The 113,231-nt window shown below is 41.3% G+C and overlaps 1 protein-coding gene across 1 annotated transcript; it reads right to left on the bottom strand.

Annotated features, from left to right (window-relative positions):
- Positions 1–11,446: 11,446 nt before the first annotated feature.
- Positions 11,447–97,785, bottom strand: MEGF10 (multiple EGF like domains 10). The gene is made up of 25 exons (XM_066181924.1): positions 97,724–97,785; positions 78,825–78,956; positions 76,056–76,157; positions 75,257–75,357; positions 69,269–69,361; positions 57,264–57,510; positions 56,620–56,740; positions 54,643–54,779; positions 52,113–52,325; positions 46,827–47,001; positions 45,910–46,030; positions 43,226–43,389; positions 40,255–40,357; positions 30,916–31,062; positions 28,742–28,876; positions 28,257–28,385; positions 25,622–25,750; positions 24,393–24,521; positions 22,393–22,521; positions 21,684–21,920; positions 20,593–20,720; positions 20,305–20,428; positions 18,387–18,431; positions 16,171–16,377; positions 11,447–15,282 (listed from the first exon to the last, which is right to left on the bottom strand). The coding sequence occupies exons 2-25, from the start codon at positions 78,938–78,940 to the stop codon at positions 15,119–15,121; spliced, it is 3,396 nt and encodes a 1,131-aa protein (XP_066038021.1). The 5' UTR covers positions 78,941–78,956; positions 97,724–97,785; the 3' UTR covers positions 11,447–15,118.
- Between the last annotated feature and the right edge of the window lie 15,446 nt (positions 97,786–113,231).

The raw sequence follows: 113,231 nt of genomic DNA, 5'->3' as shown, positions 1-113,231 counted from the left end.
ATCCCACAGGAAAAGCCCACTGGGGTGGATGTTAGAACATTGGGAAGATTGTTCTAAGAGAAAAGGTAAGTCTAAGGAAAGAATAATTTATTATTACATGGAGGTTTGGGGAAGGAAAGAAGTAAGGAGTCATGTAATTTTACCCACGTTTGGCACATGGACCTGCAAGGCTTTATGTAACTATGTAGCTAATAAAGAACAGCAGGACCATGAGAAAAAGGAATATGCAAAATTATGGGCAGGATCTAGGACAGGATTGTTTGCTATAAGGTCTAAAAAGGGAGTCTCGGCTCCAAGTGACACATGAGACCCCCCCTCGACTATCTCCTACCTCCATACCTGATACCCACGCTGCCGCCTGTACCGGCTCAGGCGACCCCCTCAGCACCTCAGGGACCTTTGACTTAGCCCGTACCGGCGCAAGGTCCCTTACCAAGGGTCCCGGTCGCAGGATCGGACCAAAAACCTTGCAGACCTTACACCACAGGACTCTAAAACAATACCTCCATTGCCTCCCCCACTTTTGCCCCTACCTCCTGACACACCTTCTAATCGGACACCTCTTCTCACGACCCTGGAGGTCACACCAAAACCCCCGGCGCTGCCTCCTCAAGCCCTAGAGGCACAACACACGCAGGCTCTGGGACTACAATTCCCACAAGCCTCCTCGCACCCCCCCCCCCCCCTTTTGTTTCCCTTGCAACCATCGGAGGTATCACCTCCCTTGGCACAATCTCTGATTACTCCTCAGCCGCTTTTACCTCCCCCACCAGCCACACAACCCACAGGAGCCCAGAAACCGGCCCCGGTGGATTCTCCCCCAGCAAGCAGAACCCCACGAAAGGTGAAGCAGGCAAGCGAGGAGGGGAGCGAGAATGAGGAAGAAAAAGCACCATCTCTTCCCTTGAAGGGAAGTGCCCACAGTCCCTGGAATTATTTGGTTCGTAAATGTTCCAGTTAATACCGGAGATATAAGGTCTTTCAAGAAGGAAATGGGCAGGCTCTTGGATGATCTGTTTGGAGTGGCTGAAAGATTAGATGATTTTCTGGGACGTAGCATTTATACTTTTGAGAATCTTATGTCCATTTTAAGATCACTGTTTAACCCCGAGGAAAGGGACATGATCCGACAAACAGGGATCCGCGACTGGGATGAGACTGGGATCGTAGCAACCCCCAGGGTACTCCCGGAAACCTGAAATGGCCATACCAAAGTCCGGAATGGAGTTCTCAGACCGAGGAAGGTTTATTCCGGAACGGATCCCAATTCCCCTATCGGGGACGTATTGTTAAAACACAATTCGTTGCAAAATCTTGGGAAGACATAAAGTGGAAATTGGAGAAAATGGATAATTGGCAGGAGAAAACTGCAGGAATTATTAAGGGAAGCCCAAAAGATATACATGAGGAGGGATGAAGAAAGCCAAAAGGTACAGGCTAAGGTATTGGTATCAGCTGTAAAGGAGGTGCAAAAACAACGTTATCGAGATTAGGTAAGAACAACGCAGAGAAAAAAACCACAAGTCCTTCAGATAAGGATTCAAGATTAAAAAGGGAGCCCCCTGAATGTTTTTACTGCAAAAAGAAGGGGCACCTAAAGAAGGATTGCAGAAAAAGAATAAAGGATGAAAAGGTTTTTCAAGAAGATTAGGGGTGTCGGAGGCTTTTCATTTTTGGGGGCAAAGACATCGAATGAGCCCTTGGTAAAGTTAAAGGTAGGTCCCCAGAAAAAATAATAACATTTTTAGTAGACACAGGGGCAGAATAAAGTACTGTGCAGGAATTGCACCCAGGTTGTAATAAAAATAATTTCAAAAAATGTTAGTCATAGGTGCTAAAGAAGATCCATTCAAGGCACCCCTGATTAAAAATGTAAAAATGGAATCTGAGAATAAAACCTGTGTTGGAGACTTGCTTCTGGTAAAGAGGAAGCTGATTACAATTTGTTGGGAAGAGATATGATCTCTGCTCTGAGAATTAGACTGTGAGGGACTCACAGTTGGTGGTGAGCTTATATAAGCTTACTGCACAGGACGAGGAGCAAATTGAAAAAAGGGTTTGGTATTCTTAAGGGGAGGTGGGATACTGAACCAATTTGCATTGAAATAAAGAGTCCTGAAGAACCCATAAGGGTTAAACACTACCCTATACCTTTGGAGGGGAGGAGGGGATTGAAACAAGTAGTAAATGGCCTAATTAACAAGGGAACCTTGAAGCCTTGTATGTCAAGGCACAATACACCCATCCTGGCAGTTAAAGAAAACAGGTGGGAATTACCGGGGACCTCGGGGCAGTGAATGAGAGAACAAAAACAAGGTTTCCCGTGGTGGCCAACCCCTATATCCTTTTAAATAGGGTCTCTCCTGAGGATGTGTGGTAAAGTGTCATAGATTTAAAATATGCTTTTTGGTCCTGTCTTCTGGCTGAGGAAAGTCCAGACTATTTTGCCTTTCAATGGGAGGACCCTGAGACAAATAGAAAACAGCAACTTAGATTTACCTTAGGGATTTGTAAACTCCTCTTTGGTCAGGCTGTGGAACAGTTACAAAGTTAATTTCAGCCTGTAGGAGGAACAAAATTGTTACAGTGTGTTGATGACTTACTGGTGGTTGGCCCCAGGGAAAATGAAGTAAGAGAATGCACTATCTCATTACTAAACTTCCTAGGGGAAAAGGGGTTAAAGGTGTCAAAGGCAAAACTTCAATTCACGGAATCTGAGGTAAAGTACTTGGGACACTGGATATCAAAGGGGAAAAAGAAATTAGATCCTGAAAGAATAGCTGGGATCATTGCTTTGCCCTCTCCACGCACCAGAAGGGAAATTAGGCAGTTACTGGGACTTCTAGGCTACTGTAGATAATGGATTGAAGGATACAGTGAAAAGGTGAAGTTTCTATATGAAAGATTAAACACTGATAGGGTAAAATGGACTGAACAAGATGAAGTACAATTAAAAAAAAAATAAATTAAAGGAGGCTTTAACCACTGCCCCGGTGTTAAGTTTGCCCGATGTTAAAAGACAGTTTCAATTGTTTGTAGATGTCAGTAATCACACTGCCCATGGTGTCCTAACCCAGGACTGGGCTGGGACCAAGAAGCCAGTAGGATATGTTTCTAAGCTTCTGGACCCAGTAAGCAGGGGGTGGCCCACATGTTTGCAAGCTATTGTGGCAGTAGCCTTGCTTGTGGAAGAAGCCAAGAAGGTAACTTTTGGGGGCCCCCTGACTGTTTATACACCACATAATGTGAGGAGCATTCTGCAACAAAAAGCAGACAAGTGGCTTACAGATGCCAGGCTCCTGAAATATGAGGCTATCCTGGTGCACTCCCATGGCTTCGAGCTGAAAACAACTGCTCAGAATCCAGCCCAGTTTTTGTTTGGGGAAGCATTGGAAGGTAACTCACACAACTGTATCGAAATGGTAGAGCTACAAACAAAGGTAAGACCAGATCTGGGAGAAGAAGAATTAGAGGGGAAAAATTGTTTATAGATGGATCATCTAGGATGGTTGAGGGAAAACGAAAATCAGGATATGCCATAATAGATGGCAGATCTGGAGGGGTGGTGGAATCGGGACCTCTAAATTCTAATTGGTCTGCTCAAGCATGCAAATTATATGCTCTGCTCAAAGCACTCAAAAGATTAAAAGGAATAGTAGGCACGGTTTACACTGATTCCCCAAAGCGCTCCCTTGGGATTTGCTATTCACAGGATAAAACCGGGAGATGAAGTCCTGGTTAGGACTTGGAGGGAACTCCCTCTGACACCTCATTGGGAAGGTCCTTTTACTGTCCTTCTCACTACAGATACAGCAATTAGAACCGCGGAAAAGGGCTGGACCCACGCATCACGAGTAAAGAAGGTGGAACATAAACAACACACCCCAGAGTGGAAAGTTTCCTCGGCGCCTGGAGACCTCAGGATCAGATTACAACGTAACCATAAATGAATAGAAGGGGGCAGATAAGTTACACTGAACCGGAGTGTGAATGTTTTCCCTTTTTCAAGTGTGTTTACTGTAATCGGATCTGGGTAACTCATTGTAAAGGAGGGTACCGACCAAGGGGATTGTGTACCAAATGCTTGGTAAAAGAGCAAGCAAAGACTAGCCGCTATTTAGTAACTGCAACACACATGGGTTTGCTAGAGTTAGATTCTCTAGAGTGGTGGACAATATACCAAAAAGGAGTAAGTGGGAAATTGGATGCGGAAACAGAGGTGCTTGTCATTGAGTGCCGTAGGGCAATCCAGGTACCGTGCTATCACGATACTATCAGGCTGTCCCAGTGGAGTCACGTCAAAAGGAGATTCGGGGCTCGGACTCACAGGATCCCAGAGGCATTTGCTTGCTGCCGAGAAGATGGAATGCCTCGCCGCGGACTGCTACCCCGTGGGCGAAGGGAGAGGCAGAGGTATGTTCTGGTGGGCAATCCTAATAGTCCTGAGCATGACCCTAAGTCAAGCAGGGGGATCCAATCCCAAGAACCTGCAAGGGCTGAAACCCAAGAGCAGTTGTGAGTCTTGTTTGAAGACTACACATGACGGACAAACAACCCTGGAGTATCAAGAACAATATGATTGCCAATCAGAGAAGGGAAGATACTGTTACATTAACGGTACTCAATTCCAAATTTGCAAATTGGAAAAGGGGGTGCAATGTCACAACCCAAAGGCAGTTACTAACAGCGGGCAGTCAATGGTACATCAGGTCTACAAGAGGGAGACAAAAATACCAGCCCTTCCTGTCTGTGACAAATGTAACCAGACTGTTTGAATAGGTGGAAGGAAGAAATCCACCTTTCTGGGATGCCATCAAATCAACAAGCTGTGTTATGATAAAAAGAAAAAAAATTGAACATGTGTACTATGAGTAGGGAAATGTATTGGGTGGGGAGAAGTTTGAAATACGAGGGAAAACCACTCTTCGGACGACTATGGAGAGACAATAAGGGGATTGGCAGCAAAAATAAAAAAGGTGGCTCATGTACCAGTCCAAAAATGGAATTCCATGCTCCAAGCCTCCTGGTGGGATCAGTTGTTTGGGCAAGGGGCTTGGTGGAGAAAAATAATCTTTTTCATTTTTGTGTTCAGTAGCAGGAGTCGTTTTCCTACCGTGCCTAATCCCCTGTTTCATCAGACTAATTCACTCAGTTGTACAAGGAATGCAGGTTGCAGCCTTGCCCATTGATCCTGAATTAACTGGAGGAAAGGCCGGACAATTCTCAGCCGCATCAAAACTGATGATGCTGGAGGAAAAGAGTAGAGCTGCTGAGGCTTTGAAAAAAATTTGAAAACAGGATACAAGAGGAAACCACATCCCACCAAAAATACTGTGAAGTACCATTGGAAGACTGGGATGAGCTTGAGAAAGCAGAAGAAGATTGAAGAAAAAGGAAGTTTTTTGGTGAAGGGTAGTTTTAACAGGTTCCTTAAAAAAACCCAAAAATACCAAACTGTGATAATAAATGAAACACGAATTTAATGGGTAAACAAAAAGGTGGGGGAATTGTAATAGATACATAGTATTAAATTCGTGAATTCAAATTGTGTGTATTAAAACTTTGCAGTGGAATGTAAAAACCCCTGAATTCCTGGAAACAGTTCCAGGGCATCTCTTTGCATACCACAATCTTTTCACAGTCCAAAGGTGTTACCTCGACATCTGCTAGAGAGATAACCGGGAAACGACCCATTAATCATGGGCCGACCACATCTTCACAGTTCATCAGATCTGATACCAATCTGGGCAGAGGGGGCAGAAACCTTCTGACAGAAGATTCGGAGACTTTTCATTCAGACGTCTTTTCAATTTCTCAGGAAACTCTTTCAGATATCCCTTGCGGACACCAGGCATTTCAATGATTATGTTATGTACATGATGTCATGTTCTTCGGGTTCTTTGTTACCATCTTGTTTTTGCCTCAGGGTAGAAAAATGGTACAAAACACCTCCCCTGAGACCCCGAATTTGTGGGCAGTACTCCGGAGAAGCACCTTTTCTGCTCCGACATTGACCACCCAACATTCGATCGATGTCCTGATTTATTGTGGCGTTTCCTGAAATTGCTTTTCAAATTTGTTAAATAAATCTTTGATTTTGGAAATTGGCTCTGATCATTTATAACAAGTTCATTATAGAGGATTGGCTCCCAGTGGACCCTTCAACCCCACCACCTACTGGTTTTGACAGTGATTGGGAAGGCCATGATTTTATTGGCCCAATCAGCCTCCTTAGCTGCCTCCCCCCAGACTGTGGCCCAGTGATCCTCCTATTTTTCACTGGATAGCGAGGACTCACTACTATCATCCTCTGAAGAGGGTGGACAAACACCCTAGATGGGTGCGGGGCTTCACAGGGCGGATCGGAGATGCCTGATGCTGGGTGGCAGTGGAGACTAATATGGTTTCCTTCTGGCTGCTACTGTCTTCACTTCTGGTCCTGATGTTACGGGTACTGGAAGTGGGAGGACCCTCAGGGGCGGGGCTGTTTTTGGAGGGACAGATATGAGGGGTGGGCCCCATACTGGGGGGGGTAGCTGGGGGCGGGACCTGCACTGGGGGCGTAACCAGGGGTGAGGTGCACAATGCCATTGGTGGGGGTGTTCCTGATGTCAGGGGAGGGGCCCGTTGTGGTTACACCACTCAGAACGTAATGGGAGGAGCAAGGGAACAGACAAGGCATTTGCGCGATGGGGTGCACGGGAAAGGGTGGTGACGTAGTAGAAATGTGGCCATTTTGTGGACATAGGGTGTGAGAACTTGGACAGGGAGGAGGTAAAATGGCAGGGCTGCCAATGTTGCTGCCACTGTTTTGAGTATTTTCAGAAACCAGTGGAGAGGGAAACTCAGGTATGCGGGCATGGGAAGGAAGTTAACAGGAAGGTCCAAGGCAGTGTGGCCAGCACTGTCCTGGAAGGGCAGAAGGAGGATCAGGGGACCTCCAGGAGACAGCGGCAATCTGGCGCAGGATCGCAGGAAACATCTGCCAACCCACCCTCAGGTAGGGAAGAGGGTTTAGGAGCACAGGGTGAGGGAAGAGACAAAGGGAGTTTTAACTGGGGTTTCCCAACACTCCCCAAACAATCCCCAGAACTGATTCTCTCTAAGGTCTTTATTATTAACTTTAATAAAGAAAAATCTTAGGAACTTAAAGATCCCTCTCAAACTGTGTAACATTCAACTTTCTCCTAACTTTATCCCAAAACACATCTAAATGAACACAATTTAACTTAGTGTCTGGAAAATACTTAAAACCGCAGTGTACAAATCTTTTTAGAAATCCCCTACTAAACTTAAACTTTGCCTCAACAAGGATTTCTTTAACTTGGAGGTAGAACTCTGTTTGGATGGGGTGAGGGACAGATGGCTCATTTGGTTCCCAATCTTTTCCCAATCCCACCCCAGCAATAAAATGCAAATGAAAATGAAAAGACCAAGTGGAATTAACTCAATGCTGCTCTTTGGCCCAATGGCATTGGTCAAATGAGGATTGCTGAGGGGTGGCTACCTGAGCCACCTGGCTGTCATCTGCTGTCTTTGACAGGTCCCAAGTGGTGCCTCTCTGTTACCTTCTGCTAGAATGCAGAAGAGTCCCTTTGAGGAAGCAGCTGACCCAAGGTCATTCTTCCTCCCACTGGCTGAAATCAAGTTGGAGCGACTCACTAGGGGAAACTGAGGTTTGCCCCACTGGGGCGCCACTTGTCGCCAGCCGCTAAGACCTCTGGAGGTGGTCTTCTTGGTGCTGCCACCTTCCTAGTGAGCCATCTCTAAAAAGACACTTTTTGTCCCAGGGGCACAGGCACTCAGGTGCGATTTCAGCTCTTTGAGAGAGATTGCTGAGGCAACTGAGTTTAGTACCTCCAGTGATCAGCTCTCTGGCTTTGACTGCAAGGGCAGCTTGGCCAGGCAGTTTCCTTCAGGCAGTGCAGGGACAGAAGACAGGAGTCCTTCTGGTCTTCCAGAGAGAGCTTCCTTTATTCCCCAGAGCTGTCAACTGAACAACCTCAAGGCTCTCGGGTGCTGGGATTATTAGGGGAATGAAGGAGGCAGGGTTTGCCACTCAGGCCAATGGGAGAAGGAGTTGGGGAAACAATCAGTCTGGGGAAGGATCCAAATTTAATCAAAGGGAAGACAGAAAAACCAGGAAGTAAGGGCTTAAGAAATAGGGGCTGAGGGATTAACATATGGGCAAGTGCTTATGGGGTTTTTACACACTCTGCTTACCCTGAGCAGAAGGTATGTTTCCCAGAGAGGCTCCTGAGGAGGAGTTCCACTTGCTTGCAACCTGCTCCCCCTTCATGGGAGAGTGCACTCTCCTCTGGTGGCCGCAGGGGCCTCCACACCTGGGGCCTGGGTAGAGGATTTCACCAGGAGATTCTAGGCTGATTCAGCCCTCTGATTATTACCCACTGCTGGAACTTCAGGCTGGCAGTGATGAGATTGAAAAGAGGAGCAACAGGGTAGTTAAACAGAACTTCAAGGCTTTGGGTCACTTAGGTTGATGGGGCAGGAGCTCTGGTGGTGTTCTGCTTGCTTTCTTCGGTATGAGGGATGAGTAATGAACAGGAGTATCCACAATATCAATAAATGACTTCAGGGCTGGTGCCATCAGTGGAATTTTGGATTCTTTGATGACAGGACAACTTCTACAGCACCAGGCCTGCTAGAGCCAGATGGGCTGCACCTATGTAACAAGGAGCTTTTGAAGGAAAAAAGGAGGGTGGATCACCTTTGGAAAAAGAGGCACTTGACTCAGGAAATGTTTAAGGTGTATGGAAAAAAAAAATTAGGCAAAATCCCGGCAAGAACTTATTGACTGCTGCTGTGAAGGATAATTAAAAATATTTTTATAAATACATTAATGGGAAAAGGATGGGCATGGACAGCCCCCATTCTGTATTGGATGTGGTAGGGAATTTGGTAATCAAAGATGGGGAAAAGGCAGAGGTACTTTAACACCTTCTTTGTGTCAGTTTTCAACAGTAAGACAGGTTATGCTCAGGCCAAGTGTCCTCCTGGGCTGATAGGTGGGGACAGGGAGCAGAACAACCCACCTGTAATCCAGGAGGAAGCAGTCAGAGACTTGCTGAGTGGCTTAGATTCTCACAGGTGTCTCTGGGATCAGGTGGGTTCCATCCTAGGGGAATGATGGAGCTGGTGGATGAGCTCTCCAAGCTGCTCTTCATCATTTACCATCAGTCCTGGCTCATTGGGGAGGTCCCAGAGGACTGGAGGTGCCAATGTGACCCCATCCCCAGTACGGGCCGGAAGGAGGATCTGAGGAACTCCGGGCCTGTCAGCCTGACCTTGGTGCCTGGCAGGGTTATGGAACACATCACCTTCCACATGGCACCCATAGGACGCCCAGAGGATCAGACCCAGCCAGTGGCACGTCTTGTCTGACAAACATGGTCCCCTTTTATGACCAGGTAACCTGCCAGGTGGATGTGGGAAAATCTGTGGATGTTGTGTGCCTGAACTTCAGCAAGGCCTTTGACACTGTGAGCCACAGCATTCCCTGGAAAAGCTGCAGCCCACGGCTTGGAAAGGTGCCTTCTTCCCTGGGTCAAGAACTGGCTGGACGGCAAGCCAAGAGAGTGGTGGGGAGTGGTGCCACATCCAGCTGGGAGCTAGTCACCAGTGGTGTGTTGCAGCTTCAGCTCAGCGACACCGGGTCCACTTCAGGATCTGAGACCTCAGGACTAAGGTGGTGATAAATAAAAGGATGGGTACAACAGAATTGTCCAGAAAGTAAAAGGGTTTAATGATGAAAACAACAAACAGGAGAAGCCAAGTAACAGTACGGGACTAATTCCAAAGATCCAATGTAGGGTAGGTAGGATACACATACAGGGTCGGTTGAAGGGCGGAGCTGAGGTTAAGGGTCCAGCTAGAAGCAGTAATTCAGAATATGTAAAACTCTGCAACAGCTGGCAACTAATCAGGGAGGAAGAGCTAGAGAATCTTCTAGAACCACTGTTGCCCTGATTCTTTAGCCTTCTGATGACTGTTTACATACTTCTAGTGGAGTCTCTCACAAATGTAACATAAACAAGTAGATTGTTTTCATTCCAGTCTGTGATGGACTGGTGAACTGACCACTAGGGTCAGAAAGGTGTTCCTCTCATCTACCAATCCTTGACCAAACTCCAAATCCTATTTAAATCACAAATGATAATAAACTTCCTCTTTCTCTGCTCGCCTCTGAACCTGAGTGAGTGTGGTTCTTTCGTGTCCCTAACAGTGACAAACCACAACCTTATTTGAACCTAACTATTACCATATTATTTCCCAAGAGTCAAAGATGCTTCAATCATGATTGCCTTAAGTTGAGAATCACTTAGGCTAACTACGGACTGGGTTCCCATGGTTCTCAAGGTGATGCCCTCAGGCAGCTTGACTCCCACAGTGGTGTCCCCAGGGATCAGTGCTAGGCCCAGTCCCATTAGTATCTTTATTGATGATCTGGATGAGGGGATTGAATCCTCCGTGAGTAAATCTGCAGGTGACACCAAGCCGGGTGTGAGTGTGCATCTGTTGGACGGTAGGAGGGCTCTGCAGAGGGACCTGAATAGGCTGGACAGATGGGCTGAGTCCAGCAAGATGTTTAATGAGTCCAAGTGCCTGGTCCTGCACTTTGGGCCACAACAACCCCTGAAGAGCTCCAGTCTGGGGCAGAGTGGCTGGACAGCAGCCAGGGAGAAAGGGATGTGAGGGACTGTTAAACAGCAGGCTGGACAAGAGCCAGCAGTGTGCACTGGTGGCCAAGAAGGCCAATAGCACTGGCCTGGATCAGGAATGGTGCGGCCAGCAGGACCAGGGCCACTGGTGAGGCCATACCTTTAGTGTTGTGTCTAGTTCTGGGCCCCTCAATTTAGGATGTGGATAATTTAGTTGATAAGATGGTATTAGGGCACTGATGGACTTGATGATCTCCAAGGTCTTTTCCAACTTGATTGATTCTGTGATTCTATGAAATATCCAAGCCCTTCCTTTTTCTTAAGTGGAAACATGACTTTTTATGGAGAATTTTAATTTATAATAATGATTATTTACCCTATGTAGTTAATCAGGATCACTCTTTGTTACTTTTTTAATAAGATGGCTGTTTGAATGTAAAACAAGCAAATTACTCAGGACTAAACTCTCTGTTTCAACAGCATTGAAGGAATACTTAGTTTCTCCAATTTGCACAGAAAACCTTGGAAAGTAGAACTATACTCCTAAAATACTGGATTGTAGCTTTTAAAATATGAAACATTAGACCTCTATGATGGATTTTTCTGTTTTAGTATTACAATTAATAGTAGTAATATATTTTATTTTCCTCCAGTTATTAAACTGTTTTTATTTCAACCCACGGAGTTTCTTTTTCTCTTCTCCTCCCTGGAGGAGTGAGTAACTACCAGCATGGTACTCAGTTGCTAGCTAGGATTAAACCATGAAAACAAAAATGACATCTCATACATTTCCTGTGCTGTTTCAAGATCCCCCGTAGGCAAATTAAAAACAAGTTAAAAAAAAAAAATCAAAGCACTTCCCATCGTTCATTAGAAACTTTATTGTATTAACCTACAGGTATGTGAAGTGAAATATATGGTAGAGAGAGGGAGAATGATGAACATCAGTCATCTTTGGAAAATATATATATATGTTTTCACAACAGAACACTTTGCTACAAGTGAGAAAAAAATACTTGATAAGTTTTCTTCAAAAATATAATACAGTTCAGCCATATCAAAATGAAGTCTTGTGGACTAAAAAACTGAAAAGTTATGTTCAGTGCTCTAGCACTAGTATGAGTGTATCAAATGACAAGGTTTTCTCTACAGTAATTGATAAGCATACACTCATTTTTTTCAGTAATTTCAAATACCGTAAATACAACTTCTAATATAAAGCATTTTTTTGTCAAAACTAGCTCTGTGTTCTTCAGTCTGGACTTTAGAGCTTCAGTGTAAGAATTACTATTTGGACACATATTGGATAAAAAAAAATTTAGTGTAATAGAAAATCCAATATATTTAGAATACACATTCCTTGCTTTTGATTTTATCCTAACTCCACTTCAATATGAACTTGCAGATTGTCTCAGCAGAAAGTGTGAGTACAGTGAAATCTTCTTCCCGTTATTGGCATGTGCATCTCCAGTTAATGGAAGTTCTCTGGGTAGATCAAGATAAAGAGAGATTTTACGTGTAACAGTGTGTTGTGATTAAAATCTTGGATATAAGAGAAAGCTGTGAGTTTCATTATACTTCTAAGTGGCCTGAAATAATAATGCCTACAGTATTTAAAACCTGAAGTTTATACTCACTACTTTAAACTCAGCTATTAACTTGGTGCAGCCTTTTATTAACAGGTGACACATTGCTAGGGGAGAGTTACCTCCATTTTCAATTCTATATTTTGTCACTATTGTAATGTGACTATGCAGAGGCAAGGCATCCTTTTCCATTCCTGTCTGTGGTGAAGCCAGGTCTCTGAGTGCTTGCCAAAACTGCTCCATCAACTGAGCCATTCAGTCTCTTCCACCCTATGGAACGCACCTTCTTTAAATTGTGTGAAGACCACTGTGAGATCTACAAGAAGAGCTGTCTGATCTACAAGAAGGCAGTCACGAACATTGAGCTGAGGATCTCTGAAGCTGAGAGCACAGTGCACTCCAGGAAATCAGTGTTCTGAGCACTAAGAACCATTCTCTGAAGTAAATTCACAAGCCATTTTCTTGCCCTGTATGTACTGCAGATCCAGCTCAGATTTATGCAGACATTGCTGCTGACTACACAGCAAGAGTTTTACTCACATGCAGGAAGGCAGACCCCAGGAATGTGTGTATTTAGAATACACACGCAATAAGCAAAATGATGGTAAACTCATCTACTTCCATGAATATTTTACTGAATATATCACTCGAGGATATGTGACATACTGGAAATTTAAAAGACCTCCCAACATTTTTTCAGCTCTTCATTTTTCCATGTTAAAAGAATTGTTTAGGTGATGAAGATAATTTACCTAGTGATCTTCAAAAAGAGCAAGAAGTTTTTGTGAGCACCCAACTGTTAAATGCAGCATTTTCTATTAATGGCTTTAGAGAAGAAAGGTTTTATTTTAAAGTCTGTTTCACACAATACAAAAAATATATATATACCAGTAGCTCTACATTTTATCTATAAGCATACAAACTCAATCAGTACTTGATCTTAGACAGGGATTAAATGGCAACCAGCCTTAGAAATCTTCTAGCTAATACCTGTACTTTCCAAATCCAAAGATAATGGAATTCTTTATTCCAGGGATGTAACAGAAATGTCCAGGGAACTGCAAAACAGCCAGTATCCTTTTTCCCTTCCATTGGGGACACACCAACTCTCAGGACAAGGTGCTACAGAGGCACTGCCAGGTCATATTAAATGCTGGTGCCTCACTCTTAGATTCCTAAAAATATATTTTAGGAAATATATAGGACGTCTAGTCTGTAACAACCATGTTATTTTAAGGTTGACATGTTTGGGGAAAGTTCTGTCCAATGGATGGATACCTTGGTGAACTTAATTTCCACCGAATCATGCAGTTCCTAATAGACTATTTTGGAAGGACTGAAAGCCTGTTTTGGGAAAAAAGGGCTGTTTTGGGAAGATGGTGTCCAATTACATGGTCAAACGAATAAATTAAATTCTAAGGAAGAAGTGGTTTTTCCCTTTCTTCGGTGTTCTTGTTGTCATTCTCAACAAAAAACACCTTGATTTTCTTCCCCTGAATTAATGAATTAATCCTGAACTGTTACGTAATTTTAATCACCTCTGGTAGACATCACTGTGAATTCTTACTTTGATTCTCTTGTTTTACCCAGAGGTCCCCTGAACTGGACAAAATAAAGGCCAGTTGGCAAAAATGCAAAAGAAATAGACACACACACACTAGAATATTTTTTCAGTTACAAGCTAGGGCACTAAAAACACAGATACACAGAGTAAAAATGGAGACAGAAGTTAATGAAGGTGGGGGCATACGTGTCACATTATTAGCAATGCAAAAGACCAGCTTAAGCATGTGTTTCCCTACTTCAACTATAAAAAAGAAAAGGTGCCTTTTTAGCAAGTATGCACAGAGTTTGCTTAGTTATTTCAAAGAAAAGTCAGAAGACTTTACTATTTTTATCCTATATTACAGTCATTATTCCTACCTTTTTATAAAATGTAAACCCTTCCTTGCAGTTAAGATTTACAGAAGTCATCACCTTTGTCCACTCCTTACATAATCAGTCCATGGTGACAAAAATAAACTGATTCAATTTACATATTTTCTGAAGTAATAACTGATATGTTGTGGATTATTAGTTTGTGTGTGGCAGAAATAGTGGTCAGAACTGCAACGTATGAAGCTGAACTGTAGCAAAATACTTGTTGGAGACTGGTGCTGGGCCTGCAGTACTAAGGAGATCTTGAAGCATCATGTAAATATTGATGTATGCAATTATTTTATCTCCAGAACTATTCAAGCCAAGTACATCCACCACCTTTGCAATGGACAGCAAAGTCTGATGATGGATTTCCCAAACAACTGCAACATTGTGCTTCCTAATCCCCATCAGATCTTATTTCTTGTAATATGTCTTGACTAAAGATAAGAATGGAAGCTAAAATTTGGCAAGGCAGTTTTCCTTCTACTAGTGAGTAACTGGTGAATCAGATCACCTGTACAAAGTCGTATTTGGTAAATTGCACTGTCCTGGGAGTATTGCTACTCTGGAACATGACAGACATGAAGCCTATATTTGAAGTCGCTAAAATGTGATGTTACCAAGACTAATCTACAAACTACTATTTTTTAAGCCAGTATATTACAGTATAAATGTGCTGCATACCAGTTTCTATAAAATTTACTGCCATGGAAAAAAATAAAAAGAATCAGGATCCCCAGAGTGTGGCATTTGTCCATCTGTCACTTGTATATGCAATACAGACCTCGTGCTGAGATTCTGCTTTTAGGGTACAGCAGTTATCTGCTGGACAGAACAGGAGCCAAGAGATGGTAAACTAGAGACGAAGGAGCACAACCATGCCATTCTGCCCCTTTAGAGTCCCAGGGTTGTAGGCATCAGCTTCTAGCGGGGTCATTTGCTGCTGACCCCCTTTGTGGAGGATGTGGGGCTCCCTCGGACGGGAAGCAGGTCATAGTGGCATGGAATGTGGCTGTTTTTTGGGAGGTCGTAGGGATCCTGGCCGAAGCGCCCACCGCTGCTGCTGAACGCACCCTGGACAATGCTCACCGTGGGCTCTGCGAAGAGAGAGAGCATACACTCAACTTTAGGGAAAACATTGATACTTCATTTCAGTTTCTGCTTCAGTAGGAAGATTCCTCATCACAGAGAGTCCTGAAATGGAGCTGTAGAAACACAGGTTTGTGTTTTTGCTTCACACTTGCAGCAGGGCCCTGCCATGAGTGTCTTTACTGACAGAAAAAAAAAATAGCATCTCTTCTTTATATGTCTTTAATTTCTGCAAATTAAAAAAAAACAACAAAACAACAACCTGAATTTGAGGGTTTTAATCAAGACTTTATAACAGTCCTTAAAAGCAGAATGGGTATGTTGATGGATTTCAGTGATCCCTAATTGCAGGGAGAAAAGGAAAATATATCCTGTGACACTGGACAAAATTTATTACAGACCAGAGATGATCCACTCCACAGGACCCCCAAGTTTTCTGTAACTAAAGAAGTATGGTAACTAGGTAGGGACCGTATTAGTGGAGTACTACATCTGTGGTGAAGATGCCATTTTATTCTGATCAAGAGAAGGAAATGGAACTTCAGCTCTCCCATATATAACTCCAGCTGCGTTCAGTTTAACCTACAGGTGAACTACATTGCAATAAAATGCTAAGCTTATCTTATGCTGTTGTTTTAGAAAGGCTTTCACACCAGGGAAATTCAGAGGTTACCTGTAGGTTACAGAAGAGAGCCGAAGGTACTTCAAACCCTGTTTGTGTGAATTACACCAAAGGAGTAACAGCACTGTTGTTGCAGCTTTTGAGCAGAATTTGAACATGTAATTTTGTTTTTCCAGTGATTTTCACGTGTTTTGATAAAACTGAATCAAAGAATAAAAAGCCCTGTGCTCTTTCTTCCTAACCCCCAGCATCCAGAGGTAGATTTTGTACCTACCAACTTCATACACATTCTTGTTGGCTGTGGCAGAGCCGGTGATCTCGGCATAGGGGGAGTCACGACGTGCTGGGGACTTCATTTCCACATAGCCACATTCTGAACTCTTTGGCACCAGAGCCGGTGGGTCTTTGATAGTAGCATAGGGGTTCTCAGAGCTGCTCAGTGAGCAGTTGCTTAAATTGTATTCAGAGTTCTTCGCTAGATCTACAAAAATGAAAACATGTTATTATCTCAAGTGTGCTGCATGCTATGGACATTGCTACCAAAAAAAGGTTTTCTTTAATGCTAAATTCTAAAAAGTCACTCAGAAGCGAGTATTTAAATGGACACCAGTCATAACACTTCAAAATGATTTACAACTATAAATGAAAGCGTTTCAACTGCCATGCTCTTTTTTGATCTTGCCACCAGCAAATCACTATTGCAAAATCCAAGCATCTTCAAATCTGGTTAAAATAATACCTAGCATTATATAGAGATAAGCTGTAAAATCGGTTTTTGACAAGCACTTCAGAACACTTTCTGGCCCTCCAGGTGCTGAACTCAGGATACTTAAAATAATTGATCTGAAACTGTTCCCAAGAGCAATGTCTGGGCAAATGGCAGCATGATTTATTTCTAGGTATGGCTTGGGTGGTGCAAAGTTTGAGTGTTTGAATACACTAAAAGAATAACCAGCTTCTTCAAAGTTTCTGTAAGGCACACGCAGGAGAACTGGAAAGGAAACATCAGGTGGCTTGTGATGTCAGGATTTAATTGAAGGATGAATAACTGGTTTCAGAGATGCATTTGCTCATGCTTGGAAGCAGTTTTGTCACACTTGTGTTACTTTGTTCTCTGTGTTGCTTTGTGATATGTTGTGTTATTTAACATGAAACTTCCTTAGCTCATTCCTGACTCCATATCCAACATGAGACTGACCTTGGACCTGTCAGCTGATGGGTGCTCAAGATTTTATGACTCACTTGAACTGGACTTTCTGCAATCATAGAATTGTAGAATTTTTTAGGTTATAAAAGACCTTTCAGATCATTAAGTCCAGCCATTTATGTAACACTGCCAAATCCGTCACTTAGCCATGCTCCTAAGTGCCAAATCTTCACATTTTTAAAATCCCCCTGGGGAGGGTGACTCCACCACTTCCCTAGGAGCCTGTTCCAATGCTTGACAACCCTTTCAGGAAGGAATTTTTCCTGATATGCAATGTCTCAATGCCTGTCTTGTTGAGAAGCCCAGAGCACCCCCAAGATTCGAGGTGTGACCACAGCAGTGCCAGCACATGGACGGACAGTCACTGTCCTCCTCCTGCTGCCACACCATGGCTGGGACAGCCCAGGGGCCATTGGCCTTCTTGGCCACCTGGGCACCCCTGGGCTCGTGTCCCATCTGCTGTCACCAGCACCCCCAGAGCCTTTTCCAGCTTTCCAGCCACTTCTTCCCCAGCTGGGAGCTGCAGGGGGTTGTTGTGACCAAAGGGCAGGAAAAAAAAGGTGTAATAAATCATTCTGTTTAATTGTGCCCTGTTACACACAAGGGGACAAACCAGCTGCTTTCTGTCTGTGTGTTTAGCTCATCATACATATGGACTTCCCTGCACCTTTTCTATTGTTTGGGTATCCAGGCACTCTGGGCATGCCCTAATCAGATACCACCAACAGCGACACATATCAGGGTTGTACAATGTAAAGTCTTGTGAGAAAACTGGGTAATTCAGAAGATCAAAACATCAGATCACTACGGTGAATTTCAGAAGCTTTTCATTTTTGTCTGTGGCTCTGTATTTTGATATCCTTTCCAAGGGCCTGCAGTGGATGTGGTGAAGGTTTGTGGTCATGCAATCAACTGCAGTTGGAATCGTCTCTCTTCTAAAGCCTTTCAGGAGAGGCAGAATGTATTCTGCAGTCTAGACTTGAGTTGTGTTGTGACTCAAACATGAGAAAAAGCATTTGATCTATGTGACACATAAGGGACTTAAAATGGCTTGGTCTGTTGTTTTGTTTTTTGATTAAAAAAAAAAATCCAACAACCTCCCTTCAAAAAAGATAAAAAATCCACATCAGCAAACAAACCAATCACACACTGATTCAGTGTCTAGGAAAAATCTAGTCCAGAATTATTTTTATATTTTCTTCACATAGGAACCAAAGGTAATTCAGAAGAGTAAAAGGCATGTCTATATAGTTTCATCTAAATACATCAGAAAACAACCTCACCTTTCAGGGACTTCCCCACATATCCCCTATCAAGTCCAAAAGCACCTGAGGAAAAAATGATACAAAAACCCAGAGTAGTTTTAAAACCAAAGAAAATAAAAGTGATTAGATAAAAGCTTCTAAATACTTAAGAATTGCCTTGGGTCTCATTTTGACTCTAGCTGAATCATTCTCTTGTAAGGACTGTGGAACTGCCCGGGATGGGGGTGCAGAAGCACTTGTACTATTTGCTTGCACATTTTCCAACAGAAACGGGGAAGGTGGGTCATAAGGGACCATTAAATTATCATGTTTGACCTAACAAAACGCCAGTTGCTCACTCTTGAATAATCCTAATAAGTGCTATTGGACTAAAGCATTTTTTTTTGTTTGTTTGAATAAACCCTACCTACCAAAAAGGCATCCCACCCTGACCTGAAAATCTCAGAGTGTGCAGAGTTCACTCCAATTCTCAATGCTCTGCTTCCAAATTTAATCACTCCCCAATCAGGGTTACCCTGTTCCAGCCCCAGTGGCCTGAACACCTTGCATGTGAATCGACAACTCTGTAATTACCTGTTACTCACGGATTTCTCTCAATAAATGTAAACAGCAGGGCACAACAGCTGTCTTCAGAGACCTAGCACTTTCCTAGTTACTGATTTATTCAAATAGCTTTGATTGATACTGTGGAGAGCTAATTTTTAAATTAGGCTGTATTGTGGTACTATGCTAGAAGCATTATAAAAACCTAAAATGATTTTATCTATGCACTAGCTAAACAAAATTAGTAGTTTTCAAGAGGGAAGTGATACTATTTAAGGAGACCTAAACATAATGAATTTTATTCCTGCCCTATCTTTACTTATTAGATCTCGTGTCAGCTGTCCTGTTGTTTTCACAAGTTTGATGCTCATGTCACCAGCCTCGAGTTACCCACGTAATCCTATTTGATTTTCTAGCAAACAGACACAGTATCAGCATTCATCCAGTCCTCTGGAACCTCCCTATTGCTGAAGATCTCCTGCCTTGGGCTAAGCACAGTGTGTGTCTCTGAGCAGCATTTAGTGCAAGTTCTAATGCTCTAAGGAAATATAAAGATGAATATTGAGCATTATGACTGAAATCCTTTCCTAAAAAAAAACCCCCAACAACCAAACAAACCCCGAACCAAACAACAGATCTGAGCCTGAAATGTGGTTTGACTGAGGCTGGGGAAGAGCAGGGAGAAAACCAGTGCTGCACACTGTTGTTCTGAATCCCAGAGTCTGATACGTGTAAGTACCAGAAATTAAGGTAATTGAATTTTCTGAATTATACTGCCACTGTACGTCCTTTTAAGGCTCTCACTGGTCACTGCAATCCAGCCTTTTTGGAATGCATGAGAGTGGAAAAGGATGAAAAAGACAGCAAATAGCAAGATACAGCAAGTCTCACCATTTCTTGGAAATTCCTCCTCTTAAAGACAATGCTCTGTCTTTTACCAAACAGGAGGCTTAGCTGGGAAGATCGACTGTTTACACCTGAAGTGGCTCAGGCAATGAAAAATTACTTTTTTAACCAGTGATTGCATTTTGTGGTGATTTAAAAAAGAAAAAGAATATGCAACCTTTCATTTATTTAATAGGAATTTGTAATTTTGTCCAAGCAGAACCTTATTGTAAAAACCCCACTGTTTTATGAAACTAATCAGTAAGGAAATCTTTTAATACAAATAAGGTATTTTGTACATTGTGCACTGGGCAGTAAAAACTGTTCCATCATTCCTCACAAGCGGTCACTTTGTCTCTTTCTACCTTAAGGGATGCATGCCACATACGACAAATAACATTCACATTCTCCTCTGTTGGTTTGGTGGTTTTTTTGAGTTTGTTTGTTTTGGTTTGGTTTTTGGTGTTGTTTGGTTTTGTTTTGTTTTGGGGTTTTTGTTTTGTTTTACCAAGCTCATTGAGGTAGCCACCGTGTTTCCAGTCTGCTGGCAGTGTTCCTGTATAGTCCATGACAGCACTTCGTTTTCCAGGCTCTGTATTTTTCAGGTTCACAAACAGCTGACTGGTTTTTGCCTATTTCAAGAAAAGAGAGGCAATAAAACTGAAATTGCAAGCAAGATGCTGAATTTCCAGGTGATAATCAGGAAGAGCAAAAATCAGTCAAATAGGAGAGATTAGGGAAGAATGTAAAATAAACTAAAGACTGTCAGAGAAGTTTCTATGTTTTTCTGCTTTACCTTTGCCAAGGTCAGTCTTTCCATGTTAGTGACATGAGGTGGGCTGGAGCACTGAGTCAGAGTATGGTAACTGGGGTTAGAGAAATACTGGCTGTTCACATTTCCACCACTGGGATGAGGGATGGTTTCTGAAAAGGAAAAAAAAAGGAAAATGAACAACTGAATTCTTTAAGAAACTTTTTGAGAGTGCTATACTTATTTCCAGATCTAATCTAGAGTATCTTAAAAAAAAAACCAACAAACACAAGGGTTTTTTACTCATTCAGACACAAACCCCAAGAAACACAAAACCTTTTTTTTCATTCAAAGAAATTAGAGATACAGGGCAGGAAGTGACAAGTCATGTCCTCCTCACTTTCAGCAAGGAACTTTCACAAGTGTAACCAGCTGACTTAATTCCTCTCTCTGCAGTGGTCCCTGCTCTGTTATTCCTTTCTGGTCATCATTACAGTCACTTCTACCATCAAGTCTGCACCAGCATTTTCTGGTGCTTCAAGAACACCCGGACCTTTGCTGATTTGCTTTTTCTTAACTCTGACAAGTCCTCCTGCTTCTTCAGCTGCGGCTTTCCTTAACAGTGGTGCTCAGAAGGCATAATTGCCTAAAGTTTGGTGTACCGATTGAATCCCAACTCACAGGCACTTTAATAGGTCAAAAACTCCTGTTTGTTTCATTGCTTCTTCCCTTAATTAGTTTCAAACCTTTTGCTGTCTGTTTCTCTGCACAATCTTGCCACAGACAGCACAAAATCCTGATTTTCTACATTCTTTGTCTATTCAAGCTGTTGGCATTTAATTTAAGGACCCTTGTAGAAACTAGATTTTGCCGCACTCCAACTGTATATAAAAGCAGGCATAGAAGATAGAAATGTCCATGTTTAATGCAGAAAAAAAAGTTTGAGGGTGCAAAACGTTATACAGTAAAGAGAGGTATGTGGTCACTTTTCTTTAAAATTAACACATTTTGCGAGTGTGTGCCACCTCCCTGGTATCAGAAAGCAGAAATACATGAATTCAAGCCCTTTTAAGGGCAGATCTGAGCACAAAGCCAAGAGGTGGAGGAAAAAAAAAAGTGTTCTAAACATCGCATACCTGAAATGGTGTAATCTGCATTGATGACCCTCATAGCAGGGGTGTAGGTCACGGTGGGCATATGTGTCTCCTTCCCTTTCTGCTTCTGCCTGTAAATGATGAACAGCACCAGCAGGAAAAGTACAACCAGGACAAGAATGATGATGCCAGCTATGGCTCCTATCTGGTAGGAGTCAGCAGGGAGGGCAGTGCTGGTACGGCTCAGGCTGTTCAGGTTTCCCACTATAATTACACCAGCTGGAATAGAGGAAGAAATGAAAATCAGTGGCATAAATCCAGAGGGGTCACGTGTCAGGAGCAGGAGACAAAATTTCACTTCTAAATCAAACTGTATTTAATAATGCCAGAATAGAACTCTGTCAGAAACCAATCCTAAATTTATGGAAAACAACCACTTAGAATCTTCACAGAAAGGAAAAACACTTGGAATCTTCACAGAAAAAAGATGGTTTCATGAATTCAAAAAAGAACATTCTTTGAGCAAAAGCATGAGGCAGGTAAAGCCCATGGTCCATCAGCACCTTTGCGCAGCACAGCCCTATAATTTCATGCTCCAGTTAATTATCACTAAGGCATCTAATTTAAAGCCTCCAAAACTTACATGAATTAGCAGAATGGGCTACTTAAGTACACGTATCAGATTTACTTAATGAATGGCACAGTTTCTGTGTGAAATATTACATTAAATTTCATTGCATCTGGGCTTTACCTTGATCACACCTGGCCCCCTTCCAGCCTGGGCTGCAGTAGCAGGTCCCAGTGATGTGGTCACAGGTGGAGTTGTTCAGGCAGTCACAGATCTGGCGGCATCCATACCCGTATGTGCCCTGGGGACACTCTGCACAGAACGTAAGCAAGCAAAAACTCATTAAAGGCTATGGAGTTACAGGTCTGCAGCACCACAGAGTCCAACCCCCACACGTTCCTGTCCGTGGGCAGCAGGTGGCAATGTGTCACCAGCATCGGATCTCTCCTGGAAATGCTCCTAAGAGGACCCCTCGGTGTGCAGGAGAGAGAGAAATCTGTGTTTAGATGTGTTTTCATCCTTCACCTGCAATGCCACTAAGGCAGTGCAGCGAGGAGTCCAGGGGGAAAAAAAGAGGCAAAAAATTATAAAAAGGGTAGAAAGCAGTGAAGAAATGGGCAAGGTGTGAATAAAGAGGCAGAAGACTCAGATCCTGGTGCCTGAAAAATCTCGTTATCATACAGGTGGAGCCAGACACCAGAATGGTATTACAGACGTGCTGATGTAAAACAGCAAAAGGAAGGAGCCCTAACAGCGAGTCTAAAATGCACCACACATTTACAGAGAAACAAACCTGCTGCCCATAGCATGCTCCAATACTGTAATGTATACAATGAGATAACTACCACCAGGAGAAAAAGCTGAATTATGGAGCAATAAGGTAACCGGGTAAGTTGTACTTAATAACCTGAATTACCTTAATACAATACTTAATTACTGATCAAAGTGTCTCCTACCTCATGTAAGTATCCTGGTAGAGAATTACCCTGCACTGATAAAAAGTTACTTATTTTATACTGCCACCTCTTGGTACTGTGTGGCCTGTCACATTATAGTAGTTCTGATGGTTTTAGCAAGTGTAGTATTTCTTCACTTTTTCTGAAATTTCTCAAGAGTTCTGCCACTATATTTACTGCTTTTTGTCTTTTTAAAATAATCTAACTCATTTTCATGCATTCCTAATTTGGAATATTTTAAAAAATAAACTAACTCAACGGGTGCCTGAGAACTGTCTTGCAGTCTTGACAAATCCCAACTCAAGTGAAAAACTTCATGTTTATGTACCTCCTCCTTTTCTTGATTATACTCAATAAAACAGGATTATAAATACCGAGGTAAATGGGTGGGAAAAACCCATCATGTCATAATATATTTTGGCATTTCAAGATCTGAATTAGAATGAATACCAAAAAATATAGCTTAATGTTGTTAAGTCATTATTATCAACTTGTACAATAAAATAAAAAATCCAAAACTAGAGTTAGATTTTCCAAATTATTCAAAGTGATGTTTCAACATCAAGAGACTCTCCTAAAACATTATCTTTTCCTGAACATTAGTGACGTTTTGGGGAGAAATACAGATGTCATCAAAATGCACAAATTTGGGAGCACAGTTCCAGGAAGTCAGCAAAGGTTGGACAAACAGTCCTGTGCTCACCAACCTGACTATTCTTTTAATGTTGTACAACATTATGGCACCAGTGATGTCAGTGGTGTTACCCCTGATCTTCCTGAGGGGAGAACCATACACATGAAAACAAAACAGTAGGTGTAAAAGCCACCTACAATGCTCTTACAATGCAGTTGTGCTGTAAAACCACACAGTGAAGATTAATTTCATCTACCAGCACTGATGTCTTAGTTCTCATCTCCAGGTTTCCAGCTATTAGCTGTCACTGTGGTTTATGCTAATGGATACATTTTGTTGCTTTCAGAGGATGCTAATGACAATTCCTTGGATTAATTTAGTTGCTTTTACATGATGGAGTATTGGGTGTTCCTTTAGTGTTACGCCCGAAGTGACTAAAACGTAGTGCAAAGAAACAGGCACCACCATCGTAACAACTTAATTCAGTCAGGTTTACCACTGCTTGGAAAAGCCTGCGGCCAGCTCTGTGCCCATCAGAACTGCCCCTGGAGGCCAGAGGCTGTGTCCCAAGGCAGAGAGAGGGGTGTGCTCACTGTGCTCGCAGTGCCGCCCCATGAAGCCCGTCCGGCACGTGCACTGCCCGCTGATGTGGTCGCAGTCAGCTCCGTTCCGGCACTGGCAGATCAAGGCACAGTCCTTCCCAAAAAACCCCAGGGGACACCCTGCAACACGAGCAAAGGGAGGGGGGAGAGGGGTGAAACAGCTGCTCTGGGAGTGGAAGACAAACATTGTGGTTCAGTGTGTTACTGAGGGCTTGCTCCTGCAGCTTCAGAAACTCAGAGTTCTCTGTCAGTATGAGGGACTGAGACCTGCCTTGCCTGGAGTGGTTTAAAACACACATCAGACAAAAATGAGGTTGGGAAATGATGCTGGCTGCAGAGGCCCTGAAAAGACAGCAGGGACAGCTCCTTGAAGAAACAGGCTTCAAAAGAGATTTGAGGGAGGAGGAAGAGGGCACTCTGGGAGTCTGCCCATCAGTCAGTTAACCTCTGGACATATTTCCTTCATTGTTTTTGTTGAAGCATTAAGTCAAAACAACAATGCATTGTACCTGAGCTACTCACAAAGAAACCATTTCAGTATGAAGAAGACACACCACAGCAAAGAGATCATTATTCACCAGCAGGAAGCAAAAAAACCCTGATAGCTGACAGCTGAACCAGCATAGTGAATGTCTCCCAGAACTGCATCCATATGGTCCTGTAGTGTATCTGTTATTTCTTGCCACTGTGACATTACTCATTTGAAACAGCAAAGTTCTGAATTTATGAAAAACATGTATTTGCACACTGAATGCAAAACACAGTCAGCAGTCCTGTTTTTCTTGAGGTCAAATCCAGGGGTTGTGGCCAGGATCACAGTCAGTGAGGCAACATGAATGGAAGGTAAACCAAACTGAAAGTGTAATATGAAAGACAGTAAGTCAACTTTACCCATATTTATTTCTAACAAATGTTTATTTCTCAAGCTTCCTATGAACTCTTAGCCAGCATGTAATGAATGCCACATACCTACACTCAGTCACTGCACAGCTATTTTACTTTAACAAAAAGCTCTTGGGGAAAAGAAATCAGTATTAATGTACTATTAAATGAACAAAATCCCAAAAGAAATTTATGTTGTTACAGTCTAGTGAAATCATCTTTCAAGGTTCTAAATAAAACAGCTTCTGTGTCAGTACTTGAATTCCAGGTTCAAGCTGTCCTGGAGGATAATTCTGTCACTGATGTTCAGACTAAGAATAAGCACAAAATCCACTTACTCTGTGTGCAGTAAAGGCCAGTCCAACCCGGGGTGCACTTGCACTCCCCATCATAGGCACTGCAGAAAGCTCCATTGTGGCAGTTGCACGTGTGGATGCAGTTCGGTCCCCAGTGGGAAGGTGGGCAAGCTGCAACAACCCAGAGCAATTAATTAACCCCGAATGACAAAGGTTCCTTGATGTACATAAATAGAGCTGCTTCCATTCACACATGAGCACTGCTTTGTTTGGTGTTTGCTGTTTTTCTCTCAAGTGTATGTTTTAGGCTGCTCTGTTCTGAGCAAACTGCCACAGATTTATTCATTTCAGTAAGGCATCATTTTACTCCATGTAAAAAGTGCTGAAATATATTAAAATGTGTGAAAATGCACACTTGATACTCAGTAAATAGGACATTATATTAGCAGCTTTCTCAGAGAGAAAAGCTTTTCTTTCTTCACTTATGTTTAACTCTGCAAATAGTCAAGGTGATATAGCTTTTAAATCTCCAAAAGTGAAGGAAAACAGAGAAACTCCTATATGGCCTAGAGCTTTAGATCCAATACTGAGCCTGCTTTTTGTGCTTCCACTGTTAAATTTTGTGGTTTTGCCTAAACGTGAAAATAATCAGGTCTATACCTTAATCTGGTTAATTCAGTTGCTTCCATGGGTCCAATAATCAGTATAGTATTTCCAAACACCAAGTAATTATCCACAGAATGGAGATTATTTTGCTCACAATCATGTCGACTCATTATGAGACAGAATTTACTGGCTGCTTTGGAAATGTCATGATGGATGAATCTGATGCTATGTGCTGCTACTAGAACTACGAAGTTCCAAAATACTAATTACTATTCAGAGACAGCAAAAGATAATTTTCTTCATGGTAGAATATCACTAAGTGAAGAGGGTACTCTAAGAATAGACTCTTTTTGTTGAGTAGGATTCTCATCTTGAGGGTTTTTTTCCTTTAGTAAAGAAAGCAGTACTTTAAGTAGTACTTAGTATTTTAAAAATAAATAGTAAAATAAATAATTTTTTAGTACTTTAAAAGTAGTTTTATGGAAGTACAGTGTCACCATTTCATAGGAGAGAAGAAACAGGTCAGACACTGAAGCCTTGGGTTTTTTTTTTTTAATGTAAATTTAAAAGGGTGGTAACTCCTTATTGTTTTGTACTGATCTACTTGCCTGAGACCAATAAAAGTCTTGAATCCTTTAAACATTTGCATAATGATTTATGTATAAGTGGGCTGTACTTGTTCCAAAGTATCACCTTTTTTTCCAAATTTCAGCTCATTTAAAATTATATTATGATGAACTGAGAAAAAGCACTAAGCTTGGGGGGGGGGTGTTGTTATTTTCACTTCAGTTGTGCCTTGTGATTTTTTGTTTGTTTGTTTGTTTTGTGTTTGACATTAGTGGTCAGCTAAGAAGGAATGTAAATCACATACAGGCAAAAGATTAGAAGTTTAAAAAAGGTCACTGGTTCTGAAAGAAATTACTGAAATCATTATTTTCCATGTGAACGAAAGGCCTTTATACAAAGCAAATAAACTTCCTCTGTTATGGTCCGTGAGCACAGCCTCAATAAACACTTCCATTCATACTGCTGGCACCATTTTCATGATATTGATTCAGTGAGTAAGTCCCTCCTCCTCCTAAATACCCCTATTCTGCTAGTCTCCCAACTACCTACTTATTTTATCATAGAAACAGGGACCTTTACAGCCACTGGCTTCCACAGGAATTGGGCCCAAGATTTATTTTGGTATCATACTGGGCTGTGTATGCCAATCACTTCACAGAATTAAGCCAGGAAAGTTGTTTTTTTGGGTTCTTTTCCCAAGTGGCCCAGATGTTACCCTTCACTTGTGCAGAGCCTGTTAACCTGGGCCAGTCAAACTGTAAATGATATAAACCAATGAGATATGTTATTAAAAAGTGCACTTCCCTGGAAACCCCAGCAAAATGTCTGATATTTCAGGGTATGGTGCAGCTTCTTTTATTCACACGAGTGGGTTGACTGAAATTTTGGCACGTGTGTTTGAGACTGTGTGGATTTTACCACCTTAAAGGATTGGATATGCTTCTTTTGAGAGTTTTCCTTAAAACAATTCTTTCCTCTAAGTAATAAATTGCATAGAGCCATGCAGGCATATGGGAAGTGACTATTTAATAAAGTAACTACGAAAAATAGTAAAATTAGGACCTTCCCTTTCCCTTTTTAAGTCAGTAATGAGAGTCTACTTAGAGTTCAGCACGCCAAGAGAATACTCATTCAGTGAGGCAGAATAACACTAAAAATATCTATCTGTGAAAAAACTTATAAAATTACAAAAGAGGAAAATCCATCAGAGAGTTATAAGCATTTAAAAAAAAGGCATAGTGAAAAATTTTTTAACAAAGCATTCAAATACTTAGTGAGAACATTGATGGTTGTGCAGCCAGAGCACTAACCTGTGTCTGAGAAAATTTCAGCTTTGTTCTTGGCCTGGCCAGAGAAGTTTAGGATCTCTCCATTATTTACCATGAAGTCCTAATTTCTGATTTAAGACAATGTTTCTTTACAAAACCAAAAAAAAGGTATTTTAACTAGCTGGACCCTGATTATTTGTTCTAAAATTAAAGGGGAAAAAAAAGCTGGTACTTACGCTGAGAACAGTCACTACCAATCCATCCAGGGTAGCACTGACAGGATCTATCAATAGGATTACAAGTCCCATTATTGGTGCAGGTGCATATTCCAGCGCAGTTCTTCCCAAATCTGCCACTGGGACATACTGAGAAGGCATTGTCAGAATTAGAACCCCTTAGTGATCAGAACAAGATTTTATTTTTTTCATTTAAGAAGAAAACAACCAATATTTGAATTGAGAGAGGTACTGGTTAGTATAAGGGTAAAGTGAGGTATTATAAATTACAACGAGCACAATATCCATATTCATTACACAAATAAAGCAATTGAGAGTACAGAGGGTTTCATACTGAAGGATGGAACAGCCTAAGGTTCCCGATTTATAAACAGAACATTCCACAACAGAAAATATCTTCTGTTTCACAGTTTCCAAGTGATGGAATGGCAATCATTCCAGCGCTTGGCGAGTGCATCCCATGGAGCCTTTATGGCCAGCTGTACCTTCATTGCAGAGGGCTCCTGTGAATCCAGGCAGGCAGTCACACAGGCCAGTGATGTGGTGGCAGGGGCCACTGCTGTGCACGCACTGGGGGCAGGTCTGGCTGCAGCGGTGTCCATAGAACCCCGGCGAGCAGACTGGAACCAGAGAGGACAGACTGTCACTGCTGCTGTCCTGCCATCAGCCACCCTGCAGGACATCTGCTCCTGGCTTGGAACTGGCTCTGCTTTCCAGCCCTGGTGGTGGTCGCTGTTATTTGTGCAGCTCAGTGATTTACACTCCCAAAACAAGATCTGCTCCCTCTCCTCAAGAATTTGGTGTATTCTAGTTCATCACGACTTTGTTGACATTCCATTACATGTCAAGTCACCCTGAACTTGGATAATGTTTGAAATGCACACATACTTTATTTGGCTAAACAAGGACATCTTTTGAAGCACATCTGAAGTAACAGAGGGAATAGTTTTATCTCTAGATGAGTAAGGTCATCTTAGACCTTGATTCCTGATGTGTTTCTTAACTTGGAATTCAAAAAACCTAACTTTACTGGATAAAAAGCAAAGATGTTTTCCAATCAACCTTTCTTTTACATGGTACAGAATCACTCTAACTTTCAGAAAACCTGAGACCAGAAATACAAAGTTGTCTACTTAATTGTGATGCTAAAAAGTAGGAGTTTCTCAAAAGAAAAAGGAAAAAAGGGGAGGAAAAAAAGGCTGCTTCTCCTTCTTTGTTGATCTAATTCCTCTTGGCATTTATTTCCTGATAAATTAGAATATTAGGTAAGAGATCAAGAGAAATACCTGAACAGCTGCAATTAGCAGTAACAAAACTACCTTGGAATCTTTTCAGTATTTCCATTTCATTCAAGATTCGGTCTTTTAATTACACGCTTGATACAAGTTATAGGGCCAGGATCTCTCCAGAGAGATTAACTTCTTCAAGTGAAACAGTGCCAAAAGGTCTTCCTGTTTACTGAAAAGGCAGCCTCTGACCAGGATCCAAATTGTTCAAATGACCTTTGTCTTCCCAGCCTGCAGACCATGCCTCAGAGGGGCACTGGACTGGGAGCCTCTTGTCCAGGTTACAGGCACAGTTCCAAAACACAAGGGAACATTTTTACATGGCAGTGTTACACTTTGGATGCACTGATTGACTGCAGGGCCCTTAGAGATTAGATAGTGAGAATAATTACTGCTCACAGTCAGATATGCTCAAGGAATATTAATGCCGCACTGATGTGGGATTTAGCAGTGCCATGTCACAGCCTTCAGCTTGAAATTTTGCCATTTCTGGACTCATAGAACTTCACCTTCCTCTGGTTCTCCTCCCTGGCAGTGACCATTTTAGGTCATCTCCTGCCTTTTAAGCTTGTTTGGAAGAGCCAGCAGCATCTTTGGTTGTCCTTAACCCATCTGCTTCTTAATTCTAGGAGACGTACTCTGGAAACTGGGCTCCCTCCAGTTCCAGACAACTCACATTTCTCTTTCCTGAACACCTTTTTCCTCACAGCTTCAGTGATTCAAACTGAAGACAGCTGGACTGCTGGCAAACTGTGACAAATCTTGGGAGAGCAGACTTATTATTTATCTCCCCGATTCTGGCATGATTTTCCTTAGTTCATCTGTATCTCTCCATGCAATTTTTATTTTACCCAGACAAGTTTTTCAAAAGGAACCATGGGTATATTTGACATCATCTGCTTATGCCTGATCCCACCGACTATGCTTACAAAACAAGTGTTAAACCCCCAAGTATTAAGTAAGCTAATGATTCCTAGCAGACTCAACAGGAAGGATTTTAGTTTCTGAAACTCAAGTATGTTTTATTTACCTGTATTACAAACTTAACACTCATCAATCACATTTGGAAATACTTTAGAATGGATTCCCCTACGACTTTCTTGGAAAGTCACGTTCATAAGAGTGCCACAGGACAAACAGAGAATAAAAGGAAAACTGTACCATAATAAGAAGAGCACTACTAGATGGAAACATTTTTTCATTTCAGGTAACCCTTTTTTTTTCCTGAATATTCATGTATTTTGACAAAATGTCCAATCAAGGCCTGTTTCCTAGTCTTTCACACTACAGTTAGCAAAACATTATGATGTTGTATATGTTTTCCAAGCAACTGAGGGAGAAACAGATTTTTAAAGCATTTATGTTGTCCTTACTTCTCTGGCAAGTAGTGCCTCTGTATCCTGGTGCACACTCACAGATCCCATCATCTGGAGAGCAGGATGCTCCATTTTTGCAGTAACAAGGCAAGGAGCAATTTGGACCCCACTGTCCCTCAGCACACACACTGTCACAGTGAATACCTGCAAACACAATGAAACAAAACATCTGTGAAGAGCTCTTGTGCACAGTTAGGTTAAACCTTTGCTTCTCAGAGGGCTGAACTTTCAAACACAGCTCACACAACCTGTTTATCAAGACATCATTAACATCAGGAAAGTACAAGATAACCTTGCATCTCTGTTCCTGCCTTCCCTAGAACAGTGAATTTCCCTCATATTCCAATTTTGATGAGAGGTACATAAATGGCTTTTGCTTACACCAGAATGGCTGTTTCAAAACAGAAGATTTTTGGTTTCAGATTTTATGTTTGGAAAATGCATGACAGAAGGTACTTCAGGAACTTTTCCTGCTGAGAATTCTTCATGTCTGATATAATTTGTGTATAATAATGGGGTGCAGGACACAGAATGATTTTTAATTAGTGGTGAGCTGATTACTGCTCAGCCTCGTACCAAATGGAAAAATGTAGTGCACACAAAGGGTTTCCAGACACACCATGTGAGCATTCCAAAATCCTTAGCTGCCACAGTGTTAAGGATGTTGGTCAGCCAGTGCTTAGTTTAACCTGCTTTGGTATAAAATTGATTGTAAAATGGCCACAACCTGAATCTCTACACATAGATCGTAATACAAGCCACCCATTACAATCATCCAATCACAGTTTGTTTGCTGGGTTCTTTTGTTTGTTTGCTTGTCAATTTTTTTTCACAATGCAGCAACATTAAATATAATTTTCCTGCTTTTTAAGAAGCACTGTGCATGTTAAATGCCAGCAGGCACCACTGTGGAACTCAGACTAAATTGTGTCTGCAGCACTTTGCATTAACAATCAAGTTTTATTGTAATGCCTCTACTGAATGAACCCTCCACTATGGGGAAAGTGGACTGGATCCAACCACAAGCACGTCTTGCTTTGTATTTCCAGCAAAATATGCTGCAAGTTCAATGGCTGCCAGAGGTCTAAAAAAAGCAAAACAGTTTTACATGTGACAAGGAAAAAAAAAAAATCTTTGAACGCCAAAACCTACTGCTTGTAAAAATCCTGAAAAATAATTACATGGTTTGCTGGTAGATCTGACTAAGAGGTGACTCCTCAACACCCCCAGCATGTGCCTTGCAAAGCTGCCCATATCTAAAGATCAACTCTCTAATTAGAGGAAAGGTGGAACTCCAGACTCACGAACTGTTTTTCTCTGTAGGACAATCAACAGACTGAAGAATCAAATACATGTTTCAACAGATTGCACCAACCTGTGCCAGCAAGACAGAACACTTGATTTTAAAAATCCAAATACTGACAGACAGTACACAGGCCACCTCAAAGCCCTGACTGCACAATGATCATTAGTACTGACCTAAAACAAACCTATTGTCAGAAAATGAAAGGCTGTTTACATCACTCCTTTTTAACTTTCTGCCTGCCTAGACAATGTCATTCTCCTGCCTCCATCTACATTTGAGAGGCAGTGTTGACTTGTTGCTCAGCCATCTTATTCAACCTTGTCATTAACTCATTTATGGATAAGAAAATTAAAGAGAAACGTTTGATTTTGAGAGATGCTGGTGCACAAGAGCAGTATGACATCACTGCATTTTAATTCACTTTCTTTTTTTTCCCCCCAGAAACAAGACCACGTCTTTCCAGCTGCTGCTTTGCGTGGTGTTCCCAGACTAGAGGATTTGGGTCTCTAAGTCTGTGAAAACACAGGCAGAGCACCTCAGAGAGTTATCTGCCATATCACACATAGCTGCACTCGGTGCACCCTGCTGCAGAAAAGACATTTTTCACAGCCTCAATGGCTGTCAGCAGTGCTCAGTGTATAATGGTCACTATTAACAAGCCACTGGTTGCCAAGAGTTACCAAAGTGCATTATCTGAGATTATGTAGACCAGTGACATACAATAATACCAGGCTCAATTATACTGCCTTGATCTGTGCACAGAGGATGCTTTATGACAGCAGAGTGTCCAAGGGTGATGTGGGCACACTGGGATGGAGAAGACAATGGGTCCCATGCTGCACAGAGCCACAGGGCTTAAAACAGCCAGCAACTACCACTAAAAATGAAAAAAGGGAAAGAAAAGGCTCCTTCAGTACACATCAGGAAAAATTATCCCTTAGGGAAACTGAAAAACCTGCCTTTTATTTCCCACTTTCACTCCTTACGAGGAGGTGAAGAACGGCATCACTCTACTTAGCAAATAAACAGTGTACACTGAATGTCATTGACTAACAATGATGACAACATAACAAACTGCAAGACTGCTAAACATGATTCTGTTTCACTGTAATTTTATTACATTCACTCTCGATCATAAGGAAAATCAATTTCACTCCTCTGAGTGTAAAGGAGGAATGTAGCAAGGGAGAAATCATTTAGTTATTTACTGCCTCTCTACTTACTAAAACAGTTTTCAGTCTCACTCACTATTTATTTATTTTGGTAGGTTCACAAGGCACTCAAAAATAACAGGTTGAGTTTTGTATCTTACAGTTGTAAAAAACCAAATGTGTATTTTTGAGAAAGAACAGGTTAGAAATATTAAAGGGATCAAAAGATTTTAAAAAGTAATTTCCAGAGTGATGCTTTTTATGAAATTTCAGCAAAGAAAGCCATGCTGTGATAGAAAAGCCAGAAATTATCCAGGAAAAAACAAGCATTTTTACTAGAACTTGCAAAGCAAGATTAGACTCAGCTTTTACAACAGTGTTACCAACTGGTTTATTATTGCCACAGTTTCATGTAAGTATTAATCTCTTACACAATAAAATTGTTTTTATTAAGTTTTCATGTTGGTTCTGATACTGATATCTGCGAGAAGATGTTTTTGCCAGAGCTATGGACAAAGAGCTCTTTGATGGCCTTCACAAGTTGCTAGGCAATAGCTGAATGGTCATGATAAACTTCAGCTAAGCTGCTCTGAAGAAATGCTCGTGCATTTAATGCCCAGTGCTTTATGCTGGGGGCCTCACATCCAAATCAGCATTCCCCCAGCATTTGTAATTGCATGAATGAAGTGAGGAATCCTTTAGGGATACCACTCCTTTTGCCCATGCTAGCAGAGCATTTGCACGCTCCCTATGCTGTGTTTTTAAATTGTGACTCCTGAGTCAGATCAACAAACAACTAATTTGTTTTATCACTTCAAGAGGGGAATAAAAATTTACCAATTATTTCTTACTATCTTCGCAGGCAAATTTACTATTGGATTAAGTGCTATTTTCCAGCATATTATGTTTCCATTAGCCTGATAAAAGGATATCTAAACTTTAAGAAGAATTTTCCTTTTTTTTCCTAAAGAATATGTATTTGCTGTGCAATTTATGTTAACACATGTGGAACTTTCCAGTATAACCCCTCAGCATTAAAACCTATTTATATACTGGTGTACTTCCCATGTACCAGTGCAAAACATAGCAGCCCAAACTAAAGAGGGAACAAGACCTTTAAAGGCTGGAGGAATCTTGGTGTCATGGTTAAGCTTTCCCATTATGGTCCAACAGCTCACCCTTCCTTATTTGAGAAAAACTAACACTTCTATTCAAGGCAGCTGCAACTTCTGATGGTGAGGATTACTTTCCTCATTTCTCGGTCAAATAATGGATGGGCAGCCCAAAGAAAGGGAGGTGGTAAAAAATGTCACAGGTACTATTTTTAAGTACCCTCACTGTCTTTTGTCACCTTGTTCCACTGCTGAAGGTAGCCAGAGGAATTAATTGAAGTGTCCCAAATTGAGGAGCTAATGAGAGGATCAGAGGTTTTTCTGTCAAAGTTCAGATTTCAGCTGCTTCCCTGCAGGAGAGTCTGTGGCTGCAAGTTTTGGTAGGAAGTTAGCTAGAAAAGACTGTCAATGACGACATCTGAGTTTGAAGGAAAACATCCTTCTAAATTTTTCAAAACATCTAAAACATCTAAATTTTCTAAATTCTAAAACATCCTTATCTAAATTTTAGTGGCAGAACCCCTTCTGAGCTATTTCTAGTATCCTTCTGAAGGCCATACTCTTGCTACATACTGCTATGCACTCCAGAGGTGCTCTATGCACTTCTCCCTTTCTTAACTTCCTCGTAGGCAGAAAACAGATACACTCAATCACTGATTCAAAGCTCTTTTTTTTTTCTTTCCCTAGAAGGGTGGCATTTCTTCCACATAAAGATCCACCACAGTGCACAGAGAAGAGACATATAGACACAGTGAAGTATAGATGTAGGGTGGAGCCAAACCTTTTGTTTGGAGAGAATTCCTCTCACCAGCTTTGAAAAGAAAATTTGTTATTTATCATGAGAGAGTGCTCAATTATCATTTCATTTTTGGAGCTCACTGAGTATTCCTCCCAATGGGCCCTTGTCCTTCAGGGGGCATGGGGAAACTGGCAGCAGTGGAGGGAAAACCATGTTTTTACAAGAGAATCTCAACTTGGGTGCACTGGTGCTACAGCAGCAACTCATTTTTAGAGACCCATGACAGAACTCTTGCAATTCTGGTTTTTGCTTTGTAGGAGGCGGAAAAATGCATACTCATGGAAAGCTGAGGGTCAAGGCAGAGCTGCATGCAGCCTCCCAGCGGACCTGGGTGTTTCCACTAGTGGGGTGGGTGTCAGATTGCAGACCTCCCCTTCATAATCCAGCAACAAATGTGCACATGGAAGGACACAGAAACAACACATCTGGTGATGGGTGAGCTGAGTAATACCAGCAGGTGTCCAGCACAGAAAAAGTCACCGACACCCTTCCTGATACAGCCTGTGGATAAATGCTATGCCCGCTGGTGAAATGTGGGCTGGTATTACTGCATCTGTCTTTTCCACAAACCACTGCCGCTGTTTGGGAAGAGATAGGAGACTACTGGTATTTCATAATCCCTGATATCACATAGCCTTTAAATTGATTTTGAGAGTAACAAGTGTTGCGCCACCCTTATGTGACATCTCCTCGCAAATGCAAAGGTATGGCGGAGCTGCACCAGTGGAGGCACAGCAGTGAAGTATGATCAGGAACACCCACATCACTGCAATTACACTAATAAACTGTCTGGAGGAAAAAAGCTTTTGCCATTTTAATTAATCATATTGCTTTAATTAGTCTGATTATTGCTTTAATGCAAAACCTCGGTTCGCAAGAATATGAGTTCCCTAATCTTTCAGGAAATTTGGGAGAAATTTAGTTTCACAGCTGCTTGCAGAACAGATAAGATTAAGGGATGAAACTATCATGGCAACTTGCTGGTTGCTTGCTGAGAGAAGTGTTAGATGTACCTTTTTAATGGAACTTACCCCAGAGTTTTGGTATAACTTAACAGGAGAATTATCATTACCTATCAGGAGAGTATATTTTCTGTGTTTCTTCTGTTTTCTATTTTAATAGTTATCACTCTTTTCCACTCTCTGGCTACTGGGAAATGAAAAAGAATTTTCCCTCCAAATGAAAAAGAAGTTATTTATAAGATATAGTGAAAATGTCAAGGGATGAGAGAGTTTGGGGCAGACATCATCCTCTGTGTGGGCGGATGTTTCTCATTTTTGCCATCCTGTCATGTGGCTCCTGGAACGTGATGGAATGGTCAGACTGCCAGGAAAAAACCATCACCCTTAACTCTTCCTTCCCTAAACAGAATTATGCTGCTGCAGAGGGAAAACATGATGCAAACTACAAAAGAGCACAGGATTTCTAAAAGGGGTCCTGTAAACCTAAGTCACTTTTGTTTAGGCTGAAACAGAACCCAAATGAAAACCAGCACCCCAAAATAAAAACCAGAGATCTAATGAAAGGAAATTTTAACTATTTCTTGAGTCTTTTTAACAAAATAGTCAAAAACATAACTTTTACTCCTAAGGAAAACCTAAGAAGGAAAAGAGAACACACTGGGCATGCTAAAAGCCCCATAAAAACTACTTAAGAAAACTAAACCTTACAGCATCTCATTGCTGAACCAATGGGAGCTGCAGCTCTCTCTGGAGGTTGAGGCCAAGCCCTCATGCCCACGTCAGCAGCTCAGACCTCCCTCACACTCCAAGGTCACTGACCCACCCTCCCCATGCAGTGTTTCCTCCTCCCCAGCCTTGTGGGACAACTGTGTCACTACTTCATTTGCTTCTGAAAAGTTACATAAACTATTCCCTCTGATGAAATTCCCTGGGGGAAGTGCACATAACTGTTCTCTTCCCTGGGCTGAGGAAAATGCTGTGTTTAAAGTACCTTCTTGGAAAGTCTGTGTTATTTTGATGGCATCAGAACATTTTGGGAAGTTGACCCTGGCGTCATGGATTTACTTGTGCTTAAAACCAAAAAATACTCACAAGTTTAAATTTTTAAATGTATTTAAAATTTTAGATTTTAAAATGTATTTTAAATGCTTCCTCAAAATGTATTTATTTTTAACACTACCTTCCCATTGGTTTTGGGGTCATTTGGCTTAAATAATTATTAAACTGATCCAAAATCTCATTTTCTCTCTCTGTTTTTTGACTAGGTAGGTAACACTACCCACCCAAAACTAGTATGTCTGACAGTTACTTTCAGAAATCCAACACAAAAAAAAAGCAGTGCTAAGACACTCTAACATAATTTCTTCCATTTTAGAAGCTCCTGTATTTTCCAGACATCCTCCACCTGCTTCTCCACACAACTCTATGCACAACCTCCCTCTTTAATCCTACAATCTACTACTAGTCCTGCAATGCACTGTTACAGCAGCTATTTGAGAGTCCTTTCCTGAAGTATTCCCTCCTTTTTTTTAATCATTCCAAATATAAGCATCTGCACGAAGCCTGGATTCCTCGTTGGGTATTGCTCTAACATGCTTAGTGTGGGAGGAGGATTTTTCCAGACACTGAGTTATAAAGTGAGCTATGCTGTGGATGCTGTAAAGTGCGTCTAGACATCACCAACATGTCAAAACTGGTCACACACATGCTGTTCTGATGACATCATCCAGGGATGGTGGGCTTAATTTTACCAGTAATTAGGCCTGAAGTCTCTTTCTTGTGAAGTCTTTTCCCTTTCTAAGAACGAAAGTGAAGTAAGATTTTACTACACAAAATTACTATTATATGTCTTTATCTTATTTTATATAATGTATATTACTGATATATTGATATTCTTTCCCATACCTGAATCCAAGCACAGTCAAGGTTTGTGCTGCACTTGAAGCCTCTGTCACACTCTGGGTTAGTTATATCACACTGGCCAGGTAATTTTCATAACCTGTTATAAAAAGCACTGCTAGATTTTTAATCTGACCTTTCAAAACTGCCTGTTTTAACCTGGATCTATTCATTAACACACCTTTTGACCTTCAATGTCTGTCTCAATTTTAGAAGATTAACAGAAGGTACTTCAAGCTGTGTCTTTTGGACTTGTGAACAGCTATACCTACCTGCATCGTTAAGATCAGCAACTGTTCACATGTTTTTATGGTGGGTATTCTTTCATTAATACATTTAGTAATTTATGAGATCACATTTTGAGCAGATTCAAATGTAAGTTTGTGGAAATGTGTCTGAACACACACACAATTACCTGAAAACTACCTGAAAGTTAAGGACATTAACATCATAATGAAATAAATACAAAGTAGTGTCAGGAAAAATTGCAATAGCTGGCATAAGGCTAACAGTGTTTTTTCATAATTCACTCAGGTAGCTTCTACTATTTTTTGAACACCTGAGGCATCTGAGTGGCTGATGGCAAGTCACACTGCAGCTTGTGGGAAGAGAATTGAACCAAAAAAGTCCTGCCTCAGTTATGTGAGTACTGGCTCTTGAAGCTCCTCTCACTCACACTGAGAGGGAATGGTGAGACAGGCCTTCTCAAAGAGCTGATAAACAGAAAAAATGAGTGAATAATAGATAGCTGTGCTCCCAGAGCAAAGCAGGAGCTCTTCCTGTATATCTGTATCCCCTAGAGATTTCCACTTTCTACCCCCAATAATCATTAAAGTCATGTTCATCTGAACAGAAAGTAGAAAAAACAGCAGGTAAGCTCTAATCAGTTACAGTTAATCAACCTGAATTGTAGACACCAAGTGTTATGTACTTCAAACAAGATGTTAGCAATCTATCCACAGAGCTAGGAAGAAAGAGCATACAAAAATAAAGGTTTGGGGAAAAATATAGTAAGACTGTATCTTCTTGATCAAATTAGGAGCTCACCTCCACCTACTTTGTCTAAAAGCACCATAGAAAAAAGAAAACAATTCTATCATGAACCTACAATTCAGTTAGGTTAAACATTAGTTTATAGAAGAGTGGAATATGTCTGAAATCACAAATAGAACAGAAATCACTGATTTTCAGAGCACAAACATGCTTTTTAAGGTTTGGTTTTCATGCTGACTTCTCATTATTAAACGGAAGGAGCCCACACAGACAGGCGATGTGAGATCTGATCCTTCCAACATCGCAGCATCACAGTGAGGCAGCAAGTCTGGATCACTCCAAGAGGGGAAAACTTACAGTGTTAATTAAACCTTACTGGAAATCACAGAGCTCTTCCAAAATTAAAGCTTAGAAATCCCTGTGAGACCTAAAACTCCCTCCTAGAGATAAAGGGAAATCTCTTTATCCTAGAGATAAAGGCAGCATGATAGCTGCCTTTCTGCTTGGTTCCACCGTATTTTCAAAAAATCTTGCTCTCCACCAGCAAGAGGGTGCAACAACAGTGCCAAATTTTTGTGAATGATTCGACTGACATAGTTCTTAAAATCACAACATTACCAAAAAAAAAAAAAAAAAGTCAGGAAATTTTCATACAGGACAACGGGACAAAGTATGTGCAGAGAAACTTGAGACAGTGAAATGGCAGCACAGTTTCTGCATGGTTGTCTTGGTTTGAGACAAGTTAGGAAGTCGCCAAGTTAGGAAATGGTTCATCCTCTTCTTGGCTGCCTGAACAAAGCTTCCTGAGTTTCTGGTCATGACTCTTTACCCCAAAGCTGCCACAATAACCTTGGGTATTTACAGTTGATCACCACTTTTGTAAGTAATTGTGTAGTGGAGGTGCACAAGCTTTAACATTTCCTTTTCCATTCCCAGTTTTTTGCAGATCCCACATTGGACAAAGCTTCCCCACCCGTGAGTCATAGGAGGAACACAGCGGCCACAGAAGGGGGCCCTTTCCCTTTCCAACCTCACAAACTCTTCCTTTGCCCACAAAACCAAGTCCCACTGTGGGGGAAACTCTGGTTGTGCTCCCCAAGGGTGTCTCCTGTACCTGACCATCCCGGGAGGCAGCGGCAGTAGCCTGTGGCGGGGTGGCACCCGTCCGCGTGGCTGCAGTCACAGCGCTCAGCGCAGTCCAGGCCGTACGTACCATCCTGTGGCAATAAAAAAACAGAAAAACACAGAGATGATGTGGCAGCTGGGAGTTAGAGGAGAGACAAGTTATGGTCAGCCCAGCCTCACAAAGCAACCACAGATCTCTCCCAAATCTCTAGGCTGATATTAATGTAAAATACTTGTGGTGTTTGGAACATGTCAGCATCCTACACTTTCATTCTTTCATTAAAGTAGGGAAGATAAAGAATGAATTATGCTCTCTTGAAAAATCCCAAACTAAAACAATTAAGTCTCTTTACTGCATCAAACCCTGAGATCTATGCTTATGGGTCAAAATGGGTACCACACAGAGGCATAATTTTTAAGAAAACGAGTGAAAATCATTAAGTCACAAGATGCCTTCAGTGTGAGGTTCACTGCATAAATAACGCCAACTATCACTTTCAATGAGAAACATTTCTCTTTTGATTAAAAACATTTCTCTCTGTACTACAACACATACTCCATCAAAAAGAGATAATCTTTGGCTATGGGACAGTGCACAGAACAAAACTTTAGTTTTTTACCTATGCAACATTTTTTTGAACCAACAAGAGATTAAAATTACAAGTTGATTCACCCTGTTGGTGTATTTCTTTTTTCATGGAAAACATCTCAACATTTGAATTTGCTTTTCCTGCTTCTTCCGTAGAGGCTAGCACACACATCTGTGGATAATTTCACACAAAATCAACCCAAGAAACTGAGAAGTGCAGATTCTTTACAATCTCCAAACAAGGCAAAGTATAACATTTAACTGATCTTGAAAAAAAAATGTCGGAACCAAATTAGAAAAAAAAGAGCACAGAAAAAAGGCCAGGATAATTTACAGTAATACTTCAGGGTTACCCACAGCAAAGGCAAAAAAGGAAAAAAAACATGTCAGGTTTAAACCCCAACATTTATATTCAAGGCTAAAAATTGGTGTCAGTCACATTAAAAATCTTAATAAAACCTACATGAAAATTAATCTAATGTTTTTTGATGTTCATGCATACATTCCAACCAAGTGCCACAGGATTTAGCTTTTCAACTGCCAATCTTTAGGTAGAACAAAATCTTACATTACTTCACTGTAAGGGGCCTTTCGCTCATCTCAACACTACACTTTTATATACAGAAAAAGAAAAGATTAAGCATTTCCTTCGCATATAATCAGATTTGGAATGAAAGGAAATCCTCAAATATGCTGTGAAGAGCAGTATTATTAGCCTGTTATGTACTTGGACTGAAGTCCAAACTGTAGTTCAAATCTTGAACAACAATCTGAGCAGTGATAATAATGTTCTGAAGTTACTGAAACAAACTGAAATACATTGATTTAAATAAAGTCTCTGCTCAGACATGAAAAACATTTCAGACAACTGGAAGTATTTGAATTATTTTTTTCCAAATGATTTTATTTATTATTATTTGAATAAACAATTTCTGTTTATTCCCTGCTCTGGAATTTTGAAGCAGAATTTGCATTTGAAATAGGTAAATGCTTCTGGACATTGCTTGATGTAGATGGAGAGAGGGAGAGGAAGATAATGAGCTTGGGCATGCTGAATTATCTAATACAGAAATGCTTTTAAGCTTTATTTTACTAAGTTTGGGATAGGGATGCAACTGCTCTGTAACAATATATGTCATTTTTAAATGTCGGTTTTGAAGAGCTAATGCATCTTGGGAGGTCTCATCACCCTTCAGAATCAGGCACTAAGTGACAAACAAAACTGCATGAGGAAACAGAAAAATCAGTCTTCTGATGGAAATGCATTGTTGGAAACACTGCACATGTGATACTGCCATCACCTTTCCAGAACATAGTCAGTTTTATTTGCCACTTTATTCACTACAGGAGTGCTTCATCTTGAAACCAAAAGCAAAGCCTCAAAAAATCACTCCTGACTGTTCCTAGTGCAGTACAGCAGAACAAATTTTCATTCAAAACAAGGTGATTTCCAGTTTTCTGCTGTAGTTCAGCTACTACCATCATGTCATTGCTCAGTAGAGCTTGTCCAAACTGAAGGAAGCTTAAATGTGATTTGGGAGGCAAATTTACAGGATGTGTGTTCACTTCAGGTGATTCCTTTGCAGTTACATCAAACCAACAACCTGCTCTGCAGATACATTGCAAAAGTTAACAATTGACATGGGAAAAGAAGAGCAGAGGGCAGTTTATTTTAATAATTAGTTTTTTTATATATTTTCCCAGAAAATTGAAGTCCATCACTGAGAACAGTGGACCTGGAAAAACCCATTTTTTATAAAATATTTCTCTTTTTTTTTAAAGTGTATGAAATAAAATTGAAACCAAACAGTTACACAATAAAACAAATCCTCTTGGAATTTTACAATTTCAAAACTTCTGAAATTACATATTTGAATTTACATATTTTATTTCCTCAAGGCTGCAGATTACAAGATTACAGATCTTGATAAAGAGCATACCCTTGTCCTCACAATGATTGCTGATTTTCTAAAGTCTGGGAGAGAGTAAATGTCAAAACCCCAGTAGAAAAGTAAAGACCTGTCATGGAACTGGGTGGTAAGAGGAGCCTCTCACTTTTGACTGAGAAGGAATGAAAATTCTTTATTCATACTGTAACACAGATACGAGAAAAAAAGTATTTAACTGACATTACTTGATTTGGGATGTATTTTTCTCTCATGATTTATACTTAAAAGTAGCTGAACAGTAGCAGTTTGATAGGATTTGATGAAGAAATGCTAGAAGAATTGTTAGTGCCTGTCCCTGACCCTGCACCCCATCCTGCGTGCACCAAAGGACTCATCTCCACGGAGACAAAGAATGACAGATCCCCCTCCCTGCCTAATATTCTCCTACAACACCTCAAAATTCAATGGAATTAATAAACCACCTGGCAAGGGAGTTCACATTTCTCTCCCCTCCATCCTGGGGCACAGGTACAGGTTCCATCCAGAGCATTACAAGCCCCTCCGTTAAGACACTGGCAGGTCAGGTTACAGCCCAGTCCCCACGTGCCACTGGGGCAATTTATGGAGCAATCCACACCATGCCAACCTGCCAAGAAAAAAAAAAAGAGATTAAAGTCAGAAATTAATCAGGTTTTCCCCCGTTCCTCTCAGAGGATGCTTTCCTCTGCCTGCCATGGGGCATGTCTCTGAGATGGGCAATACTGGGGTAAAATTCACTGCAGGATTTATCAGCAGCTTCAGCTGAGGGCTTGTCCAGGTTGGAACAAAAGTGTTCAAGGGCACCTTGTAACATCTGTGCACATCTGCAGATGGGTGCCAATAAGCAAAAGAGACTGATAGAAGATCTGAAATGGAAACAGAGACACCTTGACATTTCACTGAGAAGCTCTAAACTACACTGAAAGTGTTAAGGTGTAGCCTGAAAATAATTAGGAATATTTTCCCTAGGCTCAAGCTGCTGCTTTCATAATTATTCCACCAGCATTCAACTCAGACAGTCCTGTAATTTAACAGGTATCTAACAAAACAAAACAAAACAAAACAACCAACAAAAAAAAAAGAGAGCAAGAAAACATAAAAGTATTGCATAAATTGGATTGTCATAGGAAACAGAGAAGACTTTTCAGATGATTTCTGTACTTTACTCCAAAAAAAAAAAAGAAATGTAATGGAAAATAGCTCTAAAATGCAGCATTCACCACTGATCATGCCTGATAGCAATGGTTTGCAGACTGGATAGACTGAGATGTGAATAGATTTTTTTAAAATGTGATCATCCATTGGAATCAAGAGGAACAGTGTGAGGCAGTAAGTCACATCATCACCAGTGACACAGGCCAAGTTTCTAATTTTGTACCTTATTTATAGTAAGTGGAGGGAAAAGTAATTCTGCACTGAGACTGACCAATAGGCAAAACACATGCACAGAAATCAGGCTGCCTTGTGCTTCATTAGTAAGTTCAAATTTAGGGGTCATTTTAGGAAAAAAAAAAAGTATTTTTTGTAATTCGGCTAGGAAATTGAGATACTTTCCCTCAACTGTCTTCCCAGGATTTATAATCTTCCTTTGTTTACATGACAAATACCTAGGTTCAGTTTCATTTTACTTTTTGCTGTCCTTTTTCATTGTAGTATGATTAAAACTGCATGGGGTTTTAATAGGATAGGATAGGATAGGATAGGATAGGATAGGATAGGATAGGATAGGATAGGATAGGATAGGATAGGATAGGAACATAGGATTCCGCGTTGCCCAAGGAATATTTTTCTCCTCACGGCCTAGCTACTTTGTATATTTACCTGAACAGGGTTAAATTAGCTCCACTGTCTCTGGAAGGAGTAAAAGTTCCATATTTGCTGCACAACTGATTTAACAGCATCAGTCCCTGAAAAATTTAGTGGCTATTTGTCTAGCAAACTCTTTTTACATGGGATTTTGAGAAGGAATTGTTCCCTGGGAGGGTGGGGAGGCCCTGGTACAGGGTGCCCAGAGAAGCTGTAGCTGCCCCTGGATCTCTGGCAGTGACCAAGGCCAGGTTGGACACTGGGGCTTGGAGCAACCTGGGATAATAGGAGATGTTCCTGCCATGGCAGGGGGTGGAACAAAATGATCTTTAAGGTCCCTCCCATTCCTCCAAAATCCTTGGTATAAATAAACCCCTCTAACACTGTCTTTTTTGTGTCAGCAAGTCAGGCATTAGTTTATTCCTGGTCAGGGTCTGTGTGTGTGGGTGAAAAAATTCTGCCCTCCACAGAGATGCAGACAGAAAACTTTTTCACCTATTTATACATTTTTAGCAAACAAACAAATTATTATTTATTGGTTCTAAATTCCATAATTCTCTTTCATTATGTAGCATTCTGTCCTCTATTGGCAATTGATTCCTCACTTCTCAGGCTAATTAGTCTGTAGCTTTCACTCTTTTTATTATCTTTTCCCCAGGTAGGGAGTTTCCAACATCTGTATATGGAATTTGTTATCTTCTTGTTCTTTGTTATCTTCTTGCTTCCTCATCGTCTGGTTTCTGCAAAATGTCTTTGTAGCCCATAAATTCTGCACTTCTTGTATTCATTTTGAGCAATACGACTCTCTCTATCTCCCTCCCCCAGGCTTTGTTCATTGAAGCATATCAAAGTAAGCTAAGGAAAACTTGAAGTTTCAGTAACTTTTCCCAAGCTGTATTCCCACAATAGCAGCTTATGACAAACTTTGCAAGATTGCGGCTAAAAGTGATTCAAAACTAACACACTGCTTTTAGTCAACATACTGGTTATGATTAATTAAAAACAAATTATTAAAGGCTAATGAAACCCATTAATTTTAAAAAAATAGAAAAGTTATGTAATTTCCTACAAAACCATTTGGGGATTCTGTATGATTTTGATTAGGAATGATGACATCAGATCAAGGGTACACCCCACAGACCTCCTGAGAGAGCAGAGAACGTATTTTCTTTCCTGAGAACATGTTTTCCTTGTTTTCACCTCCCAGAGCAGCAGAAGCATCAAGTGCCTGCTTCTCATTAAGTTTCCTCTTCTCTGTTTCAAAAACCCAATTTCATTTTATGGTTACAGAGAAATAAAATCCATCTCAGGAGACACTTACCTGCTTTGCAGGCACAAGAGCCATCCACAGGTGAACAGGTGGCCCCATTTTTGCAGCTGCACACAGAGGAGCAGTTCACTCCATATGTTCCAGGCAGACAAGGCGTACCACAAGAAGCACCCTGAATTTAAAAAAAAAAAAGAGTCTAAAAGCCATCTGAGGCTCAGAAAATACAACTGACTCAAGTACTACAAATGCCAGAAAAAATACAGCCCATGCATGTCCTAGGCTGTCACTAAATTATCTTTGATTTACGGGAGAGGGACACCTTCATGCTTTTGAAGTATGTTGAAGTATTTTTAAGTAAGTATTACTTTTCTATGATTTACTGTGAAAGCTTAGGTCTCATAGCCCTGATTAGATCAATGGACAGTAATAAAGAAGCTCTTTATGAAACCAAAACACAGTTGTAAAGCAACTAAAGAAGGCAGTTTAATGGTAAGTTATGTGGGGATGAAAAATATTTTTAAGCACTAATTTGGCTGACGTTTTCAGTTATTACTTTTGCAAGAACAGTCATATTGTAAAATGTTAGATTAGCATCCAAAGCACATGTAACAGCAAATGTGTGTAAAAGTTGCAGAATAATCTGTCCTGAAGTATAAAAAGAAATGATTTTGGCTGTAGTTTCTATGGATGGTGCATGAAAAGTTGATGACTGAAACCCATCATTCCTCCCTTTAACTACACCTCAACAGCAAGCCCACATTCCTACCAACATCTTATAAAGCAAATGCCTTCCTTTCAGCACTGAAAACCTATCAGAAATGTTGAGTTTTCAGGGTCCAAGAGCACAAGCAGTGCTACCCGAACACCCTCTCTTCTCTTTTACCGTGGTCAAGAAAGGACGAGGTGGCACCCTGAAGAATTTGTTGCACAACTGGGGCTGTAAACTGTGAAAGTGAGACATCTTTTACCTTAAATCCAGGGGCACAGGCGCACTTCCCAGTGACGCTGTCGCAGTCAGCCCCATTCTGGCAGCTGCAGATCTGCTGACACGACTCCCCATAGAAGCCCGGGGAACATGTCTCGTTGCAGTACAGGCCAGACCAGCCTGGTTTGCAGGAGCATTCCCCAGACATGGGATGACAGCTGCCACGGGTGGGGGATGAAAGGTTAACTCAGTAATTCAGGACTACACATGGCATAAATAAATAATATTTTCTTTCCACAGGAAAAAAAAAAAAAAAAAAAAAAAAAAAAAAAAAAAAAAAAAAAAAGCTGTTGCAGATGGGTTGCGTGAAGGGCCTTGCAAGAGATATCCACAGATACAAATATTAAGAGTTTGAAACCATTCTCACACTTTTGTTACATTCCCACTGTAACAGGATCATTTCTGTAACACTGCAGAAGCTCAGCAGCATATTGTCTGAGAAACATGATGAAGAAAAATAGCATGGCATCCAACACGAAGTAACAACACAGCACCCCATCAGCAAAGCAAGAACATTCTTTTCATTAGATTAGTTTGGAAGAGGACAACTGGAATCTTTCAGAAAATGGTATAAAATCATCAGCACTGGGCAGAAGCCAGCTATAGCATGAGAGCAGTGACCTTTTGGGGAGTATCTCCCCTCTCTGCTGGCCATACCTGGTGGCAGAGCAGCTGCCTCTATACCTGGAACAGCAGTTTCATTGAAGGGCCACGCAGGCAGCTGCTGCCTTGTAACAAATGGACATCATCAGCTGTGCAAAGATATATAGGCTGGGAGAGGGGACACAATGGGGTGCTCTGTAGCACTCTGGCAGACAAAGCATTTGCTTAATTTTCACCAAAGGAAAGCCTTAGTATCCAAATCCAATATATTTACAATGGGAAGACTGTTTGGAGATATTTGCCTCCCACTGATAGAAGTGAAGCTCCTTTAAGAGTGCTGGAAGGACAAAAAAAAAGCCTTCCTCCAGACAAATTAAATGACCCATGACAAGAGCCTGGTTTTGCAAGACTTGCTGACTTTGTATGGCAGTGTATTGGAAAGTTGAGTATTTTTCTGACCATTTAAAAGTCTGAAAAAATACTGCTGCACTTTTAGGTGCTGAAATATTACAACGGCAATCTTTAAAAGAGCTGTAGTGTAATATGGGAACGCAACTTTAGTTGCAACTGCTCTTGGACTTGAAGGCTGCTCTTGTCCAAGTAAGAGTTTAAAATTGCGGAAAACAACCATTGCTAATCAGGGAAGGCATGGATTGTGAAAGTTGGAATGTCACTAGGTATTCTGCTTCCTGCATACTTAATGCACACCCTATGGCAACATAAACATTTAGGGGTCTACAGGATATTAAAATACCTTTGACAGTGCCAACATAAAGTGAGAGGAAAGACCTTTTCATGCAGAAATGGTTCAAAACTCATGAACAAAACTGTTCATACAGAACAGCCCTGGTTATTTTTTAGTTATGTGCATACCTGCCATGAAACAAGATGAAATGGAATTATTTTCATATAAAACACAGGCAAAATTATGAAGACACATGATGCAGCAAGATAATCAGGTTTGCCTCCTGTCCTAAATTCCTGCAGGACCCCAAGTTCTCATCAGTAGAAGAATACAGAACAGGGGAAATTAAAAAAAAAAAAATTCAATGCACAACTAATAGTTGTTAGGGTAGGAATCAGAATATATTTGTAACATAAATTAAGTATCACCGGCACTTTAAGACATAAATCCCAGTGTTCACAGAATCCTATAAATTCCTGATTGGAAATGTGGTTTATTGCTGGGGTTTGGTTTTTTTTTTTCCTTCCAGGAGAGGGGGAGCCCACACACGAGGAAGCACTGGAAATGAGGCAGAGGCATTGATATTCTGTGTCCCCCAGTGAGTGTCACTGAGGTGTCCTTGCATATGTATTGATTGATGCCGAAATTAGTATTCCGTGAATTGTAATTAGATGTAGGAAGCCAATGCACTTCTGGAGGTTTTTGATGGGTTTTCACACAGTTATCTTAACTTCCAATAATGTTTAACTATGAAGGTAGGGAAATAAAGAGATGCTGAGAGATATTGGCAGTATATCTTCTTTTACTCCTGGTTGTCTGTTCACACTTGATGGAAATCCAACCCTACTCTCTACAGAGACAAGAAAAACCTACTTGTGGGTAGTTCATATTATATATTTGAAGGACTTAGATGAAAGAAATTTCTTTCATATGCTTCATTTACATGTTTTGCTTTTAAAATATCCAACCAAATTGTGTAGCACCCTAAAAAATAAATATAAACATAAATATGAATAAATACATAATTTACATGAAAAGCTCTTGCACCTGTACATTCAGGCCCATAAGAAAAATGGAAAATTAAAAGGCCCTAATCTTTACTTTAAAAAAAGAGCCAAACTACATGAACCAATCATGTTTCTACTGAATTCCACCAACAAAACTGCAATCAATCCTACATAGGTATATCAGAAAGGGCATGAGACAAGGAAAAAAAAACCCCTAGTGCTCATGTCCTGACTAAATCTTAATTGCAGGCTGAACTGCATCAAGGGTGTTGGTACAAGAAGGTTTTTACCTGTTGCTTTCCTCTGGGCCCCTCAAACAGATTAAAATCTCTCAAGTACAGCTATTTTTATGCTCTACAAAGCATTTAATAAAGGCTGCTGGTACAACAAATAGCAAGGACAGGCTTGCCTTTCATCTCCAGGAGCTGACATCAATGAACGGCAGCAGCAAAATCCCTACAGCTTAGCCTACCCAAAATGCAAATAGTGAATTATTGTAAGAGCTGTTTTGATGCCAATTTTTGTCAATCATAAAATAGTAATAAAAAAAAAAAAAAGAATGTGCATTTTTCAACTATGTATGAGGAGAAGTATGTGAAGAAAACTACTTAAAACATAGTTGTATCCTGGAGCTTATGTACACTTTCTTTAGAGCAGTATATCTAGAGTTATGCTTTTTTAATTAACCTTTAGTTAATTTCTGTATTGGTTAATACCAAAAACCTAGAGCTCTAAGCCTACCAAAGCTCCTCTTCGAAGAGATCTAAACCAGTGATCACACCCAGATGAAAAAAGCTTTTACGGTATCAAGGGCCCGCAAAACAGAACCCCAGACCTACAGACACAAAAAGTTTATCTGTAGAAGGCATTCCACCCCTTTTTTTTTTTTTTGTGCCCTGGATTACTTTGCTGCTAAATGGATTAGCGCTATGAAGATACTCAGGCTACAGCCAGGCCAAGCAGTGCTTGTGGCAGGCAAGAGAGAGTTGAGGGTATTCCCTGACATGATTAAAGAGTTTCCTCGTGGCTGACTGACATCAAGAGGTGAGGACAACCAGACACAACTGGCTTCTACAAAGATTCTCAAAAGCCTCAAGTGCCCACAGAGAGTTTTGTTTTCTGCATTGTTACCCTGATTCTTGCTATTTATGGTCTTGGTCACTTCCTGACCCAAGGGGGAAGGAGCTTGCATATATGTAAAATACACTTGCGAAGCAATGAAAATATTTGTTTTTCTCACACATCATGATGCTCTGGCAAATATGCTCCAGCACCCCAGCACCTCCAGCGCTGTTAAGTGCCTTTGGATTTGTCATTCAGCGGGAACATGTCCAAAAAAAAAGACCAGCCAAATGCTGTTGTTTACTTATGAACATTTGTGATCTGATTTGACCGCAAGCTGTCTCTTCCAGTGGTATAAATGAAGGAACAGCTGTGTGGAACATGAATCAGAAGTAATCCCTGTAATATTAGAAATGGTATACAGTGCAATGCATTCCTGTTAAACAGGCTGCTGCAACAGTCTGCAGACAGATTTTCAGGGAAGTAGCTAACTTTAATTCATAACACAATAGTATTTGGTGTGCTAGCCTAATTTGAGAGCTGGAGAGCCCTGCATTATTGTGCCATTTATTCCTGAACACACTGCCCAAACAATAAATTGCTTGATTTTACATCAGAACAACTCTGTATTACATTTTTTCAGGGCAAATGGGATGAGCAGAAGCACAAGTACACAACTGTAAAAGTATATGACTGGAAGGGGAAAAGAATTCAGTTTTTTGTCACACAGTTTGTCAACAAAAGGTGCATTGGAAACTCTGACAAACCACAAAACAATTTTTCACAGAGAATTAACAGAGTAGCTATTTCCATGCATGAATTTAACATCAGTGCTAAATTCTGACTAAAGGCTTTTGTTTATGAGAAAAAGTGTATCTTATTTTAATGTACAGCAGCTTCTATGTGACACTCAGTAGTTCCTGTAAATTCCCCTGACGGCTACTTTCCACAGCAAAAATTTAGACTGTGGTCACAAACCTTCTCCAAGGTACTGTTATTAGTAATGCAATTAAGTGTAAGTGAATGCACAATGACCACGGTATCTAATCAGAAGAACTGTTTTGTAACAAAAGAAAGCTGTCCACAGTTGTTCTACAAATATGCTGGCTCGCCTCAACTGACATCCGACATCCCTCCCTCATAGCTGAAACGCCGTCTCCAAATAACTAGTTTTTATATTTTCATAACAACATGCTTAAATGCTGTCAAAATCCACAAAAACTCAAAAAATAGGGCTCATCACTTCCTGAATAATGAGAGATGTGTAAAAGCTAAGCTAATGGGAAAACTATTTTCATTTGATTTCCAGGGATTGGATTTTACCTGCTCACTCAAAAAAGCACTTATATGAAAAAAAAAAAAGGTACTTTTTAAATCCAGATTTACAATAGGTAAGGCTTTTGAAATTTTGTACTAAAATAGTCACCCATAGCAATTCTTATATACAGATAGAGACTGAGGGAGAGAAATGTCCAAGCTTCTCATGCCCAGCTCAGACTTTAGACATCCACTGATTTCAATTCAGTTATTTCTCAGCTGCAGTAAACCAGAGTATGTGAGAGACAGCCCATGTGTACTGACTTTATGCAGTGAACAATATAATGGTTTATTCAGCTGACAAACACAGATAAAGACCACACTTTGTCTTAGTATTTATTTCATGGGTCAAAGACCAAACACAGCAGTGAAGGTTATGATCAAATATGCCTAAAAGTAAAAATTTGAAGTCTCTTTTGGGTTGGTGATTTAATTTTCATTGTGGTCATGAAATACAAAATACTTACAAGTCTGTAACTGCTTCAGTTTGCATGAAAGTATTAGAAAAATCAGGAAATACCCTTATTCAGGTTGTATTTGGATTTCTGTGTTCTATTTAGGAAAAACAAAGCAGGGTAGAGGGTGCAAAGCCTACCTCCAGGTGTTGGGCATGTGGCAGGGACACTTTTTATCACACTTGAGGCCATAAATTCCCTCGGGGCAGAGCCTGGTTTCACAGTGCTGCCCTGTGTACCCTGGCTCACAGAGGCATGCACCACTGATGTGGTAGCACTTCCCACCATTCACACACTTGCAGGTCTCTGCACAACGCAGCCCATAGCTCCCCACGGGGCACTCATCCTGGCACCTGTGAGGCAGAAAAAAACCAAACCAATAAGCAAACAAAAAATTGTTATATTTGCCATAAATGACAGCTTCTGGAGGTTAAAAGGAAATACAGCTTATGAGGAATGTCTTCTGCTGGTCAAAAACACTACTTAAATAAGAGCAAAAATCTGTGTAACTTGAAAAAATCTTCAGGAGGTCAAACCCCTTCTTTTAATCTGATTTTTCTGACAGATGAAAATGAGAATCAGTAAAGATTCGAGTTTAACCCACATGGGGAAGTAGCAATGATTTTTGTTGCTGCTTAAAGAAAATATATCTTAAGAAAGAGACTTCTTCACCAAACTTCCTCTCTCATTCACTGAGTTTTGAGAAGATAGATACTTTAGCCATCAGATTTATTTCCATATATTTTATAGATGGAACGCATTATTTAACCCAAAGATCAGTCTGTATCTTTAGCCTGTCTACTAGAAAACAGAACTTCAGTATCCTGCTTCTCAAATTTGCAGCTCATTAACTGGTGATTTTCTGGATAGCTATTTCATTTGTCTATGTCTTCTGAGTTTGATGTTTTCAGCTCTGTCTTTCCTGTGCTCTACACAGTAATTGTTAAATTCTGAGTGCCAGTCATGTTACAGATTGTACAAAAAAGTACTTTATAATATAACACATTATTAATAGTTCTATTTCTTTTTATTTCTGTTTTTTTCTTATAAATTTGGCTTTTTTGTTTTGGTTTGTTTTCAGGTATGACTAGTGGTTTGTTACATATGAATTTCAAAGACACAGGATACAAGGCACTGCAAAAGGTAACAAATTAGCAGAGCCCTTTGACTGAAGTAAAATGGGACATGTTCATTTCATGCTTTTGCAGTCTTTTCCTCAATCTGATGCTGACATCCAGAAGTTTCAAGGTATTTGTAACTCTGTCCTGAGGTCACTGATAAAATCTTCTTTTCTCCTGAGGTGTAGCACAATAGCAGAGCTAATACAATAATAATAGAGCTAATTACCCTGTATCAATGTTTCCTGATTAAATTATACAAATAAAGCTGTGAAAGAATTTTCTTCAAATGGCAAACAGGAATTCCAGCCAAACGAGACAAAAAGTTCACCTTGATTTTTTTTTGATTTTTTTTTTTAAATTTAACTTGTAAAACCCATCTCTTTGGAAGGTGGTGTGTATGGGCTACCTCAGACAGTGCCCACACAGTTCTCTGACATGAAATAAGGATCAAGTCTACAACCTTGCCACTGACTCCTTCCTGCCCTTGAAATCATCTTAAAAATTGAAAGAATTGAAAATACAGCCGCTTTTGCAGGAAAAGAGGGAGGCTCGGATTTGCAAAAGTGATCAAAATGCTGCAAACTGTATGGAATTTCAGATGAAAGTCAGGTTTAAATTATTACAATTTGAAAAATTTAATTGCATTTAGAAACACCAGTGTAGAGCAGTGTGTAGATGCTTGTGTGGTTACTCCTTTGATTTTCCATGGAGCCCCTGTCTATGTCTGCTTAAATGCATCTACCACTTTCTGCACTGTTTCTTCACAGATACAAATACAACTCTGGCATGCAAATGGCTCTGGACTAATTATTTCTCTTCTTCTTGAGGTCTTTTTCCACATTATGTCTGGCAGAGCACTTCCCACGTCCTGTGAACACTCATGTGGGGAGCGCATATGGTTACAATACCCACAGCTGCTAGGAGAGATCTCCTGGACTGACCACAGTGATCAGGCTGCTGCTGACTCCTGCAAATGAGTTGTGTGCTGCTTAAAATACATGCAGGAAAACGTTCTTTCATCGCTGTTCACTGCCTTCAAAAGTGATGTCTTACTCTATCTTTCCAGTCTTCCAAAGCTGACTTACAGCCATCAGAAAATGAAATTTTTCATTTCATTTGAGTGGAGCATTTGTAGGAGACAACACTCCTTCCTGCAGCCTTTGAAGACGGATTGAATGAGCCTCCCTTGCTGCTGTGAGTGCTAGACATCTGCACAAACCCACGAGCCTCCCTCCTCACCTCTCCACCAAAGCCCAGGCTGCACCATTCTGTAAGACACTCCAAGTGAGGAAGACTCACAAGAAGTGTCAGAGCACAGCAGGAAAACAGTGAAACTCAGGAGTTCCTTCACAGGAAGTGTTCTTTCACATGGACTTTCAATTTGCAACCCAGCATCAGCTGAGTGACACAGCAGACATTTCATCATCGAAATCAGCACTGTTGATCATATCTCAGATACTTCCATTGTTCTTTCCACCAGCTTCTTTTGTCCCCCTGTAGTAGCAGAGCCCTCCAGGCTGCGCAGCCTGGCAGAACGGGGTCTCCTTACCGTTCCCCTGTGTAGCCTGGGCTGCAGTGGCAGTGACCTGTCGCCGAGTCGCAGGTCCCACCGTTGTGGCACTGGCACTCCTGGGAGCAGTTCTTCCCATAACGACCCTCAGGACAAGGCTGACCACAGACCATGCCCTGTGAGTGCAGAAGAGAAATCTCAGAGTTGGGACTGCAGCTTGAACGGACAAAGAAGAAATGAGGGAAGGTCAAGGAGATCCTGCATTACTCTCCCAGTGCTGATCTTGGAAATGCCAGACCCTTCTCCAGCTTTAAACATGGGGCATGTTCCAGCACTGGAGGAATAATCTTCTAGGATTTCCATGTTACAGGTAAAAGCTCATGAAAAATACTCTCTCTAAGCACCTGTGAAAACACTTACACATGTAAGATTAACTGATGTCAAGCTCTTCCCAACTTATTTATCAGGAGTAATATATATCAATATACCCAGGATTGCCCTCCAGTGAACAGAGGTGTAAGAATCAGCAGCTGCTCTAATGTCCCAATTATTCTACTTTATAGTAAGTTGGGGTTTTTTTCTGATGAATGAAAACGTTTTTTGCAATCTCACTTAAAGCAGCACATCCTAAAAGCTTAAGTAGCATGATTGCTCCTTTCAGTGGGTTTTGAATTTCTGCACTGCCTTTTACATCCTTGGAATTAATCACACCTGGGTGGTGAGGGAAAGATCAGTACACAAGACTTCTAAGAAGCCATTTCAAGAAAAAGATATTTATAGGCATTTCATCAGACAAAAGTCGTCCAGGTATTTCATCTAAGACACTGCAGAATTTGCACCTGGCTACTTTAAACCTCCCTTCCAAGAAAAGCAAGGGAAAAAAAGGTAACACTGACAAAACAGTGTTTCACAGAACTGAAAGTTCTAAAATTAAAGCTTAAATAATTACTTGGAATGGAAAATTAGTTGAAGTTCTAAATTGTCATGTATTAGTTAACACACATACTAGTATAAAATTTTCCTCACTGCTTCATGTGCTGTATCTCATTTTTAGTAGCTGTATTTAGGCAGATAAAGGGAGTCAAGAATTTATCCAACATTTGTACTCCATGACCAATAATTTTGCTCTTCTAGCACGAAGTGCAATAAAAAGTAAAAATGGCCATATTCCAAGCTAGGTAGTTAGGTGTGCTGCTTAAACTCACAACCAGATATTGTATCTTATAGCATGCTCTCTAGTTGGTAAAAAAACTGGCCATAGCCACAAGTTATTCTCAGTATAATAATATAATCACAAGGTAATTAAATGATCAGTAAATCTGAATTTTCACACAAAACAAACATTAAAACGGGAAATATTATCAAATGCTCATGATCAATATTATTAGCAAATGTATTTAAAGAATTTATTTGGGCCTTGATCACCTTCCAACTGCATTATTTGCCAACTCAGAGCAGGCAGCCTGATAGCAAAGGAAGGCAATTTGCAACTCCAAGGTCAGGCCTTCCTTCCCTACCCTCTGATAAAAGCGAAGGAAGCCTAAAGATAACGTCAAAGATCTGATGTCCCATCTCCTCTCCAACAGTGAACACTCTATCAAAAGGTTTGGACTTTTTTCCATACACACTGGATATACAAAAATGGGCACAAACCCAAATATTAATAAACACAATGGTGTCAGCTCCCAATAATATCAACTTACATGGAGAAATCAATGACTTCCAGGCAAGATCTAAAGGATATTACCTTGTCACAGCAAAACTCATGTCTTTTGATTCCCAGAATCTGATACAGTTAAAAAGGCAGTGCAGAACTGGAGCATTTTCAGTAACAGATGGTTTCGCAAGCATTTTATTTCAGTCCCTTATGCTAAAATACGTTTCTCATTACTCCTGGCTACAAGCAGACTGCATTTGCTATCCTCATTTGCTACCCTTTTTTTTTTTTCTCCTGGCAAGATGTACAAATATGGAAGTTTTGGGGGGGTTGTGGGTGTTTCAGAGGGCATTTTTTACCATCCATCCTGGTGGGCAGGAGCACTCCCCGGTGATGTGGTGACAGACGCCTCCGTTCTGGCATGGGCACCTCTCCTCGCACTGTGGGCCATGCTTCCCGGGGGGACACAGGTCCTCACAGCTGTGCACAGGGTGGGGACAGCACAGACACCCATTACCACAAGCCCCAGATCTGTTTCCAGTGCTATCATTATCAGCTCTTCCGGCCAAAAGCATGAAGCACAGGGCAGTGTTACATAGAGAGATGCGCATCGAGAGTTGAGCGGCATCTGCACAATGCATCTCAGGAAACAGACCTGACATTCTAGGAATTACTCGTTCCCAAGACATCTCTTCATACACAGTTTGGTGCTCATTCGCCATTGCTGACACAGCTCTGGAATGACCAAGGCCAAACAACTCCATGTTTCAATGCCATCTCCCAAATCTGTGGCCAGACTGTGACGGCCACGAAGAATCCTTTGCTGGTCCTTTTTTGTGCCTTTTAACCCATCTGGGTCAAGGTTTTTTTCTCTTGGCCGCACATCTGGATGTGCCCTGCAATGCAGGTTTGCCCAAATCTGCTTGCTCAGAATGGAAGTCCACCTAAACTCTTCAAAACCTGTATCCCGCCACCCCCAAAAACTGACACAGCCATTGCTTACAAGGCGCCGGTGTATCCAGGGGGACACCTGCACTCGCCGGTGACATGGTCACAGGTGGCTCTGTTCTGGCACTGGCACTTCTGGTGGCAGTCGTTGCCGTAGGAGCCGGGGTCGCAGCGCTCCTCGCAGCGCCAGCCCTTGAAGCCCGCGGAGCAGTGGCAGGCCCCAGTGATGGGGTTGCACAAGGCCCCGTTCTTGCACTGGCAGCGGCTGCTGCAGTGGGGTCCCCAGTGGTCGCTGTCACACGCTGGACGGGCAGAGGGAGAAAAGTGCCGTGGTTTTAGAGCCATTTTTACGGTTACAGCATTGGTGGTGCTGCGAGTTGGCCGTGCAACAAGAAGAAAGAAGTTATGAAACGGAAGTAGTTATTCCTCCTTGGTCCTTAAGGATCATGGCAGGCAGATCAGACTTCATTTATGCCATTTATGCAATTGATTTTTCTCAAGAAAAGCCAACATGCATTTAGTTCTCAGCCTCATTATAAAACATGAGGCTGAGAACTAAATGCATGTTCGAATGCCTTAATTTTCAGAACTTATGACTCTGACATCAAACCATGAGTTTCCCTTTACAGAGGGAAGTCTTGCTAACTTTAAAAAATGTAGATTAAATCCACCAACAACTCTCTGAATCCAACAAGGAAGTTGCAAAGCTTGCTGAGTGTAGACTTATGATTTTGGACAAATCAAAGAATTCCTACTTGTTCACGTAATTGCAAATGTTTCCTTTGCAATCTTGCAATATACAGACAGGGCAAAAGAAAACACAGGAAGCACTTCACCAGGCAATAGGAAATTAACAACCACATTTGGATGTTACAAATATGGTTATCCAATATGTCTTTATGATCATTCAAATCCATCTTTTCTTGTCTGCCACAATGCATCCCATTAAAGCCCTACAAGCAAACAATTCAGAGGGTATTTCAGGATCAAAAGAAGAATTTAATGTTAAGGAAGAAATTTTATCCTACGAAACACAGGAGTTCTGTAAAGAGCCAGAAGATTAGGGTCACCTGGAGTTCAACAGGAATGTGTTAATCATATGGTCAAATGATCTGATTTTATTTTTATGTTCTGTTGATAACAGCAGCACAATGGAAAAGCCTCAATTGCAGCAACTGTAAGCCCAGGCTCTCCTCTTGGAGACTGACAACCATTGTTCTCCCAGTCTTCTCCTGGGGCAAAAAAGCCAGGCAGAGAACAGGCACACTTTCCTAGACTAATGCAAAGTAATTCAAGAATGCTCCTCAGGGTAGGAATTATTCAGCTGTAAGAGCTATTCACCCAGGCTACACAAATAAAAAGGAATTAGGGTCTTTTCAAGAATCTACTCCTTAAGGTGTTTTTTGGTTCTTTTTGTTTTTGTTTTTGTTTTTTTCCCCCAGGATGGGCCACTAGAACATGCATCCATAAATGGAGATATTGTGAGCACTTACACACAATAAAATACAGAGCAACAGAAAGTAGTGTTATGTATTATAAACACCCAGCAATGCTGCTGGCCTGTAAGGAGAACTGCCCATCTTATTATTGGCCTTTCTCTCTAAAGATGTGTGAGTTTTGTTGCAGTGTACAACAGTTTTGTAACGCACTGCTGCCTACAGCACACTGCATCACTCAAATTGCCTTTTGCCATGATTAACTTCCAACATTTTCAACATGTCTGCATAGAGTAGAATGTGTAATCCTCCTGCTCAACCGGTCAGCAAACTAGCTATTTTGGGATACAAAAAATACATGTACGGCTGACAAATGCCTGAGACAGTCACATGTTCTGTCATGATAGAGCTCAAACCCCTATTTTTTGATTTTTTTTTTTAATTAGCACATTAGTCTGCATTCAGATGAAAGTCTTCTTCCTTTCAGACAAAATTTCAATTTTTGTCATTCCTCATGGAAATATTAATTAGTAAATCAAACAATTAATAATAATGTTTTTTTTTAAAAAGAGCCCTGTCCAGACATGTCTGATAAACAGGAGAATTCAGACTGATGGCCACACCACAACTGTTCCAGTGCAGAGCTCAGGCTAGGATGGAGGCAGCCAGAATATGCCCTTGCTACAAAGATGGGACTGGCAAGAGAAGATTTATTCTTGGTTGGTAAGTGAGAGGTTGTGTTCTTTTACCAGCTGCTGGGAATTGGGTATTTGGTTTAGCCAGAAACATTTTTGCAGCTTCCTGAAGATGAAGTGTAACAAGCCTGAGAGCCACAGGGACCTGAAACTTCTCTTACCAATCATCCAGCACCCAGCATCACCTGGGGAGGATGCACTGGTATGACTTTCTCATTATGTTTTCAGGAGATCATTAAAATAAAAGCACATTCAACAGCTGCCAATAGGATTTCCAGCCTCTGGACCATTCTCCTGGCAATGACCAGGTGAATAACAAATACTGACTTTGCAACCTTTCATTACATTCCAGTGGTGGCCCCAGCATGGTGCAGTTTTGCCACAACCCTTTCCACAAGGCCTGTCACCAGTCTTCCATTCACCTGTGACTTATGGGTAGAGCTTTGGAGAAATGTGCAGGATTAAGGGGAATAAATAATGATACTGAACAAGATGGGTAAATCACGTATTTTACCTCTATGTCCCCTGACTGATCATCAATAATATTCTCCACAGAAAATCAGAGTGATTTGTCAGAAACTGATGCTCAGTTTACTACTAGAAAAGAAGGCAAAGGGTTGAAATGTTTCCTGTGATGAGTGTGTATTAATTTAATTAGTTATTTTACCAATTATTGCATCAGACTATTTCTAGGATTCAAACACTGAGAAAGCTGGGCTGGAAGTCACACACATCTGCTGATTTGGTGGAATGGGATAGTCTTGGTGTTAATGATAACTGCCACTTAACAGAGTGTCAGGTGGAGTTTAATGAGAAGAGCTCTGGTCACAGGAACACATGCACAGGGCACACATCACAAGCAGGCACCTGCAAAATCCTCATACACTGATTTTCTGAACAGATCCAGAGCTGTGATATCATCTCTCTCAGCAGAAGGGGAAAGGGGAGCAACACAGAAAGACATAAGAATGTTCAAAATGGTTTTAGCACAAGGATGGTGCATCTCAGCCTCAATCACTCCTGAAAAAACTGAACCACCCAGAAGTGCAAAACTCAGCCAGTAAACCAGCATTAACTTTCTGTGTTGATCCTACAGAACTGGCCTGTTGTTGTTCTGTCTTACACAGGACACCTTCTTTACAAAAAAGACCCTCTTTGCCTTTCACACGTTATATTCACCCTCAGGTTTTTTTATGTTTTAAACAGAAGAATTAGTTAGTCTCCCTGTCAGCTTTTGTATCAGATTCACAGGGTCCTTTCTACCTTCACCTTATGCAGTAGGGGAAAAAATAAAATACACATAAACACCACTTTTAACACTGGGGTATTAATGTCACACCTTCTTAAAATCTTTTATTATTTATCTGGGAGTATCTTTTTTGTCACCACAGTATGCACTGTGAACATCACACAATGCCTCAGACACAGGAAGGAGAACTTTGGTCTCTTTTGTTGAGCAAAAGCAGGAATTCACCTTCGGAATAAGAGCACTGCATTGCATAAGTTCTTTTTAGCATGAGCACTATGGTAAGTATCTCTAAGGATGTGCAGGTCTACCATGACAAAAAATTCTTACTGACACTGAGGGCCAAGTGACTCGACAAAAAGGGAGAGGCTTAAGTATTCAATGGTAAAAAAAAAAAAAAACAAACCAAAAACACCTTTGAGAAGAAAGTGAAACCTGTGATGGAAGCTGCTACCAATGTGGGGCCTTTCGTAGCTTCTTTGAAGATGTAAAGTTCTCCTGTTTAGTGTATGATTTCCTTGTAAAATAATGGTAATGCACAGTGCTATTGTGCTTGGCTAAATGTGGTTTTACGCAAATGTGATTTACAAACTGGGGTAGTAGGAGCCTCAATATTTCTTTTTTAATTATTTTTTTCTAACAATTTGGAACACATGTAGAATTTGGCAACTACTTTATTGCTCTTTATAAACAAATCACTTTAAACTAAATATGGTCTCACGCTTGTAAGGTTTTTTTCTGGCTCTTAAAAAGTGTTGATTGCATTAAAGGGCAACCAAAAAAAAGTGCAAACAAGTCCCAGTTAATTCCTGATAAACCCACCTTGACCACCTAAAATACTGCACTTCTCTGAAGGCTGGTCTATAATAAGACACAAATAAGGCTATCAGATCAAACCAAAGAACAGTTCAGAAGAAAAACCTCCTCAGACAATCTAACTTGCAACTACCTTTTATCTATGCCAGAATTTCCCTTATAACTTCATACTCAAGTCAGACAATGTTTATTGCAACGCTATTTTTAAAGATCACCTCTTTCTTTGCCATTGTGGGGGGAGAAGAACTACAGCAAAACTAAGATTTACAGTTCTTGCTGTCAGTTTCTTGCAGGTGTCTCATATGTAGCACCAAGGCAACTAAATGAGATTTTAGCCTATCTCACCCATCTTTATGCAAGACACATTGCAGTGTGTTCCTGGAAATACATACCACTATTTGAAAACAGAAGAGATTTTTATCACTTCATTAGGCTTATGTATTTTTATGGTCTTTTAGAACAACTGGAGACAAAATTCCCTACCACAGACAGCAGGGAGTGAATACTCCCTCCCTTGGAATGCAATATTGTGAAATATAAATTTAAAATAACATAACACTGGCAAGTATACATATTCCTATCTCTCTGCCCTCGAAACTCCCAACACAGTTTCTTCAGAAAGTTTCAAGCAACTACTGCCTTTATTAAGTGAAAGGTGATTTCCCTTGCTTTAGCATGTAAAACAAACTGAAATTGCCCATAGCTTCAGCATCTTTCCTCCCTTTCCCTTTCCCTTTCCCTTTCCCTTTCCCTTTCCCTCCATCACAAAGAGCCAATCACAGACAGTGTGAGTAAAAAAAAGGATAGTATTGAGAAAACTTTGATTTATCCAAAGGAGTACTCCACGGACAGTCTTGTTACTACAAACAAGACTAATCCCTGGACATGCCCCAAGGTGTGACTTCCAAGATTCAACAGAAGGGGAATCAATTGATTTTCTAAGCAAAAACATGACAAAAATATGGATGTTATCACTAGTCTATACTCACATCACCCCTACTGGAAAGTCTAGAGAGTGTTCTTGAAACTACTCTCTGCTGTTTCCATCTGCAGATCTAAATGGATTGTATTTGTTTCCCTTAGAATATTCCTGCAGGATAGGAAACAGGTAATAATTCTCCCAACTGGAATTTAAGCCAAGTAGAAGTAAGCTCCTGCTGATTTTGAAAGCTATAAACATACAAAAGTGTGTTTTAAGTTTGACAAGATGCATTATGCCCCTAGTGACATCAGCCTGTCTGTCAGCCTGGACAGCAAATGTGAAACATGGCAAACAGAAACCTCAGAAATGAGTCAAAAAAGCCAGGAAACAAAGCCAGCTACTCTGAAAACTAGAGTCAAAACATCCTGTAGAAAATCTTCAAAGTATTATTTCATAAAACCATGGATTATTCTCCATGTAATTTTCTTTTTATTTTGCTCTGTTCTAGTCACCTCAAAATGCTATGAAAACGGAACATGCATATTAAAAAAAAAAATCTTTATTTTCCTTCAGAGAAGCACTCATAATAATTATAAAATACCAATGTCTTTTAGTAAAAGACCTACTTTACCTACATCCCAGACACAAAAATGCATGGAATTTTTTTTTTTCAGAATGCCATTTCTATTGGATCTGGAATTTTCTTTCAGTCTTTTGTTTCTATCTGATTGCTTTTGTTATACTGTAGGCCTTTTACCCTGTGGCGTATTTTTCATTGTTACTTTTTGTTTTGTGTATAAGAAAGGATTTTTATTCAAAATGCTAAGCTTGAACATAATTCAGGGGGTTTTCTTGTTTACTTTATAAAAGCCTTTTGATGAGTGAACAATGAGGAACAATGAAAATGTGTTTTTCTCATCTTATGGAAGACTGGAACTACATGCCTTTCACATGCCATAAATTTCCAAGACTCTTTAAAGTGCTTCGGACAGCAGAACACAAGGATGGATAACTGATAAAGAAAACACACACAGATGGTTGTTGGTGTTCATTTTATCATGTAACTGAGATAAAAACTCTTAAAATTTTTAAGAACCTGCTTGTACTACATCCTGTCCATGACCCTGATTTTGCACAGATGTCCTTGTAGAACCATAAGTTTGCTTTTTCCTTTTTTTTTCTTTTTTTTTTCTTTTTTCTTTTTTTTTTTTTTTTTTGTTAACAATGACTTGAAGGTCATCTTAGTTGTTTTCTTTAATTAGCCACAAATGGTATCCTTCACATCCTTGAAAACCTACTAAGTGAGCCACTGAAAATATATAAACCGGCCAATATGTAAGGCAGATTGAAATTAAATCAGCACCAAAAATACTTATGCACTGTTACTAGGGAAAAAAAACCAAACCCGCAGACCTTAGTCAAAAAATCAGCTTAGGCAAACAGCACAAATTACTGGGTTTCCAAAACGGTGAAAAGCAGAAATAAGAAGTTTCTCTGGTCCAGAAAATATTTACAAAGCAATAAAACTATCAGCATTTACTGGAATGCCTTTAAGTAAAGCTCAGCATAAGTGAATTTAATAACTTTGTTTTGTAGAAAGCAATTTTTTTCCACTTTTATTTAAAGACTGATACTGTAATTAAGCAAAATTCTGAAGCATGGCCATAAAATCTATTAATTTCCCTAGGACTTCCAAAACAAAATGGTTCATTGCACCAAAAATAGACTAAATGTAAGAATATTATTATTTCAAATGCATAGTTGTACTGAACCTCTAGACAAGCAGAGGTGCTATGTAGCCCTGGAAATTTTGATGCCACCTACCACAGTGACACTGTAGTGACTGCTAAAAATGAAGGTGATGGCAACTTTATTAATACCTGTTTTTCCTATTTATACCTCATCTGACTTGCTGGTGGGTTAGTTTCTCAACTCAAAGATACTCAGCCTCTTAGAGGAGAAAACGAATTGTTCAGCTGAAAAAACTGAGGAGAAGTCAGTCAGGGAAGTTACAGCAGCAATAATTACAGAAGAATTATGGGTAGTGAACATACGGACGACACATTAAATATGAACAAGTTAACTTTAAGATTGTTTATAACCTGCTGGCACTTTTGTTTAGGAGGTGGGTTGGGGGCAGTTCTGCACTACTTGAATAAGCTATTTCTCTACATTTTCCATGAAAGTAAAATAGCTGCCTGCCAGGACACTGCAGTTTTGCCTATGTGTTTACCAGCTCCCCAGTTCTGGGAACCAAGCCTTCCTAATGCAAGGATGCGGTTACAACCAGAACTTATTTCTGCAGCCTGCTGGATGGCCTGGAAACTCAGGGATGAGCTAACTCCCTAAACGTATCTTGCAAGCTGCATTAGTCAAAAAAAGAAAAAAGGAAAGCAATCCCCTGGCCAAAAAAAAACCCAGTTTGGGAGGACTCTGTGCCATCAAAGCATGCAAGGTGGTTCCAGGCAGGTACCATGGGGGCTATCTCACTTGGGGTGCAGTGGAAAAGTCACACATCCACCTCTGCAGGGTTAAAGGAAATCAAGGGCTGCACTGGGAAACTGGCACTGCCTGTGGCTCACGTGAGTGTCTCACACGCATTAATGCCAAGGGATCCAGTTTCTGCCATTGGCTGCATCTGCCAAGTCCCATGAAGAAAACAGCGAGATTTGCACAGAATTTGCGAATTTACAAAACACCCACGGCTGTGAAGGAAATCTGATAGTAGCTGAGCTACTGTGGTTTAAAAGTTACCTTAATAAGCCCATTTAAAGGTAAAAGTTTCTCTGAGGCCAGCTTTAAACCTGCAGCTTAACATATTAAGGAAAAATCCAATTTTCTTCTCATGCTTTACAAAACCCTGCAGACAAATTATGTCTTTATGTCACTTTTTCCACTCTCATGACTTCACACTATAGTCCCAATAAAGCTCTACTAATCACCAATAGAATCAAATTACAATTTAAAACCCAGTGATTCAAACAAATCTCATGATTATTTCAGCACAATAAAAATTGAAGAATTCCACTCCCATTTTCACAAACAATCCTAATCATGCTTTGGTCATAAACCAGAAACATGTAATTCCCTTTTTTGCTTTACCACTCATGCCAGCTGGGGGGGATCACAAGGCTATAACCATTTCAGACGAGTCAGTGTAATATTGATTTTTCCCTCTGCTCCAGCTTATCCAGAAAGTGTCCTATTGATTTTGAAGGAATTATCTGCAGACTGCTAGCCATGAGAAGAAAAACAAAGTGGAAGTCCTGGTTGTGGATCTGAACTGCACACCCATTCAAAACTGACAATCAGGTTCATATGTTTAGACTAGACTAGACTAGACTAGACTAGAATAGAATAATAAAATTTATAAATAAATATGAAGTAGTGTTGCAGGAGTGTGAGCAGAATCGGGCAGAAAACATAAATTAGAAATGTACAACAGGGTTTGCTCATCTCCAAATCTACACATACAACTACTAGCACATGCATCAACTTCTATGGAAGACTATTCTATTCTCAACCTGTAGTCAAAAGCTCTCTTAAAAAACAACCCAATACGACACATGCCAGTTAAAAATTTGATAAAACAGTAATTTAGTTCGAGATGGGAAAGTTGTGTCAGTTTGTTTGTTCTTCAATAAAATCTATTTGTTTAACCTATATTTAGCACTCTGTGCACTTTTGTTAATAGTGTACTTGCCGCCAGCCCAGAACTGTCCAACTTATATTCCTGGAATTCACAAGTATTTCTTCAAAGGGGAGCTGACAGCTTATGGATTGTGCTGATTCACTCACTTCACTCACTCAGTACATCTTCTGCCCATTCCCTTGTCCTGACCACTGTGTTCAGTCAATAAATTTTTATTACAATAAATTGTTTCGCATGACTGTCATGTCTCTCACTACAATGCAAGTGTTCTGCAAAGGAGTGATCTCTTGATCCAAGTGCTGTTTCCTCTCAGATATATCTACATTATCAGCACCTTCTTGATCCACCTCATACTGACTTTCACTGCAAGCAAACACTGCCTAATACACATTATTTCTTTTAAATAAAAAGAAAATACCTGAAGAAAAATTACACCTTGAAGTGAAGGAAACGTTCTCCAAGGAAACATTATTTAATTACAGAACTCCTAGGCCAGCACTCAGGTTTTCCTTGCTGAAGAATAGGTCCAATCCTGTTTTCTGCTCAGCTGGGATGTAATTTTTTCAGAAAGGCAGAGGATGTGGTGGGGAGCAGAGTTATGGTCCGGGTTAGAATTGAGCACTGAAAAAAGACAGGCTCAGTACTCTGGTCAAACCTTAGGCCTCCTCTACCCAAACTAAGAGCAGCCACTGACCTAAACAATTTGGGAATTGGCAGAGTCATGGCAATAAAGAGATAATGTTTGCTACAAAAGAAAATGGGAGTCACCCAAAAATTTATTTTCTCCTGGGAAACAACAGATAAAAATCAGTCTGGGGGGTTGGCGGATGGACAGATGCTGCAACAGGACTAAATCTGTTCTCAGATACTTGCAGATAAAATTCCTTTGTAAGGAGAATAAACAATTCCAATAGAGATAGGACAGCTATTTGGAAGGAAATGTTTAGTTCTGCAGTTATACAAAATGTTTGGTCCCTAGGTAGAACAGTTCCTTCCAATATGTGTGTGTCTATGAAAATGAACAGATGACTACATCTGGAAGTTGGCCTAATACCTCACCCTTTGAGGATATCTTCTCTTCAGTCAGGGAATTTTATCTGGTCATCAGCAGCCATAAAATCCCTGAACCTTTGCCTCACAAAAACAGTGGCCTGTCTTTCAAATATGGTTCCTCCATTCAGTTAAGTAAAGAAAATGTTTATTTGATAGACATTATTACAGTAGGGCAATACGCATATATTCCTACGGAATTAATAACTTGCTATATAAAAAATATTATTAAAAAAGCACAGATCTTTATTTTGTATCATTGTACCTTTCTGTGACTGAAACTAAAACCAAGTTGGGAATCATGCGAAAAACACAACTAAAGGCAGAGTATCAAAATCTTTTACATAGGCCAAGCAACAAGAAAGCTCAGGAAGCCAAACCCCTCTCACTTACTATTCTTTCCAACGCTATCCACTGTTTTTAAATTCAGTTTGACCTGTGCTGCAGCTCTTCAGACAAGGCATCATGAATGAGATAACAGCAAATGTCAGCTTTCAAGCTCAGAAGGCCAATCAAGTAAAATCAGCTACTTTCTTGCATTTGTCCACACAGAAGGGAATAAATCTCAGAACAAACATTCCAGTAGCACATGCACAGGAATATCCCCTTTCTCAGCCTACACCCCTTCTCCTATGGCTACACCAGTGATCCCAAACAAATTTTGGCAGTTCCAGGTAGCCCTAACATCACACAGGAGCCCATAGAGGATAATGAGCCTCTCCAGACATCACTGTTCAAAGCTACACAAAAGGAAATCAGCTGAGGAAGAAGCAGAGGAAAAGAACTGTACATGTACTCAGAATGAATTACACCAGACAGGTAAGAGAAATGGACACCAGAAATCCTGTGAGAGTAAGGGTTATTTCCAAAGGCAGATTTAGAGGTTCTGGTCTCATCTAAAGCACACTTTCAGACTTGAAAATCTCAATAAATAACAGCATTTTTTCAATCTGTGCTGTCTAATGATTCACATTTCTTCTGCATGTTTGATTAGTTACAGAAGAGCTCAATACATAAGGTTTTCAGAAAGAAAGACAGCATGTTTTGACAATTTATTTTGACAATTCAGTATATTAGATTAAGACCTTACAGCAACACTCTGTTGTGAAAGAATAATGGCTCTTTCAGTTTTATGCCTTATGCAAAACTAGGGTGTTTCTTTGGAGCTATATATGAATCCCAAGCATACACAAAAACTATACAATAAACGTAGTTATTAATTTTTAAATGGTTAAATTCTTCCTCATGCCAACAAATATACTGCTGGAACAACAGATCAGTTCCAGATGAACTGAGTTATGATAGCAACATGTTTGAAAATTAAAGAAAAGAACATTTCCCTTTTTTGTAAAAGAAAAATAAATGGGAGTTTCTAATTTTATAGGAATAATCTACTAAGTAAACTAGCAGTGTAATATCTTTGCAATTTGTTTGTTAGAAATTTATAAGGCATGTGGAATTTAACTTGTACATACAGTTGTTTTTATTGTTGGCTAAAATACATTCCTTTCAACTGGACAGTCACTAGCAGAGACCCATCTTGAACATGACTGTAACAAAACATGTAGTTTTATGTTAGCCTCAACAATATATTTTAAGTACCTTAAAAAGGGGGCCACAAGGAATAACTAAAGAATTACAATGAACTGAAAAATTACTTTGAGAAACTGTATTTCAGTCAAATGGAAGAAAAGATAATGATTCGTGTTCTGCACAATTCTGCTCCCCTCATCTCCTGCACATGCTCTTATGGCAAAAGGAAAAGAGAAAAAAGTGAGAGAAATTTGAGCAGAGTACAGTGGAAAGACATTGAGAGTCTGGACAGTGAAGAGTGAAGGGAAAAATGGCTGAGTCAGAGTGAAAAAGGAGGACAGAGTTGTTAGGAAGGCTTTCCTTATAGCTTTCAAATGTGACCTGGCACCATCAAACTTCACACGTTAGTAAAATAAAAACTGTGAGATTTTCTTATATATAAAATAAAATTATGTCTTTTCTCCAGATACTGCGCTATTGGCATGTTTCTGAGCACAAAAAAAAAAAAAAGCTCATAAGTGCTGCTAAGCAGGAACACTGTTTGCAAGTAAATGCAGAAAAATCAGGTTACGCAGAGTAACCTGATAACTCAGAAAAAAGCCCTGATCAGAGAGCAGAAGCCCAAGTACAGAACTGATGATTATCTGTCCAAAAGAGAGGACAAGACCATGGAAAGAGTACAAGGCAGGCAGAAGCAGGTGAGAACTCACCACTAGAGCAGTTGGGTCCTCCCCAGCCAGGCTCACACTGACAAGTATTGGGAGCAATACAACGGCCATGGACACACTTATCAGCACAGTGAGCTGTCAGAGAAAGGAATAATAAAAAGCAAAAAAATTAGAAAAATATTCTTTAAAGTATTCAAGAATAGTCCTAACCCAGTTCTTTTATGTCTCAAGTACCTCTTACAAGCAAAATAAATACCAGTGTATTAATGTTTGGTGGCATCTCTTAAAAATATATCTCACTTCAATCTCTTCTATTTCTCCTAAGTTTGAAGACTCCAGCTAAAAATGTGCTAGTATTACTCACATACTTCTGAGGAGATTGTCCAAATTTAATGAACAAAGAGTAAAAGTATGATCCAGGTTAGAAACCCATCTGACGATGGTCCTGGGCAAGAGGGTCTGGTTAGCCCTGCCCGAGGCTTGGATGGGATGACTTCCACAAGTCCCTTCCAACCTCAGCCATCCTGTGACGCTCTGAAGCAAACCCTCATGCCAAGAAAAAGAGAGGAACTTCAGCAGGCATCCAAAGAAATGCTCTTTAGCAACAGCATGGATAAAATATCATTTGCAACACACCAATATTTTAATATCAACTTTTCCAAATGATTGCACAGTTCAATTGAAGGATAAACAAACAGTGACACTGATTAAAATAAAGCATGACATGTAAACCTTATGGATCACTATAACCTCTATTCTAAGTTCTAAACAGGGCTGCCTGAATTTTTTTTTTTTTATAATGACCTGCAAGCACGTTTCTAAGTTATGTCTTACTTTGAACAGACCTTGTGTTTGTAACACCTAAGAAAAAACTGAAATGGCTTTGATATCCAGCATTATCAATGACAGAATATATTATAACTAAGAGGAAGAATCTCTGAGCAGCAACCATTTGCTGGCATCATATTAATCACAAAATGCCCCTAACTTTCCAAAATACATACACTCCAATAATTTCCTTCTATTCTGGAAAAAAATAAAGCTTAGAAAATGTGCACAGGATGAGATCTTTCTTTGTACCAACATCAACAGAGAAACTAAAGCAGAAATCTGACTGCTATACCAATGAACACAAAGTTATCAAGGAGAAAAAAACGAAGTGGATATTAAAAAGAAGTTCAGTGGGGCTACATGTGAATCACTGTGGTTCTGGATGGATTGAAAACGTTCTTAGATTAATTAGGTATTTAGGTAAAATACTTCCAAATGTTCTGGGTTTTTCTCTAGTTAAAGATGATGAAGCACATTGATCACTTTGACAAACATTTAGTGTGTCCAAGAAAAAGGAAAACCACACCAAGATTAATCTTATATAAAATAAAAATTTTTGATTATATGGGAGTCCAGCCATTAACTGCTTATTATTTCTAACAAGATACTTTTCAGACATGCACTGAAATGATCTTCATTAGAAATCAACAGGGACAATAATAATTTTTAAACATTTCATGAAGCAAGACAGTAACACAAAGCATTGTTGCATATTTATGTACTATGGAAAGACTGAGTTTAAATAATACATCACAATTTTCTGTTACTCTTGTAACTTGATGTGAATCACTTGTATCTTTGAAGATTCTTTCCTACTTAGTGCTGCCTTGGGCACTGAGGCTCTCTACAAACCAAATGGGTGAAAAACCTTGCCAGCAAACCATGAGGCAACAGGAGGTCACTGTAAACATGCAGTGTGAGTGCTTTTATGAATAACCCAAGGAATTCAAACATTCTCAGCCCAAATTTCTGACCACTGAGCCTTAAATACAATAAGGCAACGCTCCACCACCTCCTCTACGAGACAGCTGGAACAGAATAGAAAAAATAAAGAAGTTGCAAAATACCAGGCCCATCTCCCTGCACTGCCCTTCATGCCAGGCTGAGCACATGGATCCACATTCTGGATATACATAAAAATCTATTCTATAACCAAAATAAATTATGCTCCAGACACCTTCTGGGCTAACTGATTCTTGGCAACTGAATTCTACATCTTTAAGAGACAGCACACGTAAAAAAAAAAATATTGCAGTGGACATGGGGATGAGAGAACCAAAATCTACTACACAGAGCTACAAAGAGGTGAGTACAACATGAAAAGCACCTAGAAGAAGCTGACAAGACATGAATGACACCAGGAAAAGATAAAGTACTTTCTCTTGGTTTTCTATGGAATTGTTGGGCATGGCATTAAAAAAAATACTTCCATGCAGGTGCAGACGATAAACTTAACATGAAGGGGTTTTTTCTTCCAGCTGACCAGTGTGAAGAAGCACCAAAACCTCCCTGGCAGCAGCTGCCATGTCTTCTTTTTTTTGCAAGGGAAAGCTCAATTATAGTGTGAAAAGCAATCTGGGTTTACTCTTGCATCTTTGCTATTATATCTTATCTGTCTTTTTCTTTTGTGCCTTATTGTTTCTTCAAGATCTTTTCTACACTCTTGCCTTCATTATCTGATGTTAAAAGAAAACTTGAATTTTTTATTTTTTTTATCTTTGATGAAAGTTTATGCATGCATTTTAGGATCTGTTACTTTTTCACTTCGAAAAGCCAGCCATAAACCAGTTAACATAAAATTGAAACACTTTGACTGTAATTATGCACATAAAGTAAATGACTGCAAGGTTTAACTCCGACTTTGTCCAAATTAATTGGAACAAGCATTTGTCATGGGACAAAAAACAATTATCTATTAAACTACATTATAAAATGTTTTTTTCAAATAAATCCTTCACTTCTGTACTGTATGCTAGAATATACCCCTTGTCTGATCCTTTTTTCCCATGCTTGATGGCTATTTGCTAGTAAAGTGAGTGATACACAGTTAAACGTTAAGACAGATGGTTCATTTCTATTTCATATTGAGGAAATTCAACAGGCATAGCTCTCCATTAAGGTTCTTAGAAATGTACTACAGTGGTAGAAACTAAATGAAGTTAATGTTCAAGCTGCCAGAACATTCGACCTTTGCTTGTGTGTCCATCTACAAGAAAGCCACTAGAAAATGTCTTAAAACCTTTGAAACCTTTTTTTCCAGACACACGCCAAAAAAAAAAAAAAAATAATTTGCACTTACTGAAAACGTTTCTAGTCTGTAGCTAAGCCTAACATCCATATGCCAAATTTCCTAGGGATTGTCACAGATAGTAGCAGACAAGTGCTGGAAAATTCTTTGGAATAAATAGTAAATTTAATCAATCACTCAGCCTGGGATGGAGTTCCTAAGGGCAGGAGTAAGCTCCTTTATAGAACTTCACAGAATTATTGTTCTGCCTTTGTATCTGCATATAAACTGCATTTAGATCATCTCAGAAAGTGCATCAGGTCTAAACATTGGTACATGCACTGAAATTTTTAAGAGCAAAAAAAACCCAACCTGAGGTCCAGTTAACATACTGTTCTACAGAGGTATTGGCAATACTGAAGACAGAGGTGAGAAATTTGTACATTATTTACATCCTCTATAAACAGGAGTTTTATGAGGACAGCACAAAGCACTCCTTTTTAGTGAAGGTTAGTTAGTACTTACTAACAAGGTATTTACACTTTTCTAAAACAGTCCAAGTACTGATCCCATATAATGTCAATTTAAAATTAAAATACAATTTCCTGTCAACCCACCTGAAGACAAAATTAAATGGCACAACTAATAAAACACCGATTCCTATAATTTTTGAGAAGAAGCAATGAAATTTCAATTCACGCAATGTTGAGTCATACCAAAATCATCTAGCAGTAGACTTTTCTAATTTACCTTTCTAAACTGAGAAGTCAAAGGAACAAAAAACCAACAAAATATCAACAGCACCACAAATATTTTAGCCTTTTAGAGGCATCTTAAGTCCTCCCACTAGGCAAACAAATTAATCCATACTGCACAGAAAATAAAACTGGAGTAATGGAAATGCTCCAGCTGGAAATCATGAAGACTGAAGGTCTCTCTTGTCTTCCAAGGTCAAATGAATGCAAACTCAGCTACATTGAAGGATCTGTATTTTCACATCATTTAAAGTCTGAGGCATTCCACAATTACTTCAGAAGTCAGAGCAGATATGTCCTGAATATCATTATCAGGTATATTTTTATGTAATAACAGGAAAATTAGTATGTCCAATGGTATTTCAATTTTTCAGGTTTTGAATACCATTGTGTTAACACAATGAATTTACTACATATGCTATAGCTATGTAAAAGCTGTAGTCTGTTGGGGGTTAGGTTTGTTCCTTCTTTCTCTGAAGAATTTTTTCCCCATAAGTTACCAAGGAGACCAAGTGTTGGATACTTGAGAGAACTTAACCGAAACAAAGAGGTGGACAAAGGTGGAAGGGGGAGATAATGCAGGTAAAAGACAGAGCTTGAGGCAGCTGTGGGCTCTTCTTTTTCCGGAGTTCGGCGTTCGGGGAGAGAGAGAACGGCTGTCGCTGGCTGGAAGAGCTTCACTGTGGCCAAAGGGATCCAGTCCTGGGAAATCTACTATCACCGGTTTGGCCTGAATCCTGAGTTTTCTCTGCCACCCGGGGGAGCTGGGCCGGCCCTGCCTCGCCTTTGGCTTCTTCGGCGCTGCTCCTCTTGCTGCAGTGTGACCCTGCACCCCCTGCGCTGTCGGGACATCCTGCCCCTGCCTGCCGGGACACCCTGCCATCCCAGCTACCAGCCCGGGACTTTTCCACTGTTTCAGCTTGGTGCTCTGAGGATCCTGCAGGGACACCAAAACCAAACTGCCCTGGGTTCTGTGAAACCAAGGTTCTTGGTACTGTTTTTGTTTGTTATTAATGCTGTAGTTGTTTGGTGGGGGTTTTTGTGTCTGTTTGCTTTGTAATACATACTAGTAAAGAACTGCTATTCCTATTTCCCAAATCTTTGCCTAAGAGCCTCTGATTGTAATTTATAATTGAAAAAGAAAAAGAAGGGGTGGAGGGGGGGGTTTACACTCTCCATTCCAAAGGAAACTGCAGTTGGTTTTTTTTTATTACCTGGCAGATACCTGTCTTCCCAAACCGAGACAGACTAGTATGTCCAATGGTATTTGAATTTTTCAGGTTTTGAATATCATTGTGTTAACACAATGAATTTACTACATATGCTACAGCTATGTAAAAGCTGTAGTCACATAGAGAATCACCATCACACTTGTCATCACATGATGTGTAACACACTTCAAAAAGTATTCTATCTAATAAAAAAATTAAATATCCTAATTCATACATGCTGTATAATAACCAAACATAGTCAGAAATTGGTTTTTGTAAGTCTAACATACATATAGTACAAACAAAAAGGCTAAAATCATTACCAATCTGACATCAGATATATTAATTTTTTTAAAAAAATATTTTGACCTTGCTTTTGCACATGCAGCAAACGTTTTGAATCAAAGCTTTTCAAATTTCAGGACGTAAAACACATTCTTAACAAATACCATTTTAAGACCTTGGGTCTGTACAAGGTCACACAAGAGAGAGAAAGAACTGAGCCAAGGTCACCACTAGACTCCCCAGACACAAATTTTTCCAGTTTTGGGTTAGATGAGGAGACAGGGCAGTGTGCCACCCAAAAAAGACGCTGAGACCTCCAAACGGTTGTTAACAGACCTCTGTATCTCCAAGAGAGGTTCAGCAGGAGTCTCCTGGGGTCTGTTCCAAGGAGAAAAGACTTCCATTTCCCTTGTGATTTTAAACCTTGTGTTTATTTATTGTGTTGGAAAACACACTGATGCTTGCACTGTGCATTTTCCACATGATCATTAGTTAGAACCACATCAAGGCTGGCTGACCACTTGGACATCTGAAATCCAATCATCCTGTCATTTGCATCTGCACAACCCCAGCTGGCTTCAATGAGAGCTGCACGTGCATCACTGACCAGTAACTGAGTTCCTGCAACTCAGCCTTCACAAGCCATCCATCAGAGGAGGGTCACACCAGCACAGTGATGGATGTGTGGACTTTTAAAGCCCAAAAAAAAAGCTGAACTTACGGACACACATTTCCCTGCTTTCATAGAATCCGGGGCAGCACTGGGACTTGCGCCTGTACATCGTTTTCTCACCATGTCTGTAGGCAGTACGGTAACTGATCCTAAAGAAAGGAACGAGTGTTTGTCACATACACTGGTTCAGAAACAAGACAGAATATACCGAATATGCAGATTTTAAAAATATTCAGGTGTCATAAGAAAAGAGGAAAAAATGCTCCAAGTGGTTTTGATTTATCTGTTGCCAAATTCAAGAGTCCAAGGGGTTACCTGACACTCTTTAGGTTCATGGATAGTCAGAAAGCAAGAAAAGAATTGGGAATTTTTCACTTGTGATGGTTCACTTATGGGCATATTCCTCTGAGGAAAATGCTCTTTACAAATGTCACCAGTTTTTTAATCAGTCAACCTTTGCTTGCTTTCTGCTTGCACAGGAAGTTTCCTTTAACAAATCTTTTTACTTTTCTTTCAAGAAGCATGCACTTACTGCCCTCAGAACACAACACTGCAAGCAGCAAGGGGTCCCAGTGATATTTCTGAACAAATGCACCTTGCAGGGTCTGGAAAATTTAGTTTTTCCCAAGCTGTTTGTTTTCTGTTAGCACCCCATGGGATGGTACACCTCAACCTGCTAATAAAATGTATGTGACTTTGCTTGGACAGGCATTTTTCAGTTGACACAGATCACAGCAGTTATACAGGCTGGACACAACAGCTAAAAATTCCTACACATCATGCTTGATTTTGAATCAAAAATCTTAACAATATCAGCAAATTGTCAGTATTAGGATTTATACATCACCTGTGTCGTGTGCACTTGAACCAGTTAAGGATGTCAGTACAACTGGTGTAGTAAATCTGATCAAAAGGATGTGGATATGACTCTTGCACTGTAACTGAGTAACTGGGGAGAGACAAAGAGAAAAAAGGAAGATCATCAAACAAGTCCTTTTAGTACAATCTCATTTAATTAGGTCTTTTATGGAATCCTGTTACAGAATGGAATAAATACAATAAAATAGTCATGTCTAAAAAAATGAGACAGAAAGCTTGTGAGGAAAAATAAGCATGCAGAGACATCATGTTTCTACTGCTTAACACATTTGATGAAATTCCACTATTCAACATTTAAAGAAATGTTAGCCTAACTTTTTTTAAAATCAGTACGCCTGAATCTGAAATAGGCAGCAAATGGAAGTAGTGTGTATTACGTATTCTCCTGTGGAAACTTTCATAAATACAACCGGATAACTGAACAACTAGATAAGGAGCCAGAAATTTAAGTTTCTCCTGTTACCATTCAAAATAGGACTTTCTGAGATATTTCTTGTAAAAACTGTATCTTGGCCTATAGGAAGGCATCCAGTGCGCTTAGATACTACGTGAATGTTAACTCAGAAATACTCCTTGAGTAGTATTTACTGAAAAATTACAATACAGGCATACCATCTAACAGACTATTCAGCAATCACAAATTAATAAATACTGAAGACCATACTTTCTTTTGATACTGGATAATTTTTAACAGAGAACCACCCACATCACACTCCACCACCAGAAATACTATATGAAATCTTACTATTATTTTTTGCCAAATTATGCAATTATACAGTGACCTAAAAACAAATCCATGCTGAGAGCCTCCAAAGCTGTCAGTAGAGCAAGAGGAGCAGAGCCCTGTCTCTAAATGGGAAAATATTGAATCATCCTAGAAAACTCTTCAAGAGGCTGTTTGTGCTGGCAGCCAGTCCTGGATTGCACAAGGGAGCTTGAAAATACAGGAATGTGTGGCAAACTCCTGCAGCAGGACTGATTCCCAGGACCAGCCAAAACACTCAATAGCCTGCCCAGCTCTCCCTCACTTCCACTCACATCCTCTCTGACCCCTGAGCACCCACTGCAAAGTGATAGCCACTGTCTCTTCATCCTGCTGTCATCATCTACGCCAAGGGGAAGCACATCCAGAGTCATTCACTCCTAAATGCACACACCCCACTCCCTGTTTTCCTGCATGAGGGCAAGCAGCCCGAATCCACCCAGCTGTCCCAGCCCAACAAAATATCGGTGGGCTGCTGGCACTTGCCTGAGGCTCTGCACTCTTTCCTTGAGGCAGGGCACGCTCTACCCTTTCTCACAGCTCATTTGCAAAGACCATTTTAGTACTGAGGAGGTTTATTTTTTATTTAAAGCATACAACAGTGCCAGTGGCAGTCAAGAGCTTCTGTCTGGCGCTTTGCCCTTTCATACTTCTGTCTCTTTGTCACCTGCTTTGGGCAGCAGCGTGAATGTTTCACTAAGTTTATTTGAAGCTCTGCCCCATTTCTGAGACACAGCCCAAGATGGAAAAAAAGTTCAAACAACAAAGTGGGCATGCTTGCTAGATGCGTATTTTGGTATATTTTCCTTCTGCAGACTTTTAGTAGTTTGTTTTTAATTATATTATGTCCTGTAAATAGTTGTATTCCGGGTTTCTTCCCCATTTTGCTTTCACTATGTTGTAGCTTCTCCCAAAAGTATTTTTATATACAAAAACTGTAAACAAAGCACACAAAATATAGGACAGTATCCAGGAACATTGTAGAAAAATGCCTGAGTACTATGAACAGATAGCTAATATGGTGACTATTTGACATACACATTGTTTTATGAACTGTATAGCACAGCTGAGGCAGAGGTGCCAAATGCTTCACACGAAGCTCAGGTAAATTCTCAAGGAAAGACCTTAAGTGTTGGGTTTAATTTTTTTAATAGAGAGACTTCATAAAAAAAGCAAATACAAGTTTCCATTTTCTTTGTAAAGATTCAGCCATAACAATCACAAATGTACAGTGGCTTAGCAGCACTCCCCATGATTAAGCAAAAAACACAGTTTACATTAAGTGCAGGAAAAACTGATGTCCTCAAGTGAACTGTGAAAATTAAGCCTTTCTCATGGACTAGCTGATCAATTACACAACAGTTATAGTAAGACCAGAAGCCTTGTTTTCACTATCACAACCTTTACACAAGAAAAGAAGTTCAGCAGATGCTTGAGGCACAACCTCTCCAACCCACTGTGGCACTTTGCAATTCACATGAAATTGGATGAACAAACAGATCAACTACACTGATGATGAATTTCGTTTTGCATATTATAAATTTTTGAACCTCATCAAAATAATTAAACAACAAATCTTAATTCAGATCCTGTGAGTGCTGAATAGAAGAGAATCAGCCTAATCAAATTTGGCCAAATTCCAATATGCTTAATTATATTTTGCATATGTAAAACTTCTTTTTACCTAAATTGTAAAGTGATATTTTTACTCAATTCTTGAACCCAGATGGCTGTGTAACACTGCTAGTACCACTAGTAGTGGTTTTTTTCCGTACATTAACCCCTAATCCAAAGATGCATTTCAGCCCACTGTTAAATCCATGAAATCACCTGCCCACGCAGTAAAGTGAAAATTTCCCCCCATTTTTAAACTCAGCTAAAAGCCTTCAGTAATTTGAAGCATGCCGAGTAAAACAAAGCAAAATTATTACATTAGAATTTATGTCATCTATTTTTCCAAAAGTAAAGTATTACCTTTCCCAGTGGCTACACACATTGGGATCTTCCAGATTCAAAGACACAGTTGAACCCATCCAGTGGTACAGGAGTATGACAGGGAAGCCAAAAAGGGAGTTGAAATGAACAATCATCTTTCCAAAGAGATGACTGTGAGAAAAAAAAATTAATACATTAATATTTCCATACAGAATATAAAGTAGCTAATAATGTCAACCCATCTATAATCAATCTAAAAATCCAAAGCAAGGGGTACTTCAGGGAACACACACTACTTGCCCAGCGGCAGCGATACCATGCCCATTTTGGAAGAAGAACCCAAATGGAGCAGTTTCACACAACGTCAGCTTGTGGAGAAACTGCATTTCAGAGGTCCCACTGTCCCCTCCAGCTGCAGTCACCCAGGCGGGGTGTGCTCAGCCAGGCTCTCCCCACACTGAGAGAAAGAGCTGAGGTTTGGAATAAAGGCTGGCACTTGCTCAAGACCACAAGAGTGGAGGGGCTCAGCTGTGACACAGAACCAGGAACCATGCATGTCCCTCACTTACAGGAAGGGTTTGTGCCTCTCCATGTGTTCCCCATGGCCAACACAGCCTCACATGTCACACTGCACTGTCACTGCTCTTTAAACATGAATCCCCAAAACTTAATTCCCCATCCCCAGCCAGCTATACAGTTTCCAAACAGAATAAACATTCATTTAAAAAAGCTGTTGTAGTAACACAAAGGTCTAAAAATATGATCCTAACGCTTTTACTAAGCAAACTGTTTTAATTTGCATGCTGAAACATTCCTAATCCAACAGGTCATTAATCCACAAATACCAGAATTAATGCTATTAAGATGTAGTTTATTTGTAATGACTTAAGCTACATTTCTGTTTCAGTGAACATTTGACCTTATTTCCTCACTTACACACTAATTCTAACATTATGTGGCGACACAGATAACAAAAAAATTAGATCCTTGAGTCTAATCTGCAATATAATGAGAAAATTTCTAATCAGTATGTTTGATTTAATACAAATATTTTAACAAAGTAAATTATTCCAGAAATAGCAATTTCTTACTTTAAATAATATAAAATAGACTAAAGAAAATGACATCCATCACTTTATTTTATGACAAAAAAGACCACAGGGGCGTGGGAAAAAAAGAATCAAAATAGTCCTACTTAATCCTTACTTCAGAAGTCAACATAAAAAAGCTCACAGCAAGAAACTATTTTATTTAAGGTATCTGAGGATACAGAGGTGAACCCATTTTGCTCAATTATTCTTGAAAAATCAGGCTGCCGAAAGATATTTCATGGTCTTTAACTATTTCTCTGCATGAAGCAAAGTAGTCAATGTGCAGTTAAAGAGCAGCTGTATTTTCAGCTAATAATGTGAAGTGGTGATTTCACTGAAAATATTCACTCTAATTAAGCAGACTATAAATGATATTTCCCTTTCTTTTTTTCTTTTATTCTCAACTTCAGCAACTTTCCTTTTGCAGGATACATTTAACAAAAATTAAAATTAAAAAAAAATAAATTTTCATGAACCCCCTAGAGTAAAACTTGATTGCATTCAGATCTTTTGCTTAATTATTAAGGAAAATCAAAACAGAAAATCAGTACAGCTGATTAGCATTGCTAAAGTGTTGATATTAGCAATAAAAGATGTAGATAACTCATTTAACTCTTGCTGCCTATGGTTTGCACCAAGAAAAACTGTCCAGAGATTCACTTTTCATACCATATATTGCTCAAATTATCGCAGCCAATAACAATAATGAAAATAGTATTTTCATTACCTACACGTACATGGAACCTGTAGTTTATGTACTGAAAACGTTCATTTTGAGGAATGCCTTCCTGTGCAAATTAGTACATACCTGAGACAGAAAAACCCCAACAAATTTAGGCTGGTGTTTCATCACCAGGACTACTTTCCACAACAGGACACTAAAATCTCGTTGCCTGACAGCTTTTTCTACAGCATTTGAGGCAAAATCTTTTGTTCACAAAGCTGTATCTTTATTCTTATTTTGGGCAGGAACTTTGAGGCAGGTCCAGTGTCTGTTCAGGTCAGACTTCGCTCTTTCCCTCAGCTATAATCCAGGCCCATGATTTAAAAATTTTAACAGGAAAGCAGTGCAGCTACATGAAACAACTGTAGAGTACTTCCCTAAATCTCTGTAAACTAATTAAGGAAATTTAACTTGTTATATATTTATTATATAAAAATCAGATAATCAGTAACAGTCATGTTAAAAAATTAACCTGATCACCCCAAAGTTTATTATAATTACTAACAAGCTTATTTTAAAATGGTAATGGGTAACCATTATCATTACCATTAACCAATTTTTAATGGTAATGGTAACAGGTGTACAAAATATACTCCCATAAATTACAGGTACTCCCCTAAAGTAAATTTAAACTTGAGCATCTGAATTGCAAACATGAGTTGCGTTTGTTTCACTAGTAAGCTGATGAAAAATTCTGTATGTGCCTTACATAAACACAGACGGTTAACCATTAATACCCAGTATCTGAGACTTTTAGGCACTTTCTCTGCCACTACCAACTGTATTGACACTTTTTGTTTGGTTTGGTTTTTTTCCCCCACGTAGAGTTCAGGACAAAATCAGAGAAAGAACAGGTAACTTAAAAAATGGAAAGAAAAAAAAATCTTCTTCTTTATGAGGTGAAAATTATGACATGCTTACAAATTCTTTTCTCCACCCACTCAGAGCAGAGCCACAGGCAAAACTGAGGGCACACAGCTCTACCTCAGATTTGTTGTAATAAAATGTAAATAAATACAGGTGGAACTGGGGGGCGGGGCAGAGGAAGGTATGATGGACCGTAAAAGAAGTGAAGGTTGCTCAAGGCTGCAAAAAAATATTTTTTGGTCAGCAAAAGCAAGTGCTGCCAGAGAATTAACCAGGATTAGAATTGCATGAGCAACAGCGAATAGTACGACACAGTTGCTAACATGACATAATGGACCCAAGACCAAGGGAAAAGCTGATGCAGCTTTCCCGTTACTGTTGCAAAAGCATTTTTACCATTGAAACATGAAAAATGCAGCAGGAATGGGCCATTTAGTTAGAAGACAAACTCCAGAATAGTGACAGCCTTTCATACTCTGTCATGGCATATCAAAGGTTTTACAGCACTCAGTCCTGCCTTTCTGCAGTGATAGGGCACAGGGACATCAAAGTGTTTTCTGAGCTGCAAACCCATGGGCTATTCCTAATTGCACTGACAGGGCATCAACCTGCATGTACAGCAAGTGCCCCTTCAAAAAAAATCTTCTCTATGTCCATCATAGTTTTCTTCAAATTTCAGACTGAATTGTAAACCACAGAGTGATCTGTGCAGAACCCCTTGCACGTGTCCTTGCCTTCACACTCTCCAGAGCATCCCACACAGACTTGGTGACTGCAACTGGAAATTACAGTTCCGCATGAGCTAAAAGGGTTTTTCTAAATATTTTTCAATGATAAATTGTTTGGTCTTTCACTTCCTTTTCCTTTTCACAGAGCCTTTTCCGTAACACTCTTCACTCCTGAGGCTCAGCTCCTCTACCAGGGACAAATTTGCTTATAAAAACATTTCTCTCATGACTGATGTAAGGCAGAGCAAAATTTGAATCTGACCTAATCTTGTCAATGATGATTAATCCCATGTTAGCTTCCATGAAAGAAAAGCCTCCACAACTGATTGCTTTTATCGATTACATTAGAGAATTAATGGATAAAGAGCAGAAGGCATTTTCCCTTTGGAAATCAGTAAATCAGTTTGACACTTTGTCACAAGAAATCTCACTCATAAAGCAAATACGAAATAACCCGAATTAGGAGCATTATCACATAGACCTTAGGCTGGCTAAAGACGTACAGTCACAGCAAATGGAAAGTGACTGGTCTTTTCCCAAATCCTCAAAACACGTCACTCCAAAGGCAGCACTGATTGTCACTGTCACGGGGAGCTCAGGGCACACCAAGCTGGCAGGGCTGAGCCTCTGCCTGGCAGAAAATGTGTGGGATCTGCACAGCCAGCATGACAGTTTGCTAAAGGAAAACCCAATAGTGCCCTAAACTGAAATGCCCTAAACTTTCACACCCTCCATGATCAGAGATTTTAAGAGTCCTTCTTGATACAGCTCAATCAGATCTGACCCTCCCTCACTTGTGCTGTTTTACTTCCAAACCTCACTGTGAAACAGACTGACACATTTGGAGAGTCCAAAGGTGCTGAAGATGAGCAAAGCACGTGATGTGGGAAAAGCTACTCATTTAGACTCGTGTTTGAAGAATAACCAAACGAGAAGCTGAGTGTGCTGGAACAAGTCTCCTTGGTGGACACAGATAGGCTGCTACTTTATTCAACTTACGTTACTAAGAAAAACAGATCAGTAATCAATTAACATTTTTCTTTGGTTATAAGATTATATCATTTTTATTTTTCAGTCTCTCTTTAATTTTAAGAGGGTTCTAAGAAACTGAGGTTAATGTAATCACACTGTCTGTGTGTTCTGGCCTCTGCCCAATAACTTGTAAATTTATTGGTCACTTAAACTGGAAGCAAGAGAGGGGAAGAAGTCTTGAATTGTGGAGTTCCAGAGAATCCAGTGATACTGCACAAGTCTGCAGGAGATGAGGCTTTATTTGCCCATAAGTGATGGAATTACCAGTTTTGAAAGTTACAGCATCACAGTCCTTTAAGCAGTGCTATAATTTCACAGAATGCATCTCTCTACCATTCCTACTAAACGTAAATTGAATAATACATGACGATCTTAAATAACAGAGAGCACCCTTCAAACTATATTAAAACTGTAAACTGGAGTAAATTCTGGAGTTAAACTCTATTTTTGGTTGATTTTTTTCTACTTAAACACACACATTTTCTGGTGGAAACCTGGAGAGTTTGGGAGTTGTCACACTGTGCATTGTTTTGTAAGCATCAAGCAACCTCTTGGAATGTAATTACAAGCACAGAATGAAATAAGGTAACTGAAAACAAGGGAGGAAACAGAAAACTTTATCACACAGCAAATATGTGGATTTGCAGTAGTAATTCCACATGGTTCCAGACGGAATGGGTGTCTGGATAGCATAGATCGTGCTGCAGCACAGACGCAAAAGCATGGGAATATTCCAACAAGGTCCTCAAGGACTGTCCTTCCCTGCAGAACACTTAGCAGTATCTTTTACAAGACCTGTTCTTACTGCAAAAGATCACATAAGAGTTTCCTCCAGGAATTGTCCCCTTGAAAATCAAGATTCACTTTGGCCTGCTGACTTCACTTACTGCCACAGTGAGCGTTTCTGAAGCTAGTAAGCCGGCAGGGACCATATATCCACTTATCGGTCCTCCCTCAAATTAGCATTATAAGGGCAGGAAAAGAGTTTGCACAAAGCAAGGAGGCATGGTAAAGGCAAATGCCAGCATGCCAGATACTATGCAGATAGAGTCATGATTATTCCTCAGAGAAAGGCAGCCAAACATCACAAACATAGGGTCACTTCACTGTAGCTGTCATTGTCTGCTAAATTAGGGCCTTTCACTTGAAAGTATTTCTATTTTTTCCCAGCAGATAGCAAGTATAGGTGTTGAGCCATTAAGGTTACCTATAGTCCATGGTATTGTATGTCTAAAGGTTATTTTCACAGGGAGCCAGCAGGATGAGCTGTTAACAAAAATCTTTTGGCTAAATGTGCTGCCCTTTTATATCTTTTTCCTATCCAGATTTAAATTTACCAAATAAATAGTTAAAGCTGTGCAGAAAAAAACAAAACAAAACAAAACAAAACACTTTCAGAAAAAGTTTCTGAAAAGCACACATTGAGAAGATGAAATAGCATGAAATAGCACCTTGAACAGGAATCCTGATATGCTTCTTTTACACAAGACATTTCAAGTGAAACATAAAATATGTCAGGGCCATACATACAAGGGACCTCTCAGCCCTAGGCATCTTTCCCAGGGTGGATGTTGGGAGTTAACAGCTAGTTCTCAGCAGAAAAGGCAAATAACATATAATTTAATAGCATCTATACAGTATAGGCTTGCCACAAAAATCATATCCCCCTCTGCTTTTTCCCCCCTCCTCTCCCTTTCTTTTCTTTAATTAATATATTTTAAAATATTTTTTCAAATGATGTATTCCTTACTGAAATATCTCTTTATATTAATCCCAGGTCTATTTTAATATTACAGGTGAAGACTATAAGATTAAGTAAAAATGGCTGAATGCATGTGTTTAAGAAGAATTATTTCTGAAGTTAGGTATTACTATCATGTAGGAAAGCTTTATTATAGAGTTACATGATAAAGATATCTGTGTCAAATTTTTGTCCTAGTCCCTCAGCCATACACCATATTAATCAGATATTAGATTCTGGTACTTTTTTTTTCCTAATGGGAATCATAAACAAAGGACATTGCACTCATGGATGCAACTGTGAAAACTTTGTGGTTACTGACAAATTGTCTGGGACATTCCTATGGTTGCCTAAATACACCAATGCCCTGGTTCCACTGCAGCAGAAATTATCATTCATGGTTTTACCCTCTCTTGAACAAAGTTTCTGTGACCCCTCTTTTCCTATTACCAGCCTTCCAGACTCTGTGTCACTTTCAGTTTATTGCCAGGATATACAGGAGTACAATCAAAGGACTCAGATAATTACTTTAGCTTCCTATGCAATTCAGGATCAATTTCAAATGTGCCCACCTTCCTTTGAAAGTCTTCTGCTTTTCAGCCCTCTTCAAAGACAGCCTCTGTTTCCTTTCCTCTCCCATCACATGCATGTTCTCTTTTTCCACACACATTTTCATCATACATCAGATTCTTCCCTTTCCTAGACACAGCCTCTGTTATCACTGGCAAAATTCTCCAGTCTGTAGCTCCCTGCACTTGTCACAGCCTTTCACTGAACCCTTTCATTATGAAAATCTGACATACGAACTCCTGCATTTGTTCATGACTTCTAGCTGCTAACAAGATGCTATAATTTGTGAAAAAATTTGCTGGCAACCCTGCTTCAGTACCTTTGTCCTTGTAAATCATCTAGCGAAATGGTATTTTGCATGGAACACCTAGCAGAAAATAAAGTAGTCTTTCCAGCTAGCTCCTGTTTTCATGATTTACACCAAGCATTACACTCCTTTAATTCTTTACCACAGCTTACAAACTTCACTTTTCAAATGTTCTGCTTAAAAAACCAAAATTAATTAATTCTGATGCCATTTCTCCTTAACAGCTTCTGAAACATTTCAATGCACTACAGATCAGTTTTTCCACCTCCAGCAATCAAAGCATCTGTGATTCACTGCACAAAGCCTCACACAGCACCACCACCACCCTACAAGGAAAGTTCAAAACATTTTAGCAGAAGAATGGGGAAAGCAAAAGTGTTTCCTTTGGCAGTTCATTCACTCACTTCTATCTTTTATTTTGGTTATTTTCAGAGGTTGGAATGGATGCAGAACTCCTCAAAGGGGAAAATGGAAGAACATAATTCAAAACCAAAGGTGACTGGTTAATTCTAGTATTTTAACAAACCCACAACTAAAGGGATAAATCCTATCTTTATTTAAGTCTTGAAGAACTTCTGCCTTGAAGAACTTTCACGGGAATTACAACACAAACTCAAGAGGCCTTTAGACTCAGCAACATGCAAAAAATGTGGTTTTCACAGTAAACTGGCTTAAACACATTACATCATCCATAAACATTAATACAAATTTAAACCCATGTTTGCAGTTGTGGAATTCTAGTACTTGTCAAATTCTAGTACTTAGTCTTCCTATCTGCCAGCAGAGAAAAAAATAAAAATTCCTGGGGAGAAATTCAACTTTGCCAGGTGCCAGTGGTGTCTGCAAGTTTTCTGCAACTGAAGATATATAAACATGCAGGTGAATGCAGACAGAAACAAACTGTTCAATACGCTCCTAGCCTATCAGCTGAAGCTGTAGGACAAGATGCTGTGCTTTAGTGAATAAATAAAACCTCCAAGAAATAAAACTGCTACCAATGCTGTGGCAGGCAGTAAAAAAGCAGACTCTTTCTAAGAATGACCAACTAAACAACTTTGTATTTTATGCCTTTTATACTAACAGAGTAGTTTCATATTAAAGCTTCCTGTTCTGATTTGTATCAGCATCGGTTTTCTCTTACCATAAATTTTAGGGCACCTCAAATCATTACATTCTTAAATTAATTTTGTCTAATGATGAATCAGAGGCCTTTTGAGAATGAGTGCCGAGTAAATCAGTAGAAGAAGCTAGTGATGGCAAATGCCTTAGAAGCTCGAACAATCAGAAGCCAACTTTTTTAGGTTGCAATTAATACTGTTTATCAAGAAAATGTCTCTTTCTTTAAAATGTTAATTTACCTGGGTTACAGATTATCTGAAACCTTTTTAAATGCCTGCTGCTGATTTCAGTTGAGGGCAGTGTAATTCAAACCTAGAAGAATCAAGACCACATTTTTATCAACTTGAACACAAGGCTCTATATCCCACAAAGTATTATCCTTCAGGACACATGTTGACTTCTTTAAGCTCGTACCTCTTTGCAGTGTGCAAAAGGACAGCAGTAGCACAAGCACGTATTTGTAATACAAAAATGATCTGTTCATGTCATTGTCTGACAAAGCACCTTTAGTAACAAGGCACCCTATTCAGAGATCTAATTTTTGCAGACATTTGTATGCCAAATTAAAAAAAAAGGATCTCTGTGATGGTGGGTTTAATGAGGTACTCTGTTATTCTCTGCAATAAAAATTAAACGAGAGAGACAGAATTCTTCAGCTTAATTGCCACATCTGTTATTAGGCACTTTGCTTTGATTGACTGGAGTGTATGTGTCAGAGACTCTGCCAGGAAACAGACAAACTTTTTAAAGTAGACTTATAACTTATAGCCCAACTGGCACTCTGTTACAGCTTCTGCTGCTTCTCAGTTAAAACTACAAGAACATTGGCCTTGGTTCAGTCATTCATTAAAAATTAAAGTAAGTATTGCAAATTGTGCCTCCTTTTTTCCCTCTCTCTTTTTTTTTCCTTTCTTAAAGGTAAATTAAAAGCAGTCCCTATTTTCAGAAGGAAGAGCAGTAGTTATCTGTATGTGTGACTGTGTCATCTCTTATTAATGGATGAGAGAGACATAAGCAACCCCGAATTTGGAAATTGTACTACATGAAATTTCACATTCAGTGGTGCATCTGCTGTCTTAATTTGCCAGCAGATGAGCAAAGGGCTGAGGGGACAGTGACAAACAGCACAGCATTTGCAGAGGGACTGAACTATCACAGCGAGGAAGCTCCTAGGAAGAGCAAAACTGGAAGGGACAGTCTCCTCTGATCTGTATCGAAACTTGGGATGAAACCTGAACTCAGGAACTGCCTTTCTCTGAAATCCACAGATCATGACACCTGGTGAAAACTTCAGGTATCTTGAACTGGCCAACAACTGGTTTTATGACCAGCTGATTTTCTTTTGGCTCTTGAACCCACTCTTAGCATCCACTGACACAGGAAAATGACATTTTCTCCGTCAACTAACTTCTTTTTTCCAATTTCACACAGGCTTTCTACCAAGGGCACAGAAAAGTATGTTGCTATTGTAAGCATGAAGACAGACAGGACAGTTGCAGGACTGCAGAAAACTACTCCTCATCCACTTCATCCAGTAAGCAGCAAGGGATTATCTGACCTTCCTTACCAATTTTCTCTGCTGCTCCAGAGAGTGCAAAGAAAGGTAAAAGTATGTGTAGAAGAGCAACAAAACCTGCACCAATACCCATTGCATCCGCTCCTGAAAGGCAGAAGCACGCTTCTGTGCTGGAAGCTGAAGTAAAGCAGCTCACCATGGGCCGGGCAAGCAATGGACACTTGGCCTGACCCAACCTGTCAGCTGCCCAATGGAGTAATCCATGCAGAAATCTTTCTTCTCTCTGGAGGGCAGATTGGGACACTAACTCTCCCCCTCCAGGAGAGCAAGTGACTTTTTTTTGGAAGGAGTCTGTCCCAATGGGTGAGACGAGCCAGGGCAGATGCTCTTTGTCACTGTTCAGAGGTTGTTGTGCTCTCAGGAGTTCAAGGCTGCTCCATGCTACAAGGGAATCCAGAAAGTTCCCACACAGCTCTCTACTTTGAGATCTCTTTTCTTTTGCAAGTACCTGTTTCCCCTCAACCTAGCGAATACAGCAAAAGGTAGCACTCACTTAGGCACATATACTTTCGATACACATTATGTAATAATCTCACATACAGAATTTTAATTGTTATAACTCCCTACAAGATCTATGACACTTCTTCTAACACTGCAAGGCCTTTTGTTCTTGAGGGTACACTTAATAACCACACTGTGGAAACACATGGCTACACACGGAAAGTATTCGGCTCCAGTCTGTCTTAAGTTTTTCATCTTGTTTCACAAAACAAGTCAACAGCAGAGCTGAAAACAGAATTTAGGTCTGTTAGTCTCCATTTTCAATGCACCCACAGCACCCATGCCTCCACTTTGATATTCTGCCATGATGACAATGACATGAGCATCACACTTATGGTACTAACTGGGTGTAGCCAATCACGAAATGCAGACTTCTGGGTCCTAAACATTTACAAAGGAACCACCACACCCCATGTCACGACCGAGAGAATTTTTCTTACAGACTTGGGTCACCTCTGAAGAGGCCAATAATGTCCTCTTGACAGTCTGCATTTCCACTTGTTTTTTTCCCCACTGGTGGTCTTGTTGGAAACAGCAATGAAGAAAAACACACACATATGCCTAAGAGAAAACATCAGTACACTAAAGCTTTGTTATTTCCCTGGAGATAAGCCACTCAGTGTAATTTTCAAGAGTCTATTGAGAAACTCCCACATAAAAAGAAGATAAAGTTTGAAGTGTGTATCTAGAAGGCAGGCTCCAGAAATGTTACTCAGTGGAACTAGACATTTTTGGAGTGACTGCAATAACTCCTGTAACTCCTACTTAATTCCACAACCCCTTTGAGCAGACCAATAGGCAGCAGCAACTTCAGGCTTTCTTCACAACTTGTCTCATTGCTAGATGCGAAAGGGCATTTCCTCCCTGCATCCTACTACTACTACTACTTCAGCAAGCTTCCCTAACAAAACTCTTTTCTGAAGCTGATCCGCTGTCAAAATACGCACAAGAAAGGTTGGCAATCTGCAGAAGCCCAAAAAAATCTTCTTCTGCATATCAGTGGTGCAAACCAGAACCCCAAAGCACTGCATCCTTTGAGGTTCACTTACATGAATGCATATCCTGGCTGTCATTATTCATACATAATGCAAATTGGCATGAACTAGTGTTCAGCAAGAAAGAATGGAGCATATCTTAAAAGTGCATTAAAGTTGCAGAAGAACAATAGTGTTCCAGAGATGAGATTAAGTCTCACAAGTCTCTGAAACGGGTTATGGAGATGGAAAAATTTACTGACAAGAAGGCGATACTTAAAATAAGGAAGCTTCTCTCTTGCAATGTTTTTATTTTACTCTTTCAACAACTAGTCACCCAATCTTCTTATTCAATAATTAAAAAATGCAATCTTTAGTGGGTTTAGAGTTTAAACAAGTTCCCTGGAAGAAGTGATTTTTTTCTTTTGGGACCGTCTTCTCTTTTAAAGTGATGGAGGCCTGTGGCATACCTGCACAGCACAATCTGCAATGTGTAATGCCTTTAATACAAACCAATCCTAAAGCACAAAGAGCACAATATGCACCCTCAGCAGAGTCCATCACAGTGCTGGCAATTCCACTTATGTCTAAAAGAAAATTTAATTACTAAAAGAGGCCAGTTTTTCTGGCTTTGGTAGAGGCAGCTTTGGTATATTTGGATGACACAGATTTGTGTGTCTTCACAAATCCTAAAATGTACGAACAATGAGTCTGGCATCATGAACTTCACCGCAGTTACTCTGGAAGTTCAGTGATCTCACTTGAGTCACTCCTGGTTTACTCAATGCAAGTAAGAAAACTGGACCCTCAGCCTCTGTACAGTTAAACCTTTTATTTTAAAAGAAATTAAACTAGCTAAAATTAATTTATTAAAAGAAAAACTAAACAGAAATTACATTCTTTGCAGACAGATAAAATCTTCATGAATTCTACCCCTCAATTTAAAACACGCACTTCAAACTCACTGGCAGGTACCCTTCAGAAACCATTGTTATCTGCAATATCAGTCTGGGGGGAGGCAGGGGAAGAAGACGAAGAAAAAAAATTAAAATATCAAGTTACTCTTCACTTCCAAACAAGCCTGGCCACAGCTGTACATCAGCTTCCGAGCAACTGCTCTACAAACACACAACAGGGCTTCTGTCTTGCCACAGGGTTTGCTCGGGTCACCCGCATGTGGCGTGGATTAAAAAGGCAGGAAAGCTCCATTACAGCGCGAACTGAGCCGCGAGTTAAACAGGGGAGCCGACAGTGCTGCTGGTAAATACCCTGTCCAGTGCTCTGTCCCGAGGGGGCTCACCCAGATCCAGAGGAGCCCATAAAGAGCTCTGTAAAAAGCGGCCCAAATCATCATTCTGCTTTCACACTTTCACCATCTAAGCAGGAAGAAGTTGGGAGGGAAGGAGACCAGAGAGTTAAACAGGGTTTTCATTAAACAGGGTTTTCATAGGCAAAAAGAGGATATGAAAGAGCAAGCCTCTGATTTTCAGAGATTGTCGAGTGATGGATTCAGGCAGCCTGTGCAAATTGTGAAATTATTCTCATCATAGGAAAATAGTAAAAAGGATAAGTGACATACAGCAGTAGTTAGAGAATAAGGCCAAACCTCTTTGTAGGGTGTGATCACCAGTAACTCTGGCCATCATCCAGTGCCACCTCCCATGTGCTAGATAAGTCAATTCAGCCCTCAAGGTTGCAAAGGTAAACCAGTTCTTTTTAAACAAATACCTTTCAAATTGAAGAGCCTGAGCTCGCCAACCAGCTGCTGTATCCTATTTACTCAGCAGATTTCCAGCCCTGCTGCCTTTGGGACCAAGACTGTCACAGCCCACAACTTGTCAGGGACATCTCTTCATATATCAAGTGCTCTTGAACCCTTTCAAGAGGGTTTATAAATCATCAAACAGATGCTTCCCACAAACACACACAGCCAGTATTTGTGCTTAAGTTCCATGATCATGACGTGTGTATTGACAGACCAGCATGGTCCAAAATTTTGTAAACACTTTAGAGGAAACTAAAACTCAGCAACACATGCTCAAAAGCACACAGAAGGAAGGAAGCAATTGAGCAAAGAAGCTAAGAAAGTGGAAGATCCACTTGGCCTGTTGGCGTACTCCATCTTATTACCACTATGTCTGCTCTCAATGCTATGTTACATGTTTTTTGCTGATTCCTGACAGCAGCTTCCAAAAAATCATAAACAAATCAATTATGTCATTCTGTACTTAAAATTTAACCAGACCTTGGCATGCACACACACAAACACACATCTTTTTCTTTTTTTTTTTTTTTCAACATGCAAGTGCTTCCAGTGTGTTCAAATTCTCAGGGTGATCAGGCTTGGTCTGACTATTGGCTTTTGGAGGATCTAATGCCAGTCAGCCGTGCATAATGGCCTCTTTGTCTGGCTGTCACATGAGCAGCATTGTGTTACAATCATTGTCACTCTGGGCTCAAACTGCAAGGCATGCTTTCACACAAAACACTCACTTTGGGGACTCCTTTTGGCAGAGCCCTGCGATCCAAACTCTTTTGCTGCTCTTTAGTTAATCAGCCCAGCAATGCTGAAACTTGAAAAGTCAGGATTCAAAAGCTCTCATCCAAATCAACCGATTATGAAGCTTCTCTGAGGGCCACATGAAGAGCGGGGAAGGGGGGAAGGTAACGTAACATAGCCATCATTTATTTAAATCACTTTTCCTAAGCCCTATGACAGCTGAGAATTGAGCTCTAAGTAACAGTGGAGGATGGAAAAAAAAAATCCCAAGTCAAAGTTATCTCCACCTTGAATATTTTTCTCCTGTAGTTCAGAAGAATGTCTGCTAGATAAAATCAAAACATTTCCGCAGGACAAAGACAAGTAACTTGCCAGGTAACAATGTTATTTTACTACTTGCTCTGTAAATCCTTTAAATTTACCAAGAACACCCAACCCTTCCCCTGCCAAACAAAATTCTGAAAAATAGATAGACAAGACTTCCGTATAGGAGAAACTTTAAAAGTTGCTTTAAACATGCTGAACTCATTAAAATCCTGTACGGATGTCTCTGCTTTCATTAATAAAAAGTATTCTCACAGGGCTGAGACCAAACTATGTTAAGAACAACATCCTCCTGCCCATACTGTCTCTCGAATAATTTTGTACTGGAAATTTATGTCTTATACAGCAACTCCTGAAATACAGCACTACCCACTCTGAAGAGGACTTACAGGACCTACCCCTGAAGGAAACAGGGACTGTGTGGGAAGAATTTATGACATCATGCCTGGGATGTGCAGGAAACTTTGGGAAGTAGTGGCTTCTTCCCAAAAGAAATGGGGTTGTGCATGGAGCAAAAAACTACCAGCTCACGTACCATCTTTTGTCCAGCTCATTTTTCTCTCCTTTGCAGTCCATCAAAGTAATTTGATTATGTTATCAAAGCAACGTAACTTCTTCTGAGCCCTGGTTTGGTGTTCCACCCTGGTACTGCTCATACAAGTGCCAGGTGCCCTAAACACACATTACCCTCCTCTGGATCATTTTTCTTTATTAAGCAGCCTGAGCCAGCCTTCCTCCTTCTCTACGCCCTCTACTGCTGCTTTGAGCAGACCCTTCCCAATGAGCACTGCCCTGGAGAAACACCACCACGATGGGTCAGGGCCACCCTGGCTCTTGCCTGGACAATTCCACCCACATCACAAACCCCTGCTGGTCTCCTCTTGTCCAGCCTGACTAATTCACCTTCTGCATCATCCTAAAGTCATGATTTCTCCGAGATGCCCCTTGCCTTTCATGGTCTCTTCCCATGCCCAGCATTTCCAGTACTTTACAAGATGTTGACCCTTTGTTTGGCAAGCCCTTGGTTCCAGACATCATTGGCAATATACTGGTTTTACAGAGAAATAGTTCTTCACTGTCTCCTATTTGAAAACGCTCATCTAAAAAAGAGCTATTATTAATCCCTATAAATGTATGAATTTCTGTTGACTTTTGATGAAAAATAACATGACTTTAGCATGACATGTGTCTCCATTATTTCATTGTCTCTCCTTATTTCCTCTTGCCTTTTGTCTTGGGGTTTAGATTACAAAAGGCAAAATCACTTCTTGCTATTGTTCTTGTGCTGTTATGCATCTCTTGTGGCTGCAGTGGTGGATACTAGAGCCACACAAGTTGCAGCTTTTCGTAATTCTAAAACAACACACTAATATGAAGTCTTTAAATTTTTTTGAAAAAATAATTTTGCACACGCACCTCTATGCGTTCAACAAAAATGATCCAGTAGGCTGAGAAGGGTGTTCTTTTACCGCAACAGAAAAACGATTATGTTTCTTTCCTGAGGTCACACAGCAAGTCAATGTCAAAATTATTTTTTCTGCTGTATGTTTTCCTTGTCTCGCACATCTAAAGAGCTCAGAATTAGTATCTCCACTGCTGACTATGGGCTAATTTCTCTGACAATCAGATACAAAACACTGATAAAACTGGAAGAGATGGCTGTCCACATTTTAATATAAATCTAACGTGTACATCCAAAGGCAAAAACCACAAATCCCTACACATGCAAACCATCAATTAAAGACCAGACAGTTTGAATGGGTTAATTAACATGAACGCTGACACAATCAATAAAGCTATTCCAGTAAAGCAAATCCTGCCCCAGAATATTTCTCCTAGTTTTCTGACAGATGGCTTTAGATGATATATACTCTTTTCACAAGTAAAAAAAACAACAACATTTGGAATATCAAGACACAGATTCTTCTCACACATGAAAAAATACTGCACTTATATCTGCGTTACGCTATGCTAACAGGAGCATATGAAGTCAGTACTAATTAATGACAAACTAATCTGTTAATACTAAAAATCAGGATCAAATTCCTGGCAGTGAGTCAGTAACATAACTACTACATACTGAAATCTGATTCCACTGGCATCATCCATCAAGGAAGACACCACTTAACAGGAGTAAGGTTATAATAACTTTGACTGTCATTTCCCTACACCATTCCTGTCCATACCTAAAGAAATACTACTCATCTACATTGTGTTCCAATAAAATAATTTTTTTTAAAAATGGGATCACATCCATCTTACAGTACTATCTACATAATTTTGGGTTTTTAAAACCAATGTGTCTTTGGTTAGACTAAAACTAAACTTGTGTATGTGGCATATACACAAAGAATATGGCTTTTACCTTCCTCAAAAGCCACTTCCTTTCCCTACTAAGAAGTGAAAATGCCTAGACAAGAAAAAGCAACATACAGAAACCATGCAAAACTCCTGCCAAGTAATCTGAATTATAAATTCAAGGGATGCTTACCAGCTGCAGTCAAAAGCCCACTCCAAACTCTGCTAGACGTTAATCAGACTTAAGTATGTTAATGCACATTCCTGTATTCTTTGCATAGATGAGTTAATTGCTTTTGTTAACTGCACTTGCTTCCTTAGGGAGGTGTGTGTACCCATACTGCTGAACAGCCGATTGTGGAAAACACGGTTATGCAAGTCATCAAAGTATGGCTCACTTGGTTAAACCCTTCCTCACCTCAAAACAGCTCAATTTAAAACAATTTAATGCTGTAACCCCTGGACAGGTCCTCCAGGTGCCCACTCCCACTCCACCAGTCCCACTTAAAATGATGGCATTAGCTATCAGAGCTTTAAGTAGACCTCTAAATGGTGAAATTTATATACAAAGGGCTAAGGCATCTCCCCACTGACTCAAGGGTAGTAGAGTTGCAGTCTGTGGGGACTCAAACCTGTCATGCACAGCCCTGTCCCTGGAGAACTGTGCTGCCTCTGGACCATCTTACCACCAGATACACCAGAAAAGCAGAATTCTATTTCCAGGGAAATTAAGTAGACACAGACAGCTGACTTCACACAGGTCACTGAGCTGCCTGCAGTTTAGAACTTTTTTTGCCAGGTATGGACTATAATCAGTGAGCAAAACCACAGATTTCATAGTCAGTCCTATGAACTGCTCTTTTCTGTCCAACATGTGTAATACTCCAGGCTTACAACCACACCCTAAGGAGCCAAGCACAAAGCCATGGCACCTCCATACCATATTAACAGTCAATACTAACATGATGCCACTGATTCATCCCCTGTGGGTGCAACATGCATTTAGATTTGATTGTACGTACATGGTTGGCTGTGTAAGAAACATTAAACTAAGTTTATTACAAAGGTGTCATATATTGATTCTGAGCAGGTGCGTGAGTTACAAAGGTAAACAAGTAGAAACTTGGTACTAAATTAGAGTTTGTCCAGCTTATTAAAAATCTGGAGCATACCTGCCCAGCTGGTCTTTCTGATTTGAGATGAGAAATCAAACTAGACACGCTAATACTATTTCATTTGCAGGGCCAGTAACTAGCAAGCAATACAGTTATTTGGCCACCCAGCCTAGTATTTTCCTAAATTCTGACTCCAGCTCAGATGGTTGCACGCCCCTCCCCCTCCCCCCCCCCCACTTCAAGAAGAACACACATACCTAATTACATATGCTTTCCTCCAAGTATTGTGCTATTGGGCACAAATACCATTTAGGGATGTTGACAAGGCAACTGAAGCCAGCTTTCAGTTTCAGTCTCACATCAGATATGCTGCTCAATCAAAGAATCTAAGAGTTTTCAGCAGCTTATGTGCTGGGAAACAAATGCTACTTCCTAGGCTTGTCTTTTTGGGGTTTTTTTTTCCTTTGTTCTTCAAGATGCTGGATAAAAACATTTTTCCTGTATACAGTCATAATGTTAATCAGCTTTCTAAAACACTGCTGCAAAAGCTCAGTTACCAACCTGATAAAGTAACCTATGGAAGCATCTTTTAATACCCATAACACATTTCAAGTGAAGTTTAAACTCACTCTCTAGCAAGAAGTTGGAACTTTGGAAAAACTTCAGAGCTGTGTGTGATTCTAGGAAATGCATGTTCGCTTTGACTACATTTCGTACTCACGACTGGCAGCATCATTTAAGTAATTAATAAGTTTACCAAAAACTCTCCATTTCTAGCTCATTTGAGGAAAAGCAGCTGCTTATTTTTCCTAATTGATTTGTGCCTACATTTCCAGATTGAACCTACTCCTTGGCTGAAAGACAAAATAGGAAATGTTTACACTACTATTACTGTCGCCAAAAGAAAATCTGTGCAGGATACCACGCAACTGAGAATTTCTCTAGACAGCTTCTGCTGAGAGACATATGCTGGAACGAAATCAAGGTATTAAACAGATGTGCATTTTCACGTGCAGGTCATGCTAATTTACATCTACACACAAACATCCCTCTATTCCAGTGCGTGCACTCGCTCCAGTCTCTGCTCAGGACTGCCAAAAGCCTTCCTTGAAAATGAAGGATAACCTTTAAAACACGCACTTAGAGGGGAACGAAAAAAAAAAATGCTCTGAGGAGAACCTGAACCGACTCGTCTGGGCTCGGGACCGCAGGAGCGCTCCCGCATCCCGCCCCACCATCCCGGTCACCCCGCACAAACGCGGGGAAAAACACGCTTGGATGCTCTGCAAAGGCGGAGGCACCGCGGGCGGCCCCGCATCCCGCCCGTTCCCCGGAGGATGCTTTTAGCCGAGGGCAGACCGCGCTCCGGGAGCGATGCCGTCTCACCCCGCTTCCTCCCCGAGGCTGCCGCATCCGGCACCTGCCGGACGGGGCGGGACGGGACGGGACGGGTCCGATCAGCGCTTCTTACCTGTACCGCGGGCGCCCTCCCCGTCCGACCGGCCACCGGGAGCCGCCGCCGGGAGCCGTCGCCGCCGGGACTTGAGCGAGGGGCGGTACAAGCGGTGGGGCTGACGAGGATCAGCCCCTCCTCCGCCTGCCCCGGACCGCCCCTGGTCAGACCCACAGACATTTTTAACCACTTACCCGCTTTTGCAGCGCCAGTCCCGCGGCGTGGTGGGGGCGGGTGGTGTGTTCCCCGTCCCGGAATCGCCGCCTTCCACTCACTTGCCGGCAAAGTGCGAGCTACATAGGGACGTCAGAGGTCATTTTATTCGGCCTAGTGGAAGCTAGGTGCCTGCTCAGCAGGTGATCGAGGAGTGAAATCGTCTTTTCAAACGACTAAATGCCTGGGTCCCGCAATGAGGGGCTGATCCTCAGCTCCGTCAGGAGACGTAAATTTACAGAAAAAGAAACGTCAGCTGCTCCTCTGCAGAACGGCTACAGAAAGGAAGGGCATCGTGACTTTTATAGTTAAATATATTCTAGTGTATTTAAGATACTTGCTCCACAAGAAGTTTAGCTGCTCTTTTTTTTTCTTTTTTTTTTTTCTTTTTTTTTTTTTTCCCTTTTTTTTGTATTTAAACATGGTATCGCGGAGGCGATAATACGGTCGCTGCTTGGCTCGGTCTTTGCCCGTGACGGGCCCGTCCTGGAGCCGGCACCATGGGCTCTGTGGGACAGGGAGGAACGTTCCAGCACCTTCTCCGAGAAGCCACATCTGTAGCCCCCCACGCAAGTAAAACCCGGCCATGCCACCCCATACAGCTTTTCCCCCATGCCCAGGAGGTGTCGGGATGCTGAGGGGTCTGTCGCAGGGCACTGCGGGGCTTCTTGGCTGCTGGGGGACGTGCCCCAGCCTGGGCTGTGGGAATACCGAGTGCCCCCACCTGTGGGTGGTACCGCATGATTTGTGGGTGTCCGGTGTGTGGGTGGGCGCTGGTGCCGCTCGCCGTCCCCGTCCCGACTGCGCTGGGTGGACGCTGCCCGGAGCGGCGCGGGGCCGGACGAGAAGCAGCGGCGCTGCCGCCTGAGGAGGCGCAGGTGGGAATCAGAGATGGTCCTGGAGCTCTAGGCGGGCCTGCATAGGGGGGACCCCGGCAGTGGGAGCTCAGTCCTCATGGCAGGAGCTCACGTGGTGCAGGGGTGCCTGGGAGGAGCTGGGTCTATCCATGCCTGGTGCTGGGGGTGAGGTGCTGGTGGCTGCTCCTTCCTGGTGCCAGGGTGTGCACCAATGGGCTGAGCATGCAGCGGGTCTCAGGAACTTGTCCGAGACGGAGTAAGCAGATGTGGTGCCGAGGGAGATCATGGCAGGTACACCATAGAGATGTGGGGACACCAAGTGGCCAGAGGGACTGCATGGGTTTGGGACGGCTATGGGGTGTTGGCACTGAAGTCCTGCATTTGCGGGGATTTGCAGGGACACAGGGATGATGAGGAAGATGACCTGAAGCTGGTTGTGGGTCCCCTGCTGATGTAAAATGGCTGGGAGCCCCCAAGACACCTCGCAGTTTTGGGGAGCTTCTCTCAGGCCAGTTGTCACCGGGGTCCGTGAGTGCCAGTGCAGCCTGGTGAATCCAATGGCCCTGAGATGGAGAACTGGCACCACCTGGTGCCAGAGCTTGTCTGTCACCTGCAGGTGGAAGGGGATTTGTCCTTGCTGAGGCCCTTCATGGGCAGAGTTGTGGTTGAGATGCAGACGTAGCAGAAACAGAGATGCGCCTGGAGATACAGACTGGATGTACATACCAAAAACTCGAAAGATTTTTGAGTTGCACCAAAAATTTGGTGCAACCATAGTGTGAATGTAGGTCCAAAAGGGAATGGAATACTATTTCCTTACACACATATTCAAGTATTAGCAATGACACTAAAAGTGATATCAGTTGCTATGCACACGCATAAGAGGTCTCCAGAGTGCTACTTACTGGTTATTTTCCAACTAGTGACTGTGATTTAGAGTCACCTGATGAATTATATCAAACAGATTGCATTTAAGGAAACAAATCACATTTATTCTAAGGGTAAAATAAAGCGAAAAAACAAACACAAAAAGTCCTTACATCTTGATTGCATTGATTGCTTAATTTCGATTTTTTTTTTCCTCAAGCTGTTGCAGTTTGTTTCTCATATCCTCAATAGTGTCCATTTCCGATGGATTTCTATCCTGAGGTACAAACAGTAATGACGTACTCTTGTATGTCATTACTGTTATAAATTACCCAGACCTTAAGGAAGAAGGAGTTACAAAAGTTTTATTGAGAACTAAGAAAAAATCCACGAAGCAAAAGGGACAGCGCTGGGAGAGTGGCCGACAGCCAGAGGCTCATTCACAAAATGGCTACTCGGCCTTTTATATCCATGGTGTTCCATCAGCCTTTTAGGCTTTAATTGAACTACATTGGTTTGTACGGCAGTCAGAGGTGTTGGTTTGCCCCCTCCCCCTTTTAGGGATCCTCCCTCTGCTTTGAGGTCCTCCACCTCCATTTGCTGTGTCCACGGCTACATTGTAACAGGCAGCTCTTCCATATTTGGATATTCCTTTCTCTTGGTGCTCCCCAGGCTCCTTTTGGGTTCAGCATCAGAGCAGTGTGTGAGACCAGCCTGGGGCAAAGTGCTGACCAGGTTTTTGCTGCTTTGTATCTGAGCTTTTGTTTCTGTTTTGGGGTTCTATTTGGCAGTTCTTCCAGGATGTGGAGCTCAGTTGGATATCAAAGATGAGTTTGCGGGACTTTGTGGGTTTGGAGGTCGCTGGCAAGTTGTGGGTGTGTTGGCTCCAGCTATATTTGGGGTTGATAGCAGGGTTTGTGGGTGTTTCTGTGTGTGTCAGGTGTAAAGTGCCTCAAGTGACATCCGTGTGCCTCCTATGTGGGGCCAGTGGGGCCAGGCTGGGCTGTAAGCACCTGCTGGCACATCTGTGGCTCCCTTGATGTTCCCTTGAGCCAGTGATACAGCCGCAGCTTTTGAGGAGCCCTTTCTGCCAGCTCAGACTGCTGCACGAACCATGCCAAGATAGGGTGACGCACGCCTTATTTCACTGGTGCCCCAGCTGGCTCCCAGTGCCACACTGGTGCTGCGCCAGGAGAGGGTGTTATAAACAAGGCTCAGAATAAAAAAAAAAAAAAAAAAAAAAAACCAAACCTAATACAAAGTAAAAAAAGGAAAGGAGGCTAATTAACTTAAAGAAAAATTGAGCCTGTTTATTAGAAAGCAGAACAGCCAAGGAACCCGAGTCCCAAGATAAGCTCGGGACCCCTGCAACAACTCAAAGAAAAAGTAAATGTGCAAGCTACAGTTGCACAGGGCGTTTGCTAGGAGATTGGTCTTACGGAGAGACTAGTCCCACAGAGAAAGAAGACATCGGTTCTGGGCACCCAAGGCCTTTTAAAGTCTCTCAGTTTGTTTGATTGGAGCGCTCAGGATCCGGATGCTGATTGGTCGATTTCTTGGTCTTTGATTGGTCCATCATATAGCAAGGTTCTTCCTGGGCCAATCATTCTCAGAATTCTCTCCCTCATTGGGTGGTCCATTCTCCAATCCTAGTTCAACTTTAGCTTCATGATGTAATCTTTCCAGAAAGTTCGCTGTCAGTCAGTCCAACAAGGCATCCTTGTCCATCCTCCCAGTGACCAGCTCACCCACCTATACAATAACATGTCTAATCCCTTACCCTACTAATTACAACTCATTAATCAATTAAATGTATTAATTCCTTAGCTCACTTAATAATACATATCAACTTAACATTTCGGTTACCAGTTTTATACCTCCAAGATTCAAACTTTATTCATTTATAACAAGGGGAACCATCTTGGCGTTTGTCTTGCCTCAGGCAGAGCCTTAGAGCAAACAGCTCTAAAGCACAGCGTTAGGCGATATCCTGGATTAGGTGAATGATGAGGAGGAGGCTATATTTCTGAGGTTCCAATCACAGAGGTTTATTGCAGTTGAAGGGTCCAGGGGGAGAGGGCCCCGAGCAAAGGGGCTCATGGGAACATGGCTTTTTAAGCTAGGGTGGAACAAAGCTGCAACCAGTCAAGACTTAACAGGGGATGAACATAAGGAGGGCTTCACAAAACCTTGACTGATAAGGGAACGCAAGGGGAGCATACAACTTGGGGAACCAACGAGGTATCGAAGAACATGGAACTTGCTAGAACAGAGGGAAGGAGACAGCATTGACTGACAAGCGAGGGGCTGAAGCAACTAGGGATTGACATAGAGAACTGTAGAAGAAGGGGCAGGGTCAGCTTGATGGATGGAGAAGGGGAGGAAACAACCTTAGGGCGGAGCCATTTAAGTGGGGGACATGGGATCTCAACTACAGATCATCAGGGAAACCATGCACCGCAACACCTCCCCCTTTCTTTTTCAAAAAGAAGGGTTGGGGCATACTCGGAATCGGGGTAAAAGTCGTGAAACCAGGGAGGGGGAGTTGGGAGTCAGAGGGTTCAGCAGCATTAACTTTGGGGGAGGAAGATGTAAACTGAGGCAAACATTTTTTCAACATTGACAACTTAATTAAAACTCTGAAAACAGTAAGAACTAACCAGAGAACAGTTCTTAATATTGAAGAAAGCCATCCTGATAGACCTCATCCTGAAAAGATGTTGTTAAGCCAGTCTTCTGATTTGGTCTTAATGCTGCTAATAATTTCTTGCATTTTCTTTATGGTCATGTGGATGTTCTCCTATTTGATGTTAAGTTCATACAAGAGAGACCCTTAAATTCCATGCAGTTGTGCTTGTGAAGCAGCAACAGGAAATCAGTGACTGCCCTGTTCTGCAGGGTGGTCTGCGTAATTTTTTCCTCATCTGCTAGGAGGTCACCTAAAGTGGTTGACATTAAGTTGACTCGTTTAGCCACCCAACACTCTAGGTGGCCCAATTCTCCTAGAGCTTTCACTGCTGCCACCCAGGGCAAAAAGGTGGACACAACAGTCCTTTTTGTTTTGGCCCGATGTATAATTTCAGCATCACAATTTTCATCCAGATCTTTTAAGCTCCTCTTTTGGATTGATGAATCGTTCTTTGTTGAAGTGTCTCTCACGGAGCAGCATCTCCATCCACCCGGGCTAGCCTGACACCGCAGACATGCAGGGAACACTCCTCCAGATCTTGTGAACCAGAGGGGTGGCTAAGAGGACCTTCCCCTTGTCACGGGAGAGGCCTACGACTACAGCAAAGGAAGGAGTCCGACTCAGCTGGAGGGCAAAGTGCAAGACATTTATTCATATCCAGATGGGGCTGTAAGCCTCAGGGGAGCTACTCCAGTGGAGCCAAGAGACAGGGGAGACAGCAACTTATAAACGGGAGGTACAGAGGAGGAATCAAACCATTATCCAATAGGGAGCAGAGTAGGAGTGAACTCTAGGGTTAGAGGGACTGTTAGGGAAATCATTGAGAACACCAAGGGAGGGACTTCCTCTATTCTTGTCCTACCACTCGATGCCCTTCCCCCAACTTTCTAGAAGCCAGGGGGAGCAATCAAGTGACAGGACTCAGAGGAGGAGGCTGGGAAGGATATAGGAGGATTGACAGTAAAGAGGAGCAGGGGTAAACTTGGGACATAACACCTTTCAAGAAACAAGGGGAGAAAGGAGCAAACCATTATTACAAAACACAGTACAACAGTTAATTTTCCAATTGTCAATTTGGCTTTTGTTGGGGGTAAACAGCGACAACTGCCGAAGCATACATGGACCTCCTATCATGCAAGAGGGGATGCTAGCCCGTGCTTGATCCTCACAGGTGACAGATACTCCCTTATCCAACTGAAGGGGATAATCATCTTCAGTCAAGGATCTACTAGTTTTTGTGAGGGAGGTGCATCAATTAGCTGCAATGAATTTCTTCTTGTATTGATGGACAGATTGATGCAAATTCTGGCAACAGGAGTGTTAAAAACAACAGGATAAAACAAGGTTGGTGACTTTTGAGCCTGTTAATTAAAACTTAAAAACAACTGGGGATGAGACCTTAAGCCTAAGGCCTGCTGGGAAAGTCAGAGTAACAGTGATGTGTGCGCACACAGGGTGCTTCTTTGGACACAGTGTTCCACTGAAGGACCCAGGTGCTGGGCACCCAGGGGTTTTAAAGTTTGTCAAGCTGTCGGATTGGTGCACTTTGCAATCCCTTTGTTGATTGGTCCTTTTTCCTGGGTGCTGGTTGTTTCATATCAAGCTGCATTCTTGACCAATCATTCTGGAATACTCTGATCTCACTGGCTGGCTTGTTTGCCAATCACAGTTCAAATTGGTGTCATTGCCTCATGGAGTCATTTTCTAGAAGATTATCGTGGTTAATTCATCAAGCTCTCATCATCCCCCTCTAGTGGTTATCCACTCTCATGTACATCTAACTTAGCAGCTCATTGCTTTACAACTCATTACATCAACTGCGTCATATTAATTAACAATACCTAACAACTCATTAGATTAATAATTCATAATCCCACCTACGAAAGTCAGCTTTATTTTAGAACACCACCCACAAAAATCAACTTCATTTATAATAGTAAGCACCTGCTGGCACATCTATGGCTGCCTTGTTGTGCCCTTGAGCCAGTGACATGGCTGCAGCTTTTGAAGAGCCCTTTCTGTCAGCCCAGGCTGCTGCACAAACCGTGCCAAGATAGGAGGCTTCCCCCAATCCCTCTGTGGCTCAGGTAGCAGTGCAGAGCAGGAAGGCTGTGACTGCTCTTCGATGCACGGCCAGTTGTCACCAGCTGTTAACAATGTGCTGAGGAGCAATGGCAAGGAAGGACTCCTGCGTGGTGTATCCAAGAAAGGTTTATTCCTGGATGGGAGGGCAGACAAGGGGTAACACGGGGTTTTAACTGGGGGAGGTACACAGGGTGGGTACTGGACACCATCTAATCAAGGAAAACCATGGAAAGGCCCAGTCAGGGATAGACAATAACCAACCCGATCAGGGGAGGAGGGTACATGTCAAATCAGCCAATAGCATAAAGAACCTCATAGAACTTTCCAGATAGGGGGAAAAGTCTCGGAGAGGAGGAGGAGGGACAACTTAGGAGGAGGGAAGGGTAGGCTTAGGGAAGATAGACATCCCAGTGAGTGCAACCAAGGGAAGGATCGGGAACAAAGGGCATGGGTGAAGGTAGGATTGACATGAGATTGGGGTGGTTTAGTGTAGGAGGGTACTACATGGAGGGAGGAGGAGACTCAGGAGACACCAAACCAATGGGGAAACATTAAACAACCCAAATTAACCCAGAAACCTAAATTAATTAATCAACACACTACCACAAGCCAGCATAGCAGGGACAGAACAAGGCCTTGCTGATCCTGCATGGACACTTGCCTGGCACTGCAGAGGGGCTCATGCCTGGGGCACTGTCTCTCTCTCTCTCCAACATGTGTGCTGCTGCTGGATTCCAGGAGTGAAAGACCAGCCCTGGCAGCAGGTCTGGGCCAAAGGGCTGCTACCAGCAGCTGCTATGCACAGAGGATGTGGCACAGGCAAGCCTTGGGGCTCCAGGGAGGTTTGGGGTTGTGCTGTGGCCGTGCCACATCCCTCCCCTAGTCCAGACCCATGGGGTGGCCACACAGCCCCGACTGTGTTGCTGAGGGTCTGCTGTGGTGTCTCCAGTGCTGCTTCATTTGCTACAAGACGGGGGCTGCCATCACCTGCAGGATGAGCGGGTGAGGCAGCAGCTTCCCACTGCCCTGTGGCTGGCAGGCGGATGTGTCAAGCAGTCCTTGGGGCCAGACAGGGAAGGGATGGAATCTGTGGTGCTGTCATCCAGTCCTGTGTTGTCAGCAGTGGCCACCCAAGTGAAGAAGCACAAGGACCCTTCAGCAGCAGCCTGGCCCATCCGGAGCAGAACCCATGCAGCCAGTTGTGCTTTGGTGCCAGATTTTCCCCCCACCACCATACAAAATGGTACCTGTGACGCTCCTCCACTTTCCCTACTCCGGCCTCTCCATCAGGCTTCTCCCTGCAATATGCTCCACCTGTACTGCTTCACCCAGTTACTGAAGGGTTTGATTTGCAGCCTTGAGAGAAGCTTGGATTGATGTAAAAATGTAAGTACACAGATGTGGCGGTGCATTTTCTAGTTCTGTTATTACATGTTCTCTGTTTTATTCATAGTCCTCTGTAATGGTTCATTTCATGTACCTTTGTTAGTTAGCTCCATTTGGTTCCTTCCTTGTTACAGTTGTATGTCAGTCTTCTGTTGTGTAACCCCTGAGTCCTGTCCATCACTCCAGGGCCTCTCCCTGCATCTGGAAAGTTCCAGGGAGAGTATCAAGTGATTGGGCAAGATTGCAGCTTTCCCCTCCTATCCCACCCTGGTTTGTTACCTTGCATGTCAGTTAAGTTCAGAGCCACTCTCATGTTCCTGTTGATTGGACCTCTGCAGAACCCATCCCCCAAATAAAACTGTTGTGCAAGGGTGCTCGTCAGCTCTGCCGAGGCAGACACTCTGGGCTTCAGTTGTCCCCCCTGTGGAGCAATAAACCGAGTTTGGTGAACCCTCAACAGTGTCCCTCTTTCTTTCTCCTGCCATCACTGCCTCCAGCCTGAGGACAAACCAAGTCCCACCGGATCCGAAAAGTGACTTAGTTACTGGAAGGTACCTCACTTGCCATGGTGCCAGGGCTGGCCGGGGTGAGAGAACCAGTGCACTGCAACACACAGAGATTAAGCAGAGAAGTTATAAACTTACGTTTCTATAATTGTAAGAATATGTCTTAAATAGTGAACAGTTTTAAAGTGATAAAAGTTTTGAAGTAGCAATGTGATTTTATAGAGTAATCTAAGAGTTTAGATGTTATAATAGAAGCCTATGTATGTACGTGTAGTAGTAGTAGCCCATTGGATAAAAAGCAGTGCAGCAAAATTAAGGAAGGTGATAGGTCAGAAAAACAAACTCCATGACAACTTTCCATTGGATCAAAATGTTATATATTGCCTTGTAATGAAGAAACTTGTGACTGCTTTGAACTATGGCCTACTTCTTGCTCTTTTAAAGTCTCATGGCCCTTGAGGCTGGTGTTTATCTGAGTAATAAATTGTTTTTGGCCCAACAGTGGTCATATCTCTTCATTAAGGTACTGATAATACACAGGCGTGAGGAATAAGCTGTGTCCACACCTCCTGCGTGATGAGTTCTCCCTCAGCTCCCTGACCTTTGTGTTGAGGGTGAGCCATTGCTCATTGACCTAAGGAGTTGCAGGCCTTGTGCTGCAGTTGCTGGCCAGTGTGATTGTGGTGGATGAGATCTTGAACAGCTTTAAGGTGTGGGACAGCAAGCACACAATGCTGGAGGCAGCCAAGAAGGGTGTGCAGGACGTGGCAAGAGTGGGAGCTTTGCAGTAGGAGAGGCTGGTGGGAGCAGCTCCTGGAGCCAGAGTTAACCAATGCACCAACAGCGCTCAGGAAGAACTTTCAGCGGAGTGTGGGACAGCCCCGCACTTTGACACCAAATGGAAAGCTGTCTTGTCCCTCCTTTCCCACCATCCCTGAGGAACAGGAGAAGGAGAAGGCGGCCCTGCAGCACCCAAGAGTCCCTTCTTCAATGCAGAAGATTCAGTATATGCCAAGATACAGGTGGGAACCTAGCGTCAACTGTTAACTGAACTTTCAATTGACTTTACAGATGAATCTATGTACAGGAGTCCAACTAGGAAATACGGCCCACTAGATGGACCCTATGACATTTTATCGTAGGAGACCCTTTACATAGACCTTGTCACATCACTGCACGCTGTCTCGGTGGCAAAGCAGCATGCTGTGGGAGCTCTGATGGTGTGAGCTCCTGGCAGGGGCACAACACTACCCCTGGAGCCCTGGGGCTCCCGAGCAGTCACCTAAGGATCAGCACGTTATGGGAATGGAGCAGGCCTCGCTTGCAGGTCTGAGGATTGTTTATTGAAGGTGGTACAACTCAAGACAAGAGCACAGGCAAGGACCCCTAACAGGGGCCGTGCTGTAGTTTTTAAGGGGAAGGCGCAAGGGTGGAGTTTTGGGGTCAGGAACCAATAACAAAGCAATTGGGGTGGAGTTCAGTGTGGGGTGACAAGGCTTAAACCAACCATGGGGACTGAGGGAGGATACAATTTTAACTTAATCAATGAAGGAGCCAATAGGATAGAAATTCCTGGATTCGGGTGAGGTCAGGGAAGGATTGACACTTGGTGGGTGGGGGTATATGGTAAGTGCAAGGGTAAGCTGTTAGGGAAGTGTAGGAGAGGGTCAAACCAACTGTAGGAGAGATAGAACAAACCACTAGGAGTATTAACAAGCTACAAGATAGGACGGGGGCTACAAAGCACATTGCAAAGCAATGGAGCATAACAAAAACACACCACAACAGACCTGATGAAATTTTTGTTTTTCCTGAAGTGCAAACAGTGGCCCTGGATATGAAATCTTTGTCTCTGTTACCTGAAATAATCCGCCGTATTTCTTAGCTGCAGGGACTCAATTGCACAAGCCTTTCTGCTACCAAAAGACTACATGGAACGAGTTCCCTCCAATCCACTTTTTATGTGAACGCAAATTATGGTATCTAACAAACCATTGTAAAATGTAGCCTGTTTTGTAAGGGGGAGAAAATCAGCCATCTTGAGATGATGGACTGGAGCAAATGTCACCATTATTGCCCATTCTGAGTGACCATCAGATTTGGGGTCAGAACTTGGGCTGGGATGACCTCAGGGATTGGAGGGGTGACAGTCTCCATGAGGAGCAAAAGGAGTGTGATCATAGGAAGGCTTGAGGGCAAAATGTCGACCGTCAGGCTGTTCGTGGTGAGGGCACCCATCACCCTCTGGGGGAGGGACGTGATGTCTCAATGGAGGACTTCTCTCCAAATCAGTTGTAGGGGATTTTAGTTGGGGCCACTGAAGAGTGTGTACCACCTACCATCCTTCAACTCACCTGGAAACAAGACCATCTGATGCAGTTCCCAAATCCACCAGTGTCCCGGCTAGCTCCAGGCAACGCACACCATTACTGCACCAGGTGTGGGGAGCTGCCTCAGTGGGGATACTTGCCTTAGGCAGAAACTTTAGAGCCACTTGCTCTAAAACTCAGGGTTCGGCAACATCAGGGATTGGGTAAAGCAGGAGGAAGAGACTCTCCTGCTGAGGTTCCAGCAGGACAGGTTTATTGCTGACGGGTTCAGTGGAGAGAGCCCTGAACAGGGGAAGAATGCTGCTTTTTAAATGGGGGTGGAAAAAGGAGTAGATACATAATTGTAACCAATCTGGACTTTATCAGGGAGAAGCACAAGGAGGGACTTACAAAACTTCGACCAATGGAGGGACTTACAAAACCTCAGCCAATGGGGGAGCACAGGGGGAGGATACAACTTAAGGGGACCAACAGGGTGTCAAGGAATACAGAAGTTTCCAGAACTGTGGCCAGGGACTGGGGAGTATTGACAAGCCGGTGGGAGGAGGGAAAGGCAGGTCTAGGGGAGATGGACAACCAGGGCAAAACCAACAGCACTGGGGGAAAGGAACAGTCCTCAATATGATTACACCAAATCTTTGGCTCCCTTGAGTCCCTGTTATGTACATCCAGTCTGTATCTCCAGGCGCATCTCTGTTTCTGCTACGTCTGCATCTCAACTGCAACTCTGCCTATCCAGGGCCTCTGCAAGGACACATCCCCTTCCACCTGCAGGTGACAGACAAGCTCTGGCACCAGGTGGTGCCAGTTCTCCATCTCAAGACCATTGGGCTCACCAGGCTGCACTGGCACTCAGGGACCCCAGTGACACCGGGCCTGAGAAAAGCTCCCCAACCCAAGGCTGGTCTCACACATTGCTCTGATGCTGAACCCAAAACGAGCCTGGGGAGCACAAAGGGACAGGAGCACCCAAATATGGAGGAGCTGCCAGTTACAATCTAGCCGTGGACACTGCAAATGGAGGTGGAGGACCTCAAAGCAGAGGGAGGATCCCTAAAATGGGGGGGGGGGGGGGGAAGGGAGGGGAGGGGTGCAAACCAACACCTCTGACTGCCGTACAAACCAATGTAGTTTAATTAAAAGGTGGAGTAGCCATTTTGTGGATAAGCCTCTGGCTGTTAGCCACTCTCCTAGCACTGTCCCTTTTGCTTCACGGATTTTTTCTTAGTTTTCAATAAAACTTTTGTAACTCCTTCTTGCTTGGGATCTGGGTAATTTATAACAGTAATGACATACAAGAGTATGTCATTACTGTTCGTACCTCAGGGTACAAATCCATCAGAAATGGGCACTGTTGAGCATTTGAGAAACTCCATCAGCTTGAGGAAAAAAAAAAGTTGGAATTAAGCACTCAGTGCAATCAAGATGTAAGGGCTTTTTGTGTTTGTTTGCTTCATTTTACCCTTAGAATAAATGTGATTTGTCTCCTTAAATGCAGTCTGTTTCCTTCATATAATCCTCTCATCAGGTGACTCAGAATCAGTCACTAGTTGGAAAATAGCCAAGAAGCAGCAGACCTCTTATGCATGTGCATAGCAACTGATATCACTTTTAGTGTCAATAGCTAATACTTGAAGATGAGTCTAAAGAAATAATAGATATTTCTATTATCTCACCATAATCAAATAATGTCAGCTTTGTTTTGATCTGAAGCTTAATGGATTAAAAAAGCCCTCAGAAACTGAACTGGAATGATTCTTAAAAGATGTCTTTGATCTGGTTCATCTTTGTATAAGAAAAACTTTTAAATTATTGCATGAAATGTCTGAATTCTACACCCTGAGCAGAAATCAAAAGGGGACTTTGTTGGCCCATATCAGCAGCTCAAGGCATTTATGTATATCCACAAGAGATTCTGAACATACATAAGTGACACTGGATAGTAGTAAAGCTTCATAAGGAAGAGCACAAGTCCTGAAAAGAAGTATTGAACATAGTGTCTATTGAGAAAAAGAGTTATTTAAGCACAAAATATACATGTATGTAAACAGTTCAGAGTACCATCTACTTATCTAGCTTTTCAATATTTTTCACTTTCATATTTCCAGTAGTGCCAAAATTTTTGATCTAAAAATGGTTAGATTTGAAAATATGTCACACAACTGACACAGCTGTTGCATGGAAGTTTTTTCCTAATGCAGTTTGTCTGCAGTTAATGCAAAATTTGTACTCACAGTCCAGATCATGTCCATAGCATCATACTGTCATGGTTAGAGGATGAGATATTCCTTCTCAGACGATGAATGAGAGAAGTGATTTTCCTAAGATCGTGCAGGAATTGCCATTTTCCACTCATTTTCTGGATAACAAAAATGAGTTATTCCTAGTTGTAGGAATGATATGTCCAGCTTGAAATGGCTCTTGCACAAGCTGGTGCAAGTGTTGCAGCTGCTTCTGAGGAAGGGGTCACTGATCCACCCACACAGGACAATATGTCATCCAGATAAGGGCTGGGACATGCTGCTCGGCAGTGGCTTCTGTGATAAACTTATTCCAAACACAAGACCCTGTTGGCAAAGGCAGTCTAGTCCCCGCAAAGTAACAGGGAGTGAGAGTATGTAAGGTTTCACAGTGGCATTGCTTCAGTAATATTTCTTGTGCAATGACTTTGTCTTTCTGCTTATGTAGGGCAGCTTTTAGTTTATCTAGAAACTTGATAAAAAGTTCATCAGCTCTTTGCTTGACATTAACAAATGACATCGTAGTGAGACCAATATCTGTCACTTGACAAAAAGCCCACGAAGTGAGCTCCTTTGACTGCCAAAGGGCTTCTGCAGGCTGCCAAGCCTGTTTGGCAGTAGGCGCGTATTTGCCCTCTCCACAAGGGCTTCAACACCTATAGGTTGCAAGATGTGCCCGTGGAGATGCTCTAAATTGTCCATAGCTTGAATAATGCAATGCTCGCTTCATTCTGTCATCCAGACAGTGAACTGTATACCAGTCAGCACAAGTCCCGCTGTTTGTTTAAGGTCTGGAGGTGCCAGATCATGAGTTCGCCACAGTTTCCAAAAGCAGCATTAAAAGGGGCACTAATGCCATTGTCTAAGGCAGAGTGACCCAGATTTTTTATGACACTGTAAGGCAAGCTTTCCCATCTAGGTAGCCGATTGGGCTGGTAAGTGACCAGAAAAGTATGCCATAAACCGACATCCCCCTCTGTGGCAGTTTGTTTTCTCTCTGCTGCCCATTCATCATGCAGATTAGGGGGGGGGGGGGGGGGGCGGGCGGGAGGAAGGAAGGAAGATCAGGCTCCCCCTCAGGATCAAATGGATCAGGGGACCAGGGGTCATCCACTGATTCTCTTCCCACAGCCCTGCCAAGCTTACAATTAGAGCCTTATGTTTTGCTCAGTGGGGGTGCAGAAGGGTAGCTACAGGAGGTAGCACGAGAGTTCTTTCTCAGATCTCTGACTTCTGCATGTGCCTTGAGTGCCTCAAATACCGTTTTCCATGGACACAAAAGCTCTGCCAGTGCTGTTGCCCTTCATAGCTTGGTCCCACAAAGCAACCCCTAAAGCCTCCCATGTCTGTGGGTCAAAAACATTGGTATTAGTCAAAATTGAATCACAGTTTTTAGCCTATAACAAGTCTTTTCAAACTGTAGGTTCAATTTTCCTGTTGCATTTTTTAAAAATCAATTTCAATGGCTTTGTGACATCCTTTTGTGATGTCCTTTTGTTCCTGGGATATATTACTCCCTGTCGTTCTCGGCTGCTTACATTCCATCCTGTGGAAATGTCGAATTGGCGCACCAGGGGCTTCATTTCAGCCCCTGTAAAGTTCAGCTGAGCATCGCCACCAGTGCCACCACTGTAACTGCCTATTTAAGTCCCTGTTCAGGTGCCATTTGTGACAACTGATTGCACAGACTCAGGTCAGTGAAGATACTGAGGGGTTTATTGCTAAAAGCAAACTGTTTTTACACAGTGTTTCTCTCCTTATATAGCATTTTCTCACTAAGTGAACTAACACACTTTGCCATGTTAGCAACATACTTTAATGTCCTTATGAGTGTAATCAAGTGCTGGTCACTTGTCTGGCAAGCTTCTCCCCATAGTGTATCTGTCGCATTGCATTTCTTCCCCCCAAGGTCAGGTGGAGACATGCTTCTCTGTGCTGTCATGGCGTTCTGCAGGCATATCCCACGGCCTGTAGCTCTGTTTCATCCTACCTGCCTCTACAATATTTTTCTCAGAGGTGAAGGAGAGAAGTGATATGACTATGAGCTACAAGTGGTTTCATTGTTCTTCAACCTTGGTTGAAGGGATTGGTGCTGCATTTCCTGAGAGCCTCAGGCTTACAGAGCTTTTCAGTGATGAGTGGATTGCTGTTTGCTTTCAAAATGCAGTTGCAGAGAAGAGGAAAAGAGGGGATCACTGGAACCAGAATGATCTTTAGAAGACCCAGTTGAAATTGAAGGGGTGATCACAGCCTGGCCCTTGGCTTCAAGGGTAAAGGTTCTAGGGATTACAGACAGCAGACTGCAGAAAAAAAAAAGTGCAAAAAAGGGAAAGGAAGCAAGGTGGCAAATAAA

Source organism: Chamaea fasciata, unplaced genomic scaffold (genome assembly GCF_029207755.1).
Source record: "Chamaea fasciata isolate MVZ Bird 193981 ecotype frontalis unplaced genomic scaffold, bChaFas1.0.hap1 SCAF_4, whole genome shotgun sequence".
NCBI classification, from domain to species: domain Eukaryota; kingdom Metazoa; phylum Chordata; class Aves; order Passeriformes; family Sylviidae; genus Chamaea; species Chamaea fasciata.
This window is presented reverse-complemented; position numbering and strand designations above follow the sequence as displayed.

What these genes read in the sequence shown, in the direction of transcription:
- MEGF10 (XM_066181924.1), bottom strand. Translation starts at nt 78,940, where the DNA reads ATGATTGTTCATTTCAACTCCCTTTTTGGCTTCCCTGTCATACTCCTG. An exon ending in CTGCCTCCCGGGATGGTCAG is followed by an intron (nt 31,063 to 40,254) that starts GTACAGGAGACA and finishes TTGTGTTTGCAG; the next exon opens with GTATTCACTGTGACAGTGTG. An exon ending in TGCAGATTACACCATTTCAG is followed by an intron (nt 20,721 to 21,683) that starts GTATGCGATGTT and finishes TTTCCTTTTCAG; the next exon opens with AAACCATCCCTCATCCCAGT.